Source organism: Pongo pygmaeus, chromosome X, assembly GCF_028885625.2.
Source record: "Pongo pygmaeus isolate AG05252 chromosome X, NHGRI_mPonPyg2-v2.0_pri, whole genome shotgun sequence".
NCBI classification, from domain to species: Eukaryota; Metazoa; Chordata; class Mammalia; order Primates; family Hominidae; genus Pongo; species Pongo pygmaeus.
In genome coordinates this window covers 75,965,626-76,109,804 of record NC_072396.2, presented here as the reverse complement: position 1 = coordinate 76,109,804, position 144,179 = coordinate 75,965,626, and the positions used below count along the sequence as shown (strand labels likewise).

The following is a 144,179-nucleotide window of genomic DNA, read 5'->3' as shown; positions in this document are numbered from 1 at the left end:
TTGCTCATCCCTCTTCCACCATTCCCTGCTGAGTCACCAAAGTCCATTATATCGTTTGTATGCCTTTGCATCCTCATAGGTTAGAGCCTAATTGAAATTGAGAACATACAATATTTGGTTTTCCATTCCTGGGTTACTTCACTTAAAATAATGGCCTCCAGCTCCATCCAAGTTGCTGCAAAGGACATTATTTCATCCATTTTATGGCTGAGTACTATTCCATTGTGTGTATATACATATACATATATATATGTATATACGTATATACATATATACGTATATATACATATATATGTATATATATATATAATGTGGTATATATATATATATATATCACATTTTCTTTATGCACTCATTGTTTGATGGGCCCATTGGTTGGTTCCATATTTTTGCAATTGTGTGCCTGTAAACATGCTTGTGCATGTCTTTTTCACATAATGACATCTTTTCCTTTGGGTAGATATCCAGTAGTAGGATGGCTGGATTGAATGGTAGTTCTACTTTTAGTTCTTTAAGGAATCTTCATACTGTTTTCCATAATGGTTGTACTAGTTTACATTTCTACCAGCAGTGTAAAAGTGTTCCCTATTCACCACATCCACACCAACATCCATTATTTTTTTACATTTTAATTATGGCCATTCTTGCAGGAGTGAGGCCATATCTTATTGAGGCTTTAATTTGCATTTCCCTGATAATTAGTGATGTTGAGCATGTTTTCATATGTTTGTTGGTTGATTGTCTATCCTCTTTTGAGAATTGTCTATTCATGTCATTTGGCCACTTTTTGAAGGGATTTTTTTTTTCTTGCTGATTTGAGGTCCTTGTAGATTCTGGATATTAGTCCTTTGTTGGATGCATAGTTTGTAAACATTTTCTCCCTCTCTGTAGGTTGTCTGTTTGCTGATTATTTCTTTGGCTGTGCAGAAGCTTTTCTGTTTAATTAGGTCCCACCTATTTATTTATTTTTGTTTTTGTTGAATTTGGTTTTGGGTCTCAGCCATGAATTCTTTGCCTAAGCCAATGTCTAGAAGAGTTTTCCTGATGTTATCTTGGTAATTTTTATGGTTTCTAGTCTTAGATTTAAGTCTTTGCTCCATCTTCAGTTCATTTCTGTATAAGGTGAGAGATAGGAATCCAGTTTTATTCTTCTACATGTGGCTTGCCAGTTTTTACAGCACCTTTTGTTGAACAGGATGTCCTTTTCCCAATGTATGTTTCTGTAGGCTTTGTCGAAGATCAGTTGGATGTAAGTATTTTATGCTTCCGTTAATATGAGCTGCCTAGAAGATAAAAACGTATAAAGCAGTAGAGTAAAAGATATCATGGGCTGGAGTGAGGGACAAATAAGGAGGTGTTGTTTAATGAGTAAAGAGTGTCTCTTTGGGATGGTGAAAAAATTTTGGAAATGGATAGTTGTGATGGTTGCACAACATTCTGAATGTAATTAATGCTCTTGAATTGTACACTTGACAATAGCTAAAATTGTTACAGTTAAAAATATCAAAGTTTAATTCAGTCCTCCATTGTTGAGGGTTTTACCATTTCCAGACATTGCTTATTGTAAATACTTTATAAGAAAATTATTCAGAGAAAAATTCTGGATTGTGAAAGAAAATATTGGTTATAGCATACAAGAGAAGTTTCGATATATTTTTTCACGCATCTTATGAGAGGCTACCTCTATCTAATTTTTCAGTTAGTTTATAATTCTGTCATATGCCTAAATGGCTTTACTATACTACCTACAGATGCCATTTAATATTAAAATAATGCTATAACTACCATAAGGTTGCGTATTAACATTAAATATTTGTAAACAATGTGCCATCTTACGTTTTTCACTTTATTTTTTAACTTCTGAAAGTAAATCTTTACATAAATGCATTTCAAAGGGAACAATTTTTTTACTACACTAAAATATTTTTTTCTTCAGCATATTAAATATGTCATGCCACTCTCTCCTGGCCTGTAAGGTTTCCACTGAAATTTCTGCTGCCGGATATATTGGAGCTCCATTGCATGTTTTGTTTTTTTGTTTTTTTAAATTTTTCTATGTCAGTTTTTTTGAAAATTTAATTTTATTGTTATTATACTTTAAGTTTTAGGGTACATGTGCACAACGTGCAGGTTTGTTACATATGTATACATGTGCCAGGTTGGTGTGCTCCACCCATTAACTCGTCATTTAGCATTAGGTATATCTCCTAATGCTATCCCTCCCCCCTCCCCCCACTGCACAACAGGCCCCGGTGTGTGATGTTCCCCTTCCTGTGTCCATGTGTTCTCATTGTTCAATTCCCACCTATGAGTGAGAACATGCGGTGTTTGGTTTTTTGTCCTTGTGATAGTTTGCTGAGAATGATGGTTTCCAGCTTCATCCGTGTCCCTACAAAGGACATGAACTCATCCTTTTTTATAGCTGCATAGTATTCCATGCTGTATATGTGACACATTTTCTTAATCTAGTCTATCATTTTGGACATTTAGCTGGGTTCCAAGTCTTTGCCATTGTGAATAGTGCTGCAGTAAACATACGTGTGCATGTGTCTGTATAGCAACATGTTTTATAATCCTTTGGGTATATACCCAGTAATGGGATGGCTGGGTCAAATGGCATTTCTAGTTCTAGATCCCTGAGGAATCACCACACTGACTTCCACAATGGTTGAACTAGTTTACAGTCCCACCAACAGTGTAAAAGTGTTCCTATTTCTCCATATCCTCTCCAGCACCTGTTGTTTCCTGACTTTTTAATGATCACCATTCTAACTGGTGTGAGATGGTATCTCATTGTGGTTCTGATTTGCATTTCTCTGATGGCCAGTGATGATGAGCATTTTTTTTCATGGGTTTTTCGGCTGCATAAATATCTTCTTTTGAGAAGTGTCTCTTCATATCCTTTGCCCACTTTTTGATGGGGTTGTTTGTTTTTTTCTTGTAAATTTGTTTGACTTCATTTTAGATTCTGGATATTAGCCCTTTGTCAGATGAGTAGGTTGCAAAAGTTTTCTCCCATTCTGTAGTTGCCTGTTCACTCTGATGGTAGTTTCTTTTGCTGTGCAGAAGCTCTTTAGTTTAATTAGATCCCATTTGTCAATTTTGGCTTTTGTTGCCATTGCTTTTGGTGTTTTAGACATGAAGTCCTTGCCCATGCCTATGTCCTGAATGGTATTGCCTAGGTTTTCTTCTAGGGTTTTTATGGTTTTAGGTCTAACATTTAAGTCTTTAATCCATCTTGAATTAATTTTTGTATAAGGTGTAAAGAAGGGATCCAGTTTCAGCTTTCTCCATATGGCTAGCCAGTTTTCCCAGCACCATTTATTAAATAGGGAATCCTTTCCCCATTGCTTGTTTTTCTCAGGTGTGTCAAAGATCAGATAGTTGTAGATATGTGGCATTCTTTCCGAGGGCTCTGTTCTGTTCCATTGGTCTATATCTCTGTTTTGGTATCAGTACCATGCTGTTTTGGTTACTTTGGCCTTATAGTATAGTTTGAAGTCAGGTAGTGTGATGCCTCCAGCTTTGTTCTTTTGGCTTAGGATTGACTCGGCGATGCGGGCTCTTTTTTGGTTCCATATGAACTTTAAAGTAGTTTTTTCCAATTCTGTGAAGGAAGTCATTGGTAGCTGGATGGGGACGGCATTGAATCTGTAAATTACCTTGGGCAGTATGGCCATTTTCACAATATTGATTCTTCCTACCCATGAGTAAGGAATGTTCTTCCATTTGTTTGTATCCTCTTTTATTTCCTTGAGCAGTGGTTTGTAGTTCTCCTTGAAGAGGTCTTTCACATCCCTTGTAAGTTGGATTCCTAGGTATTTTATTCTCTTTGAAGCAATTGTGAATGGGAGTTCACTCATGATTTGGCTCTCTGTGTGTCTGTTATTGGTGTATAAGAATGCTTGTGATTTTTGCACATTGATTTTGTATCCTGAGACTTTGCTGAAGTTGCTTATCAGCTTAAGGAGATTTTGGGCTGAGATGATAGCATTTTCTAGATATACAATCATGTCGTCTGCAAACAGGGACAATTTGACTTCCTCTTTTCCTGACTGAATGCCCTTTATTTCCTTCTGCTTCCTGATTGCCCTGGCCAGAACTTCCAACACTATGTTGAATAGGAGTGGTGAGAGAGGGCATCCCTGTCTTGTGCCAGTTTTCAAAGGGAATGCTTCCAGTTTTTGCCCATTCAGTATGATATTGGCTGTGGGTTTGTCAGAGATAGCTCTTATTATTTTGAGATACTTCCCATCAATACCTAATTTCTTGAGAGTTTTTAGCATGAAGGGTTGTCGAATTTTCTCAAAGGCCTTTTCTGCATCTATTGAGATAATCATGTGGTTTTTGTCTTTGGTTCTGTTTATATGCTGGATTACATTTATTGATTTGGGTATGTTGAACCAGCCTTGCATCCCGGGGATGAAGCCCACTTGATCATGGTGGATAAGCTTTTTGATGTGCTGCTGGATTCGGTTTGCCAGTAATTTATTGAGGATTTTTGCATGGATGTTCATCAAGGATATTGGTCTAAAATTCTCTTTTTTTGTTGTGTCTCTGTCAGGCTTTGGTATCAGGATGATGCTGGCCTCATAAAATGAGTTAGGGAGGATTCCCTCTTTTTCTATTGATTGGAATAGTTTCAGAAGGAACGGTACCAGCTCCTCGTAGTACCTCTGGTAGAATTCGGCTGTGAATCCATCTGGTCCTGGACTTTTTTTGGTTGGTAAGCTATTAATCATTGCCTCAATTTCAGAGCCTGTTATTGGTCTATTCAGAGATTCAACCTCTTCCTGGTTTAGTCTTGGGAGGGTGTATGTGTCGAGGAATTTATCCATTTCTTCTAGATTTTCTAGTTTATTTGTGTAGAGGTGTTTGTAGTATTCTCTGATGGTAGTTTGTATTTCTGTGGGATCGGTGGTGATATCCCCTTTATCATTTTTCATTGCGTCTATTTGATTCTTCTCTCTTTTCTTCTTTATTAGTCTTGCTAGCGGTCTATCAATTTTGTTGATCTTTTCAAAACACCAGCTCCTGGATTCATTAATTTTTTGAAGGGTTTTTTGTGTCTCTATTTCCTTCAGTTCTGCTCTGATCTTAGTTATTTCTTGCCTTCTACTAGCTTTTGAAAGTGTTTGCTCTTGCTTCTCTAGTTCTTTTAATTGTGATGCTAGGGTGGCAATTTTAGATCTTTCCTGCTTTCTCTTGTGGGCATTTAGTGCTATAAATTTCCCTCTACACACTGCTTTGAATGTGTCCCAGAGATTCTGGTATGTTGTGTCTTTGTTCTCATTGGTTTCAAAGAACATCTTTATTTCTGCCTTCGTTTCGTTATTTACCCAGTAGTCATTCAGGAGCAGGTTGCTCAGTTTCCACTTAGTTGAGCGGTTTCGAGTGAGTTTCTTAATCCTGAGTTCTAGTTTGATTGCACTGTGGTCTGAGAGACAGGTTGCTATAATTTCTGTTCTTTTACATTTGCTGAGGAGTGCTTTACTTCCATCTATGTGGTCAATTTTGGAATAGGTGTGGTGTGGTGCTGAAAAGAATGTATGTTCTATTGATTTGGGGTGGAGAGTTCTGTAGATGTCTATTAGGTCCGCTTGGTGCAGAGCTGAGTTCAATTCCTGGATATCCTTGTTAACTTTCTGTCTCGTTGATCTGTCTAATGTTGACAGTGGGGTGTTAAAGTCTCCCATTATTATTGTGTGGGAGTCTAAGTCTCTTTGTAGGTCACTCAGGACTTGCTTTATGAATCTGGGTGCTCCTGTATTGGATGCATATATATTTAGGATAGTTAGTTCTTCTTGTTGAATTGATCCCTTTACCATTATGTAATGGCCTTCTTTGTCTCTTTTGATCTTTGTTGGTTTAAAGTCTGTTTTATCCGTGACTAGGATTGCAACCCCTGCCTTTTTTGTTTTCCATTTGCTTGGTAGAGCTTCCTCCATCCCTGTATTTTGAGCCTATTTGTGTCTCTGCACATTAGATGGGTTTCCTGAATACAGCACACCGATGGGTCTTGACTCTTTATCCAATTTGCCAGTCTATGTCTTTTAGTTGGAGCATTTAGTCCATTTACATTTAAGGTTAGTATTGTTATGTGTGAATTTGATCCTGTCATTATGATGTTAGCTGGTTATTTTGCTCGTTAGTTGATGCAGTTTCTTCCTAGCCTTGGTGATCTTTACAATTTGGCATGTTTTTGCAGTGGCTGGTACCAGTTGTTCCTTTCCATGTTTAGTGCTTCCTTCAGGAGCTCTTTTAGGGCAGGCCTGGTGGTGACAAAATCTCTCAGCATTTGCTTGTCTGTAAAGTATTTTAATTCTCCTTCACTTATGAAGCTTAATTTGGCTGGATATGAAATTCTGGGCTGAAAATTCTTTTTTTTAAGAATGTTGAATATTGGCCCCCACTCTCTTCTGGCTTGTAGGGTTTCTGCCAAGAGAGCTGCTATTAGTCTGATGGGCTTCCCTTTGTGGGTAACCCTACCTTTCTCTCTGGTTGCCCTTAACATTTTTTCCATCATTTCAACCTTGGTGAGTCTGACAATCATGTGTCTTGGGATTGCTCTTCTCGAGGAGTATCTTTGTGGTGTTCTCTGTATTTCCTGAATTTGAATGTTGGCCTGCCTTGCTAGGTTTGGGAAATTTACCCAGATAATATCCTGAAGAGTGTTTTCCAACTTGGTTCCGCTCTCCCCGTCTCTTTCAGGTACACAAATCAAACGGAGATTTGGTCTTTTCACAGAGTCCCATATTTCTTCAAGGCTTTATTTGTTTCTTTTTGTTCTTTTTTCTCTAAACTTCTCTTCACACTTCATTTCATTCATTTGATCTTCCATCACTGATACCCTTTCTTCCAGTTGATCGCATCAGCTACTGAGGCTTGTGCATTCGTCACGTAGTTCTTGTGCCTTGGGTTTCAGCTCCATCCGGTCCTTTAAGGACTTCTCTGCATTGGTTATTCTAGCTATCCATTCTTCTAATTTTTTTTCAAGGTTTTTAACTTCTTTGCCATTGGTTCGAACTTCCTCCTTTAGCTCAGAGTAGTTTGATCTTCTGAAGCCTTCTTCTCTCAACTCGTCAAAGTCATTCTCGGTCCAGCTTTGTTCCGTTGCTGGTGAGGAGCTGCGTTCCTTTGGAGGAGGAGAGGCGCTCTGATTGTTAGAGTTTCCGGTTTTTCTGCTCTGTTTTTTCCCCATCTTTGTGATTTTATCTACCTTTGGTCTTTGATGATGGTGACGTACAGATGGGGTTTTGGTGTTAATGTCCTTTCTGTTTGTTAGTTTTCCTTGTAACAGTCAGGACCCTCAGCTGCAGGTCTGTTGGAGTTTGCTAGAGGTCCACTCCAGACCCTGTTTGCCTGGGTATCAGCAGCGGTGGCTGCAGAACAGGGGATATTGGTGAACCGCAAATGCTGCTGCCTGATCATTCCTCTGGAAGTTTTGTCTCAGAGGAGTACCCGGCCGTGTGAGGTGTCAGTCCGCCCCTACTAGGGGGTGCCTCCCAGTTAGGCTACTCTGGGTTCAGGAACCCACTTGAGGAGGCAGTCTGCCCATTCTCAGATCTCAAGCTGCATGCTGGGAGAACCACTACTCTCTTCAAATCTGTCAGAGAGGGACATTTAAGTCTGTAGAGGTTATTGCTACCTTTTGTTTTTCTGTGCCCTGCCCCCAGAGGTGGAGCCTACAGAGGCAGGCAGGCCTCCTTGAGCTGAGGTGGGCTCCACCCAGTTTGAGCTTCCTGGCTGCTGTGTTTACCTACTCAAGCCTGGGCAATGGTGGGCGCCCCTCCCCCAGCCTTGCTGCCGCCTTGCAGTTTGATCTCAGAGTGTTGTGCTAGCAACGAGCGAGGCTCCGTGGGCATAGGACCCTCTGAGCCAGGTGCGGGAGATAATCTCCTGGTGTGCCATTTGTTAAGCCTGTTGGAAAAGCGCAGTATTAGGGTGGGAGTGACCCGATTTTCCAGGTGCCATCTGTCACCCCTTTCTTTGACTAGGAAAGGGAATTCCCTGACCCCTTGCACTTTCCTGGTGAGGCGATGCCTCGCCCTCCTTCTGCTCACACACGGTGCGCTGCACCCACTGTCCTGCACCCACTGTCCGGCACCCACTGTCCGGCATTACTCAGTGAGATGAACCCGGTACCTCAGTTGGAAATGCAGAAATCACCTGTCTTCTGTGTCACTCACGCTGGGAGCTGTAGACTGGAGCTATTCCTATTCGGCCATCTTGGCTCCAGCCCCCCATTGCATGTTATTTGTTCCTTTTCTCTTACTGATTTTGGGATTCTTTCTTTATCTTTGAGCTTTGGGGTTTTGATCACTAAATGCCTTGAGGTAGTCTTCTTTGTGTTATGTCTGCTTGGTGTTCTATAACTTTCTTGTACTTTGATATTTACGTCTTCCTTTAGGTTTGATAATTTCTCTGTTATCATCCCTTTGAATAAACATTTTGCTCCTATCTCTGTCTCCACCTCCTCTTTAAATCCGATAACTCTTACATTTGCCCTTTTGAGGCTATTTTCTAGTTCTTGTAGGTGTACTTCATTGTTTTTATTCTTTTCTCTTTGCCTCCTCTGACTGTGTATTCTCAAATAGCCTGTCTTCAAGCTCACTAATTCTTCTGCTTCATCCATTCTGCTATTAAATAATTCTGATGTGTTCTTCTGTGTGCCAATTGCATTTTGCAATTCCAGAATTTCTGCTTGATTCTTATTAATTATTTTAATCTCTTTGTTAAATTTATCTGATAGACTTCTGAATTCCTTCTCTGTGTTATCCTGAATTTCTGTGAGTTTCCCTAACACAGCTATATTGAATTTTCTGTCTGAAAGTTCCCATATCTGTTTCTCGGGGAATGGTCATCCTTGGGGCCTTATTTAGTTCATTTGGTAAGTTCATGTTTTCCTGGATGCTGTCAAAGCTAGTAGATTTTCTTCATGGTCTGGTCATTGAAGGGCTGGGTATTTATTGTAGTCTTCACTTTCTGGGCTTATTTGTAGCTGTCCTTCTTGTGAAGGATTCCCAAAGTTTTGAAAGGACTTGGGTGTTGTGATCTAAGCTGTATCTGCTTTAGAGGACACCCCAAGCCCAGAAACACAGTCGTTCTTGCAGACTCATAGAGGTACTGCCTTGATGGTCTTCCACAAGACCTGGGAGAATTTTCCGGATTACCAGGCAGATACCCTTGGTCTCTTTTTTATTTTACTTTCTACCAACCATACAGAACCTCTCTCTGTGTTCTGTGACACCTTAAGCTGAGAGTGGAGTGATACAAGCACCCCTGTGTCCACCACAAGTTGGACTGCACTGGGTCAGACCTGAAGCCAGCACAGTGGTGGTTCTCATTCAAGGCCTGCTGTAACCCTATGTTTTCTCAAGACCCTGGGGCTCTATAATCAACAAGTGGCAAAACCAGCCAGGCCTGTGTCCTTCCCTTCTTGGCTGCGAGATTCCTAAAGCCCAAAGTGGTCTTAGAAGTGATGTCCCATCTGGGAGTCAAGGACTAGAGTAAAAAACCTTAGAAATCTACCCGGTGTTCTATTGTATTGCGGTTGAGCTGACATTCAAACCACATGACGGAGTCCTTTTTACTCTTCCTTCCCCCTTTCCAAAGGCAGAGAAATGTCGCTCCATAGCCACTACCACCCCAGGCCCTGAGGAGTACTGCTAGACTACCATGGATGTTTCCTTAAGGCTCAAAGTCTTTTATGTCAGCTGTCAGAAATGCTGCCTGGCCTGGGACTCACCTTTCAGGGCAGTGTGTTCGCCTCTGGCTCAGGACAGGTCCAGAAATGCCATCTAAGATCCAAGTCCTGAAATCAGGGACCCCAATAGCCCGCTTGGTGGTCTGTCCTCCTATATTCATGCTGGTGCCTAAGGTGCAAGACAAAGTCCTCTTTACATTTCCTTACACTTTTCTAAAGCAGAAGGAGTTTTGCCCTGTAGCCACCAGAGCTGGTTATGTGCTGAGTCTTACCTGAAGCCAGTAAGTCTCAGAGGCTCACATAAGGCTCTTGATGTAATACCTGGGTATCACTACTGGTTTTTCAGGGAACAAGAGCTCTTCAGTTAGCAGGTAATAAATACTGTCAGGGCTTGTTTCTTTCCTTCAAGGCAATATGTTCTCTTCTGGCCCAAGGTGTGTCTAGAATTGTCATCTGGGAGCCAGGACCTGAAACAGAGGTCTCCTGACTGACTGGTGCCCTATCTTGCTGCAGTTGGGCTGATATCCTAGATGTAAGACACAGTCCTCCCCACTCTTCCCTCTTGTCTCCTCAAGTGGAGGGAAGGGTTCCTAAACCTAAAGGGGACTATGAGCTGTGCAGCCTGGGGTTAGTGGAGGGATAATGAAAGCACTCCCTTGGCTGCTCTAGCTGGTGTCTCTGTATGTCATGTGCCCCCCTACGCCAGTCCACTGTCTCTGGGCCTAATTCAGCAATAGGTCTCACCTTAAAGTTGCAGTCCTTATGGCCTAGACTGTCTTTCAAGTTTACTTGGAGACCCAGAATGCTGTAGTTCTTGTTGCAGAGGTTTGCGGCTACTCAAGTTTAGACCCTGGGGTTGGTGATTCCCCTCTGGCTAGGGCTGGTTTAAATGCTCCCTCTGAGGATGGGCATCAGTTGAGTTTTGTCTAGTTTTCCTTTCTGCTCTAACAAGACAGCACTGAATTCATTGCCTCACAACTGCTATGTTCTCCTTCCCCCAGTGCCCAGAGATGCTGTCCACACTACACTGCCTCTGTGGTGGTGGGGGGTGGGGTGGGGAGGAAGGGGTGGGGTTGATTCAGGACTGTTTTTTGTATCTCTTCAGTGCATTTTTCAGTGATTTGAAGTTAAAACCAGGTATGTTATGGTTTCGATTTGTGTCCCTGCCAAAATCTCGTGTCGAGTTGTAATCCCCAATGTTGGATGTGGGGCCTGGTATGAGGTTATTGACTCATGGGGGTGGTTTCTCATAGTTTAACGCCATCCCCCTTAGGATTGTTCTCCTGATAAAGAGTGAGTTCTCAGGAGATCTGGTTATGTAAAAATGTGTAGAACTTCCCTCCTCTCTCTCTTCCTCTTGCTCCAGCCATGTGAAGTGCTGGTTCCACCTTTGCCTTCTACCATAACTGTAAGTTTCCTGAGGCTTCCTCAGAAGCTGAGCAGAAGCTGCTATGCTTCCTATACAGCCTGTGGAATTATGAGCCACTTAGGCCTCTTTTCTTTATAAATTATCCAGTCTCAGATATTTCTTTATAGCATCAGGGAACAGACTAATACAAGGTACTATAAGTGCTCATCTGATTTTGGGTTCTTATGAAGGTGTTTTTTTGTGTGTGTGTTTTTTTTTTCTGTGTAGATATTTGTTAACTTGGTGTCCTTGCAGGGGGGGATGATCGGTGAAGCTTTCTATTCCACAATCTTGCTCTACTCCTCTTCCACATTTGAGTTTGATTTATACTAGAATTATGCATCAAATACAAACTCTATGTCTCTCTCACACACAAGCACTTAAATGGTAGACAGGCAATTGATTATTACACCACTAAAGCTTATAACAACCTGTCAAATAAGTGTTATTATAATGTCCATTTTACAAATAAGAAAACTTTCGGTACTGAGTGTTTAAATAACCTGCCTGTGATCTCACATATAATAAGTGTCAGAGTCTGTAATGTGATTCAAAGCAAGGCAGTCTTGTTCCAGAGTTGATCCTGTGACCACCATGTTATTTTACACTGAGCTGCCCTCTCTTGGTTTATCAGTCTATAAATATTACCAAATTAATATTTGGTTGAATGTTATAGAAAGAGACAGAACAATGCAGAGATGTATTTTTTTAAAGGTTAACAATATCCTTACTATGGTAACCCCATCCAATCTCACACACTTGAGATTACAGAGAGCACAATTATCTGTTTTATTTTATGCTTTCAAGTTCATATAAACACAGGCATACTTTATTTCATTGTGCTTTGTTTTACTGTGGTTTGCAGATAATGTATTTTTTTTACAAATTTAAGGTTTGTGGCAACCTAGTGTCCAGTAAGTCTATCAGCTCCATTTTTCTAACATATGTTCACTTTGTGTCTCCTTGTCACACTTTGATAAACCTCCCAATATTTCAGATGTTTTCATTGCTGTCATGTCTATTATGGTGATATGTGATCAGGCATCTTTGATGTTACTATTAAAATTGTTTTGGGGCAACACAAACTGCACCCATGTAAGACAGCAGGCTTAACTGATAAATGTTATGTGTGTTCTGACTGCTCCACCATCTGTCCTCTCTCTTTGGGCCTCCTTATTCCCTGAGAGACAATATTATTGAAATTAGGCCTACTAATAACCCTACAATGACCTTTAATTGTTCAAGTGAAAGAAAGAGTTCCATTCCTCTAAATGTAAATCAAAAGCTAAAAATGAGCTTAGTGGGGAAGGCATATAGAAATCCAGGAGAAGCCAAAAGCTAGGTCTTTTATGCCAAATGGTTAGCCAAGTTGTGAATGTAAAAGATCAATTCTTAAAAAAAAAAAAAAAGTGCTACTCTAGTGAACACATGAATAAAAAAGCAAAACAGCAGTATTGCTGTTATGAAGAAAGTTTTAGTGGTCTGGATAGAAGATCAAACCAGCCACAACATTCCCTTAAGCCAAACCCTTATCTAGAGCAAGTCTTAACTCTTTTCAATTCTATGAAGGTTGAGAGAGATGAGGAGGCTGCAGAAGAAATTTTGGAAGCTAGCAGAATTTGGTTCATGTGGTTTAGGGAAATAAGCCATCTGCATAACATAAAAGTACGAAATGAAGGAGCAAGTGCTGGTGTAGAAGCTACAGCAAATTATCCATACAATCTAGCTAAAATTATTGATGAAGGCGGCTACACTAAACAGATTTTCAATTTAGGCAAAAGAGCCTTATATTTAAAGAAGATGGCACCTATTACTTTTATAGCTAGAGAGGTGAGGTTAATGCCTAGTTTCAAAACTTCAGTGAACAGGCTAAGTGTCTTCTTAGAAGCTAATGCAGCTGGTGACTTTATGTTAAAATTAATGCTCAGGAACAGAACTGAGCATTAATTTGAAACTGAGCATTAATTTTAACATAAAGTCATCAGCTGCATTAGCTTCTAAGAAGACACTTAGCCTGTTCACTGAAGTTTTGAAACTAGGCATTAACCTCGCCTCTCTAGCTATAAAAGTAATAGGTGCCATCTTCTTTAAATATGAGAACAGAACAGAGCCCTCAGAAATAACGCCACATATCTACAACTATCTGATCTTTGACAAACCTGAGAAAAACAAGCAATGGGGAAAGGATTCCCTGTTTAATAAATGGTGCTGGGAAAACTGGCTAGCCATATGTAGAAAGCTGAAACTGGATCCCTTCCTTACACCTTATACAAAAATCAATTCAAGATGGATTAAAGACTTAAACGTTAGACCAAAAACCATAAAAACCCTAGAAGAAAACCCAGACATTACCATTCAGGACGTAGGCATGGGCAAGGACTTCATGTCTAAAACACCAAAAGCAATGGCAACAAAAGCCAAAATTGACAAATGGGATCTAATTAAACTAAAGAGCTTCTGCACAGCAAAAGAAACTACCATCAGAGTGAACAGGCAACCTACAGAATGGGAGAAAATTTTTGCAACCTACTCATCTGACAAAGGGCTAATATGCAGAATCTACAATGAACCCAAACAAATTTACAAGAAAAAAACAAACAACCCCATCAAAAAGTGGGCAAAGGATATGAAGAGACACTTCTCAAAAGAAGACATTTATGCCACCAAAAGACACATGAAAAAATGCTCATCATCTCTGGCCATCAGAGAAATGCAAATTGAAACCACAATGAGATACCATCTCACACCAGTTAGAATGGCGATCATTAAAAAGTCAGGGAACAACAGGTGCTGGAGAGGATGTGGAGAAATAGGAACACTTTTACACTGTTGGTGGGACTGTAAACTAGTTCAACCATTTTGGAAGTCAGTGTGGCGATTCCTCAGGGATCTAGAACTAGAAATACCATTTGACCCAGCCATCCCATTTCTGGGTATATACCCAAAGGACTATAAATCATGCCGCTATAAAGATACATGCACACAAATGTTTATTGCGGCACTATTCACAATAGCAAAGACTTGGCACCAACCCAAATGTCCAACAATGATAGACTGGATTAAGAAAATGTGGCACATATACACCATGGAATCCTATGCAGCCATAAAAATGATGAGTTCATGTCCTTTGTAGGGACACGGATGAAATTGGAAATCATCATTCTCAGTAAACTCTCGCAAGGACAAAAAACCAAACACTGCATGTTCTCACTCATAGATGGGAATTGAACAATGAGAACACATGGACACAGGAAGGGGAACATCACACTGTGGGGACTGTTGTGGGGTGGGGTGAGGGGGGAGGGATAGCATTAGGAGATATACCTAATGCTAAATGACGAGTTAATGGGTGCAGCGCACCAACATGGCACATGTATACATATGTAACTAACCTGCACATTGTGCACATGTACCCTAAAACTTAAAGTATAATAATAAAAAAAGAAATTAATGCTCAAATTTGGAATTGATCATTATCATTCCAAAAATCCTAAGGCCTTGACTTAGTGTGCTTTCTGTTGCTTTTAACAGAACACTGGAAACTGGGTAATTTATAAAGAAAAGGAATTTATTTCTTACAGTTATGGAGTCTGAGAAGTCCAAGGTCAAGGAGCCATATCTGGTGAGGGCCTTCTGGTTGTTGGAGACTCTCTGCAGAGTCTCAAGGCAGCATAGGGCATCACAGGGTGAGGGGACTGAGTGTACTGGCTCAAGTCTCTGTTTTCTTATAAAGCCATCATTCCCATGCCTATGATAACCCGTTAATCTATTAACATATCCATTCGTCAGGGCTCAACCCTCATGACCCAGTCACCTCTTAAAGGCCCCATCTCTCGATATTGCCACATTGGAGATTAAATTCCATGGGTCATATGTCAAAACTTATTCAGTGGTTTACTTTATATGTATCTATTGTTGTATGTCAGTTATACTTCAATAAAGCTTCAAACATCAAAGAAACAATAATGGAATGAAACTCACTGACCTGTAGGCCAATATTGAGTTACTAAACCTACATGTAATTAGTGTTTCTGAAGAAAAAGGGAGTAGGGCGTGGGGAATGGAAAAATATTTGAAGAAATAATGGTTAAAAAAAGTTACAAATATGAAGCAAAATGATAAACTCACAGCTGCAAGAAGTTCTATGAACTCCAAACAGGAAGCAAAATGAAGGTCTCACCAAGACCTACAATAAACAAATTGCCTAACATACAGAAGTAAAGAAAAATTCTTAAAAGCAGGCTAATAAAAGAAACACATTACAGACAGGGAAAAATAGTAAGAATGACTGAGGTCTTTTGTCTGTAAAAATAAAACATCTGACACAATCAGGGAATTGTTACATGAGGTCCAGTTTATTTTTAATGTGGATGTTTATGCAAATTTTAATCAAAACAATTTATTTGATCTATGTGTGTTAGCCTTTTCTGTGAATGTAGAAGTTCCAGAAAAATGTAAAGTGTTTGATCTTATTTTTGACAAAATGGTAAAAAATAAAACCCCAAAACTCACACAGGAAAATTTCAGTATATACAAGCATACCTTGCAGATATTTCAGGTTTTGTTCCAGACCACCACAGTAAAGCAAATATCACAATGAAGCGAATCACACAATTTTTTTGGTTTCTCAGTCCATATAAAAGTTATTATATGTTTACAGTATACTGTAGTCTATTAACTGTGCAATATAATTATGGCTAAACAACAGTGTACAAACCTCAGTTAAAAATACTTTATTGTTAAAAATGCTAATGATCATCTGAGTCTTCAGTGAGTTGTAATCCTTTGGCTGATGGAGGCTCTTGCTTCAATGTTGATGGGTAGTGACTGATAAGGCTGATATGTGCTGAAGATTGGGTTTACTGTGATAATTTCTTAAAATTAAACAATAACAAAATTTATAATATCAAATGACTATTTCTTTCACAAAATATGTCTCTGTAATACGTGATGCCATTTGATAGCATTTTACCCACAGCAGAACTTCTTTCAAAATCAGAATTAATCTTCCCAAACTCTGCTGCTGCTTTATCAATTGAGTTTATATAATATTCTAAATCTTTTATTGTCATTTCAACAATGTTCATAGCATCTTCACCAGGAGTAGATTCCATCTCAAGAATCCACTTTCTTTACTTAACTGTAAGGAGCAACTCCTCATTCGTTCAAGTTTTATCATGAGATGGCAGCAATTCAGCCACATCATCAGGTTCCACTTCTAATTCTAATTCTTTGGCTATTTCCACCACATGTGCAGTTACCTCCTCAGCTGAAGTCTTGAACTCCTTAAAGTCATTTATTAGGGTTGTAATCAACTTCTTCAAAATTCCCATTAATGTTAACGTTAATATTTGATCACAAATATTCTTAGTGGCAACTAGACTGGTGAATCCTTTCCAGAAGATTGTCAATGTACTTTGCCCAGATCCATCTGAGGAATCACCATCTATGGCAGTTTTGCCCTATGAAATTCATTTCTTAAATAATAAAACTTACTTCTTGATCCATGGGCTACAGAATGGTGTTGTGTTTAGCTAGCCTGAAAACAACATTACTCTCCTTGTATATCTCCATCAGAGTTCTAGGTGCATTGTCAATGGGTAGTAATATTTTGAAAGCAGTCTTTTTTTCTGAGCAGTAGGTCTCAACAGTGAATTTAAGACAAAAAATATTTACTCATGCCCCTTCTGTTCCCTCCCTGTAATTCTTCCTCACACTGTCCTCCCCATCACCAGGCAACCACTGATCTGTTTTCTGTGGCTATAGATTACTTTTCGTTTTCTAGAATTATGCACAACTGGTGATTGTCACACACACACACACACACACACACATCACAATATGAACTTTATTGGCCTGGCTTCTTTCAATCAGAATAATTATTTTGAAATTCTTTGTGTTGTAAGGAATGTGTTGTGTTGTTTGTGTTATATTAATAAATAGTGATGACTTATTGATTGCTGATAAGTACTCTGTTGTATAGATATGCAATGGTTTATTCATTCACCTGTTGATGGACATTTAAGATGTTTCTAATTTTTGGCTATTACAAATAAAGCTGTTATGAACATCCGTGAGCGAGTTTTATGTAGATACATGCTTTCGTTTGGCTTCGGTAAATTCCTTAGAATGAAATGCCCGAGGCATATAAGTGTATATTTAACTCTTTAACAGGTTGCAAAAACTGTTTTCCAAGGTTGTTGTACTATTTTTACATGCTTATCGGTGGTATATGACTGTTCCAGTTCCTTCAAATCCTATCCCACACTTGGTATGGAGAGTCTTTTTAATTTTAGCCATTCTAATACATGTATAGTGGTATGAAATTGTGGTTTTTAGTTGTAGTTTCGTCATGATCAGAAATGTGAAACATATTTTCATGTGCTTATTTCTCATCCATGTCTCTTCTTTGGTAAAGTAATTTGCTCTAATATTTGGTCTTCTTTCCATTTGGTTGGTTGTATTTTTATTACTGAGAATATACACATAGTTCTAGTGTGATATTCCCCTTCCTGTGTCCATGTGTTCTCACTGTTCAATTCCCACCTATGAGTGAGAATATGCGGTGTTTGGTTTTTTGTTCTTGCGATAGTTTACTGAGAATGATGATTTCCAATTTCATCCATGTCCCTACAAAGGACATGAACTCATCATATTTTATGGCTGCATAGGATTCCATGGTATATATGTGCCACATTTTCTTAACCCAGTCTATCATTGTTGAACATTTGGGTTGGTTCCAAGTCTTTGCTATTGTGAATAGTGCCGCAATAAACATTCGTGTGCATGTGTCTTTATAGCGGCATGATTTATAGTCCTTTGGGTATATACCCAGTAATGGGATGACTGGGTCGAATGGTATTTCTAGTTGTAGATCCCTGAGGAATCGCCATACTGACTTCCACAATGGTTGAACTAGTTTACAGTCCCAGCAACAGTGTAAAAGTGTTCCGATTTCTCCACATCCTCTCCAGCACCTGTTGTTTCCTGACTTTTTAATGATTGTCATTCTAACTGGTGTGAGATGGTATCTCATTGTGGTTTCGATTTGCATTTCTCTGATGGCCAGTGATGGTGAGCATTTTTTCATATATTTTTTGGCTTCATAAATGTCTTCTTTTGAGAAGTGTCTCTTCATATCCTTTGCCCACTTTTTGATGGGGTTGTTTGTTTTTTTCTTGTAAATTTGTTTGGGTTCATTGTAGATTCTGGATATTAGCCCTTTGTCAGATGAGTAGGTTGTGAAAATTTTCTCCCATTCTGTAGGTTGCCTGTTCACTCTGATGGTAGTTTCTTTTGCTGTGCAGAAGCTCTTTAGTTTAATTAGATCCCGTTTGTCAATTTTGGCTTTTGTTGCCATTGCTTTTGGTGTTTTGGACATGAAGTCCTTGCCCATGCCTATGTCCTGAATGGTAATGCCTGGGTTTTCTTTTAGGGTTTTTATGGGTTTTGGTCTAACGTTTAAGTCTTTAATCCATCTTGAATTGATTTTTGTATAAGGTGTAAGGAAGGGTTCCAGTTTCAGGTTTCTACATATGGCTAGCCAGTTTTCCCAGCACCATTTATTAAATAGGGAATCCTTTCCCCATTGCTTGTTTTTCTCAGGTTTGTCAAAGATCAGATAGTTGTCGATATGTGGCATTTTTTCTGAGGGCTCTTTTCTGTTCCATTGATCTATATCTCTGTTTTGGTACCAGTACCATGCTGATTTGGTTACTGTAGCCTTGTAGTATAGTTTGAAGTCAGGTAGTGTGATGCCTCCAGCTTTGTTCTTTTGGCTTAGGATTGACTTGGTTATGCGGGCTCCTTTTTGGTTCCATATGAACTTTAAAGTAGTTTTTTCCAATTCTGTGAAGAAAGTCATCGGTAGCTTGATGGGGATTGCATTGAATCTGTAAATTACCTGGGCCAGTATGGCCATTTTCACGATATTGATTCTTCCTACCCATGAGCATGGAATGTTCTTCCATTTGTTTGTATCCTCTTTTATTTCATTGAGCAGTGATTTCTAGTTCTCCTTGAAGAGGTCCTTCACATCCCTTGTAAGTTGGATTCCTAGGTATTTTATTCTCCTTGAAGCAATTGTGAATGGGAGTTCACTCATGATTTGGCTCTCTGTTTGTCTGTTATTGGTGTATAAGAATGCTTGTGATTTTTGTACGTTGATTTTGTATCCTGAGACTTTGCTGAAGTTGCTTCTCAGCTTCAGGAGATTTTGGGCTGAGATGATGGGGTTTTCTAGATATAAAATCATGTCGTCTGCAAACAGGGACAATTTGACTTCCTCTTCTCCTAATTGAATACCCATTATTTCCTTCTCCTGCCTAATTTCCCTGGCCAGAACTTCCAACACTATGTTGAATAGTAGTGGTGAGAGAGGGCATCCCTGTCTTGTGCCAGTTTTCAAAGGGAATGCTTCCAGTTTTTGCCCATTCAGTATGATATTGGCTGTGGGTTTGTCAGAGATAGCTCTTATTATTTTGAGATACTTCCCATCAATACCTAATTTATTGAGAGTTTTTGGCATAAAGCGTAGTTTAATTTTGTCAAAGGCCTTTTCTGCATCTATTGAGATAATCATGTGTTTTTTGTCTTTGGTTCTGTTTATATGTTGGATTACATTTATTGTTTAGGGTATGCTGAACCAGCCTTGCATCCCGGGGATGAAGCCCACTTGATCATGGTGGATAAGCTTTTGGATGTGCTGCTGGATTCGGTTTGCCAGTAATTTATTGAGGATTTTTGCATGGATGTTCATCAAGGATGTTGGTCTAAAATTCTCTTTTTTTGTTGTGTCTCTGTCAGGCTTTGGTATCAGGATGATGCTGGCCTCATAAAATGAGTTAGGGAGGATTTCCTCTTTTTATATTGATTGGAATAGTTTCAGAAGCAATGGTACCAGTTCCTCCTTGTACCTCTGGTAGAATTCGGCTGTGAATCCATCTGGTCCTGGACTCTTTTTGGTTGGTAAGCTATTGATAATTGCCACAATTTCAGCTCCTGTTATTGATCTATTCAGAGATTCAACTTCTTCCTGGTTTAGTCTTGGGAGGGTGTATGTGTCGAGGAATTTATCCATTTCTTCTAGATTTTCTAGTTTATTTGTGTAGAGGTGTTTGTAGTATTCTCTGATGGTAGTTTGTATTTCTGTGGGATCGGTGGTGATATTCCCTTTATCATTTTTCATTGCGTCTATTTGATTCTTCTCTCTTTTCTTCTTTATTAGTCTTGCTAGCAGTCTATCAATTTTGTTGATCTTTTCAGAACACCAGCTCCTGGATTCATTAATTTTTTGAAGGGTTTTTTGTGTCTCTATTTCCTTCAGTTCTGCTCTCATCTTACGTATTTCTTGCCTCCTACTAGCGTTGGAAAGTGTTTACTCTTGCTTCTCTAGTTCTTTTAATTGTGATGTTAGGGTGTCAAATTTAGATCTTTCCTGCTTTCTCTTGTGGGCATTTAGTGCTATAAATTTCCCTCTACACACTGCTTTGAATGTATCCCAGAGATTCTGGTATGTTGTGTCTTGGTTCTTGTTAGTTTCAAAGAACATCTTTATTTCTGCCTTCATTTTGTTATGTACCCAGTCATCATTCAGGAGCAGGTTGTTCAGTTTCCATGTAGTTGAGCGGTTTTGAGTGAGATTCTTAATCCTGAGTTCTAGTTTGACTGCACTGTGACCTGAGAGACAGTTTGTTATAATTTCTGTTCTTTTACATTTGCTGAGGAGAGCTTTACTTCCAAATATGTGGTCAATTTTGGAATAGGTGTGGTGTGGTGCTGAAAAAAATGTATATTCTGTTGATTTGGGGTGGAGAGTTCTGTAGATGTCTATTGGGTCCGCTTGGTGCAGAGCTGAGTTCAATTCCTGGGTATCCTTGTTGACTTTCTGTCTTGTTGATCTGTCTAATGTTGACAGTGGGGTGTTAAAGTCTCCCATTATTAATGTGTGGGAGTCTAAGTCTCTTTGTAGGTCACTCAGGACATGCTTTATGAATCTGGGTGCTCCTGTATTGGGTGCATATATATTTAGGATAGTTAGTTCTTCTTGTTGAATTGATCCCTTTACCATTATGTAATGGCCTTCTTTGTCTCTTTTGATTTTTGTTGGTTTAAAGTCTGTTTTATCAGAGACTAGGATTGCAACCCCTGCCTCTTTTTGCTTTCCATTTGCTTGGTAGATCTTCCTCCATCCTTTTATTTTGAGCCTATGTGTGTCTCTGCATGTGAGATGGGTTTCCTGAATACAGTACACTGATGGGTCTTGAGTCTTTATCCAATTTGCCAGTCTGTGTCTTTTAATTGGAGCATTTAGTCCATTTACATTTAAAGTTAATATTGTTATGTGTGAATTTGATCCTGTCATTATGATGTTAGCTGGTTATTTTGCTCGTTAGTTGATGCAGTTTCTTCCTAGTCTCGATGGTCTTTACAATTTGGCATGGTTTTGCAGTGGCTGGTACCGGTTTTTCCTTTCCATGTTTAGCCCTTCCTTGAGGAGCTCTTTTAGGATAGGCCTGGTGGTGACAAAATCTCTCAGCATTTGCTTGTCTGTGAAGTATTTTATTTCTCCTTCACTTATGAAGCTTAGTTTGGCTGGATATGAGATTCTGGGTTGAAAATTCTTTCCTTTAAGAATGTTGAATATTGGCCCCCACTCTCTTCTGGCTTGTAGAGTTTCTGCCGAGAGATCTGCTGTTAGTCTGATGGGCTTCCCTTTGAGGGTAACCCGACCTTTCTCTCTGGCTGCCCTTAACACTTTTTCCTTCATTTCAACTTTGGTGAATCTGACAATTATGTGTCTTGGAGTTGCTCTTCTCAAGGAGTATCTTTGTGGTGTTCTCTGTATTTCCTGAATCTGAATGTTGGCCTGCCTTGCTTGATTGGGGAAGTTCTCCTGGATAATATCCTGCAGAGTGTTTTCCAACTTGGTTCCATTCTCCCTGTCACTTTCAGGTACACCAATCAGACGTAGATTTGGTCTTTTCACATAGTCCCATATTTCTTGGAGGCTTTCCTCGTTTCTTTTTATTCTTTTTTCTCTAAACTTCCCTTCTCGCTTCATTTCATTCATTTCATCTTCCATCGCTGATACCCTTTCTTCCAGTTGATCATACTGGCTCCTGAGGCTTCTGCATTCTTCACGTACTTCTCGAGCCTTGGTTTTCAGCTCCATCAGCTCCTTTAAGCACTTCTCTGTATTGGTTATTCTAGTTATACATTCTTCTAAATTTTTTTCAAGGTTTTCAACTTCTTTGCCTTTGGTTTGGATATCCTCCCATAGCTCGGGGTAATTTGATCGTCTGAAGCCTTCTTCTCTCAGCTCATCAAAGTCATCCTCCGTCCAGCTTTGTTCTATTGCTGGTGAGGAACTGCGTTCCTTTGGAGGAGGAGAGGCACTCTGCTTTTTAGAATTTCCAGTTTTTCTGCTCTGTTTTTTCCCCATCTTTGTGGTTTTATCTACTTTTGGTCTTTGATGATGATGATGTACGGATGGGTTTTTGGTGTGGATGTCCTTTCTGTTTGTTAGTTTTCCTTCTAACAGACAGGACTCTCAGCTGCAGATCTGTTGGAGTACCCGGCCGTGTGAGGTGTCAGTCTGCCCCTGCTGGGGGGTGCCTCCCAGTTAGGCTGCTCAGGGGTCAGGGGTCAGGGACCAACTTGAGGAGGCAGTCTGCCCCTTCTCAGATCTCCGGCTGCATGCTGTGAGAACCACTGCTCTCTTCAAAGCTGTCAGACAGGGACATTGAAGTCTGCAGAGGTTACTGCTGTCTGTTTGTTTGTCTGTGCCCTGTCCCCAGAGGTGGAGCCTACAGAGGCAGGCAGGCCTCCTTGAGCTGTGGTGGGCTCCACTCAGTTCGAGCTTCCCGGCTGCTTTGTTTACCTAAGCAAGCCTGGGCAACTGTGGGCACCCCTCCCCCAGCCTTGCTGCCACCTTGCAGTTTGATCTCAGACTGGTGTGCTAGCAATCAGCGAGACTCCGTGGGCATAGGACCCTCCGAGCCAGGTGCAGGATATAATCTCCTGGTGCGCCGTCTTTTAAGTCCGTCGGAAAAGCGCGGTATTCGGGTGGGAGTGACCCGATTTTCCAGGTGCTGTCTGTCACCCCTTTCTTTGACTAGGAAAGGGAACTCCCTGACCCCTTGTGCTTCCCGAGTGAGGCAATGCCTCACCCTTCTTCGGGTCACGCACGGTGCCCGCACCCACTGACCTGCACCCACTGTCTGGCACTCCGTAGTGAGATGAACCCGGCACCTCAGATGGAAATGCAAAAATCACCCGTCTTCTGCGTCGCTCACGCTGGGAGCTGTAGACCAGAGCTGTTCCTATTCGGCCATCTTGGCTCCCCTCACCCCCTTTATCATTTTTTATTGCGTCTATTTGATTCTTGTCTCTTTTCTTCTTTATTAGTCTTGCTAGCGGTCTATCAATTTTGTTGATCTTTTCAAAACACCAGCTCCTGGATTCATTGATTCTTTGAAGGGTTTTTTGTGTCTCTATTTCCTTCAGTTCTGCTCTGATCTTAGTAATTTCTTGCCTTCTGTTAGCTTTTGAATGTGTTTGCTCTTGTTTTCTAAATATACAGTCATGTCACCTGCAAACAGAGACAGTTTGACTTCCTCTCTTCCTATCCGAATACACTTTATTTCTTTCTCTTGCCTGATTGCTCTGGCCAGAACTTCCAATACTATGTTGAATAGGAGTGGTGAGAAAGGGCATCTTTATCTTGTGCTAGTTTTCAAAGGGAATGCTTCCAGCTTTTGCCCATTCAGTATGATATTGTCTATTGGTTTTTTATAAATAGCTATTATCATTTTAAGGTATATTCCATCAATACCTAGTTTATTGAAAGTTTTTAGCATTAACAGGCATTGAATTTTATTGAAGACCTTTTCTGCATCTATTGAGATAATCATGTATTTTTTGTCATTTGTTCTGTTTATGCGATGGATTACATTTATTGATTTGCATATGTTGAATCAGCCTTGCATCCCAGGGATGAAGCCAACTTGATCGTGGTGGATAAGCTTTTTGATGTGCTGCTGTATTCAATTTGCCAGCATTTTATTGAGGCTTTTCGCATTGATGTTCATCAGGGATATTGGCTTGAAGTTTTCTTTTTTTGTTTTGTCTCTGCCAGGTTTTGGAATCAGGATAATGCTGGCTTCATAAAATGAGTTAGGGAGGAGTCCCTCTTTTTCTATTGTTTGGAATAATTTCAAAAGGTATTGTACCAGCTCCTCTTTTTACCTCTCATAGAATTTGGCCATGAATCCATCTGGTCTTGAGCTTTTTTTGGTTGGTAAGCTATTAATTTCTGCCTCAAATTCAGAACTTATTGTTGGTCTATCTAGGGATTTGACTTCTTCCTGGTTTAGTCTTGGGAGGTTGTATGTGTCCAGGAATTTATCCATTTCTTCTGGATTTTCTAGTTTATTTGCATAGAGGTGTTTGTAGTATTCACTGATAATAGTTTGTATTTCTGTGGGATCAGTAGGGATATCCCCTTTATCATTTTCTATTGTGTCTATTTGACTCTTCTCTCTTTTCTTCTTTATTAGTGTGTCTAGTGGTCTATCTATTTTGTTGAAAAAGTCAGCTCCTGGACTCAGTGACTTTTTGAAGGGTTTTTCGTGTCTGTATCTCCTTCAGCTCTGCTCTCATCTTAGTTGTTTCTTGCCTTCTGCTAGCTTTTGAATTTGTTTGATCTTGGTTCTCTAGTTCTTTTAATTGTGACGTTAGGGTGTCGATTTTAGATCTTTTCTGCTTTCTGATGTGTGATCTAAATACTGCTTTAGCTGTGTCCCAGAGATTCTGCTACATTGTGTCTTTGTTCTCATTGGTTTCAAATAACTTATTTCTGCCTTAATTTCACTATTTACTCAGGAGTCATTCAGGAGCAGGCTGTCCAGTTTCCACATAGTTGTGCGGTTTTGAGTGAGTTTCTTAATCCTGAGTTCTAATTTGATTACACTGTGGTCTGAGAGACTGTTATGATTTGCGTTCTTTTGCATTTGCTGAGGAGTCTTTTACTTCCAATTATGTGGTTGATTTTAGAAAAAGTGCTATGTGGTGCTGAGAAGAATGTGTATTCTGTCCATTTTGGGTGGAGAGTTCCTTAGATGTCTATTAGGTACACTTGGTCCAGAAGTGAGTTCAAGTCCTGAATATCCCTGTTAATTTTCAGTCTCGTTATCTGTCTAATATTGATGGTGGGGTGTCAAAGTCTCCCACTATTATTGTGTGGGAGTCTAAGTCTCTTTGTAGGTCTCTAGGATCTTGTTTTATGAATCTGGGTGCTTCTGTATTGGGTGCATACATATTTAGGATAGTTAGCTCTTCTTGTTGCATTGATCCCTTTACCATTATGGAACGTCCTTCTTTGTCTTTTTTAATTTTTGTTGGTTTAAATTCTGTTTTATCAGAGACTAGGATTGCAACTCCTGTTTTTTTTTTTTTCTTTCCATTTGCTTGGTAAATATTCCTCCATCTCTTTATTTTGAGCCTGTATGTGTCTTTGCAAGTGAAATGCAAAACCATACTAACCTAGCTGGGTAGCACAGTCCTTCATGGCTTCCCTTGGCTTGGGGAGGGTGGCTTCCCGCTCCTTGCACTTCCTGGGTGAGGCAACGCTTCACCCTGCTTCTGCTCACCCTCCATGGGCTGTACCCACTGCCTAACTAGTCCCAGTGAGATGAACAGGGTACCTCAATCGGAAATGCAGAAATCACCTGCCTTGTGCATTGGTGTCACTGGAAGCTGCAGACCAGAATTGTTCTTATTTGGCTATCTTGCTAAATCTCCTAATTTTTGTATTTTTAGTAGAGAAAGGGTTTCACTATGTTGGCCAGGCTGGTCTTCAACTCCTGACCTCTGTCCACTTTGGCCTCCCAAATTCCGGAGATTACAGGCATGGGCCACCATGCCCAGCCCTTGCTACTTTTATGAGTTTAACTTTTTGAGATTCCACTTAAGAATGAGGTCATGCAGTATTTGTCTTTCTGTGCCTGCTTATTTCTTTTAATATTCTCTAGGTTCATCCATTTTGTCACAAGTGGCAGGATTTAATTCATTTTTATGACTGAATAGCATTTCATTGTGCATATATACAATATTTTCTTTATCTATTCATCTGCTAATGGACAATTAGGTTAATCCCATATCTTGGTTATTGTGAATAGTGCTACAATAAAAATGGTAGTACAGGTATCTCTTCAACGTAATGATTTCATTTTCTTTGGATATATACCCAGTAGTAGGATTGCTGGATCATATCATAGTCCTATTTTTAATTTTGGGAGCAGCTTCATAGTGCTTTCCAAAATGGCTGTATTAATTTTAATTCCCACCAACAGTGTACAAGAGTTCCCCTTTCTCCACTTCCTTACCAATGCTTGTTACCTTTTGTCTTATTGATAATAGCCATTTTAACTGGGGTGAAGTAATATCTCATCATGGTTTGGATTTGAATTTCTCTGATAATCTGTGATGTTGAGCACTTTTTCCTATAACTGTTGGCCATTTGTGTATCTTCTTTTGAGAAATGTCTATTCAGGTATTTAGCCTGTATTTTAATTGTTTTTTCTCTTTTTTTTCTATTGAGTTGCTTGAATTCCTGATATACTTTGGATATTAACCCCTCATCAGATGTACGGTTTGTAAATATTTCATCCCATTCTGATTGGCTTTTCACACCATTGACTATTTTCTTTGCTATACAGAAGGCTTTGAGTTTGACGTGATCCCATTTGTCTATTTTTTGCTTTTGTTGCCTATTTTTTTGAGTTCTTAATAAAAAAAAATCCTTGTCCAGACCAACTTCATGAAGCATTTGCCATTGTTTTCTACTATTAGCTTCATAGTTTTGGATCTTACATTTAAGTCTTTAATCCATTTTAGTGAACTTTTGTATAGGGTAAGAGATAAGGATCTAGTTTCATTCTTCTGCATGTGGATATTCAGCTTTCCCCACACCATATCATATGACAAACCCCCAGTTAACATACTAAATGAAGAAAAGTTGAAAGCTCCTCTGAGATCTGGAACAAGAAAAGGATGCCCACTTTTACCACCTTTAATCAACACAGTACTGGAATTCTGAGCCAGAGCAATTAGGCAAGAGAGAGAAGTAAACGTTAAACAGTTCTTGTTTGCAGATTAAATGATCTTATATATAGATCCTACTGATTCCACCCAAAAACTGTGACAATTAATAAACGAATTCAGTAAATTTGCAAGATACAAAGTGAATATACAGAAAATGGTTTTATATATGTATATATATATGTGTATATATGTATATATATGTGTATATATGTATATATGTGTATATATGTATATATATGTGTATATATGTATATATGTGTGTATATATGTATATATGTGTATATATGTATATATATGTATATATATATGTGTATATATATGTATATATGTATATATATGTATATATATATATGTATATATATATATGTATATATATATATATATGTAGAGAGAGAGAGAGAGAGTCTCACTCTGTCACCCAGGCTGGAGTTCAGTGGCATGATCTCAGCTCACTGCAACCTCCACCTCCCACGTTTAAGTGAATCTCCTGTCTCAGCCTCCCCAGTAGCTGGGACTACAGGTGCCCACCACCAGGCCTGGCTAATTTTTGTATTTTTAGTAGAGACGAGGTTTCACCATGCTGGCCAGGCTGATCTCCAACTCCTGACCTCAAATGATCCACACACCTCAGCCTTCCAAAGGGCTGGGATTACAGGTGTGAGCCATTGTGCCCAGCTGGTGTTTTCTATATTTTAATAGCAAAGTGTCTGAAAAAGAAATGAAAGAATAATTCCATTTAGAATAGCTCCTAAAAATGAAATACCAAAGAATAAATTTAACAAAGAAGGTGAAAGATCTCTACAATGCAAACTATAACATAATGATAAACAAAATTGAAGATGATATAAATAAATGAAAATGTATTTCATGTTTTTGGATTGGAAGAATTAATATTGTTAAAATATTCCTACTATCCAGGGGGAGGAGCCAAGATGGCCAAATAGGAACAGCTCTGGTCTACAGCTCCCAGTGTGAGTGATGCAGAAGACGGGTGATTTCTGCATTTCCAACTGAGGTACTGGGTACATCTCACTGGGGAATGCCAGACTGTAGGTGCAGGACAGTGTTTGCAGTGCACCATGCACGAGCCGAAGCAGGGTGAGGCATCGCCTCACCTGGGAAGCACGAGGGGTCAGGGAATTCCCTTTCCTAGTCAAAGAAAGGGGTGACAGAAGGCACCTGGAAAATCGGGTCACTCCCACCCTAATACTGTGCTTTTCCAACCCACAAAAAACGGCACACCAGGAGATTATATCTCGCAATTGGCTCGGAGGGGTCCTATGCCCACGGAGTTTCACTTATTGCCAGCACCACAGTCCAAGATCAAACTGCAAGGTGGCAGTGAGGCTGGGGGAGGGGTGCCCACCATTGCCGAGTTAGTTGTTTGATTAGGTAAACAAAGCGGCCGGGAAGCTCAAAATGGGTGGAGCCCACCTCAGCTCAGGGAGGCCTGCGCAGTAGGCTCCACCTCTGGGGGCAGGGCACAGACAAACAAAAATACAGCAGTAACCTCTACAGACTTAAATGTCTCTCTCTGACAGCTTTGAAGACAGTAGTGGTTCTCCCAGCACACAGCTTGATATCTGAGAATGGACAGACTGCCTCCTCAAGTGGGTCCCTGAACCCCAAGCAGCCTAACTGGGAGGCACCCTCCAGTAGGGGTGGGCTGACACCTCACACGACTGGGTACTCCTCTGAGACAAAACTTCCAGAGGAACGATCAGGCAGCAGCATTTGCGGTTCAACAATATCCGCTGTTCTGCAGCCACCGCTGCTGATACCCAGGCAAACAGGGTCTGGAGTGGACCTCCAGCAAACTCCAACAGACCTGCAGCTGAGGGTCCTGTCTGTTAGAAGGAAAACTAACAAACAGAAAGGACATCGACACCAAAAACCCATCTGTACGTCACCATCATCACCTTGTAGTATAGTTTGAAGTCAGGTAGTGTGATGCCTCCAGCTTTGTTCTTTTGGCTTAGGATTGACTCGGCGATGTGGGCTCTTTTTTGGTTCCATATGAACTTTAAAGTAGTTTTTTCCAATTCTGTGAAGAAAGTCATTGGTAGCTTGATGGGGATGGCATTGAATCTATAAATTACCTTGGGCAGTATGGCCATTTTCACGATATTGATTCTTCCTACCCATGAGCATGGAATGTTCTTCCATTTGTTTGTATCTTCTTTTATTTCATTGAGCAGTGGTTTGTAGTTCTCCTTGAAGAGGTCCTTCACGTCCCCTTTAAGTTGGATTCCTAGGTATTTTATTCTCTTTGAAGCAATTGTGAATGGGAGTTCACTCATGATTTGGCTCTCTGTGTGTCTGTTATTGGTGTATAAGAATGCTTGTGATTTTTGTACGTTGATTTTGTACCCTGAGACTGCTGAAGTTGCTTCTCAGCTTCAGGAGATTTTGGGCTGAGACAATGGGGTTTTCTAGATATACAATCATGTCATCTGCAAACAGGGACAATTTGGCTTCCTCTTTTCCTAATTGAATACCCTTTATTTCCTTCTCCTGCCTAATTGCCCTGGCCAGAACTTCCAACACTATGTTGAATAGGAGTGGTGAGAGAGGGCATCCCTGTCTTGTGCCAGTTTTCAAAGGATTCCCTTTTTTCTATTGATTGAAATAGTTTCAGAAGGAATGGTACCAGCTCCTCTTTGTACCTCTGTTAGAATTTGGGTGTGAATCATCTGGTCCTGGACTTTTTTTGGTTGGTAGGCTATTAATTGTTGCCTCAATTTCAGAGCCTGTTATTGGTCTATTCAGAGATTCAACTTCTTCCTGGCTTAGTCTTTGGAGGATGTATGTGTCCAGGAATTTATCCATTTCTTCCGGATTTTCTAGTTTATTTGCAGAGATGTTTATAGTATTCTCTGATGGTAGTTTGTATTTCTGTGAGATCTGTGGTGATATCCCCTTTATCATTTTTTATTGCATCTATTTGATTCTTCTCTCTTTTCTTCTTTATTAGTCTTGCTAGTGGTCTGTTTTGTTGATCTTTTCAAAATCCAGCTCCTGGATTCATTGATTTTTTGAATCGTTTTTTGTGTCTATCTACTTCAGTTCTGCTCTGATCTACCTATTTCTTGCCTCTGTTAGCTTTTGAATTTGTTTGCCCTTTGCTTCTCTAGCTCTTTTAATTGTGATGTTAGGGTGTTGATTTTAGATCTTTCCTGCTTTCTCTTGTGGGCATTTAGTGCCATAAATTTCCCTCTACACACTAATTTAAATGTGTCCCAGAGATTCTGGTACATTGTATCTTTGTTCTCATTGGTTTCAAAGAACATCTTTATTTCTGCCTTCATTTCATTATTTAGCCAGTAGTCATTCAGGAGCAGGTTGTTCAGTTTCCATATAGTTGTGTGGTTTTGAGTGAGTTTATTAATCCTGAGTTCTAATTTGATTGCACTGTGGTCTGACAGATAGTTTGTTGTGATTTCTGTTCTTTTACATTTGCTGAGGAGTGCTTTACTTCCAATCATGTGGTCAATTTTAGAATAAGTGTGATGTGGTGCTGAGAAGAATGTATATTCTGTTGATTTGGGGTGGAGAGTTTTGTAGATGTCTATTAGGTCTGTTTGGTGCAGAGGTGAGTTCAAGTCCTGGATATCCTTGTTAACCTTCTGTCTCATTGATCTGTCTAATATTGACAGTGGGGTGTTAAAGTCTCCCATTATTATTGTGTGGGATTCTAAGTCTCCTTGTAGGTCTCTAAGGACTTGCTTTATGAATCTGGGTGCTCCTGTATCAGGTGCATATATATTTAGGGTAGTTAGCTCTTCTTGTTGAATTGATCCCTTTACCATTGTGGAATTGCCTTGTCTCTTTTGATGTTTGTTGGTTTAAAGTCAGTTTTATCAGAGACTAGGATTGCAAGGCCTGCCTTTTTTTTTTTTTTTTTTTTTTTTTTTTTTTTTTTTTTTTTTTTTTGCTTTTCATTTGGTTGGTAGATCTCCCTCCATCTCTTTATTTTCAGCCTATGTGTTTCTCTGCATGTGAGATGGGTCTCCTGAATACAGCACACTGCTGGGTCTTGACTCTTCATCCAATTTGCCAGTCTGTGTCTCTTAATTGGGGCATTTAGCCCATTTACATTTAAGGTAAATATCGTTTTGTGTGAATTTGATCCTGTCTTTATTATGTTAGCTGGTTATTTTGCGAGTGAATTGATTAAGTTTCTTCATAGCATCAATGGTCTTTACAATTTGGCATGTTTTTGCAGCGGCTGGTACTGGTTGTTTCTTTCCATGTTTAGTGCTTCCTTCTGGAGCTCTTGTAAGGTAGGCCTGATGGTGACAAAATCTCTCAGCATTTGCTTGTCTGTAAAAGATTTTATTTCTCCTTCATGTATGAAGCTTAGTTTGGCTCGATATGAAATTCCGAGTTGAAAATTCTTTTCTTTAAGAATGTTGAATATTGGTCCCCACTCTCTTCTGGCTTGTAGGGTTTCTGCCAAGAGAGCCACTATTAGTCTGTTGGGCTTCCCTTTGTGGGTAACCGTACCTTTCTCTCTGGCTGCCCTTAACATTTTTTCCTTCATTTCAACCTTGGTGAATCTGACAATTATGTGTCTTGGGATTGCTCTTCTCGAGGAGTATCTTTGTGGTGTTCTCTGTATTTCCTGAATTTGAATTTGGCCTGCCTTGCTAGGTTTGGGAAGTTTTCCCAGATAATATTCTGAAGAGTGTTTTCCAACTTGGTTCCATTCTCCCCGTCACTTTCAGGTACACAAATCAAACAGAGATTTGGTCTTTTCACATAGTCCCATATTTCTTGAAGGTTTTGTTTGTTTCTTTTTATTTTTTTATCTAACCTTGTCTTCTTGCTTTATTTCAATAATTTGATCTTCAATCACTGATACCCTTTCTTCCACTTGATCGAATCTGCTATTGAAGCTTCTGCATGTGTCACAAAGTTCTCGTGCCATGGTTTTCAGCTACATCAGGTAATTTAAGGTCTTCTTTACACTGTTTTTTCTAGTTAGCCATTCATCTAACATTTTTTCAAGGTTTTTAGCTTCCTTGCAATGGGTTGGAACATGCTGCTTTAGCTCGGAGAACTTTGTTATTACTGACCTTCTCAAGCATACTTTCGTCAACTTGTCAAAGTCATTGTCTGTCTAGCTTTGTTCTGTTGCTGATGAGGAGCTGCAATCCTTTGGAGGAGAAGAGGCACTTTGGTTTTTAGAATTTTCACATTTTCTGCTCTGGTATCTCCCCATTTTTGTGGTTTTATCTACCTTTGGTATTTGATGTTGGTGACCTACAGATGAGGCTTTGGTGTGGATGTCCTTTTTGTTGATATTGATGCTATTCCTTTCTGTTTGTCAGTTTTCCTTCTAACAGCCAGACTCCTCAGCTGCAGGTCTGTTGAAGTTTGCTGGAGGTCCATTCCAGACCCTGTTTGCCTTGGTATCAGCAATGGAGGTTGCAGAACAGCAAATATTGCTCCCAGATCCTTCCTCTGGAAGCTTCATCCCAGAGGGGCAGCTGCCTATATGAGGTGTCTGTCAGCCCCAACTGAGAGGTGTCTTTCAGTTAGGCTACACGGGGGTAAGGGACTCACTTGAGGAGGCAGTCTGTCCATTCTCAGAGCTCAAACACCATGCTGGGAGAACCACTGCTCTATTCAGAGCTGTCAGACAGGGACGTTTAAGTCTGCAGATGTTATCTGCTGCCTTTTGTTCAGCTATGCCTTGCCCACAGAGGTGGAGTCTACAGAGGCTGTAGGCCTTGCTGAGATGCAGTGGGCTCTACCCAGTTCATGCTTCCTGGCCTCTTTGTTTACCTACTCAAGCCTCAGCAATGGTGGCCACCCCTCTGCCAGCCAGGCTGGTGCCTTGCAGGTTGATCTCAGACTGCTGTGCTAACAGTGAGCAGAGCTCTGTGGGCATGGGACCCACTGAGCCAGGCACGGGAGAGAATTTCCTTGTCTGCTGGCTGCTAAGACCTTGGGAAAAGCACAGTATTTGGGTGAGAGTGTCCTGTTTTTCCAGGTACAGTGTGTCACGGCTTCCCTTGGCTGGGAAAGGGAAATCCCCTGACCCCTTGCACTTCCGGGGTGAGGTGATGTCCTGCCCTGCTTCAGCTCGCCCTCCATGGGCTACACCCACTGTCCAACCAGTCCCAATGAGATGAACCAGGTACCTCAGCTGGAAATGCAGAAATCACTCATCTTCTGCGTCAATCACGCTGGGAGCTGCAGACTGCAGCTGTTACTATTTGGCCATCTTGGAATGGAGACCCAACCCTTTTAAAGTGTCCGATTCTGTGGAATTAATTACATTGGCAACATTGTGACACCATCACCACTATTTCCAAACTATAAAGGGAAACTCTGTACCCATTGGTCAATAACTCCCCATTCCCTCCTCCCTTTAGCCCCTGAAAACCTCTGATCTACTTGATCTCTCTATGAATTTTCCTATTCTTGGTATTTCATGTAAGTGGAACCATATAGTATTTTTCCTTTTGTGTCTGGCTTATTTGCCTTAGAATAATGTTTTCCAGGTTCATCCATGTTGTGGCATATATCAGAACTTCATTTCTTTCCACAGCTGAATAATATTCCATTGCATACACATGCCATATTTCATTTGTCCATTCATCTGCTGATGGACCCTTGGGTTGTTTCCAACTCTTGGCTATAGTGTATAATGTTGCAATGGACATTGGTGTGAAACTGTCTGTCTCAGATTCTATTTTCAATTATTTTGGGTATATTTCCATAGGAGTGGAATTGTCTGGTCATAAGGCATCCTATGTTTAACTCTTTTAAAATTTATTTCTAATTGATTTAATAGCTGTGTATATTTATGGGGTACAATGTGAAGTTTTGATCTTTGTATACATTATGGAAAGAGCTCTTTGAGGTATGGGAAGCTTTTCCACAGAGGTGCACCATTTTACATTCCCATCAGCAATGTGCAAGAATTTCAACTTCTGTACATCCTTACCAATGCTTCTTATTTGCTTCATGAAAAGTTTTTTAAATTATAGATGTGTATGTAATGTGTTAATGGTGGTATCTCAATGTAGTTTCCATTTACATTTCTCTCATTTATTAACATGGTTGCTGAGCTCATTGATTTGAGACTTTTCTTCACAGAGGTGTTTTTACTGCTACGAAATTTCCCGAGTCCTTTTTTTTTTTAACTGGCATCACACTACTTTTGATATGTTGTGGTTTCCTTTTCAGTTAGTTCAAAACACTTTCTAATTTTCATTAAGATTTCTTATTTGATACATTGGGTAACACACACATTATTTGGTTCCCAAATATTTGTAGATTTTGTGAATGTCTCTCTCAACAATTTCTAACTTAATTTTATTGTATGTGGTTGAAGAACACACTTTGTGTTACTGGAATTGTCTAAAATGTATTGAGACTTGTTTTATGTCACGGAATACAGTCTCTCTTGGTAAATGTTCCACATACACTTGAAAATAATGCATAGTCTTCTGTTGTGGGGTGGAGGGTTCTACATGCGACAATTAGGTCAAGTTGGTAATAGTGATGCTCAAGTCTTCTATATTGTCATTGACTTTCTGTCTGCTTGTTTTACCAGCAATATATTGAGGGGGTATTGAAATCTTTGTCGAGAATTGTTGATGCAGCTATTTCTCTGTGTAGGTCTATTCATTTTTGCTTCATGCATCTTGAAGCTCTGTTTTTAGGTGCACAAACACAGAATTGTTATCTACTCATCATAAATTCACTGAGTTGTCATTATGACATGATCTTCTTTATCAATGGTGATATTCTTTGTTCTGAAGTCTACTGTGTCTGATATCAATATAACAACTACGTCTTTATTGTGATTAGTCTTAGCTTGGTATACTGCCCCCACCTTTACATTTAAGCTATGTTGTGTCTTTATATTTAAAGTGGGTTTCTTATAGGCAATATACAGTTGAGTCTTGCTTTCTTATCCAGTCTGGTGGTTTTTGTCTCTTAATTGGCATGTTGGGACCATTTATATTCAATGTAATTATTGATATGGTTAGGTTTAAATTTACCATCTTGTGTTATGTTTCCTATTGGCCTCATGAATTTGCTCCCCTTTCCTTCTTTTTGGCCTTCATTTTGGAAGACATTTTCACTGGGCATAGCATTCTAGGTTAGCAGTATTTTTCATTTAGTACTTCAAAAATGTTGCTCCAGTGTCTTCTCACTTGCATTTTTTTCTGATGAGAAATCTGCTGTCATCCTCATTTCAGTCCCTTTGTATGCAACGTGTGGCCTCTCCATCTTTCCTGACTGGTCTTCAGATTTTTTTCTTTTTCTCTGGTTTTGTAAAATCTTACTGTGATGTGCCTTAGTGTAGCTTTCTCTACATTTCTTGTGCCTGGTGTGTGTTCAGCTTCTTGGATGTGTGGGCTTAAAGTTTTTAGCAATTATGGGTAGATTTCAGCGGCTATTTATTCAAATATTTTTTTTCTGTCCCTCCCTCCTTTATTTTCTCTCTTTCAGGGCCAACAATTGCACATATATTTGGCTGTGTGACATTGTCCTGTAGTTCTCTGTTGCTCTGTTCATTTTTCTTACATTTTTTGATTTGTACAGCTTATATTCTCATGTCTTTAAGTTCACTAATCTTTTTTTTCCTGCAATGTCTAATATACTGTTAATCCCATCCAGTGCATTTTCCATCATAGATATAGTAGTGCTCATCTCCAGAAGTTTGATTTGCATTTTTTCTGTATCTTCCATGTCTTGACTTGACTTTTGAGCATATGAACTACAGTTATTATAACTTTTAATATTCTTCTCTTCTAATTTAAGCATCTGTGTCAATTCTGGGTCACTTTCAGTTGATTGATTTTTCTCCTTGTTATTGTCATGTTTTCTTGGTTCTTCATTTGTTTGCTAGGTTTTAACTGGATGCCAAGACATGATGAGTTTTAGCTTGTTGAGTGCCGAATATTTTTGTATTCTCATAATTTTTCCTGAGCTTTGTTCTGGGATGCAGTTAAATTGCTTGTAGTTTCATACTTTGGGGTCTTGCTTTTAAGCTTTGTTAGATGAGACCAAAGTTGTGTTTAGTCTAGGGCCCATTACTCTCCACTAGTTAGGTAAATCTCTTTTCAGCACTTTGTATATTGCTCAGAGAATTGAGAGACTTTCCAGTCTGATAGTTGAGAATAGGCATTATTCCTAGTCTTGTGAAAGTACCAGGTACTGTTCCTTCTAATTCTTTTGCATGGCTCTTTCTTATCCGGGGCAGTTTTCTTACATGCTTATGTTGATCAGTACTATGAGAGGCTTTAACTAGCAATGTATCAGGTGTCTATTTCTCTAGATCATCATCATAGTAGCTAACTTTTATTAAACACTTTTTATACAGAACATAGTCTGTAGTGAGACTGGGGTTAATCCCTTCTGTTCCTTCTGTTGCAGGATGAGCTGTTGATGAGCAGGCCTGTGCTAAGCATGCTGGTTTATTTAATATATTAATCCAACGAAGAGAGTGCTGTTATTATTATTCTCATTTACAGATAAAGAAACTGAGGTACAGAGAGTTTAAGTAACTTGCTCAAGGACACACACAGATAGTAAGTGGTAAACTGAAATTTGAACCTAGATGGTTTGACTTCAGAGATTGAATTTAAATTGCAAATCATCATGTGCTAGGATGATCGGAAATACAATCAGGATGCAAGCTGATGATAAGCCTGCCATTCCATATGTCCCCCACAGCAGCCAATCAGCCTCTAATACACGAACAAGTCCCTCCCTCTAAGCTAAGGGCAAGGAAGTAGGGGTGGCAGATGGGAGGAAGGAAAGGGAAGGTATGTATAATTATTGTGTTGTCACAAATTGCCATTATCCTATTTGTCCCCCAGAGCCCCTTAGCTTCCCAGTTTTGAGGTGGTACCCAATTCTTTGGAACAAATATGGGAGCCTGGTGCCAATGTTGCTGCCCTGCCAGTAAGGGTGCTGACAAGGTCTCTTGTGCAAGAAGCAAAGACCTCCAAGGGATAGTAACAGCTTTGTCTGGGGCCACCAGTACTGGCCTTACACATTTGGGGATGGAGTTTAGGGCCTGTTTTCTCTTGTTTCATGTATCTCATTTAATGAAAAACAGCTTCCTTCTCCATCTCTGTATCCACATGCTGCAGTGGACTATAATGCCTAAGAAGTTCCTCTCCTCAGCTATCACACGTCCCAGAAAATGTGCTCACATTCTGCTCTCCCTTCCCACATCCAGCCAGACACTTCCCCTCCGAGGTCTGTCTTCTGATTTGATTTATTTTCTCATAAGTATTCTATACCTTCTCCCCAACCAAGTAAAAAGCCTTTTTAATCCTCTTGAGGTTACATCTTCCTTGTTCCCTTCGTGGAATGACAGATTGGCTCTTGCAAACATTTAACTGGAGCACTCTGGCAAATACCCTTGTTCTTGATTCCAGACATCCTCCAAATCAGAATGATCTATGTGTATGGTACCTTCCTAAGATATATCAGGAACAGTATGGCAATAGGAACACAAGATAGAGTTTGTGCCTCCGTGTCTGTGAAATACTGCCCTAGGAACTGTCTGCTTCTTTTGCAGAGGGCACTATCACAATTTTTCAGTGACGCTTACTCCTGAACCCTGAGCATTGGCCACTGCTACTTCCACCTGCCTCTAATCAGTAGGCTGCCAGCACCTTCCAGAACACTGGTGTACCAGCACAGACCAATTTTAATCAGAGTCTCCTCTGTTTGGTAACTTTAGACCAGCAGATGCCACCAACTCTCATTTCTCTGTCAATCTCAATACTGCCCCAAATGCAGGAACTTCTGGCTATTATTTTCTTGTTTCCTCTCCATGTCTGACTCTGCCCAACTCTTTTCTTGAATACACTCTGGCTTTTTGTTTCATACTTTAAATAAATCTCCCCTATATCCTCCCACTTTGTTTTCAGTGTTCACTCCAGCTCCTTTTCTTAATTGTAGCAATACAAGAGAACTAGGTATCATTCCTTATTTTTACCTAGTTCACCTAAAGACACCATTGCCCCGCAGCATTTTTCACTAGATGATTCTCTTATTGTCATACCCCAAACACCATATAGACCTGGGGGCAGAGACCTCATTGTCTTCATTTCCTGGATTAATACAACACAGCAGTTAAGAGCTCCAGCTCTACAGTAGCAGCTCAGCTTCCAGTTCGAATCCTGGTGTTTCTTCCACTTACTAGCTGTGTGACCTTGGGCAAGTGAATTCACCTTTCTAAGCCTGTTTTCTTATTTATAAATAAAGAAATAAGCCCTTTCTACTATGATTGTTGTGAAGATCAAGCTTAAATGATGTAACAGGGCTGGGCGTGGTGGCTCAGGCTTGTAATCACAGCACTTTGGGAAGCTGAGGCATGAGGATCATTTGAGCACAGGAGTTCAAGACCATCCTGGGCAACACAGCAAGACCCCATCTCTACTAAAATTAAAAAATAGCTGGGCGTGGTGACACGAGCCTGCAGTCCCACCTACCCAGGAGGCTGAGACACAAGGATGGCTTGAGCGCAGGAGTTTGAGGCTGCAATGAGCTATGATCATGCCACTTCACTCCAGCCTGGGTGACAGAGCAAGACCGTGTCTCAAAAAAAGAAAACAATGAGGTAACATCTAAAGTGTATAGTATTGATCCTACCAGAGGAGAACCTCCACACAAGTATTATCATTATTGTTGTTACTTTTGGATTATGACTCCCTCACCCTCTTAGAAAAGCCATTCCTCCTCTGAAGTTTGACTCAAGACAGCTACAGAGAGCCTAAATAGAATATAACCAGAGAACTGTAGTAAGATGCAGAAGACAGAAGAGGGAATGTGGTTAGAGCTTCCAGAACATGTAACAGAAAAACATATCCAAGTTTCTCTCTTCTTGAGCACCACCATGTGGTACAACTAGAAATGTAGGACCACAACTTTGGGAAGAGGCTGGCGTTGGAGGAAGAGACTTGGAAGGCTTCAGCTGAAAAGTAGTAAGAGAAGCCATGAGCGTGGATGAGAGAAACAAGGGAGGAAGAGTAGGAAGAAAACAGGGCAATGGCAGAAAATTGGAGTAATAGGCGTCTAGACTGCCTTCAAAATAAAATGTCACCTTAACAGGCATCTGGTGACTATGGATCCCATAGGAAATAAGACAGTGTGTAAAGATAAGTGAGCATGTGCACGGGCCAAGGAATAGAGCAGGACAACCTGAGTTACTTCTCCTTCTCTCCCTCCCTCCCCTCTTCTTTTCTCTCTCCCTCCTCATTTTCTCACTGTTCCCCTTTCTCCCCCTTTTATTCTTATTCATCCATCCATCCTTCCATCCATGGAGCCATCCATGATACATCCATTCACCACTGGAACCGGGGACAAAAAATAAATAAGCCACAGGCCCCGTTCTAACAAAGGTCACAGTCTGTGGGATGGGGTAGGGTGGAGGCAATTAAGCAGATCTTTATAATATGTCAGTGCTCACAACCCAACAATCACCAGGAGCACGCCTGTAGTTGAACAAAGTTGGGTTTATTGCTTGTCGTATTAAGGGAGAATGCACCCCACAGGAAACTGCGGAGCAACTCAGCAGGAGGGCATTAGAAAGGACTTACAGGATTTGGGCAAACTTTGCATTAGATGCTTTTAAGGAGCAGAGGCAATCCTATGATTGGGTATCTTAATAAATCTTATCTAGAATGAGGGAAGAATAACTGATGCCTAGGGCTGTAAGTGGTAAAGAAGCAGAAGTTACCAACAGTGTATAGGCGTTCCTTTTTCACTGCAGCCTCGCCACCATCTATCGTTTTTGGACATTTTAATAATAGCCATTCTGACTGGTGTGAGATGATGTCTCATGGTGGTTTTAATTTGCATTCCTCAGATGATTAGTGATGCTGAGCATGTTTTCATGTTTGTTGGCCGCTTATACATCTTCCTTTAAGAAGTGTCTGTTCATGTCCTTTGCCTGTTTTTTTTTTTTTTAAATGTGGCTATTTGTGTTTTACTTGTTGATTTGTTTAAGTTCCCTATAGATTCTGGATATTAGGCCGTTGTCACATGCATGGTTTGCTAATATCTTCTCTCATTCTGTAGGCTGTCTGTTTATTCTGGTGCTGGCTTCTTTTGCTGTGTAGAAGCTCTTTAGTTTAATTCGGTCTTGCGTGTCAATTTTTGTTTTTCTTGCAATTAAATTTGGAGACTTAGTCAAAAATTGTTTGCCAAGGCTGATGTCCAGAAGAGTGTTTCCTAAGTTGTCCTCCAGGATTCTTATGGTTTGAGGTGTTACATTTGAATCTTTGATCCACCTTGTGTTAATTTTTATATGTGGTTAAAAGTGGGGGGGTCCAGATTCAATTTTCTGCAAGTGGCTAGCCAGTTATCCCACCATCATTTATTGAATAGGGAGTCGAGTCCTTTCCTCATTGCATGTGTTTGCCAGCCTTGTCAAAGATCAGATGGTTGTAGGTGTGCAGCTCTATTTCTGAGTTTTCCATTCTGTTCCATTGGTCTATGTGGTTTTTTTTTTTTTTTTTTTTTTTTTGTTATCATTATCTAGCTGTTTTGGTTCCTGTGGCTTTATAGTGTAGCTACAAAGGTAACCCCATCAGGCTAGCAGCAGTCCTATCAGCAGAAACCTTACAAGCCAGAAAAGATTGGGGGTCTAATTTCAGTGTCCTTACTGAAAAGAAGTTCCAGCCAAGAATTTCACATGCTGCCAAACAAAGCTTCATAAGTGAAGGAGAAATAAAATCCTTCTCGGACAAGCAAATGCTGAGGGAATACATTTCCACTAGGCCAGCATTACAAGAGGTTCTTAAGGGAGTGCTAAACATGGAATCAAAATAATGACACCTGCTTCCACAAAAGCACCCTTAAGCACATAGCACACAGGCACTATAAAGCAACTACGCAGTCAAGTCCACATAACAACCACCAGACATCATGATGACAGGATCAAAATCGCGTATATGAATACTAACCTTGAATGTAAATGGGCTAAACACCCCATTGAAAAGGCACAGAGTGGCAGGCTGGACAGAAGGACAAGACCCAACCATCCGCTGCCTTCAAGAGACCCATCTCACATGCAACGATACCCACAGGCTCAAAGTAAAAGGGCGGAGGAAGATCTACCATGCAAATGGAAAACAAAAAAGAACATGAGTCCCTCTTCTTGTGTCAGATAAAACAGACTTTAAACCAACAGAAATTAAGAAGGACAATGAAGGGCATTACAAACAATAACAATCCAACAGGAAGCCTTAGCTATCTTAAATATATATGCACCCAACATTGGAGAGCCCAGATGCATAAAATGAGTTCTTCTTGACCTATCAGAAGACTTAGACAACCACACAATAGTAGTGGGATTGTTCAACACCCCACTGACAGCATTAGACAGATTACTGAGGCAGAACACTAACCAAGAAACCCTGGACTTAAACTTGACACTTGACCATTTGGACCTAATAGACATCTACGAAACACTCCACCCAACAACCACAGAATATACATTCTTCTCATGAGCACACAGAATATATTCTAAGACCAACCACATGCTCAGTCATAAAGCAAGTCTCAATAAATTCAAAAAAATTTAAATCATACCAAGTGTACTCTTGGACCACAGTAAAATAAAAATGGAAATCAGTATCAAGGAGATCTCTCAAAACTACACAGTAGCGTTTTAGATGCTAGACATGATATGTTGACAAACTGCAACACAGGCAGTTAACAGAAATGAAATGATTATTAGCCCTTGCTGCAGATCTCCAAGCCAAGGGTGTCTAGGTTATAAAGCCTAGGCAATGAAAGCATGTCCCAGAATCCAGCTGAGTCTGCCTTAGAGATCCAGATGAGTTTATTTTCTTTTAATTTACCATAAACTGTTCTACTTGCCATGTAATATTTACATAGGTGCAGCGAGATGTATTTACTCTAACATGAGCTCTCCTTTGGATAGCTAAGAGGAAACCAAGGGCTATGCAATTGTTCATGAGAACTCTAGCTAACAGATTTAGAGTAGTTTTTGGAGGGCATCCAGAGTAGAAATTGTTCCATTTGTGACTTCTTCCAGGTCCGGAGAAAAATTCTGCACCACCTCTTCTAGTTGTATTATTTCTGCTGTGCGAATTGTAGCCAGCATAGTATGCAAAAAGAGGGAGTCAGTTATCTCTTCTGGGAATTCTCCCAAGTAGTTTGCGCTCACCTCACCTGGAAGGTTTCTGGGCTTCTTCCGCATGCAAACATGGAGAGGTACTAGTTCTAAATATCTCAATTCTCTATCAATCATCCAGATTCTCCAGGCTAATTTAGTGGCAGAAGAGGGTAAGCCTGATATCCACTTAAGTAGTATCCAGGTGGGATACAGGCTGCATTGGGAGTATGACTATCACTTGGCCCATCATGAATAAGCCCATTTTTCTTTTCTTTTTTGAGACGGAGTCTTGCTCTGTCACCCAGGCTGGAGTGCAGTGGCACGATCTTGGCTCACTGCAAGCTCCGCCTCCCAGGTTCACGCCACTCTCCTGTCTCAGCCTCCCGAGTAGCTGGAGCTACAGGCGCCCGCCACCACGCCCGGCTAACTTTTTCTATTTTTTAGTAGAGACAGGGTTTCACCGTGTTAGCCAGGATGGTCTCAATCTTCTGACCTTGTGATCCGCCTGCCTTGGACTCCCAGAGTGCTGGGATTACAGGCGTGAGCCACCGTGCCGAGCCAGAGTAAGCCCATTTTTTGTCACTTAGGGGGGTAAATTCCTTGAGTGGAGCCAAATAGTTCCTGCAAAGCAACTGCAGTGTCTTTGAATGGAACAAATATTTATTCCCATTCCTGAGGGTCTAAGTTTTGCTGTAACGTTGTAATGACCTCAGTAGAAGCATTTTGTTGATGTGAAGTCAAAGTCTGTTTTTCTCACAAGACTAGAATTTGGAGAGGAAATTGTAAGTACCAGAAGGAGTCTGCAAAATGAAACCTACTTTTTTTGGTCAATGTAATTTATTTATTTACTTTTTTTTTTTTTTCTTTTTAACACTGAGTCTCACTGTTGCCTAGGCTGGAGTGCAGCGGTGCAATCTCTGCTCACTGCAACCTCTGTCTCCCAGATTCAAGTGATTCTCCTGTCTCAGCCTCCGGAGTAGCTGGGATTACAGGCACCCACCACCACAACTGGCTAATTTTTATATTTTTAGTAGAGACGGGGTTTTGCCATCTTGGCCAGTCTGGTCTCGAACTCCTGACCTCAGGTTATCTGCCTGCCTTGGCCTCCCAAAGTGCTGGGATTACAGGTGTGAGCCACCATGCCTGGCCTTATTTATTTATCTATTTTTTATTATATTTTAAGTTCTAGGGTACATGTGCACAACGTACAGGTTTGTTACATAGGTATACGTGTGCCATGTTGGTTTGCTGCACCCATCAACTCGTCATTTACATTAGGTATTTCTCTTAACGCTATCCCTCCCCCATCCCTCCACCCCCTGACAGGCCCCGGTGTGTGATGTTCCCTGCCCTGTGTCCATGTGTTCTCATTGTTCAACTCCCACCTGTGAGTAAGAACATGTGGTGTTTGGTTTTCTGTCCTTGTGATAGTTTGCTGAGAATGACGGTTTCCAGCTTCATCCATGTCACTGCAAAGGACGTGAACTCATCATTTTTTATGGCTGTGTAGTATTCCATGGTCTATATGTGCCACATTTTCCTAATCCAGTCTATCATTGTTGGACATTTGGGTTGGTTCCAAGTCTTTGCTATTGTGAATAGTGCCACAATAAACATACGTGACCATGCGTCTTTATAAGTAGCATGATTTATAATCCTTTGGGTATATACCCAGTAATGGGATCGCTGGGTCAAGATCGCTAGTTCTAGATCCTTGAGGAATCGCCACACTGTCTTCCACAATGGTTGAACTAATTTACACTCCCACCAACAGTGTAAAAGCATTCCTATTTCTCCACATCATCTCCAGCATCTGTTGTTTCCTGACTTTTTAATGACCGCCATTCTAACTGGCGTGACATGGTATCTCACTGTGGTTTTGATTTGCATTTCTCTAATGACCAGTGATGATGAGCATTTTTTCATATGTCTGTTGGCTGCATACATGTCTTCTTTTGAGAAGTGTCTGTTCATATCCTTTGCCCACTTTTTGATGGGGTTGATTTTTTTCTTGTAAATTTGTTTAAGTTCTTTGTAGATTCTGGATGTTAGCCTTTTGTCGGATGGGTAGATTGCAAAGATTTTCTCCCGTTCTTTAGGTTGCCTGTTCACTCCGATGGTAGTTTCTTTTGCTGTGCAGAAGCTCTTTAGCTTAATTAGATCCCATTTGTCAATTTTGGCTTTTGTTGCCATTGCTTTTGGTGTTTTAGTCATGAAGTCTTTGCCCATGCCTATGTTCTGAAGGGTATTGCCTAGGTTTTCTTCTAGGGTTTCTATGGTGTTAGGTCTTACATTTAAGTCTTTAATCCATCTTGAGTTAATTTTTGTATAAAGTGTAAGGAAGGGATCCAGTTTCAGCTTTCTACATATGGCTAGCCAGTTTTCCCAGCACCATTTATTATATAGGCTATCCTTTCCCCATTGCTTGTTTTTGTCAGGTTTGTAAAAGATTAGATGGTTGTAGATGTGTGGTGATGTTTCTGAGGTCTCCGTCCTGTTCCATCGGTCTATTTATCTGTTTTGGTACCAGTACCATGCTGTTTTGGTTACTGTAGCCTTGTAGTATAGTTTGAAGTCAGGTAGTGTGATGCCTCCAGCTTTGTTCTTTTTGGTTAGGATTTTCTTGGCTATGTGGGATCATTTTTGGTTCCATATGAACTTTAATGTATTTTTTTCTAATTCTGTGAGGAAAATCAGTGGTAGCTTGATGGGGATGGCATTGAATCTATAAATTACCGTGGGCAGTATGGCCATTTTCATGATATTGATTCTTCCTGTGCTTGAGCATGGAATGTTCTTCCATTTGTTTGTGTCCTCTTTTATTTTGTTGAGAAGTGGTTTGTAGTTCTCCTTGAAGAGGTCCTTCACATCCCTTGTGAGTTGCATTCCTAGGTATTTTATTCTCTTTGTAGTAATTGTGAATGGGAGTTCACTCATGATTTGGCTCTCTGTTTGTCCATTATTGGTGTATAGGAATGCCTGTGATTTTTGCACATTGATTTTGTATCCTGAGACTTTGCTGAAGTTGTTTATCAGCTTAAGGAAGTTTTGGACTGAGACAATGGGGTTTTCTAAATATACAATCACGTCATCTGCAAACTGAGACAATTTGACTTCCTCTTTTCCTCACTGAATACCTTTATTTCTTTCTCTTCCCTGATTGCCCTAGCCAGGACTTCCAACATTATGTTGAATAGGAGTGGCGAGAGAGGGCATCCTTGTCTTGTGTGAGTTTTCAAAGGGAATGCTTCCAGTTTTTGCCCATTCAGTATGATACTGGCTGTGGGTTTGTCATAAATAGCTCTTATTATTTTGAGATACGTTCCATGAATACCTAGTTAATTCAGAGTTTTTAGCATGAAGGGCTGTTGAATTTTGTCAAAGCCGTTTTCTGCATCTATTGAGATAATCATGTGGTTTTTGTCGTTGGTTCTGTTTATGTGATGGATTACATTTATTGATTTGCGTATGTTGAACCAGTCTCTTGGATCCCAGGGATGAAGCTGACTTGGTCATGGCGGATAAGCTTTTTGATGTGCTGCTGGATTCAATTTGCCAGTATTTTACTGAGGATTTTCGCACAGATGTTCATCAGGGATATTGGCCTAAAATTCTCTTTTTTTGTTGTTGTTGTGTCTCTGCCAGGCTTTGGTATCAGGATGATGCTGGCCTCATAAAATGAGTTAGGGAGGATTCCCTCTTTTTCTATTGATTGAAGTAGTTTCAGAAGGAATGGTACCAGCTCCTCTTTTTACCTCTGGTAGAATTCGGCTGTGAATCGTCTGGTCCAGGACTTTTTTTGGTTGGTAGGCTATTAATTATTGCCTCAATTTCAGAACCTGTTGTTGGTCTATTCAGGGATTCAACTGCTTCCTGGGTTAGACTTGGGAGGGTGTATGTGTCCAGGAATTTATTCTTCCAGATTTCTAGTTTATTTGCATAGAGTTATTTATAGTATTCTCTGATTGTAGTTTGTATTTCTGTGGGATCTGTGGTGATATCCGCTTTATCATTTTTTATTGTGTCTATTTGATTCTTTTTTTATTTTTAAAGTTTATTTATTTAAAAATTAGAAAGATAAAAAATTTATTGTTATTCACAGTCCTCTTTATATCACCACCCATTACACACACACACACACACACACACACACACTCACAGCAGAAAGAAACATTTCATAAAACAAATGTATCTTTTCCATTTGTGTAATATTCTGATCTGTTCTATTCTCTTTTAATTTATTCTTTTATTATACTTTAAGTTTTAGGGTACATGTGCACAATGTGCAGGTTTGTTACATATGTATACATGTGCCATGTTGGTGTGCTGCACCCATTAACTCTTCATTTAACATTAGGTATATCTCCTAATGCTATCCCTGCCCCTCCCCCCACCCCACAACAGGCCCCAGTGTGTGATGTTCCCCTTCCTATGTCCATGTGTTCTCATTGTTCAATTCCCACCTATGACTGAGAACATGCGGTGTTTGGTTTTTTGTCCTTGCGATAGTTTGCTGAGAATGATGGTTTCCAGCTTCATCCATGTCCCTACAAAGGACATGAACTCATCCTTTTTTATGGCTGCATAGTATTCCATGGTGTATATGTGCCACATTTTCTTAATCCAGTCTATCATTGTTGGACATTTGGGTTGGTTCCAAGTCTTTGCTATTGTGAATAGTGCCGCAATAAACATACGTATTCATGTGTCTTTATAGCAGCATGTTTTATAATCCTTTGGGTATATACCCAGTAATGGGATGGCTGGGTCAAATGGTATTTCTAGTTCTAGATCCCTGAGGAATCGCCACACTGACTTCCACAAGGGTTGAACTAGTTTACATTCCCACCAATCGTGTAAAAGTGTTCCTATTTCTCCACATCCTCTCCAGCACCTGTTGTTTCCTGACTTTTTAATGATTGCCATTCTAACTGGTGTGAAATGGTGTCTCATTGTGGTTTTGATTTGCATTTCTCTGATGGCCAGTGATGATGAGCATTTTTTCATGTGTCTGTTGGCTGCATAAATGTCTTCTTTTGAGAAGTGTCTGTTCATATCCTTCGCCCACTTTTTGATGGGGTTGTTTGTTTTTTTCTTGTAAATTTCTTTGAGTTCATTGTAGTTTCTGGATATTAGCCCTTTGTCAGATGAGTAGGTTGGAAAAATTTTCTCCCATTCTGTAGGTTGCCTGTTCACTCTGATGGTAGTTTCTTTTGCTGTGCAGAAGCTCTTGAGTTTAATTAGATCCCATTTGTCAATTTTTGCTTTTGTTGCCATTGCTTTTGGTGTTTTGGCATTCTTATACACCAATAACAGACAAACAGAGAGCCAAATCATGAGTGAACTCCCATTCACAATTGCTTCAAAGAGAATAAAATACCTAGGAATCCAACTTACAGGGGATGTGAAGGACCTCTTCAAGGAGAACTATATACCACTGCTCAAGGAAATATGAGAGGACACAAGCAAATGGAAGAACATTCCATGCTCGTGGATAGGAAGAATCAATATCATGAAAATGGCCATACTGCCCACGGTAATTTATAGATTCAATGCCATCCCCATCAAGCTACCAATGACTTTCTTCACAGAATTGGAAAAAAGTACTTTATAGTTCATATGGAGCCAAAAAAGAGCCCGCATTTCCAAGACAATCCTAAGCCAAAAGAACAAAGCTAGAGGCATCACGCTACCTGACTTGAGTGAGTTTGTTAATCCCGAGTTCTAATTTGATTGCACTGTGGTCTGAGAGACTGTTTGTGGTGATTTCTGTTCTTTTACATTTGCTGAGGAGTGCTTTACTTCCAATTATGTGGTCAATTTTAGAATAAGTGCGATGTGGTGCTGAGAAGAACGTATATTCTGTTGATTTGGTGTGGAGACTTCAGTAGATGTCTATTAAGTCCACTTGGTCCAGAAGTGAGTTCAAGTCCTGGATATCCTTGTTAACCTTCTGTCTTCTTGTTCTGTCTAATATTGACAGTGAGGTGTTAAAGTTTCCCATTATTATTGTGTGGGAGTCTAAGTCCCTTTGTAGGTCTCACTTGCTTTATGAATCTGGGTGCTCCTGTACCGGGTGCTTATATATTTAAGATAGTTAGCTCTTCTTGTTGAATTGATCCCTTTACCATTATGGAATGGCCTTCTTTGTCTTTTTTGATCTTTGTTGCTTTAAAGTCTGTTTTATCAGAGACTAGGATTGCAACCGCTACTTTTTTTGCTTTCCATTTGCTTGGTAGATCTTCCTCCATCCCTTTATTTTGAGCCTTTATACGTCTTTGCACATGAGATGGGTCTCCTGAATAGAGCACACCAATGGATCTTGACTGTTTATCCAATTTGCCAGTCTGTGTCTGTTAACTGGGGCATTTAGCGCATTTACATTTAAGGTAAATATTGTTATGTGTGGATTTGATCCTGTCATTATGATGTTAGCTGGTTATGTTGTCCGTTAATTGATGCAGTTTCTTCATAGCTTTGGTGGTCTGTACAATTTGGCACGTTTTTGCAGTGGCTGGTACCGGTTGTTCCTTTCCACGTTTAGTGCTTCCTTCTAGAGCTCTTGTAAGGCAGGCCTGGTGGTGACAAAATCTCTCAGCGTTTGCTTCTCTGTAAAAGATTTTATTTTTCCTTCATGTATGAAGCTTAATTTGGCTGGATTTGAGATTCTGGGTTGAAAATTCTTTTCTTTAAAAAAGTTGAATATTGGCCCCCACTCTCTTCTGGCTTGTAGGGTTTCTGCCGAGAGAGCTGCTGTTAGTCTGACGGGCTCCCCTTTGTGGGTAACCTGACCTTTCTCTCTGGTTGCCCTTAACATATTTTCCTTCATTTCAACCTGGGTGAGTCTGACAATCATGTGTCTTGGGGTTGCTCTTCTCAAGGAGTATCTTTGTGGTCTTCTCTGTATTTCCTGAATTTGAATGTTGGCCTGCCTTGCTAGGTTAGGGAAGTTCTCCTGGATAATATCCTGAAGAGTGTTTTCTAACTTGGTTCCATTCTCCCCATCCCTTTCCGGTACACCAATCAAATGTAGATTTGGTCTTTTCACATAGTCTCATATTTCTTGGAGGCTTTGTTCTTTTGTTTTCACTCTTTCTTCTCTAATCTTGTCTTCTCTCTTTATTTCAATAATTTGATGTTCAATCACTGATATCCTTTCTTCCACTTGATTGAATCGGTTATTGAAGCTTGTAAATGCATCACAAAGTTCTCGTGCCATGGTTTTTAGCTCCATCAGGTCATTTAAGGTCTTCTCTGCACTGTTTATTCTAGTTAGCCATTCGTCTAACCTTTTTTCAAGGTTTTTATCTTCCTTGTGATAGGCTAGAACATGCTCCTTTAGCTCAGAGAAGTTTGTTATTACTGACCTTCTGAAGCCTACTTCTGTCAACTCGTTAAACTCATCCTCCATCCAGTTTTGCTCTGTTGCTGGCGAGGAGCTGCGATCCTTTAGAGGAGAAGAGACGCTCTGGTGTTTGGAATTTTCAGCTTTTCTGTTCTGATTTCTCCCCATCTTTGTGGTTTTATCTACCTTTGGTCTTTGATGTTGGTGACCTACAGATGGGGTCTTGGTGTGGATGTCTTTTTTGTTGATGTTGATGCTATTCCTTTCTGTTTGTTACTTTTCCTTCTAACAGTCAGACTCCTCAGCTGCAGGTCTACTGGAGTTCGCTGGAGGTCCACTCCAGACCCTGTTTGCCTAGGTATCACCAGCGGAGACTGCAGAACAGCAAATATTGCTGCCTGATCCTTCCTTTGGAAGCTTCGTCCTAGAGGAGCACCTGCCTGCTTGAGGTGTCTGTTGGCCCCTACTGGGAGGTGTTTCCCAGTCAGGCTACACAGGGGTCGGGGACCCGCTTGAGGAGGCAGTCTGTCCATTCTTGGAGCTTGAACGCCATGCTGAGATAACCACTCCTCTCCTCAGAGCTTGTCTGACAGGGATGTTTAAGTCAGCAGAAGCTGTCTGCTGCCTTTTGTTCAGATATGCCCTGCCCCCAGAAGTGGAATCTATAAAGACAGTAGGCCTTGCTGAGCTGCAGTGGGCTCCGCACAGTTTGTGATTCCCAGCCGCTTTGTTTACACAGTAAGCAACTCAAGGCTCAGCAGTGGTGGAGGCCCCTCCCCCCATCAAGCTGCAGCATAGCAGGTTGATCTTAGACTGCTGCGCTAGCAGTGAGCAAGGCTCCGTGGGCATGGGACCCACCGAACCAGGCATGGGAGGGTATCTCCTGATCTGCCGGTTGCTGAGACCTTGGGAAAAGTGCAGTATTTGGTCAGGAGTGCACCGTTTCTCCATGTACAGTCTGTCACGGCTTCCTTTGGCTAGGAAAGGGAAATCCCCCGACCCCTTGTGCTTCCTGGGTGAGGCAACACCCCGCCCTGCTTCAGTTCACCCCCAGTGAGCTATACCCACTGTTCAACCAGTCCCAATGAGATGAACCAGGCACCTCAGTTGGAAATGCAGAAATCACCCATCTTCTGCATCGATCTCGCTGGGAGCTGCAGACTGGAGCTGTTCCTATTAGGCCATCTTCCTAAGTCAGCATCTATTTATTTATTTTCTAAGACAGAGTTTCACTCTGTCACAGGCTGGTGTGCAGTGGCATGATCCCGGCTCACTGCAACCTCCGTCTCCCGGATTTAAGCAATTCTTGTGCCTCGTGAGTAGCTGGGAATACAGGCAGGTGCCACCACACCGGGCTTATTTTTGTACTTTTGGTAGAGACAGGGTTCCACCATGTTGGCCAGACTGGTCTCGAACTGCTGACCTCAAGAGATCTGCCTGACTCAGCCTCCTAAAGTGCTGGGATTACAGGCGTGAGCCACCGTGCCCAGCCCTACCTTTTGAACTGTTTAAAGGGATGGCTATTAAATTTTGGCCAGAAAGGAGAACAAGGGATTATAAATCCTGGAACCAGTGAACTTCAGAGCAATAGCTAGAGTCTGGGAAAAAGTACAAAAGAGTTTTGCCTTTTTCTTAAGTGGTAGGAGGAAACCATAGCGGGGGCAGAAAAAAGATAAAAAGATCATGTTAATGTTCCAGAGGGTGACACAACATGATAGGCCATAGGACAGGTGAAAAAAGTGCTGGGAAAAAAAAAATCAGAAAATTAATCTCGTTCTGCAGTTTTGGGCAGAAGTTGTCCACTTCCGAAGTAGGTGGTTCATTCTATAGTCTTGGATGGAATCTGTCCATTTTTGAAATCAGCTGTTTCTGAAGAATTTCTAAGAATCCTCAGTTTGAGGTTCCCTAATGGAATGGGCTTCCAGTAGTAGGGACAAAATGATGTATTTTTTTTCTAATTGGGAAGTGTGATTCCCAGATCTATTCCTTGTTGTTTTATTGTTGTGTCAGTTATTAGCAGTGTCTGATAAGGTCTTTTTCATTGAGGTTCAAGGGCAGTTCCACTTCCAGAAGACTAAATCTCCCAGTTACAGATCTTACAGAAGCTTCTTAGTTGGAGTTTTGGAAATGAAGCTTGTACTTGGTGAAACACCGGGAAGCATCATATGATCTCTTGTATTCAGATACATTGACTGGAGTGTGGCAGAAAGTAGGACTGGAAGCAATTTCCAAATATGTGGGGCAGTCTGATAATTAACTCCGGAGTAGAGAACTTGCAGGTCCTGAGGGGGATTGATCTTATTGCCATCGAGGCCAATGGAAATAGTTCGGTGCTTGGAAGTTTAAGGATACCTGAGAGCTTTGAAAATTCTAAGTTGAGAATTCCATTAGCTCTCTTTATTTTCTCCACAGTCTGCGGATGATAAGGACAGTGGAGTTCTGAATAAAAGGTGTTAAATTGTTCTTTAATAATAGTTCTAGTGAAATATGTGTCCATGTTACAGAAGAGATAAGTTGGAATTCTCCAGTTTTTGAATGTAAAGTAATTTTAAAAATCATGACAGCCATAGCTGTTCAACTAAGAGAGTGCACCCACCCTAAGAACAAAAACCAATAACCAGGACATATTTATGGACCGTTGCTGAAGGCACTTGTGGAAAATCCATTTGGAGGTGTTCAAAGAGGCCTTGAGGTTGTGGTTCTGTTCCATGTCTTGCCTGCATAGTCTTGCCAGGATTGTGTCATCAGCCGGTAGATATGCACTGGAAATTTTCTGGGCAGTATTCTTAAAATTACTCAACTAATATTGAATGCTTCAATATCATGGCCAACTTATCTCTGCAATTGTGAGAAATATCAAGAAGCATTTTTTGTTTAAACTCCACTTTTATTATGGCCATACCTCTGGGTGAAGGAAAAGATGTCAAGGTTTTAAGATTTATATTCATTTTATAGGGCTTCCTGTAAGGAGAGAAAACAAAGTTTAGATATAGAGAAACATTTTGATAAACATACACACTAAAGAGAGTGACAGTGTGGCTGATTTGAGGACTTAAGTCCTAGACAATATTATCAAGCCACGCGAATAAAGAGCTGGGATGTATTAATCCAAGAGATGGAAATGAAGATGGGATTGACTCCTATATTAAACAAAATGATCTCTCATTTAGGCAGCCAGGAGAAACAATCTCCTCATGAAGATTGATTCACATTTTGTTTTGTTTTTAGGGTACCTGACAAATGAAAAATCTGATTCATGTCAAAATGTCCCAAAAAAGGCCATAGCAATTTTCAAATTGGCCCTAGTGAAATTGTGTCAGTTAGGGACAAGTACACATGCTAACATTATAATGAGAAAACATGAAGGAAACAGGTGTTTGTCCTGGAAGAAATGCAGTTTTAGATAGAATGACCCCATAAGAAACAACAGTCTATAAGCATGGCGCTTCTGTAACCTAGTGTCTGTGGAATTTGGTGCCAGGCCAGTTGTCATCCGTCAGGGGCCAGACAATACCAGCTGTTTCTGGGCAAGTGAAACTGAACAAAGCAGTTTTGGCAAACTGACACAAACACAAGACTAAGGAAAAGGTCCTTAAAATGTTTTGATATGGTGACCTGAGGCAACATACGTCTGAAGAAAAGCGGTCTTGGGAGATTGTCTGAGCTTCTCAGTCCAAGGGACTGGCTTGCAGACAGACTTACTGAGTTTATGCCTATCCTCCCCCACTCAGTAATCATTTTACAGACCAATGGCACTTAAGATACTAAACAAGAAGACAGACCATAAGAGCAGATTTAGAAGGCCAGAAAGCAACTGCACCAAGGAACAACACAAATCTGACCAGTGAATCAAACAAATCCCAAGAGACTGTATTCCTAGGAAAGTGAAATAATCCCAATGATGGAGGGATTCAATAAACCCAACGATGAAGAGATTCAAAGCTTAATTCAGCATGAACTTTCTACCAGCCATGGGTAAGATGATACCTTGAACAGGTAGAGACAACAAGAGGTCTCAGATATGCACACTCTTATTGAGTTGACGATTCAGATCCAATACAGTGACAAGTTCAGCTGAATCCTGGCTGGAAACCCCGTTTGTGTAAATAACTTCCAGCTAACGACCAGCAGGATCTGATCAAAATATGAAAAATAGAACTACCATACAACTCAGCAATCCCACTGCTGGGTATCTATCCAAAGGAAAAGAAATCAGTACATCAAAGGAATACCTGCACTCACATGTTTACGGCAGCACTATTCACAATAGCCAAGATATGGAATCAATCTAAGTGCCCATCAGTGGATGAATGGATGAAGAAAATGTGGTATATACACACAATAGAATACTATCTGACCACAGAAAAAAATAAAATCACGTCATTTGCAGCAACATGAATGGAACTGGAAGTCATCATGTTAAGTGAAATAAGCCAGGTGCTGAAAGACAAATTTCACATGTTCTCACTTGCACATGGGAGCGAAAAAAGTTGATTTTAAGGACATAGAGGATAGACTGATAGAGACCAGAGACTGGGGAGATTGGGTAGGGTGGAAGCGGGTGTGAAGAGAGGTTGGTTATGTATACCATCACACAGTTAGAAGAATTAAGTTCTAATGTTTGGATAGTGGATTAGGGCAACTATTCTTAAAACCAATACTGTTTACATTTCCAAGTAACTAGAAGAGAGGGGTTCAAATGATACCAACACATAAAATGATAAACACTCAAGGTGATGGGTACTCCAGTTACCCTGACTTGATCATTATACATTCTTTGCATGTAAAAAACACTCACATGTACCCACATGTATGTAAATTATTCCATGTCAGTAAAAGGGAAAAAAAAGAAAATATAGGAGACAATCTTTGTGATAATAGATTAGGCAAAAAATTCTTACATCTGACACTAAAAGGATAAAGAAAGAAAAAACACCACAAAGAAACAAACTGGTAAATTGGACTTTGTCAAAATTAAAAACTTTTGCTCTTGGAAAGACCCAAGTTAAGAGTGTGAAAAGACAAACCACAGACTGAGAAAAAAATATTTGCAAAGCATATATTTGATAAAGCATTTGTGTTAAGAATATATAAAGAATTCTCCGCTGGGCACAGTGGCTCATGCTTGTAACCCCATTGCTTTGTGAGTTGCCTTTTTGATTTCTTTTTCAGCTATTTCATAATTGGTGTCTGAAGTTGCTACCGATTTCTGTACGTCAATTTTGTATCTGCAACTTTACGGAATGTGTTGGATTAGTTCCAACGGTTTTCTGGTGGGGGTCTTCTGTTTTCTCTAGATATAAGATTATGTTGTCTGGAAGGAAGGATATTTGTTGAATAGAAGTGGTGAAAGTGTGCATCCTTGTCTTGTTCTAATTCTTAGTGGAAGGGCATTTAATTTTTCCCCACTTAGTATAATGTTAGCTATGAGTTTGTCACATATGGGCTTTATTATTTTAAGGTGTGGTCCTTCTATGCCTACTTTGTTGAGAGGTTTTTTTTTTTAATCATGAAGGGGAGTTGAATTTTGTCAAATTTTTTTCTGTGTCTATTGAGATGATCGCATGGTGTCTGTCTTTTATTCTGTTGATGTGATGTATCATGTTTATTGATTTTTGTATGTTGAACCATCCTTACATCACTGGAATAAATCACACTTGATCATGGTGTATTTTCTTTTTGATGTGCCGTTGGATTTGGCTTGCCAGTATTTTGCTGAGGATTTTTGCATCTAAGTTCGTCAGGGATATCGGCCAGTAGTTTTCTTTTTTTGTTGTGTCCTTGTCTGGTTGGGGTATCAGGGTAATGCTAGCCTCGTAGAATGAGTTAGGGAGAATTCGCTCCTCTTTAATTTTTTTGAATAGTTTGAGGAGATGCCATTGTCTATCAAATTCAAACACAAAATAAAGCCTTTAAATGAAAGAGGCCCATAGGCGACAATAAGGATCCCTGACACCCAAATCGCCAAGATCGCAAACAGACTCTCTGACACTAGAAACTGAGATTTAGGCTTCCTCGACCACTTAGTAGCAGGGAAAACTGTTTCAGAACTATAGGTCATCTACACTCTCACCACTTCTATTCAACATAGAACTGGAAGTCCTAGCCAGAGCAATCAGACAAGAGAAATAAATAAAGGGCATCAAAATCAGTAAAGAGGGAGTCAAACTGTCACTGTTTGTTGATGATATGATCTTATATCTGGAAAACCCTAAAGACTCCTCCAAAAAAGCTTCTGGAACTGATACACAAATTCAGCAAACTTTCAGGATACAAAATTAATGTACAAAAATCAGTAGCTCTGCTATACACCAACAGCAACCAAGCTGAGCATCAAATCAAGGACTCAACTCCTTTTACAATAGCTGAAAAAATAAAATATAAAATAAAATAAAATAAAATACCTGGACTATACCTAACCAAGGAGGTGAAAGACCTTTACAAGGAAAACTACAAAACACTGCTGAAAGAAATCATAGATGACACCAACAAATGGAAACACATCCCATGCTCATGGATGGGTAGAATCAATATTGTGAAAATGACCACACTGCCAAAAGCAATCTACAAATTCAATGCAATTTCCATCAAAATACCACCATCATTCTTCACAGAACTAGAAAAGATAATCCTAAGATTCATATGGAACCAAAAAAGAGCCCGCATAGCCAAAGCAAGACTAAGCAAAAAGAACAAATCTGGAGGCATCACATTGCTGGACTTCAAATCATACTACAAGGCCATAGTCACCAAAACAGCGTGGTACTGGTATAGAAATAGGCACACAGACCAATGGATCAGAATATAGAACCCAGAAATAAAGCCACATACTTACACCTAACTGATCTTCGACAAAGCAAACAAAAACATAAAGTGGGGAAAGGACACCCTATTCAACAAAGGGTGCTGAGATAATTGACAAGCCACATGTAGAAGAATGAAACTGGATCCTCATCTCTCAGCTTATACAAAAATCAACTCAAGATGGATCAAGGACTTAAATCTAAGACCTGAAACTGTGAAAATTCTAGAAGATAACATTGGAAAAACCCTTCTAGACATTGGCTTAGGCAAAGACTTCATGACCAAGAACTCAAAAGCAAGTGCAACGAAAACAATGATAAATAGGTGGGACTTAATTAAACTGAAAAGTTTCTGCACAGCAAAAGGAATGGACAGCAGCGTAAACAGGCAAGTCACAGAGTGGGAAAAAGTCTTCACAATCTATACATCAGAAAGAGGACTAATATCCAGAATCTACAAGGAACTGAAACAAATTAGCAAGAAAAAGACAAACAATCCCATGAAAAAATGGGCAAAGGACATGAACAGACAATTCTCAAAGAAGATATACAAATGGCCAGCAAACATATGAAAAATGCTCAACATCACTAATGATCAGGGAAATGCAAATCAAAACCACAATGTGATACCACCTCACTCCTGCAAGAATGACCATAATCAAAAAATCAAAAAATAATAGATGTTGGTGGGGATGCGGTGAAAAGGAAACACTCTTACACTGCTGGTGGGAATGTAAGCGAGTACAAAGCACTAGTGCGCAACTAGTACAAACCGTGGAAAAGAGAAGTGTGGAGATTCCTTAAAGAACTAAAAGTAGAACTACCATTTGATCCAGCAATCCCACTACTAGGTATCTACCCAGAGGAAAAGAAGTCATTATATGAAAAAGACACTTGCACTTGCATGTTTATAGCAGCAAATTTTGCAATTGCAAAAATATAGAACCAGCCCAAATGCCCATCAATCAGTGAGTGGATAAAAAAATTGTGGTGTGTATATATACCATGGAATACCACTCAGCCGTAAAAGGGAATGACATAGTGGCATTTGCAGCAATCTGGATGGAATCGGAGACCATTACTCTAAGTGAAGTAACTCAGGAATGGCAAACCAAACATTGTATGTTGTCGCTCATAAATGGTTGCTAAGCTATGAGGATGCAAAGGCATAAGAATGATACGGTGGACTTTGGGGACTTGGGGGAAAAGGTTGGGAAGGGGTGAGGGATAAAAGACCACAAATTGGGTATAGTGTATACTGCTTGGGTGATGGGTGCACCAAAATCTCACAAGTCACCACTAAAGAACTTAGGTAACCAAACACCACCTTTTCCTGAAAACCATATGGAAATAAAATGAAAATGAACTATAGGACGTCTAATAATGGGCCATTTAAATGGCCCACAAGTATCCTTTTCTGGGGCAAATGCTGGGCCATTGATATTCTATGGCTCTCCCACTAAATGGCCTCTCTAGTTTCCCCAACCTTTGTCAATGGAACCGATAGCTCCATATAATAGAGACTTGGCCATCTTTGGTGCCACCCTGCAGGGTCATATGGCCATATACAGCCCTGGTGGTCCATTGGTTCCCTCATAATACTCAACACTTTCTGGCCTTACTCAGCACAGGTTCTCTGGTCACTTGGATTCCTGGGGATCCTTCCAAATTCAAGCAGAGGATTCTTTTTCACCAAGGTGGTTTATAGGCTATAGAGGCAAGCGTATGCCACCCTCTGCCAACCCTCACCATTGAGACCATTATTCTGTGTGATTTTTACCATGGTCATAGCACCCATCAAATTCGCCAGCCTGATGATTTTCACTGATGCCCTGACTCAAAGGACAACGGGATGGGTCAAACTAAACATGGTTGTGTTAATTATTGGAGCCAAATGGACCCCAGTAATACTTTCCATATGGGTGAAATTTGTCAATCCCCACAAATATATGAATATATTTGGACTCCAAGTCATGGATTCCCAACTCTGATTCCCATTTCCTGAGCACAACCTCCATACTCCATTTCTGTGTCCTTTTTTTTTTTTTTTTTTTTTACCCAAATGCAATCCACAAAGAGTTGGCACCTGGACCCAAGGCAGGATAATACACTGGGATCCACTGGCCATAGATGGAACAGTGAAATATCCAACATGACTTTTCTATTTTTTCTGGAAAGCAGGCACTACCACTTTCTAAGGCTTTCCATGATTATGATGGATTTAAAGGTTAGCTAATTACAGGCCCTTCCCAGCAGGAAATAAAAGTGTTGGCCTATAGACCCATGGCTACCACCATGTAGATCTTGCAGAAAGGAGAGAAAGATGGCTATCACTGGCCTAGCTGTGCCTGATATGGCTGATGGCTTGGATCTGGGACACAGTTTCCCCTACTCAATGCCAGGCTACCAAGGCAGTATTGCACCCACAGTGTCATCTCTATCCGTAGTGTACAACTAGTCGTCTACAAAACCATTGACTAGGCATACGAACAGTAGCCTGACCAGCCATCAGGATGAATAAAAAATAATGTGGTCCTACACTGGTTGTGCTCCCCAGAGCTACCTTTAGCGTAGTTATGATGATAGACTTTCTGACCTTGACCTGTGCCTCCAAGTCCTGGATTTGGCTCGAGAGTCATACTGGCCCTGGGAGGCCATCACCACATCCTGGATGATGACTACAGCCCAGCCAACCAAAGTATCTCAAAGGATGACCACAGTCCAAACAACCACCACCGTCTAGACTCCTGGGTTATAACCCTCTCCTTCCCCATCCTCCTCATTGTGTGCATAAAACCACACTTTTAAGACCAGCCTCACTAGAGTTTCCATACCCACCCTAGGGGAACAAAGCCCATTTCCACTAAGGCTAAAACTTTGTCCCCGTGTGCCTCCTGAGGCAAGGCTACTGCTTGAGGCTACCTACCCCCTGTGCTAATCTGCGTGTATACATAGCTGAAGTTACATCCCAAAGGCCGGACCTCACACAATGCCAGGCCTGCTTCCTGCCCCCAGGAACAGACCCCCCTCTTATTTTCTGACCCAAAGCTCATGAAACAAGCCCATAAAGCCATCCATAGCAAGCGTTATCGTTTTAAGGCCTTGGGTTTTCCTCTAGGCTGTCCAGGTCCAGATCAAGGGGATGCTGATGTATCAGGTCTGGTCCCGGGCCCATGATTGCAGGTCAGGCACCTATCCAAATGCATGTGCTCCTATTTGTTTGCCTATGCCCACACAGCGTAAGCAGACATAATACCCCACATAATAAAGGAACCTCCAGGTAAACCTGAGAGTGGCATGTGCCAGTCTCCTAGATAACTCCCGCCTGCTAAGCTCACTCTTAGAAATCTCACCTGCACATTGCTAACACTGCTCTTCCTCACTCCACTCACTCCTCAGCCTCCCCTGCACTCTGTGGGCTGTCAGAAATTGGTTCATTCCCCCGACACTATTAAAAACTCCTACAGGGGGGCTCCTTGTCCTGTATATATTTCCAGGTGCTCCACTCCCTCCCCCATGCCTCCCTCTCCCTTCCTCGGGGACGCCCCTCACTTTAACTACCCCTGAATGACTAATACACCTTTGAAATACTTGAGATAATTGCTGGCTCTGGTGTGGAGTGTGTTGACACTGATACCTTTAAAAGGAGGGGAGCAGCAGACCTGGCAGCTAGCCAGGTCATCGGGCTGTACCACCGTCAATAGGAGCATAAACACACTGTGATGTACTCATACAATGGAATACTACTCAGCAATAAAAACGAACAAACTGTCAATATACACAACAACAAGGATGAATCTCAAAAAACGTTAAGTTGAGCAAAAGAAGCCTGAAAAAAATGAGCACCGTGGTTCAGTTTCTATAAAGTTGCCGAAGAGGCAAAATTAATCTGCGGTGATAGAAATCAGAAAAGGGGTTGCCGCTGGAGGGAGGGCTGGATACTGACTGACTGCGAAGGAACACAAGGGAACTTTCTGGGGTGATTGAAGTCGTCTCTATTCTGATCTCTGTGACAGTTACCAAAGTGAATGCATTGGACAAAAATCAGCCATCTCTATACTTAACCATTTGGATTTGTGCATTTTTGTGCATGTAATTTATACTCCCAATTTAAAGTGCTGCCAGTATAAGAAAAGGAATAAAACAAAAAAAATTGCTACCCCAACTTTCTTTTTGTTTTATATTGTTTTCCACACTTTTGTTCTCAATCTTTCTGTTTTTTGTTTTTATTTATTTATTTATTTATTTTTGATGTAAACGTGTTTCTTGGTTCTCATTTTAAAAATCCAACCTGAGGGTCTCTTTTAATTGGTGAATTTAGCGGATTCACAATTACATTTACTGTAATTATTTTACATTAAGACTTACTCACGCTGTATTATTTGGCCATATATGAACAACCCATAGCTCAACAGCCTGAGATATATTTGGAAGCTTCAATGAACACAGCTGGGATGGAACTATATGGGTGATCCTTGTTTTCTGACCAGGGTCAAACTGAACTTGCCAGTTGAGAATTTTCTTATGGACGGAACAGAATAGGACATGCAGCTACTCTTACGCATTTTTGAATAGTAAGAACTCAGAGGGGAACTTGCCATAATGTAAATTATGTGTATGATAAAGATATCCTAATTAGAACAGTGTTGCGCTGGCTCTTGAGATAAATAGGTCAACAGAAAAGAACACAAAGCCCAGAGACAGACCTTTGCATGTAGGGAATTTGATAAGTTTAACATTTGTTGGCACTGCAAGTCCAAGTCAGTGTTGGAATGATGGACATTTGATAGAAAGTACATACTTCCAACCCCCCAAATAAAAAGCCCCACTCCAAAGGTGACCACTCTTAGGCCAGGCGCGGTGGCTCACGCCTGTAATCCCAGCTCTCAGGGAGGCAAGAGGCGGGAGGATAGCTTGAGCCCAGGAGTTCGAGACCTGCCTGGGCAATATAGCAAGACCCCATTCTCCAGAAAAAGGAAAACAAAAAACAAAAAACAAAAAACAAAAAACAAAAGACCAAAAAAAAAAAAAAGCGTAACAAAGGTGACCACTCTTAAAAGGTTGATGAGTATCCTTTTAGACCTGTTCTATGCTTTTACACTAGTGTATTTTTACCCACAGAAATGTATAATTGAGTTTTGCTTTGTCTGACTAAATGATGACAATCCTATATATTGTTCCTTAACATTTTAAAACTCAAGAATAGATGTTTTTTCACATCATACCTGTAAATCTTCCTTAATCTTTCAACTTACACACGGTAGTTAGTCACAGTGTAGTTTTTAAAAGCATTCTCTTATTGATGAATATTTCTGTTGTTTTCAGTTTTGGTAACCATTATATACAAGACAGCAATGACAATTCTTGCACACATCTCCTTGTGCATAGGATTGGGTGGTTCTCTAGGATTAGGGTTGCCAGAGTTAGCAAATAAAAGTACAGGAAACCCAGTTACATTTGAATTTCCCATAAACAATGAATAATTTCTTAGCATTTAGTAAGTGTTTTAGTGTAAGAATGCCTCAAATATTGCATACATGACACACTTATACTAAAAAAGTATTTGCTGTGGATCTGAAATTCAAGCTTAACTGGGAGTCCATTATTTTATTTGGTACCAATACGAAGGATGAATACCTATAAGTGAATTTTTGTTGTTGAGTGTATACGCATTTAAAATTTTACAGCTGATTGACAGTCTTTACAATTGTGTTTTGCCATATTTGATATGAATCTACTTAAAAATGGATTTGCTGTATGTTGGGTAAATAATTGTATCTCTTTGTTGTTTTATGAGTATTTCCCTGATTGTTGGTGGGATCGAAGAATTTTTTTTTTTCGATTCTCCTGCCTCAGCCTCCTGAGTGGCTGGGATTACAGGCGCGCACCACCACGCCCAACTAATTTTTGTATTTTCAGTCAAGGCAGGGTTTCACCCTGTTGGCCAGGCTGGTCTCGAACTCCTGACCCCAAGAGATCTGCCCGCCTCCGCCTCCCAAAGTGCTGGGATTACAGGTGTGAGCCACTGTGCCCGGCCTGAAGATTTTGTTTGTTTTTTATTATTATACTTTAAGTTCTGGGGTACATGTGCACAACATGCAGGTTTGTTGGCCATCTGAATTTCTGACTCTGGGGAGTAGGTCCATAAGTTTTGCCCGTTTTCTACCTTTTCTTTACTTTTTTAGAGCAGGCTAGTGTGAGCAGTCTGTGGGGTGGTAAAGGGAGGCAGGGCATAGGCCTATGCTGCTGCAGAGAGAAGCAGAGAGAGAGCATGAGGAGAAGGAAGCTTGAATGCGTCACTCAGCCTGAGTATGCCTAGCAAGCACACTGCTCTCAGCTTGGGTCATCCTCTGGTGGCCCCTCTTCAAAAGCGTAAAGCATTTTGGCCTTGGCTTTTCCCCTTCCTTGGCCTGCAGAGGCCCTCTCAGGTCTGTCTGTGGACAGAGTAGTGGATTGGATAGCTTTTTGAGGAGGTTGGGTGACTTTGTCGTGGGGAGAACAGAGAACAGTTGTGAACAAATACTACAGTGGGGAGCGTTCCAGGGAACAGAGCTCTCCTTCACCTCACAGGCTAAAACCCTCCGCATGGCCAGCAGTTGGGTTCAGTGGGCAAAGTAGAGAGGATTCTATAGTACTTACAGTATCTTAATGAGAGTCTGCAGCCAAAGACTCACCAAGGACAGTTTTAAAGAAATCTGTATGATTCCCACTACTGTGCGTTGCAATGATTTCTTTTTTCTTTTCTTTCTTTCTTTCTTTTTTTTTTTGAGACAGAATCTCTCTCTGTCACCAGGCTGGAGTGCAGCGGCACGATCGCAGCTCACTGCAACCTCTGCCTCCCAGGTTCAAGCGATCCTCCTGCCTCAGCCTCCCGAGTAGCTGGGACTACAGGCACACGCTACCACGCCCAGCTAATTTTTGTATTTTTAGTAGAGACGGGGTTTCACCACGTTGGCCAGGATGGTCTCGATCTCCTGAACTCGTGATCCGTGTGCCTCAGCCTCCCAAAGTGCTGGGATTACAGGCGAGAGCCACTGCACCCTGCTCATTGCAATGGTTTCTAATGCATATCTCTTGTTTGTGTTGTCTGCATTTTTCCAGGCTTCTTTAAATATAAAAAGCCCTTATGGAAGCAAAACCTTGTGAATAATTTGATCGATAATGACAAGACGTTTGATGAAATTTACAGTACATTTGCAAACAAGAAGAAGAAGAGGAAGAAGAGGAAGGAGGAGGAGGAGTCGACGGCGAAGGTGAAGAAGAAAAGAAAGCCTGCTAGAAAGTTTGGTTTAGAAGGAGACATCTCCAGGTTGATAAGCAGTATGTGAGTCGGGGCCCAATCAGGAGACAGAAACCATGCAGGTTATTTGGACAGAGCACAGTGAATATAAAACATGGCTAAGTGGTAGAAGGGGGTTACCCTCTAAAAGGCACAAAAGAGAACTTTAAGGGGTCCAGGAGTAGCAGTTGCAAAAGAGCAGCTACTACCTCTAGGATGAGGAATAGCAGGCAATAAAGGAGTAGGAGAGTTCACTGTTCCTCCCGAGCTGAGAATCAGACCTCTTTGAAGAGGATGTAGCTGCCAAAAGAACTTGCAGCCTGCCAGTGGTGTCGAAACTTACCAGAGAGTGTGGGCCTTTGCTGGTCTGTAGAAGAGACCACCAAGGCAGGAAGGTGGCGGGTGGTGGTGGTGCATGGGAAGGCTGGAGCTGCTCAGAGGCAACTGATAGTGGGGAAATCATGGTCTGGAGGTGCAGCTGGAGCTTGACTGCACTGGTCTCTGACCTCCTTCAGTGAATATCATCAAACGGGAGACTGCTACTAGCAGGAGGGACGAATTTTCCTGCTGGGATTCGTAGGGTCACCCCCAGTGCTCTCTGTGGCCAGAGCCTAACATTCTGTTAGCTGGCTTAGGAGAAAGACTCACAAGGATCATCTCTAGTGTGACAAAGCAGAGCAAAGAAGGAGTAACTTGGACCTGACAGACGATACGTTGATAAATGTCACAATCGGTATCCAAAACCAACAACATATTTAGCCCCAAATGAACGGAGTGCTTCCCGTTAAGAGTGGGAACAAGGACAACAAAAAAGTTTCACATCACCGCTATTAGCTAACAGGGTACCACGGTCCTAGTCAATGTGATAAGAAAAGGGAAAACGAATACTGTATTAATAATATGCAGAGACTGTGATTGCCTACCTAGAAAACGCACGAGAATCCACTGAAAAAGCATTCTAATTAAGGAGAGGGGATATTAAGATGGCCGTATGCCCCAAAGTACACAAAACCAGTAAGCTTCCTACATGTCAGAAATAAGTAATTAGAAGACATAATGGGAAATACACAATTCATAGCAGCAATGAAACTAAAAAGACTGCCATGGACAAACTTAAGAATTATGCAAAAGCTATATAAAGCAAACTAAAAGGTGACTGAAGTACTCTGATTAAAAAGCAGAATCAATGGAAGAACATGAAGAACATGCTATATTTTGTGGCTGAGGACCCTCCATCTTCTCATGTTAATGAGATGTTAATTATTCTCATAGTAAACTATACGTCCTAAGAAATTCTAGTTAAAATTCAAGCCAGGGAATTTTTTTTAACTTGAAAACTTTGATTTTGAAGTTCTTATAGATGACAACATTTTCCAAAATATTTTCAAGAAATTTTGTAAAAGAAGAATAGTGAGGGGGGAATTAGTTCTAATCACACAAAAACAATTTCTAAATCTTTATAGCAGAATTAGCAACAACAGAATTTAGATCAATGGAAGAAATTTGAAGTGCAAGCGTGGACATTATATGGAAATTTAGTACGTGTTATTGCGAGGTATAACAATTGCTATATAAAAGTCGACTGTAATCCCAGCACTTTGGGAGGCCGATGAGGGCGGACCTGAGGTCAGGAGTTCAAGACCAGCGTGGCCAACATGGCAAAACCCCGTCTCTACTAAAAGTACAAATATTAGCCGGGCGTGGTGGCGGGCGCCTGTAATCCCAGCTACTCAGGAGGCTGAGGCAGGAGAAGCTTGAACCCAGGAGGCGGAGCTTGCAGTGAGCCGAGATCGCACCACTGCACTCCAGCCTGGGTGACAAGAGCGAGACTCCGTCTCAATAACAGCAATAACAACAACAACAACAACGTCGACCGTTTTGTTATGTGTGAGGAGGCTATACGGGTTACTGTCTAGAAAGGTTAGGATGAAAGAAAGGAATGCTAAGTTGTACCACGATACAATAAGAGAATGCACTTGCTAGGGTGGAGGAGTCTTCTTGCTATTATTTATTTGCAGGCTTCCTAGGGGCTGACCTCAAAGCAGGAGTCGATTTAAGGTCCCCGAATCTCAGATGAGAGGTGAAATGGGAGAGAGCGCTCTGTAGAGAAAGGATGAGGCGCAGTGACATGAGAGTAAGAGAAGTAAGAAGAGGATGTCATTATGGGAATGGTGGTTTGCAAAGTTAGATTACAATTAACAATAACTTTCCAGACTGTGTAGGAGAGAAATAATACACAAGAGAACTGATGTTGTGCACCCCAGATCCACTGATCATAAAGAAAAGGAAACACATCTTCAGTTCTCCATGGAGGTCGCTTGGTTCCCGGGTCCTTCCTCCACATCTAGATGACCACACAGGGTGCAAGCAATGTAGATGCGATGTACACTATAATAATGAAACGAACGCAAAGGAAAACTCACTAAGTGCTTACTCTAGGCCAGGCACTGAGCAAAGCAACTTCAGGTAGATGATCGGAAGAGGAAGCTGCAGAGGCAGCCGCTGGACAGAAATGCCTACGCTCTTAGGAGTCTTCTCCACAGGAGAGAAGGAGGGATACGAAGGTAATCCAGAATGATCGGATTCATCACAACAACAGGTAACAGTTATTAAGCGCTTACACTGGGCCTGGCTTTTAGGCTTATGGTCTCTTTCAAGCCTCACATGAGCAGCCCCACCTCTGGGAGCAGCGCCCCCGCATCCCTCAGGCTGTAGCCTGCGGTACTGTTTTCTGCCAGAAGAGGCACTGCCGGGCGGCGCCCGCCCATTCCCACAGCTCCGGGAAGACCCGGGCGGCGGAGGCTTAGCCCCCTCCCCTCCCGCTTCCTCCTCCTCCTCCTCCTCCCGGTCTGAGGGCGGCGGTCTCCGACTCAAGACCCTGGGGCTCCGGGTCTTCTCAGCAGCCGCCGCAGCAGCCGCGGCGACGTCACTGTCCTCGCGGCCTGGCACACAGCGCTCCGGCCGCCGAATGCCCGTGGACGCGCATCTCTTCCCAGAGTTCCTGCTTCCTGGGCCAGCCAAAGCCGCAGGTGAGAACGTCCGCGGTAGAGGTGACACCCAGGGCCTGCGGGTCTCAGAGGCCCGTGGCCTCCTCCTCTCCTCCTTGCCCAAGAAACCCCCACGGGGGCGCCTGCAGCGGGGACACCAAGTGCTCCCCGGAGCCCTGGGAGCACTTCTTCTGAGGCATGGAGCCCCTGCTCAGGTGCTTCTGAAAGTTCCTTTGTGGACCCCAGAAACCCCTAGGCAACTGTCTGCCCCGCCCCGCGCCCCCGCCGCCCCCCCGCCCCCGCAGTACCCCTCGGGCCCCCGACATCCCTGATGCGCATGCCCAGGGGCCCTGTGAGCTAGAAAGTAGCTGAGCTGGTGCAGTACCTGCTGGTTAAGAACCGGAAGACGGTGGCGATCAAAAGGGCAGACATGCTGAAGTATGTCATCAAAAGGTACAGGAGCTTCCTCCCTGAGATTTTCAAGAAAGCCTCTGACCTCCCCGGGTTAGTCTTTGGGTTCTATCTGAAGGAACTTGATCCAGCAGAGCACTCCTATGTCTTGATCAGAAAAATCGATCCTGCCCTGGTTTGGGGCCTGACAGGCGACCAGGGCACACCAAAGACCCGGCTCCTGATGATTACTCTGGACTCGATCTTCATGCAGGCCAGCTGTGTCCCCGAGGAGGTGGTCTGGGAGGTGTTGAGGGTGTTGGAGGCACATTTCGTCTAAAAAGCATTTCGTCTTTGGGGAGTCCATGAAGCTCATCACCAAAGCTAGTGTGCAGCAGGAGTATCTGGTGCACAAATAGGTGTCCCACAGCAATCCCACGCTCTAGGTATTCTTGTGGGGGCTCTCAAAGGAAACAAGACAGATGGAAGTCCCGGAGTTTGTGGCCAAAGTGAATGACACCCACCCCAGTTCCTTTCCGTGGCAGTAAATGAGGCATTGAGAGAAGAGGAGGAGATACCCCGTGCCCGAGATGGCAGCTGCCGTTGGTGACGTGACAAGTGCCAGTGTTAGTGCCAGTTCCAGTTCCAGGGCCTATGCCATGGCTGAAGCAAGCATCAGCACCAGCACCAATGCAAGTGCCAGTTGCCAGTGCCAGGGCTAGAGCCATGGCTGGAGCAAGTATCAGTACCTGGGACAGTGCCAGTGTGGTTGCAATCTCAGGCTAGTGTCAGGGACTCCTCCTGCCAGCAGTGAAGGCTGGGGCTGAGTCTTCACTTTGTTTTGCTGTGAGTAGTCAAAACGGCCCCACAGCAGTGGGTGCTGGGGTCCTGACTTTTCAAGAGTCGAGGGGTAGAGTGGGGTTAGGGAGAACCTGCCGCCCATGGTATCTGTGTTCCAGTTCTATTTGTCTTTCTCAGTGATTTAGCTTTCAATTTGCATACTGCAAAGTTTTGTTTGCCTTAATTAACTTTTTTTTATAATGATGATCAATTTACAGGAAATAAACTGGTTAAAACTACATGATGACAGAATCATATCAGAGTTGAAACAAACGCCATACCTAAGCATTTTTTTTCAAAATCCTTTGTTCCATAGACACTTGACTGAGTACTTAAGTTGAACATCTAGGTCTATGAATGACGTTGGTCAAATGTTTTATTGTTCTCTGTTTCGGTTTTAGCAGGAGAGATTTGCTGTTTCATAACAGAAATTGGGAGAGTATATCATTTTGTGCCTGTAACTTATTATAGCACTGGAATAAGCTGTTCTTTGGAAGTTTGAGAGACTTTACCAGTACAATCATTCCCCCCCCAAATATAAAAAGATAAAATAAAAAGCCGGTCAGTGTCTGTTGCACAAAATTACAACCGCTCTCTGCTTGTATTTGCCCAGTTCTCCAGAATGTAGGGAAAAATAAAAATTCAATGAATTAGACACCTTGCTCATCGACTCATTTATTCAACATACATTTACTGACTACCTACTATATGTGAGGCACTGTGCCGGGCGCTGGAGATACAGGAATGCACCAGACTCAGCCTCTGCCCCACATCTGAGAGTCTAGATGGGGCTGTCATGTAAGTAAATCAGCCAGATGTGGCAGTTTGATGTATTAATTGCCGGGATGAGGATAAGGACCAGGTGGTATGGGGGCCTGGAGGAGAGACACTTAACCCTGGGTGGTGGATGTCTGGGAACAAGGAGGGCTTCCTTGCAGTGAGATGCCATCTGAGATCTGAAGCACTGAAGGAGTAGTAAGTGCAGTGTGTCCCCGAGGCAGGGTATTGTGGGCATCGGGAGCATTCCATGTTCTTCAGTGGAACTGGAAGGTTAGAATTTGGGGAGACTGGGGAGAGATGATCTTGAGGTGGGGACCTGTACAGGAGCCAGGATCCTCAGTTGGTGGATTTCACAGCTGAGAGATTAAAAAATAATAATAATAAAGTAAACGTGTAGTGGAAAGTGACTCTTTGGAAAGCAGCTGCTCTTGGCTCTTGGATGAGCCAGAGAAAAGACTCCACCTGTGGCATGCCTAGAAGCTGTCCTGGACTCCTGTCCCTGTGCAGTTTCTACAGTGCATACAGCAGGTGCTTTACATTCAGCATCCGTAAGGAGTGATGGGCAAGGGGGTAAGTGTTGCACTCACCGGAGCTGATTCCCAGAAGCTGCTGAGCAGATGTTCGCCCCTGAAGCCTGGGAGAGACAGAGCTCAGTGGGTTATCTGACTACAGTTAGTTGTTGTTTTAAGAAACAAAGGCCTAGATGTTAGAATGGATAAGTTATCCTGTTTATACAGAGGGAAAACTGTTTGTAGGGGTGAAAGATAAGTCTAGACTAGCCTGGAGCGAAGCCAGGAAGAGCCTTGATGGCTCAAACCTGATTTTGGCTGGCCCAGAAAGCTATGGAGGTTTCCTGAGTAGGGAAGGATCTGACGAAGGCCAAACCGTGCCAAAATTACAGTGGCCAGCACCAGCGTGGTTTTCAAAGGACCAGTATTCTCCATGCCTTAGAATGGTCCTGGTGGGTATAGTGATCATAATAACTAGCCTAAAATTATCTTCAGTTCTTAGAGATTGACATGCATGTTTTACATCCCTGCCCATTGGCCTTGCAAAGCCTTTTTGTGCCCTTCGTCACAAACGCCGCGGGATCCTGGCACCAGTTCTCTCAGGGCCTACCCTAGGATATGTAGGATCCAGAGAATATTACACTGTAACCCCTCACTCGCATTCCTCTGCTGGCGTCAAGGAAAGGCTGGAGGTGGTGGTGGTGGTGGGGTGGTGCAGTGGGGGTGGGGGTATCATAATATGAAAACATGAAATCTGAGGTGAATGGGGAAAGGGTTTTGGAAGGGCTCTGTCTTAGTTTGGGGTGGGGATAGTTGGAGCTGATTATGTGTACCTCAATCTGAGGCCTTTCCCCAAAATCCCGAGCCGCCTGCTCTCCATTTGAAGCCAATAAACATTGTCAGTTATGAAGGGTATATGCATTTGGGCAGGGAGAGATGATATTTTTTCTGCATTGTTACACTGAATTGCCCTCCTCGAGGCCATAGCAAGATACCTGTGGAGAAAGCATTGTCTATAGGTCACAGTCCTAACAGGTACTTAGGAAGAAGCAATGCTGTCCCATGACTATAACCACATACGTGAGTCCAGATACGTATGTATGTCTTAAGCTCCTCTCCATCTCCAACAGCCAACCCTATCCCAACTAAATATCTTTCTCAAGAGGTGTAAAAAGATATTGACCCATAAAACCACCAAACACTTCCAGATTTATTTCAGTCTTAATGAGAGAGAAGCAAGAGAATGTGCCAGCAGGGAGGATGGGTCAGCCTCCTGTGGGAGTGGGTCCTTGAGAGTGTTGCTCTCCCCTGGGCATGCTGAGACACTAGAGCTGCCCAGCCTGCAAAGCTGAGGACCCCACTCTGGGATCACCCGTGGGACTCAGCTCCTCATTCAGAAAGTAAACAGATCAATGTAATTTGACGTGGGCCTCTATGAGGTCCTCCCACCCATTACTGTGTGTCTGAAAGGCCCGCCGTCTCTCCATTGACCTTGGCGATTGCTTGCGTTGCAATTTCTAACAGGTTAAAGGAACAAGTATGCTCCAACCCCCTTTGTAGAATTCTCCTGCTGATACTGTGTTGCAGCACATATGAAGGTCACCTCAGAAAGGCAAAAGAAAGAAAAAATGAAGCCCTCCTCTTATGAAAACGAACAATGCGTAGGTGGAGACGAGGTCGTCTGTTGCAAGGGCTCTCTGTCTTGCGGTGGGGTAGGGGGGCCTGGGAGCTCTTTGTCAGTATAGGGGTTAACGCCTTTTCTGAGATCCACAGATTCTTCCTCCACATGACCCTCCCGCCTCCGCATATAAACACTGCCCAGTTTTCCTCCGATATGAAGACCGTACGCATTGCTGGGGGAAGAGAGATGTTATTCCGTCGTCATTCCTGCACGTAAGTGCCTCACCAGGGTCAGAGCTGCCAGCTGTGGAAAACTCACCGTTGATTGGCCACAGCCCATTGCCACCAGGACCCAGGAACAAGCAGCGCTGCCTCGAGGAGGAGGGCGGACAGCCCAACAGGGCTAAGGAAGATGCTAGCTCTCTCCCTCCACAACCCCACCACCACCAAAGCTGACCACCCCCACTTCACCCGACGTGTTGAAGGTTACATCAAATGCCACAAAGCAAAAACAGTCAAGCGTGCCAGCATTTATTTCAGGCCTGGTGACTGGGACACTGTGGCGAGCAAGGGCATGGAGCAGCAGAAGGGGCTTGGTCACCGTTCATGGCTCATGGCTCGGTGTCTGTGGCTCCGGTGGTCTCAGATTCCGAGTGCCCGGTGTCCTCCCCTAGGGAGGAAAGCAGAGTGACAAGTGGACCCTCGGGAGCCCTGGGGATTTCTGGCTTGGCCTGAGGTTCTCTTGGTGGAACAGGAAGGGGAGGCGGATGGGCTTGGTGGTGAGCAGTGAGAGAGGCAGAGGCTGGCTCCGAAGGAGCTCTCACCTGAAACACTTGGTGAAACATGCCAGGGCTCTCTGGAACCGGCTCCTCCAAGACCCTCGCAGAAGAGCAGGTTCCCTGGGCAAGCCTGTGCCACCGGATGGTTCTTTCGTGGTGTCAGACACAGCCACCCATTCCTCAGGGTCTTTTTGCAGCCCTTTCACATTCTGAAAGACAGACTAAATAGCCAGATCCTAATGGTCCCTCCCATCCCTGGCTTCCTTCACCCCATCCAGCGACTGTTGTGTGCATTTCTGGCCCTCTTCCAGGGGCTGGGGATGCAGCAGTGACCTGCACAGACCAAAGCCCAGCCTCCTAGGGGACATTCCAGGACAATGGAGGGAAGCCAGACTCACCAGGTCAGCAGGTGGAAGGAAGGGAGTGAAGATCATGCTTCCAGGAGTATGTGATGTGCCAGTAGGGACCAACAGGACTTCAATGAAGACACCGGCGAAGCTCGTCACTCTGCCGGGTGCAAAGAGGCCGAGGGCCTGCCCCCTCCACGCCCCATTCAGCCCCTCTGCCCCTGCCCCATCGTCCCTCCCTCCTACGGCCTTGTGCTCCAGCAGGGGATACATTTCTGGTATGTCACATTCCGTCTGTTCCTGTGTTTCTTACTCCCACTCCTCCAATGTTTCTTTCCTTTGTTTCTTCCTCCTGGCCCTCCCAGCAGGCTCGCGTCACGTTTCTGCTTGCTGAGCAGAACAGCCCCGAGGGTCCTCCTCGAGAGAACGTGATGTGTAGAGGTCTTCTACAGGTAGCTCATTTTATTTGGCCATGAATGGTTCATTGCATGCCAAGGTCACACATGGTCCTAGTTTGCCATGAGTGGGACCATTCCGGTTTTAAAACTTAAAGGCCCCTGTCCCGGGAAAGCTCTCAGTCCCAGGGAAACTGGAACTACTTCATTCATGTGGACACTATTGTCACATTACTGTGCACTGTTTTTCTCACATTTAACAGTTGAACCTTATAGATGAAATTGTAAGAGTGATCCTGATACCTAAGACGTAGACATTTATGAGTAATCGATGTGTATTGAAGGCTCTGTATATCTTCATAGTGTGGAGGTAAATGCAGCATTATGTGTTTGCCCCTGAATACATATCCACTAAAAGCCTATGATTGGACCTCAGCCATCACATCTGCTCTTGGGGTGTCACACCAGAGTTCTAGATGGACCCAGAATTGCAGAGAGACAAGGTCAGGGGAAGGAGCCGGGAAAGAGGTTAACAAGACCACAGATGCTGCAGATGCGATTCACACGAAGATGTCCTTCCCACCAGCCAGGCCATCGCTGGCTTTGTAAGGTAATGAGATTAGCAATATTAGAGGTGTTGAAACACAGCCTGAGCGGTCACTTGTACCGTATGCTGCAGAGAGAAGGGTTCAAATGGTTTCAGACAGCCCTGTGATTCATAGGATTCGTGTGCAAATCAGAGGTAAAGAGCCCTTAGCTTTCATGTAAATACATAATTCCCTCTGATGTGTACAAAAATTCTCCCCAAAATCTTGTGAATTTCCAGGCAAGTGTTGTGAAATACTTAGAAACTCCTCCAAGAAGTGAGCAGGTCTCATTGTCTGTCCTATCTCCCTTTTCTCTCCTTGAATCTACTCCAGTTAGGTTTTCTCCTACACCACTCCACTGAAACTTAGGAGTTAATTGAACATGAACCAATGAACAAGTGACAGTAATGTTTCTTATAGTTGTATATGACTAGCTATGTGATTAAAATGACCAAACCGGCAAGTTGTGTTTAAATGCTTAATAAAAGCTAGGTTTAAATTGTTAACTTAAAAAATGAATAGAAATGAAGACCCAAATAACTACACTGTCATCTCCCAGCACAACTTTCATTCTCATATAAAGAAACTCATTTTCTGAGTAGGAAGGCTGTTCCAAACTGCTGGAAATTCCCAGGAAGAAAGGCCCAGGTTTTATGGCGCTTCCACCTGTTTCCTTGTAGACGCAGCCAACTGCCACCAGGTGGCAGAACAAGATGAGAAAACTGTGCCCCACGGAGTCCCTGAGCCCCTTCTGCTGCAGTTTTTGAGTGAGTTTTCTCAGGGGCTGGAATCAGTCCTGGGGAACCATCCCAAGGTTCTGCTCTCTTAAGCTGTTCCAGGGTGCACCCAGGGCCTGGTCCAGGGTTTCTAACGTCTATGATGACGCTTAAGGCAGTGACATCGATCAGCAGGGCCTCTGGGCTAGGAGACCCAGTTCACCTCCTCATTAGTAACCCTGGGATGTGGTAGGAGGTGGCTTTAGGCAGGATGAAGGGCCAGTTGTACCTGTCAGTATGTCAGGGTAGTGACATCTGTGATTCTGCAGGGACATTTGGACAGCAGGGAATCAGAAACGCCAGAAAGTGAGGGCCCGCAACACAAAACCTTGCCAACTACTGTGGACTGAATTGCGTTCCCCCACCCTGCAATTAATATATTGAAGCCCTGACCCCTAATGGGACTGTATCTGGAGCTAGAGGCTTTAGGAGGCAATTAAGGTTAAATGAGGTCATAAGGGTGGAGCCCTGCTCCGACAGGGTTAGTGTCCTTATGAGAAGAGACGCCACAGAGCTCATTGTATCTGTCAGTATCTCGAGGTAGTGACAACTGTGCTTCTGCAGGGACATTTGGGCAGCAGGGATGTCTCTTCTTCTCTGCACTGCATGCACCCAGGAAAGGCCATGTGACGTCTTAGCAAGAAGGAGGCAAACCATGAGGAGAGCCTTCAGCAGAAACCAAATCGGCCAGCACCTTGATCTTGGACTTTCCAGCTGGCAGAACTGTGAGAAAATAAATGTCTGTTGTTTAAGTCACCCAGCCTGTGGTATTTTGTTATGACAGCCCGAGCGGACTAATACACCAACCTAGCGATGTTTCAAAGAAACGAGTCCCGGGCTGGCCCAGGAAGCCAGGCTGCTCAGTCCCCGAAGCCTGATGGCAGGTGAGGTGGACAACCCTGTTGTCCCACCCAGTAACATTTCCTTTTTTTTTCCCGAATCTCCTTTGAGAAAATAAGCTGCCTCTGTGCAACTGCCTTGAATGGACCCAGAGTTCTGCAAAGAGTCAGGGAGGGGCTGTGAGTGATGGTGATAAGACCGGCCCCGCACCACCCTGTGGATGGATGGGATTTATATCGAGAAAGGCTACGATGTCAGCCCCCAGCTTTATACCATGTCTCCCTCAACTGAGATTAAACAAGTGTGTAGGGATTCAAGGAAAAGTTGGTTTTTTAATTTGGAGTGGGTGTTACAGGGAGTAGGGATCAACTGGATTTTGCCAGCCCTGAGATTGAACTGGATAAATTACAGGTAAATTATATGTGTGAAAGCACTGGGTACATGAGAGGATCTCAATACAATTTTGTTGACTTGCACGCAAGTTTCGCAGAAGCTCCTGCAAGAGGTGAAGTGATTCTTATTATTACAAATAATAACAGTTTCTTTTTATTAAAGACCTAGTAAGTACAGGTATATCACCTGTTTACAGTACTGTCTTATTTATGCAAATAATCCTTGTGTACGAAAACAATACAGACAAAACAATAGTCTCCCTTGTCCACCCCTCTCCGTCACCAGCCCCCTCAGCAATGGTTTAACGTGTTTCCTCAAAAATTCCTGAATCGATGCATTTACATACACATACATGCACTAATAGAAACATATGCTTGTTTTTTACGGGGCCAAAAGATACATACTGGCTCAGGATGCACGTATTGTGTGGCACTTGATTTTTGCATTTTACAGCAAGTCTGGGTGAACTTCTCCTGTCAGTTCATGGAGAACTATCTCATCATTTTTAACTTCTGCATAGTGTTCTAAGTGATATGCCATAATTCTTCAACTACTTCCATACACAAGGACCTTCATATTTTTTTCCTCAACTTTTAAAGTTCTCAAAAGTTTTTCCAATATCTTTGTTTGCAGAGGATGTGTCGCTCTAGAAGAGATACACAGAAATAGAACTTTGGCACAAAACCCTACAAATATTTCAACACTGAGTAACCATTGATAAATGGATCTGAAAAGAGGTGGCAGCAATTTATTCTCTCAGGAGCAGTGTAGGATAGTGTTCATTGTCCTTCACCATCGCTCTTGATGTTATTCATCCCTTTAACTATTTGCTAATCTGGTGGTTGATATATGAAAGGTGTCGAGACAGAGCCTTCCTTACAGAATCTGTGAAGGTCCAGGGCTGGTCATGCCTGCAAGCCCATACTCAGATGTCGCCTCCAGTGGGCTGGTTGGGGAGAGGCTGAGAAAGGCACAACAGAGTACAACAGAGAGTGACAGGAGGAAGTTTTGGGGTCCATGAGAAGGCTCAGACAGGGCACCCACTCAGCCTTGGGGATGTTAATGGAGTCAGTGGAGGTTTCCCAGAGGATTAGATGCCTGAAATGCGTGAGGAAAGAAATTAGACAGGGAAAGGGAGAGGAGGAACAGCACTTGAAGCACAAAGACCAGGCCACTGAGGTGATTTTGGAAACTGCACATAAGCAGACCCAGTTTCTATTCTGTGCACTTGTAGCAGTCAAGGTTGGCTACCATGAAACAGTGCTGGATTAGAAACGTGTGTCCCAGTGGAGACCCTGAGTTCCTCTGCTGCATTTCTCTAGAATGAGGGTGCTCAATCAGGGGCTGGCCTGAGTTCCAAGGTCCAGCCCTTGAGGATCTTATGGGTTGCATCCAGGCCCTGGCCTAGAGTTTCTGAAGTCTGTCATGGGACATAAGATAGTGATACATATGTATATAGTCTCCTAAAGACCTAGCCTGGGAGACCGTAGTCAGCTGCCCACCCATTCTGTAGCTCTGGGATATGAAAAGAAGCAATTTTAGGCAGGGTGAGATGCCAATGGTGTCATGCAGTATCTTAGTGGGTAGTGAGGGTATCCTTAGAGGATACTGAAAATACTTGCATTGGGGCTCATGGGAGGCATAATAGCCCCCAGGGCAGCAGTGCCATCAGGGGACTTGCAACTAGGCAGCTGGCTGACACAGCAGGTAGCTGTGAATGTTGTAGCAGTCCCCTAAGCCACGGGGTCACTAAATGTGTGAGAAGAACAAGAATTTGGAGATCATTTAGCCAAAGATTTCAGTATGTCAGTAGGGCAATGGAAGCTCAGAAAGGTATAGCAACTTGCTCAACACAGAGAGAAAATGTATCACTATGGTGAGACAGTGAAGTGGGACACTGTGACTAACACTGACAGATGAAACCTGTCTTCCCCTGAACCTGAGAGGTTCTAGAAATCAAGAGCCTGTGCAAATGGGCTTGAGGAGCAAACAGCTTGAGGAGGTTCATGGCAAACAGCTTGAGCTTGAGGTTCATGGCAGCCAGGTCCCAATCAGCAGCAGTGTTGTGCCTCTGAGGATATATTGTGTGAGCCTGTGTTGGTGTGGGGCTCCGGGCTGGCGTTCGCTCCCTCTCTCTCTCTGTCTTTCTCTCTCCCTCTCTCTCTCTCTCTCTGTGTCTGTGTGTGTGTGTGTGTGTGTGTGTGTGTGTTCTAGAGGTGAGGTCCCCTTGTCACCAAGCCCTGCTCTACTAAATCCCCTATGACCACTTGGGTTTCGACTGCTGTTTTCCAAGTTACGGCCCCTCGTAACCCACTGGATTGGTTGGAGGGTGGTATCGTTGCAGACAAGGGTCCTCCCTCCGAGCCCAAGGGAAGGAAGGAGGGAACAAGGTGGCCTCAAATCTTGTCCCCTGGGCCTGAGCCTCTTAAGCTGCAGTGGCAGCTTCATCCATATCTGTGTCCCACACAGTCTCATATCCCTTGCCCTACCTACATTCAGCCAGCCCAGATTCATTTCTGGACTGGAGAAAAGGCCTCAGCACCTCCAGGAAGACAGCGCTGAGTCCAGACATTGAAAACATCTGGTTCCCGCTGAGCCGGAGGCTCTGGGCTCCAAGCTAGAGGAAATAAAAGGAATACTTCTCACCCTTATCCCAGATCAGAGAGTCCAGGCACAGCAAAGCTCTGGCGGACACATGCTCATTGATTTGTTTTCTTCAATAAAGGTTTATTGGTGCCATGCTGTAGGTAAAGCCCTGTGTCCAGGTACTGGCTGTTCCAGGACTAACAAGGCAGAGCTCATGCTCCAGAGAGGAGAACCTGGGTGAGGACAGTCATGCAAATTAACATGCCAGAGGGGGCAGTCTAGCATGAGAAATGCTACGATAGAGAAGAGTATACAGTATGTTTGTGTGTTAGTCAAATATTTCATCATATAGATAGGGAAATGGAAGCCCAGAAAGGTATAGCAACTTCCTCAAGGTAACACAGAGAGAAAATGTATCACTATGGTGAGACAGTCAAGTGAGGAGACTGTGATTGGGACCGGCATAGCGGAGGGGAGACATGCTACCAAGGGAAGAAGGACGTGTTCTTTTCGAGGGTAGGAACATCAGAGATCAAAAGGACAAGTGACAGGCTGAGTAAGGAAATGGTGGCTCCAGAGGAGAGCCATAATGCAAAGGCCCTGAGGCAGGGCAGAATTGACAGTTATTTTCGGGGGTACTGAAGGCAAATTTTAGCCATGCTGTGGAGAAAGACGAGGCTGTAGGAGAGGAACAGAGTTGAGACGTCCAGATGGAAAGTCTGAGGGATGAGAGACAATGTCCTGGATAGAAAGGGACTCTCACAGAATCATCTCATTTGGATCTGGATGGTATAGAAGGAAGTCTCCATTGCTGGCCCAGGATGAGTCCTGGGCTCCCGTCCCTGTGCAGTTTTCTACAGTGCATACACTGGGCCTTCTAAACACACCAACTCTAAAGCGCAATGGTGAGGTCAGAGTGATGCCCACCCAAGCTGTTCCCTAGAAGCCAGTGATCGGGTACCATCCTGTGTGGCCGGGGAAGCTGGCAAATCGTGCGTAATGAGGACATTGATATGGGTTCATCTAGAATAAAACCAGGATGACATAAAGAAGGGCTGGGTTTCTAGTAGGGGTCAGATGAGTGCGAAGAGGCAGAATTGTGGGGTTAAGATATTGGAATCAGGCCTCGGTGAGAGGGGAAGGCAGAGAGAGAGAGAAAGTGAGGAGAGGGAGAGGAAGGGAGTGACGGAGGGAGGGAGGGAGGAAGGGATGGATGGGGGCAGGGAGGAAGAGAGGAATCTAGGGAGGGAGGGAGGAGAGCATTTGGTCCTTTGCATAAGGGATATGGCCTATGAGCTGCAGCCTTCTGGGGCTGCCTCCCTCACACCAGAATTTTTGGAAAAGTATCCATTGTGATGGGCCTCTCTTCCTGGAGAACAGACGCCTTTGTCCTACTTGCTAGGAAGATATTTTTCCTGCACTGTTTTTGGGTTTTGGTTTTGGTTTTGGTTTTTTGGCACTGGAATGACCTGGAGTCACCCGGGAGCTCCCAAGAGGAGGATGCAGGGTCCCAGGTCAACTATATTACTACTCATGGCTGCCACTTACTGAGGGCCTAATACACATCAGACACTCTGTCATGTGGATTACGTAAGCTGACACTTATCTTTCCAACGGTCCTGCAAGTTCAATGTCAGTCAAATTTTACAGAGGTGTAATCTGGGGCCGGAGACTTCAAGATACTTGTCCAAGGTCACACAGATATTTATTGACAAAGCTGGGACTTGACTCCAGGTCTGACTAAAACGTGGGTGCACCATGCACCACCCTGGCACCTGAGAACCCCTCCCAGCCTTAATGGAGCCTTCTGTGTCTTGCATCCAGTCCCTAGCCCCCAGATATTCCTGCTGTCTTAATTGTTATTGATTGCTGCATAAAAAACTACCCCAAGCATATCAAGTTAAAATGATAAGCAGTTTTTCTCTGAGAGTTCTGTAGATCAGGGATCTGGGTATGGCTTAACTGGATCCTCTACTTCCCAGTCTCTCACAAGGCTGCCAGCCCAGGGACAACACTCTCATCTGTAGGCCTGACTGGGGAAGGATCGACTTCCAAGCTCACTCATGAGGCTGTTGGCAGGATCCAGTTCCTCATCTGTAGGCTCAACTGGAGAAAGATAGACTTCCAAGCTCACTCATGTGATTGTTGGCAGGCTCTAGTGGGTCGCTGGCCTGAGGGCCTCAGTTCCTCTATGGCTGTTGGCCAGAGACTTTCATCAGCTCCTCGCCAGCTGGCCTTCTCCATCTGGGCAAACACGCATGCAAGAAGAGCCTGAGGGAGAGAATGAATGCCAGCAGGTCAGAAGTCACAGTCTTGTTATAGCCTAAGCATGGAAATGACACGCCATCACCTTTGCCAAATTTCGTTGGTTAGAAGCAAGTCACTAGGTCGAGCCCACCCTCAAGGGGAGGGAATTCCATAGGAGCATGGGTGCCAGGAAGGGGGATCCTTGGAAGCCATTCTGGAAGGCTGCCCACCGCACCTGCTCCTGCACCCACCTCAGTATAGTGAGCCCCTTTGGGTATCAACCACCTTGACGGAGCAAATGGTTGATGGGCCACCTTGGACTGTGCTATGTGGCCTGCATCTATCTGATCCCACCTCTCTTCCAGCAGGCCCAGGACTCGAGTCTGCCTGGCCTTGCCTTCCTCCCCAAACCTATCAGCTACTCCTGGCCACTGAGCCCGTGAGATGTCACAGCAGCTGAAAATGGACCTGCTCCCTGTGACTGAAGCACACACCCATCACTCGAGTGGGACTGGGACCCAGGATGGTGCTCCAGGCTCCTCCTGGTAAAACAGAGGTGAAGGGCTCAGCTCTCCCACTGAGACAGGGCCCACCTCAGGAGAACACGGGTATAGGTGGGAGAGGCTGGGTCCAGAGTTATCTGTGAAAGCTGCAGAGATGTTCTTGCTTTTACCCTCTGGGTTGGGATTCTGGGTAGAATCCCCCCATGTTCTCCAGCAGACATCACAGAAACATCTCTAAGGCAACGTGGGAGCACCCATGCCAGAGAAGGAGCTGCTCTGAAGCTGCGTGGAGACCCAGAAGTGTTCAGACGCCTAAGATGGGGGACCTACTCTAGGGAGGAGAGGAGTGAGTATAGATTGGGGATGGTTTGTGTGTCTCCAAAATGTATTTAACTCAAAAGCAGAGAGAGATGTGAAGCACATGTAGCAAAGCATTTTTAAGTAGGGATGGTGGCTGCTGTATTCTTCTCTCTGTTTTTCTGTAGGTTTGAAATATTTCAGTAGTACAATACTCTAAAAGTAGGAAACAGAAGAGAAGGAAGGGGCTCTCAGGACCCCTGGACTCCACATTTCCCAGGTGTGTCTCAGAGCCAAATGCGTCAAGCTGGGGGGTGGCATTGTGAACTTGTGAGTTTCCTAGGAACCCAGTGGTTCCATTAGGCTGTGGGAATTGGGACTGCAGGTGGCTGGACTCCCATGGCAGAACCTTAGCCAGGAGCAGAGCCATCCCCGAGAAGCCTGGGCTTTTTCCAGTTCTGGGAAGCATCCACCAGACTCAGCTCTTCCCACTGCTGCTATTTTCTTGCGATATATATAAGGGGCAGCTTACAAAGAGACACGGTGTCATAATAAGAGACAAACGACCTGAGGTGATGGGTATGAGGCCATGTGCTGGAGGGGCTCTCTCCAAGCTTGAGGTGGGGGTTGTTGTGGTCAGATTATAACTTAATGCCTCTGAAGCCTTTCCTGTGGATTCTGCGACATCTTCTCTCCTTCTGACCTCACCTCCCCGTCCCTCAACCTACAGCCCTCCTCCCCGGCCCAAGGGCTATCACTCAGTCAGTGCCCATCAGCCACCCTACATGAAGTGTTTGAAACCAGTAGCGTGTTTACTGTCCATCGACCATTGTGCTATCGCAAAAGTGACTGGGGGACATGCAGTACTGCTCCAAGGTACAAGGACAGCAACCCATTTGGCTAGGTACCCATGCCTAACTCTCTCTCCACAGTGACCCCCTTCCCTGCCACCTTCACCGAAAGAGGCAAACCATAAATCACAGGAGGTGGATATTCATGGGGAGAGGGACATCAAATATCATAACACCAAAAGAGTCAAGTGTGCCAGTATGTATTTCACGCCCACTGGGGTGAGCAGGGGCATGGAGCAGCCGAAGGGGCTTGGTCACCGTTCACGGCTCTGTGTCTGCGGCCCCCGTGGTCTCAGTTTCTGAGTGTCCGGTATCCTCCCCTAGGGAGGAAAACAGAGTGACAATTGGACCCTTGGGAGCCCTGGGGATTCTGGCCTGGCCTGAGGTTCTCTTGGTGGGCTTGGCGGTGAGCAGTGAGAGAGGCAGAGGCTCTCGCCTGAAGCACTTGGTGAAACATGCCAGGGCTCCCTGGAACCAGCTCCTCCAACACCCTCTCAGAAGAGCAGGTTCCCTGGGCAAGCCTGGTCCTCTATGGTGTTGGCAAAATAAACCAAGGGCATAGTGTCTTTAGCTGAGCCAGTTCTGTTCAGGAAAATAGGGAAAAATCATTCTAGCCAGCACTAACATTGCTTCCTTCATTCATCGGGTGTTCGCTGGGGGCCTGTTATGTGTACACCAGGATCAGTTGCAGGTACTGGGGATACAGCAATGAACTCTAGAGATCTAGATCCCAGCTCTCTTGGGGCTGACTATCTGCCATGCTGGAGGGAAATCAGGCTCACCAGGTCCTCAAGAGTTTGCTCTTCCTTGGGAAGGCTAAAAACTGGAGCTGCCCACCTTGCAAAGTTGAGGGCACCAGTCTGGGGGATGCGGCTTTCTCCATACAGTCAGATCAGGACTCAGCAGCAGCAGGAATGCCAGTGAAGGTCATGTTTTCTGAGAAGTGCGATGTACATGTGGTGTCTGACAGGACTTATTGTCAGAGGCCGGCAGAACTCTTCATTGCGCTGGGCCTCTGGCTCAGGGCCTGTCCCCCTCCTGAAAACCCATCGCCGTGTCCCTGGCCTGGATCTTCACCCTCCCCTCCTGTAGGTGAGTACGCTCTTTTCAAGCAGTTGATACATTCTCATAAACTCCCTCAAGTGCTGAGATGCCTCATTGACTAGTATCATCGCTTCCCTTTCCTCTCTCCCGACTCTCCCTTGAACCCACTCTGATCAGCTTCCAGCCCCACAATGCGACTCTCACGTGGATGATTAAATGACGAATTGAAAGTGATGGTTTCTGATTTTCATGCTACTCTACTTATATAAGCCTAAAGACTTAAGGAAAGATCTATTTCTGCATTGTTATCTTTAAGGTTTACTGAAATTCAAACCGGGGTACTTGCCAATTATATTTTTACCCCCACCAGCTCCATCTTCATGTCAAGAAACTCAGTGAGTAGACAACCCTGAAACTACCCCTAAATTCCCAGTGAGCAGAACCCCAGCATTGCTGGGGATCCACAATCAAACTCCAGGTTTCTCTTCTGTGCATTAGTGGAAGCCAACGTAGGGCGCTTGAGGGAAGCATGGGTGTAGAAAACTGTGTCTCACGGAGCCCTGAGGTTTTTAGCTGTAATTTTTGAGTCAGGCTGCTCAGTCAAGGCTCAGGCTCAGCCTACGGGAGCCTTCCAAGGTCCTGGCCTTGAGGATGCCCAAGGGTTTGTCAAGGGCTTGACAGAGCCCTTTTAGGACCCTGTGATGGGCCTTGAGACAGTGGCATCTGAGCCCCCAGGGCTCTGGTCTAGGAAGCATCAGTTTTCCCACCCTACTTCTAGTTAAGATTGGTGTCAGGAGGAAGAAAGAATTTGGGGATGCACCATAGGGTAAATATATTAAAACTGTTTAATCCCTGACAAATGGCACTCCAAATGTGGCGTGCACAGCATTTGGTGCATAGCGTGAATCTGTGCCAATTCACACTACCAGCGTCAGAACCTCAGTATATGATACCCGATTGGTATCATTATAATTTTAAATGTTTGTCAAGTTGCAGTTTGAAAAGTGGAATCTCATTGTTATCTTAATTCCATTATGACTTGTGATGTGGAGCTCCTTATTCCTTTCATAGTGGCCGTTTGTATTTCTATAAATGGCCTGCTCAGATTGTTTGTTAGCTCTTCTATTGTTGTTTGTTCTCGCATGTGTTTCTTGAGTTGTCTCATCAGAGCTCTCTGTATATTGCAAATGTGATTATTTAGTCTGTTATAATTGAAGAAGATGTTTGCTCCCAGTCTCTCACTTGTGTTTGCATTTTTTTTCTTGTGTCTTCTCGTATGGACACTTTTCATTTGGGGTGTCTGTACAGACTGCTTTATTCAGGCCTCACCACAACCATGCGAGGTTGTTAGTATTTACCTCAGTTTTCTTTTTGTTTGGTTGGTTTTATTTACATTTAATAAACGCTTACTGAGTTAGGTGTCAGAGATACTCTGCGCACTGGGGATAGAATCACCATAGTTCCACGCGCCAAGGTCACACTGAGGGCTGGCGGCACAGTAATGAGCTCTACCCTTACAGAGCTTTCCATCTGTAAGAGTTTCAGGCACACTCTTAAACTTCTTTTTTTTTTCATTCATGATTTAAAAATGTATTACTTACACATAATTGTACATATTTATGGGGTACCGTGTGATGTTTCAACTCCTGTACACATTGTGTAATCTTCAAGTCAGGGTAATTACCATATTCATCACTTTAAACATTTATCATCTCTTTGCAGTGTTAACATTTAAAATCTTCTGGATTTAAAATCTTGAAGTATACACTACATTGGTATTTTCTATACTCGCTCTACTGTGTAATAGAACACCAGAACTCGTTCTTTATGTCTAACCGTAACTTTTTACTTTTTTACCAACCTCTCCCGTTGCCCCACACCCCCTTCCCTCCCCAGCTTCTGGTAACCGCTACTCTAGTTTCTGCCCTATGAAATCAACTTTTTAAGATTCCACATCTGAGTGAGGTCATGTGGTGTTTGTCTTTCTGTGCCTGGCTTATTTCACTTAACATAATGTCCTCCAGGTTCACCCATGTTGCCTCAAATGACAGGATTTCATTTTGTTTTATGGCTGGATAATATTCCATTGTATATACAAGCCACATTTTTCTTTATCCATTCATCTGTAGATGGGCATTTAGGTTGATTCCATATCTTGGCTATTGTGAATATTGCTGCAACGAACACGGGAGTGCAGATGTCTCGTCAACGTGATGATTTCCTTTTCTTTCGCTATATACCCAGTAACGAGGTTGCTGAATCACACAGCAGTTCTATTTTTAATTTTTTGAGGAATCTTCATACTGTTTTCCATAATGACTGTAGTAATTTTCATTCCCACCAACAGTGCGTAGGTGTTCCTCTTTCTCAACATCCTCTCCAGCGTTTGTTACTTTTTGTCTTTTTGATAATAGCCTTTCTAACTGTGGCGAAGTGATACCACATTGCGGTTTAGATTTGTATTTCACTGATGGTTGGTGATGTTGACTGTTTTCATATATCCGTTGGCCATTTGCACATCTTCTTTTGAGAAAAGTCTATTCAGGCATTTTTCCCAACTTTTAATTGAATTATTATGAATTTTGCTATTGTTTGGGCTCCTTATATATTCTGGATATTAACCCCTTGTCAGATGCATAGTTTGAAAATACTATTTCTCTCATTCTGTAAGCCGTCTCTTTACTCTACTGATTGTTTCTTTTGCTGTGCAGATGCTTTATAGTCTGATATAATCCTATTGGTCTATTTGTGCTTTTGTTGCCTATGCTTTCGAGGCCTTACTGAAAAAAAAAATCGTTGCCCAGTTCAATTTCGTGAAACGTTTCCCCTATGTTTTCTTCTAGAAGTTTCACAGTTTCAGGTCTGACATTGCAGTCTTTAAGTCATTTTTATTTGACTTTTGTATATGGTGAGAGATAGGGGTCTGGTTTCATTCTTCCGATTGTGAACATAACAGTTTGTCCAGCACCATTTATTGGGGAGGCTGTCCTATCCTCCATGTATGTTCTTGGCTCCTTTGTAGAAAATCAGTTTGCTCTTAATGCTTGGATTTATATCTGGGTTCCCTACAATGTTTTATTGGTCTATGTATCTGATTTTATGTCAGTGCCCTGTTGTATTGGTTGCTTTTGTATATTTCGAGGTCAGGTAGTGTGTTGTCTCCAGCTTTGTTCTTCCTGCTTGTGACTGGTTTGGCTATCAGCATCTTTTGTGGCTCCATACAAATATAGGATTTTTTTTTTCTATCCAGACTGTCATTGGTATTTTGACAGGGATGTCAAATGTCGAACATGGAGATCACTTTGGTTAATATGGACATTGTAACAATATTAATTCGTCCATGAATGTGGGATCTCTTTCCATTTATTTTTGTCCTCTTCGATTTCTTTTATCAGTGTTCTACAGTTTTCACTGTAGAGATCTTTCATCTCCTTGCTTAAGTTTATTGCTAGGATTTTATTTTTTATTTTTTTTGTGGCTATTGTAAGTGGAAGTACTTTCTTGATTTCTTTTTCAGATAGCTTGCTATATTGGCAAACAGACATGCTAGTGATTCCTGTATGCTGATTTTATATTCTGCAACTTTACCAAATTCAGTTATTAGTTCTAATAGTTACTTGGTGCAGTCTTTAGGGTTTTCTCTATATAAGACCACGTCATCTGTAAACAGGGACAATTTGACTTCCTCCTTTCAGGTTGGATGCTGTTATGGCTTGGCTGTGTCCCCACCCAAATCTCATCTTGGATTGTTGGCCCCATAATTGCCACGTGTTGTGGGAGGGACCTGGTGGGAGATAATAAAATCTTGGGGGCGGTTTCCCCCATACTGTTCTCGCGGTAGTGAATAAGTCTCACGAGATCTGTTGGTTTTATAAGGTGTTTCCCCGTTCGTTTGGCTCTCATTTTCTCTCTTGCCTGCCGACGTGTAAGATGTGCCTTTTGCCTTCCATCATGATTGTGAGGACTCCCTAGCCACGTGCAACTGTGAGTCCATTAAGCCTCTTTTTAAAAAATAAATTACCCACTCTCGGGTATGTCTTTATCAGCAGCGTGAGAACAGACTAATACAGGCACTCTTTATTTCTTTCTCTTGCCTAATTGCTCCGGCTAGAACTTCCAATACTAAGTTGAATTTAAGCAGTGAAAGTGAGCATTCTTTTCTTGTTACAAATCTTAGAGAAAAAGCTTCCAACTTTTTCCTATTCCGTATGATATTAGCTTTGGGTTTATCATATGTGGCCTTTATTTTGTTGAGGTATGTTTTTTACCTCTTTGCCCACTTTGCTGGGAGTTTCTATCATGGAGGGATGTTGACATTTTTTGAATGCTTCTCAGCATCTATTGAAATGAGCATATGGATTTTGTCCTTTGTTCTGTTGATGTGAGGCATCCCTTTTATTACATTGCACATATATTGAACCAACCTTGCATCCCTGGGATGAATCCCACTTGATCGTGATGGATGATGTTTTTAATGTGTTGCTAGTGTTTGGTTGAGGGTTTTCGCATCCATGCTTATTAGGGATATTGGTCTTTAGCTTTCTTGTTTTGTCATGTCCTCGTCTGGCTTTGGAATTACGGTAATGCTGGCCTCGTAAAATGCGTTTGAAAGTATTCCCTCCTCTTCATTTATTTGTTTGTTTGTTTGTTTGTTTTTAAGCCTTTGAGAAGAATTGGTACCAGTTCTTTACGTGTTTGGTAGAATTCACCAGCAAATCCATCAGGTCCTGGACTTTTCTTTGATGGGAGAGTGTTTACTCCTGCTTCAATGTCATTATTCCTTATTGTTTCTGTTCAGGTTTTCTATTTCTTTGTGATGCAATCTTGGTAGCTTGTATGTCTTCAGGAACTTATCTGTTTCTTCTAGATTTTGAATTTCTTGGCAGATGGTTGTTCATGATAGTCTCTTATCATCATCTCCACTGCTGTTGTGCCAGTTGTAATGTTTCCTTTTTTTATCTCTGTTTTTATTTGAGTCTTCTCTCTGTTTTCCTTAGTTAGTCTAGCTAAAGATTTGTCAACTTCTTTATCTTTTAAAAAGCTAACTCTTTGTTTTTTGATTTTTAAGTTGTTTTTAAAAAATCTCTACTTTGTTTATTTCTGCCCTGATCTTTGTTATTTCTTTTCTTCTGCTAACTTTGGGTTTTTTTGTTCTTTTTCTAGTTCCTTGGGGCGTAACATTAGGTTGTTTATTTGAGATATTTCCACTTCTGTTACACAGGCATTTATTGCTATAAACTTTCCTCTTAGAACTGCATTTGCTGTGTCCCATAGGATTTGGTATGTTGTGTTTCCATTTTCATTTGTCTCAAGGAATCTTTAAATTTCCTTTTTCCTTTTTAATTCCTTCATTGACCCATCCATTGTTCAGGAGCATGTTGTTTCATTTCCACGACTTTGCCCAGTTTCCAATATTCCCTCTGTTATTGATTATTTCACTGTGGTCAGAAAGTACTCAATGTGATTTTGATTTTTAAAAGTTTGTTAAGACTTGCTTTGTGAACTAACATATGGTCTATTCTGAGGAATGTTTCATGTGCTGTTGAGAAAAAATATGTATTCTGTGGCTTTTGGATGGAATGATCTGTACATATCTGTTAGGTCCATGGGGTCTAGAGTGCAGTTTAACGCCGACATTAATTTTCTGTTTGGTTAATTTTCTGTTTGGATGATCTGTCCACTGCTGAAAGTGGGGTATCAAAGTCCCTCACTATTATTGTATTATGGTCAATCTCTCCTTTCAGGTCTTTTAATATTTGCTTTACATATTTGGATGCCCTGGTGTTGGGTGCATATATATATAACAATTATAAATATATATATATTTACTATATATATATTTACAAAATATGTATATTTACAATGGTTAAAATATATGTATTTAACAAATATATATTACAATATATATTACAGTTGTTAAAATACATATATTTTGTAATATATATTACTATATATACAATTGTTACAAAAACATATGTATATATATACACACACATATATTTACAATTGTTATATCCTTTTGCTTTATTGACCTGTTTAACATCATATAATGGCCTTCTTTGTCTTTTTCTTTTTATGGTTCTTGACATAAAGTCTATTTTATCTGATCTAAATAGAGGTACTCCCACTCTGTTTCGGGTTCCATTTGCATGGAATGTCTGTCTCCAACCCTTTGCTTTCAGTCTGTGTGTGTCTTTGTCGGCGAAGTGAGTTTCTTTTAGACAGTATTTAGTTGGGGCTTGTGTTTTTAGCCACTCTATGTCTTTTTTTTTTTTTTTTCTTTTACAAGTATTCATTCTGGTTGCTAAATGAAGTATAGACTAATGGAAGACACAAAAATATAAACAGGGAGATGGTTTACTTAGGAGGTTTTATTTTATTATCTGGGAAAGATAAGATGATGAGGCATTGCCTGAATCCTTCATTTCACTCTTTATCACAGTTGTTTTATGTTAGTTTAAAAACATTTAGTGGTCTCTAGGGTGGAAAAATAAAAGGCCAACCCATTTTAGTAGACAGTTGCCTTAGCTTCTGACACTCTATGTCTTTTAATTGGAGAACTTAGTCCATTTACATTCAAGTTTATCACTGACAGGTAAAAGTTTAACACTACCACTTTGTTACCTGTTTTCTGGTTTTTTTTTTTTTTTTTTGGTTGATCGGTTCTTCCTTTGTTTCGCTCTTACTGTCTTCTTTTGCTGTTATGTATTTTTCTCTAGTAGTAAATTTTGATTCCTTCCTATTTATATTTTAGTGTCCCTATTATAGGTTTTTGCTTCGTGGTTACCACGATGAGATGTACAGAATATGTCTTATAATTACAACGGGTTATTTTAAACAGATAGCAGTTTAACTTTAATCACAGGAAAAACGAACAAAAACAAACTCTACACTTTAACTCACCCCTCCCTCCACACTTTGACTTTTTGATGTTTTAAGTTACATCTTTTTGTATTCTTATCTCTTAACCAATTGTTGTAGCTATTACTGTTTTGAACAGTTTTGTCTTTTAGGTTTCACACTTAAGATATATTTGGCAACCCGCGATGACAATATTATAGCATTGTAAATTTGTCTGCTTTCTTACTATTACCTGTGAGTTTTATACCTTTGGATATTTTTTTCTTACATGTTAGTGTTCTTTTCTTTCAGACTGAAGAAACCCCGTTAGCATTTCTTGTAAGACAGGTGTTGTGTTCATGATTTTTCTCACCTTTTTTCTTTTCTTTCTTTTCTTTTTGTTTCAGGAAGTCTTTTTCTTTCTTTTTTTGTTGGAAGGATAGCTTTGCTGAATATGGTATTCTTGACTGACAGTTTTTTCCCCTTCATCATGTTGAATGTATCATTCCTCCCTTTCCTGGCCTGCAGGGTCTCTGGTGAGAAATCCACTGAAAGCTGTATTGGTGATCCATTGAGTGTGATATGTTGTTTTTGTTGTTTTCCTCTTGATGCTTTGAGCATTTTTCTTTGCCTTTGATTTGTTTAAATAATTTGAATATGGTGTGCCTTGGGGAATTTGTCTTTGGGTTGAATTTTATTTGTCACCTCTGAGCTTCCTGTGCCTGAATGCTGTGATCTTTCTCCAGATTTGGGAAATTTCAGCCATTATTTTTCTAAATATGCTTTCTAGACCTTGTATTTTTTTTTGTCTTCTTCAGTAATTTCTGTTATGCAGAGCCTAATCTTCTTGATGATGTCTTATAATTCTTAAAGTCCTTCTTCCCTCTTTTAAAATGCTTTTGTCTTTTTTCCTCCTCTATATATGTGCTGTCTTGGAGCTTACAGATTCTTTCCTCTGGTCAACTCTGCTGTTAAACCTTTCTAATGAGGTTTTCAGTTCAGTCACTGTATTCTCTATTTTAGGACTTCTGGGTTTTTTTTTTTTTTTAATTTTTTTTATTTCTTTGTCAATTTTTTTTGTTTTGTTCCTGGAGTGTTATTCAAATTTTATTTAGTTTGTTATCCATATTGTCATGTAATTCCCCAAACTTCTTTAGGATTATTCTGAATTGTCTGTCAGACATTCCATAGATCTTCAGTTTTTCTGGGTCTGTTACTGGAGTTTGGTTGGTTTCTTTTGGCGTGTCATATTTTGTGAGTTTTCACAATCCTTGTCTCTTTATGTTGATGTCTGTGTGTTTAAGGAGATGCTCACCTCTTCCAGGTTTTGCAGCTGCTCCTTGGTGGTGTTAAAACTTTACTACTTAATATTGGAACTTCATCCCTGGCCAGCTGTTGCTTTCAGTCTGGAAAAGACTTACTGTGAGCACCAGAACTTAAATGCTCCACTGGAACTATATTGCTGCCCTGCCACTGTTTCTTGGTCTGGGGAAGACTTAAGCGAACACTGGCCCATTATTGCCAACCTTTTAGTTCTTTCCAGGTCAAGGGAAGGCTCCACGTGATCACACGGGCTTAGTGGGAAATCTGGCCAGGGATTTGGGCCTTCCTGTGTGTTGCGCCCCCAGCAGTGCTATGGTTCTGGCCAGTCTCCTCAGCATTGGCATGCCCACTGATCGTGGCACAGAGCAGCTGCCAAGATCCACGTGAGAGTTGCTGTGATCAGTGCACCCACTTTCTGTTCCCAATTTACCCCAGGTGTTTCAGCTCTCTTCTGGAACTCTGAAGGGTACCCATGGGATAGGGCTGGAGGGGACTTCCCATGAAGATTCCCAGACTGGTGGGGAGGTCACATGTCCACTTCCAATTCCCTCCTTCCACCTCAGAAATTGTGGATCTAGAGAAATTCTCTGTGGGTAGCATTATGCTGGTTTGGGGGAGGAGGTGGCACAGTCTAACGTGACTGTTGTTCCTCTTACTGGTTGTGGTTTTTCTCAGTTTTGTCATCCCAGGAAGTTTCCTTGCTTCTCCCCCAAGTTCTAATGAAATCAGGGTGGTATTCTCGTCTTTGATTAATTTGTAGTTGTACTTTTGTGAGAAGAGTGGTACTGTGGGATCATCTGTTCAGCCTTCTTGCTGACGTCACTCCTCCTATTTACCCCAGTGTTCAAATGCAGAAAGCGAGGCTAAGAAAAGGTGCAGGGATTTGTCCCTAGATTCTAATCCAAGATCCCAACCTATGTGTGCCTAACTGGAAAGCTATGCAGTGACGCGGGCCCATGGCAGGCTATAGGCCAACATTCAAGCCCCATTCATACTGGCCTCCTCCTAGACACAGAGGGAACACAGCATGTAGCAGAACAAGCCCTCTTTTGTCCTCAGAGGCGTGTGCCTACTTCAAAGCCCACAAGACAAGGAATGGCAGAAGAAGGGGCATAATAATGGGCCTGCTGGACAGGACGCTGTAGTGAGGGTTGGGAGATCTGGGGGCCAGGACAAGACCCACCACTGACTGTGACTTTGTCTAAGCAACTGGCTCTCTCCTGGCCACTTCTCTAATAACCAGATAACAGTTCTGAGCCACCGTTGCAAGTGTCAGAAAGGTGGGTTCTTTGACCCCAGCTGGGATAAAAGGAAAGGGGGTGAGACATACCTCCAGCAATCATTTCAGCAGCCCATAGCTCTTATCAATGCAACCTCTCAGGCTTAGCAGCTATTGCTAGTATCATCATGATTTGCATGTAAATGACTGCTGCTGGATGATGATCTGGGGACAAATGGCATCCAACGCTTATCCCAAAGGGCCTGATCTCAAGGAACCTGATGGATGTTGCCTCTAGGCCTGGTACAACACCAGCTGCTCTGTGGAGGGGGCATCCCAAGTAATCTTCACAACCCCTCTGTGAGACGCTTTCCTTCCCGCCCCCACAAAGAGTAATAGCATCGGTCCTTCTCAACCACCCAGGACTGCTGTGAGGAGTAATGAGAAAGCTCCCAACAGCCCTGGAAGATATTAGAAAGTGAGATACACCTGCTATGTACCCGCAACAACAACAACAACAACAACAACAAAAAACAAGAACATGGGGAACATGATGCAAGTCCAACAGATTACTCATGCAGGCAATTGCAGAAAACATACCAGAGCTGTGTATTATGAGACAAATGGTCATCAATATTACTACTAATCATTAAATGCCCGCTGATGATACTATTCCCAGTGGAGTTACAAATGCCACCCAAAGAATCCGTAGCTCCTGTCCTCTCGGTAGATATGGATAGTCACTGTTACTGGGGACCAGGTTTTGCCTGGCACGCCCCCACACGTTTTATCCCATCTAGTTTTCACAGCAAGTAAATAAGACAAGTCTAGCTCCTACCTCTGGGAGGAGGCTGTTCACCCTCCCCTCACAATCCCCAGAGGACACTGATGAATAAGTAAACCAAGGCCAAAGCCTCCTAACCCATGCTCCATGGTGTGTGCCAGTGGTTTATGATGTCTCTGCAATACAGGTCTTGTCCGCCCTTAAGTGGCCAATTAGGGCCTGGGACAGCCTGCAAATATTACCCAACATGGTTGAGCACCACCAGTTTTGAGCCTCACCTTTACACCATACACCAAAACATACATGTGTTATCGTGTATGTAAAAAAACTCCAAACCAAGCCGAAACAAGAACAGGATGTGTATAAATTTCCTGAATGGGGTAGAATTCTGGTTATTTCCTGTGTAATTGCCAAGTATGTTCAACGTAGCTTCTCAGCAACCCATCAGCTATATGAAACTTGGCAGAACCGAAGACTAGACCCGATTTCTTCAGCCTTTCACTGAATTCTCCTCCTCCGCCTGTGATCCCTATCTTGGTCAATGGTACCCCAGGGCCACAAGTCACTCAAGCCAGAAACCTGGGTGTCATCCTTGGCCCCTCTCTGGACCTTGCCCCAGGCCCACCTCCAACCTAACACAGCACCATTCTATCTATCCTATGAAAAGCATCTCTCAAATAGTGCCACTTCCCTCCAAACCCTCTTCCACTAATTTTCCCCACAAACTTTAAAACCCACGAGTGAGTGAGTGCATTTTCTTTGGGCACAATTTCTCCCTATGCCCATCTATTTTCTGTGATTGAGACTAGGGGTGTCTAAAGATGGCCAGTGAATGAATAAAATTGACTGGCAGGGTCACAGAAACAAGCAAAGCCCACGTTGACCCTCACTGGCATGATCTCATTACACTTCCTCATGCTGGAGTCCCAGGAAAGCCAAGTCTCTCTTTGTAATCAGTGCAGTGAGGATGGGTCAGCCTTTTATGAGAGTGGCCTTGGAGCGTGTGCTCCCCCTTGGGATGGCTTAAAGGTTGAGCTGCCCACCCTGTGACGCTGAGGGCACCACTCTGGGGGTTCCAGCGAGATGCAGCTTTCCCCCTACAGGAAATAAAACAGATGAATGTGATTTGATATGACCAATGTGAGGTCCCATCACTCATTAGTATGTGTCTGGAAGGCCCACGGTTAGGCTCCATCTTTTGTAGGAGAGCAGCAGTCTTCCGACTGTTCTCAGGAGTACTCTGGCGGTCTGTAGAATTACCTCAGGTGACCATGGGGAGCACTGGAGGAGGGGCACGACAGATGCAGTTTTTTCCCCATTAGGTCGCACCATCATTTTACCAGTCAAAACAATTCCCCAGTGGGTGAAGTGTGGGAGGAGATTGGGCACTGTGTGGTGGGAACTGTCTCCAAGCACCCTGTTACCTGGGAACCCTGACTCCATGAATGTTTTAGCTTTGTTGCATGTGGGACTGCAAGTACAGTGTCCCCATCACCAAGAGCATGGGCTGTAACTCACAGTTCATTAGGACCCCCTAGATTTGTAGTTGGTGACAGTGGCTCTTAGACTGCGTTGCTGTAATGGAAGGGTCCTTGCCTCAGATCAACCAGGGACTGTATCTTGGCTCCCTCTTGTGCTGGCGATGGGACCTCAGAATGGTGATCACACCACTCACCTTGATCCGGATGGTGGAATAATAAAACAAAAGCATGTGACGCTCCTGTAACACAGCAGGCTGTGTAACATTTCATGGAGCTAAGTACAAATGTTGCTACCTCTGTAAGGCTGCCCAGGATTCACAGGAACATAGCACCAGAGAGATTGAGGACGGGTGGGGCAGAAAAACAAGCTTAATCTCTTGCTCACTCGCACAGTCCAATGGTCTTCTGTTCACCAGAAGTGCTGGGTGATCCTGGAGCAGTGGAATTTCTGACCCCACACCTTCTTCTGAGGCACTGCCCACTTTACTTTACTGACCTACCTGAGACATCTCTCAGGCACGGGGATTGTGAGGTGATGTAAACGCGGGTTGGGGGGAGGTGTAAGCAAAGGAGAAGAACTCATAACTCGGTCACAGTCATATTTCAGAAACAAAGGTGTAAAGCTGACGACCCGTGCCTTCCCCTATTGCTGACCTGTCTTTCCCCATTCCTGCATGTGATTGCCCTGTATGCTCAAATGGTTCATTATGCAACGGGTAATGGGCCTGCTCTCGAGATGCACGGGCATCTGTTTTGTGTCGCTGTAACAGAATACATGAGACTGCGTGATTTATAAACAAAAAAATATTTATTTAGCTCATGGTTCTGCAGGCTGGAAAGTTGAAGGGCATGGCCCTAGCTTCAGGCGAGGGCTTGTGTGCTGTGTCATAATGTGGTGAGGAAGGTCAAGGGGGAAGTGGACACATGCAATGAGAGAAAACCTGAGGGGCATCCTGGCTGTATAGCAACCTACTATCTTGGGCACTTTGTCCATTCCTACGAGCACTAATCCAGTCTCGCCAGAGCAAGAACTCACTCGCTACTGTGAGGAGAGCACCAAGACACCTACAAGGACAAAGGTGGAGCCCTCATAACCCAAACAACCGTGCACTAAGCCTCACCTCCCAGCACCACCACCTTGGGGACCAAATTTCAACATGAGTGGAATCTCCTGTGTATACGGGGCTGGCAGAGGAAAGCATCTTCTGCTGTGAGGCTGCAGAGTCCACTGGCCTGCACAATGGGGAAGGCAGGGAAGTCCGCATGGTCCATCCAACCCAAGAGGGCCTGAGGTGGACGATGGCAACTAGAGGTTGAATCAGCAGTGGAGGTGTTCCTTTCAGGAGATGATGCGTAGTGCTGTGTGTGGGAGTCAGTCAGCATCTGGTGGGTAGTGGGCATATGGTTCTGGGCAAAGCAGACTTGGACAATGTTAGGATCAGATTGGAGAGCCCTGGAGAGAGTTTGGTGCTGGGGAGCAGGGCTCCTTGTTGCTGAGTCTGACTACCTTTAAATCCCATCTCTGCCACTTGGGTTTCAAGTGTGACTGCCGAGTTGTGCCCTATCCACCAGATTTCCCCACATCATTTCTTGTTTCAACAAGTATTCGCATCCTAAATACACACACACAAGCACAAGCATGCCCATGCACATGCATGCACAGACTCTCCCTGACACTCCCTTACCAGTGCAATGACTGAGCTCATGGTTATGACAGCAGCTATGAAGGAACGAACACCCAACAAGCCCCCAGCCCTAGGGAGTTGGAACGCTGCTCCTCTTTTGGACTAAACATGGGGTTTAGGGCTAAACCCCATGATGTGAAGTCCTAGCCCCTTTTGGAGAAGCAGCAACATGGAGCTGAACTTCCCCCACTGAGTTAGGGCCCAGCTCAGGAGGACAGAGGCATTGTGGGGAGATAGGTGGTACCTGTGCCATCGAAAAAGCTGCAGAGACATGGGATCTAAAGAACTCCATCACTCCATAATTAACAGCTCTGTCTGTTCAGTACCCATGGGTCTCACCGTGGCTGTTCCCCAGGAATACAGGAAAAGGGCTGTGGGACTTCCAAATGCTGTCGCCTACCTGAACCTTACCCCAGCTGGATTTCATTTGAGCTTAAAGGCCCTGGACCTCTGAAGAACCAGAGGGTGAGTAATTCACCCAGCAGGCCCTAAGAAAGCATTTTTTTTTTTTTCTCTCCTGGCTTTGCACAGGGGACTACATGAGACAGGGGAGGGGGAGAGAGAATTTTGGTGTTCCTGTGTCCTAGTTAGGCTTCTTGATGCTAAAAAGCACATCCAATATCCTTGTCCATTTACTTTGGTGACTCCTGGTGCTGCAGTTTCTAACAAGGCCTCCTCCATGGTTGTTAGTTAACAGGGACAATTATGCTCCAACTGCCCCCCTTTCAGAATTCTCCTGCTGATACTGTGTTGCAACACATATCAAGGTCACCTTAGGAAGGCAAAAGAAAAAAAAATCAAGTCCTCATGTTATGGAAAGGAACAATGCATAGTTGGAGACAAGGCCGTCTGTTGGAAGGGGTCTCTGTCTTGTGGTGGGGTAGGGGGGCTTGGGAGCTCTTTGTCAGTATAGGGGTTAACACCTTTTCTGAGATCCACAGATTCTTCCTCCACATGACCCTCTCGCCTCTGCATGTAAACACCGCCCAGTTTTCCTCAGATATGAAGAATGTGTGCATTGCTGGGGGTAAAAGAGATGTTATTCCGTCCTCATTCCTGCATGTAAGTGCCCCGCCAGGGTCAGAGCTGTGAGCCGTGGAAGACTCACCGTTGATTGGCTACAGCCCATTGCCACCAGGACCTAGTAACAAGCAGCGCTGCCTCGAGGAGGAGGGGGGACAGCCTAACAGGGCTAAGGAAGATGCTAGCTCTCTCCCTTCACAACCCCACCACCGCCAAAGCTGACCACCCCCAGTTCAGCCAACGTGTTGAAAGTTACATCAAATGCCACAAAGCAAAAACAGTCAAGCGTGCCAGCATTTATTTCAGGCCCGGTGACCGGGACACTGGGGCGAGCAGGGGCATGGAGCAGCAGAGGGGGCTCGGTCACCGTTCACGCCTGTGTCTGTGGCTCCGGTGGTCTCAGATTCCGAGTGCCCGGTGTCCTCCCCTAGGGAGGAGAGCAGAGTGACAAGTGGACCCTCGGGAGCCCTGGGGATTTCTGACTTGGCCTGAGGTTCTCTTGGTGGAACAGGAAGGGGAGGCGGATGGGCTTGGTGGTGAGCAGTGAGAGAGGCAGAGGCTGGCTCCGAAGGAGCTCTCGCCTGAAGCACTTGGTGAAACATGCCAGGGCCCTCGGGAACCGGCTCCTCCGAGACCCTCGCAGAAGAGCAGGTTCCCTGGGCAAGCCTGTGCCACTGGATGGGTCCTCCGCGGTGTCAGACACAGCCACCCATTCCTCAGGGTCTTTTTGCGGCCCTTTCACATTCTGAAAGACAGACTCAATAGCTGGATCCTGATGATCCCTCCCATCCCTGGCTTCCCTTACGCAACTGTTGTGTGCATCTCCGGCCCTCTTCCATGGGTTGGGGATGCAGCAGTGACCTGCACAGACCAAAGCCCAGCCTCCTAGGGGACATTCCAGGACAATGGAGGGAAGCCAGACTCACCAGGTCAGCAGGTGGAAGGAAGGGAGTGAAGATCATGCTTCCAGGAGTGTGCGATATGCCGGTAGGGACCAACAGGACTTCAATGAAGACACCGGCGAAGCTCGTCACTCTGCCGGGTGCAAAGAGGCCGAGGGCCTGCCGCCTCCACGCCCCATTCAGCCCCTCTGCCCCTGCCCCATCGTCCCTCCCCCCTACAGTCTCGTGCTCCAGCAGCGGATACATTTCTGGTATGTCACATTCCGTTTGTTTCTGTATCTCGTACTCCCACTCTTCCAATCTTTCTTTCCTTTGCTTCTTCTTCCTGGCCCTCTCAGCAGGCTCGAGCCACGTTTCTCCTTGCCGAGCAGAAAAAGCAGAGGTCTTCAAGCTGGTGGTGAGTCATCATTTGGTGGGGATGCCACAGACCCGAGTGTCCATGTGGGTGCTCTCCTGCCTTTGATTCACAGGATTATGTACATGGATGCCCTGGGCAGGTGTATGAGTCCAAATGAATCGTCACAGCAAGGAGAGTGAGCTGGGTAATGGTATCCAGAGTCCAAATCAACAGCAGTTTTCTTTCCAGAGGTTTATGTGAGACTCCACGTCTGTGTAACAGTCAGTATCAGGTGGTTTAGGGCCTGGAGGGCTTGGAAAATGTGAGAGAGAGGGAGAGGTGAAGGGCCTGGGCTGGGGTGAGTTGAAAGTAGAACAGCCGACCAGCCTGGGCAGCATAGGGAGACCCCACCCCCACAGAAAATTTCAAAAGTAGCCTGGCATGGTGGCACACACCTGTAGCCCCACCTACTCAGGAGGCTGAGCAGGGAGGATTGCTTGAGCCTGGGAGGCGGAGGCTGCAATGAGCTGTGATGGCACCACTCCACTGCACTCCAGCCTGGGAGACAGAAGGAGACTCTGTCTCAAAAACAAACTGACAAATCAAACAAACAAACAAAAGAAAGTAGAAGAGCAGAGGTGAAAGCTCCTTGTTGCCTAGTCTTGCTATGTCAAAATCAGGCTCTGACATTTGGGTTACAAGCAATGCTGCCAAGTTATGCCCCCTGTTTACTAACCAGGTCTGTGGGGTCTGCACCGCTGACTTCACAGGAGCTCCCTGCAAACAGTACCCTGAAGGGAAAGTGGAAGTAGGTGGCCTCAGAGCCTTTATTTGGCTTTTGAAATAATAGTGCTGTTTAGGAAGGCATCTCTTACATAATCCTGAGGCTACAGAATTGATCTCTGTGAGCCTATCATGGGCCGTGCCCTGAATGAGGCTCTGCTTCAAGCTCTTCTGTGAGGGAGAAACCGAGAGAGGCATGAATGTAACAGAGAGTGGTGGAGGGACGTTTATGGGGCTATGGGAGGACTGAGGAGGCGGGCAGTCACTCAGCCTTGGGAATTGGAACGGAGTCAGTGAAGAGTTCCCAGAGGAGGCGTGCCTGAAAGGAGGGACAAAAGAAATTGGCCAAGAAATAGAGAAAAGGGAGAGCATCACAAGTAGAAACCCAAGACAATACCGTGAGTTTTTGCAACTGAAAATATGTAGGCCTGGTTTTCTGTTCTAGGGTTTAATAGAAGTCAAAGTCAGTCACGAGGTTCCAGTCCAGGAACCTGAAAAGCTGTGCCTCACAGAGACACTGAACCCTGGTTTTTGAGAACCCAAAGTGTATATTTTTAATAGAATTTTGATAGCAGTCCATTGATCATTTTTCCAGTGTGATTCATGCTTCATGTGTCCTACCTAAGATATTGTTGCCAAGCCTCACAACAGAGATTTTCTCTTCTGTTGTTTGTAGGTTTTAATATTTTGCAATTTACACTTAGATCTAGGATTTATTTTGAATTAATGCCTGCATGAAGTGTGAATAATGTCGGGATGAATGGTGAGATATTGAAGTTGTTTGGGTCTTCCGTAAAGAGATCTACTTTTTCCAGCACTATTAGTTAATTGTCAGCTAATTTAACTATCTTTGAGCCTTTATTAGAAATCAACTTACTATATATATGTAAGTCTACTTCTAGCCCTTCTTCTACTTCATCCAATGATCCCTATGTGAATTCTTAAGGTCATACCAGGCTGTCATGATTACCATGTCTTTATATTAAGTCAGAGACTTTGGTGATGTAAGTCCTTCATGTTTGTTCTTTTCCAAATGGCTTTGGATCTTCTATGTCGTTTGCATTGATATATAACTTTTGAGAAACAGTTCTTCACTTTAATTATGATTATGGTGAGCCTATAGATCAACTACTTGAGAATTGACATCTTAACCTGAGTCTTCTGATCAATGAACATTATATATCTCTGTTTATTTAGGTCTTCACTTTCTCTCGCCAGTATTTTATAGTGGTCTGCATACAGGTCTTTCACATATTACATTAAAATTCTCAATAGATGCCTCATTTGTTTTGCTGTAATTATAAATGACATTTTAAATAGGGTCATCTCCAATTACTTGTTCCCAGTATGTTGAAATACAGTGGGTTTTTGTATGTTGAGTTTCTGTCTTGTAACTTTGTTATGTGACTTGTTAGGTCTAGGAGATGTTTATCCCCGCATTCCTTAGTATTTTGTATATAGACTATCATGCTATTTGTAAATGGAAAGGTTTTTTTTATTCCTTCCTATTCAATCTGTATGCCTTTTATTTATTTTCCTTGGCTCATTGCACTAGCTGGGACCTCAAGGATAATTGTATACACATAGTAAGAGTCTGCCTTATTTTTAATCTTATGGGAGAAGCATTCAGTATTTCACCATTAGACATGGTGCCAGCTGCAGGTTTTTTGTAGGAGTACTTTATTAGGTTGAGGACGTTGCTTTATGTACTTATCAAGTGGTTTGGGTTTTTTGGTCATGAATGGGTGTTTTATGTTATCAAATTACTTTTCTGTTATATATCTGGATAATAAATGCTTTTTCTTTTATTCCATTAATATGGTGAAATATATTCACGGATTTTTAATGGTAAAATGACCTTATATTCCCAGGACACACTGTGCTTGGTAATAGATTATTTTTTTTCATGTATTATTGGATTCAAGTTGCTAAAATTTTATCAAGGAGTTTTGTATCTATGCTCATTAGGAACACTGGTTTGTAGTACTTTTTTTTTCTTCTGGTATCTTTTTTCTATTTATTTTTTAAATAAAAGTAATGCTGCCATCATAAAATGAACTGGAAAGTGTTCCCTCCTGTATTTTCTAAAAGTGTTCTTTTGGGACTGCTACTATGTTTTCTTTAAATGTATGATACTGCTAACCAGTAAATCTATTGAAGACTGAAGTTTTCTTTATGATTTACAAATTCGGTTTAAAAAAGTCTCCACATAACCATTCTTTTAACCTTAACAAGGTCTTTAGGGATGATTACCAATTAATTAGAAGAGTGTGCTTAAAAAATTTTCCTCAGCGTTTAAATGTCTTATTTTCTTTCTTCTTTTCTTTAATTTGTATTTTTCTTTATTTCTTCTAAAAAAATTAACGGGATACATGTGCAGAACGTGCGGGTTTGTTACATAAGTATACGTGTGCCATGGTGGTTTGCTGCACCTATTGACCCATCCTCTAAGTTGCCTCCCCTCATCCCTACCCCCCAACAGGTCCTGGTGTGTGCCCTTCCCCTCTCTGTGTCCATGTATTCTCATTGTTCAACTTCCACTTCTGAGTGAGAACGTGCGGTGTTTGGTTTTCTGTTCCTGTGTTAGCTTGCTGAGAATGATGGTTTCCAGCTTCATCCATGTCCCTGCAAAGGACATGATCCCACTCCTTTCTATGGCTACGTAGTATTCTATGGTGTATATGTACCACATTTTCTTTATCCAGTTCATCATTGATGGACACTTGAGTTGGTTCCAAGTCTTTGCTATTGTAAATAGTGCCTGCAATAAACATACGTGTGCATGTATCTTTATAGTAGAATGATTTATATTCCTTTGGGTATATATCCAATAATGGGATTGCTCGGTCAAATGGTATTGCTGGTTCTAGATCCTTGAGGAATCACCACACTGTCTTCCACGATGGTTGAACTAATTTACGTTCCCACCGACAGTGTAAAAGCGTTCCCATTTCTCCACAGCCTCGCCAGCATCTATCGTTTCTTGACATTTCTAATAATCGCCATTCTGACTGGCATAAGTTGGTATCTCATTGTGGTTTTGATTTGCATTTCTCTGATGATGAGTGATGTTGAGCTTTTTTTCATATGTTTGTTGGCCGTGTAAATGTCTTCTTTTGAGAAGTGTCTGTTCATATCCTTTGTCCACTTTTTGATGGGATTGTTTGTTTTTTTTCTTGTAAATTTGTTTAAGTGCCCTGTAAATTCTGGATATTAGCCCTTTGTCGGATGGGTAGATTGCAATGATTTTCTCCCGTTCTGTAGGTTGCCTGTTCATTCTGATGATCATTTCTTTTGCTGTGCAGAAGCTCTTTAGTTTAATTAGATTCCATTTGTCAATTTTGGTTTTTGTTGCAATTGCTTTTGGCGTTTTCGTCATGAAGTCTTTGCCCATTCCTATGTCCTGAATAGTATTGCCTAGGTTTTCTTCTAGGGTTTTTATGGTTTTGGGTTTTACATTTAAGTCTTTAATCCGTCTTGAGTTAATTTTTGTATAAGGTCTGAGGAAGGGATCCAGTTTCTGTTTTCTGCGTATGGCTAGCCAGTTTTCCCAGCACCATTTATTTAATAGGAGATCCTTTCCCCTTGTTTTTGTCAGGTTTTTCGAAGATCAGATGGTTGTAGATGTGTGGTGTTATTTCTGCGGTCTCTATTCTGTTCCGTTGGTCTATATGTCTGTTTTGGTACCAGTACCATGCTGTTTTGGTTACTGTAGCCTTGTAGTATGGTTTGAAGTCAGGTAGCATGATGCCCCCAGTTTTGTTCTTCTTGCTTAGGATTGTCTTCGCTATATGGGGTCTTCTTTGATTCCATATGAAACTTAAAGTAGTTTTTCTTCTAGTTCTGTGAAGAAAGTCAATGGTCTTGATGGGAATAGCATGGGATCTATAAATTACTTTGGGCAGTATGGCCATTTTCACGATATTGATTCTTCCTATCCATGAGCATGGAATGTTCTTCCATTTGTGTCCTCTCTTATTTCCTTGAGCAGTGGTTTGTAGTTCTCCTTGAAGAGGTCCTTCACATCCCTTGTGAATTGTATTCCTAGGTATTTTATTTTCTTTGTAGCAATTGTGAACGGGAGTTCACTCATGATTTGGCTCTCTGCTTGTCTATTATTGGTGTATAGGAATGCTTGTGATTTTTGCACATAGATTTTTGTATCCTGAGACTTTGCTGAAGTTGCTTACCAGCTGAAGGAGATTTTGGGCTGAGACGATGGAGTTTTCTAAATATACTGTCAATTTGAGTTAGTCTCTTCTTATTTGAGTACCCTTTATTTCTTTCTCTTGCCTGATTGTCCCGGCCAGAACTTCCAATTCTATGTTGAATAGGAGTGGTGAGAGAGGGCATCCTTGTCTTGTGCCGGTTTTCAAAGGGAATGTTTCCATGTTTGTCATAAATAGCTCTTATTGTTTTGAGACGTGTTCCATCAATACCTAGTTTATCGAGAGTTTTCAGCATGAAGGGGTGTTGAATTTTATTGGAGGTCTTTTCTGCGACTATTGAGATAATCATGTGCTTTTTGTCATTGGTTCTGTCTATGTGATGGATTACGTTTACTGATTTGCATATGTTGAAGTAGCCTTGCATCCCAGGGATGAAGCCGACTTGATCGTGGTGGATGAGCTTTTTGATGTGCTGCGGGATTCGGTTTGGCAGTATTTTATTGAGAGCTTTTGTGTGGATGTTCATCAGGGATATTGGCCTGAAATTTTCTTTATTTGTTGTGTCTCTTCCAAGTTTTGAAATCAGGATGATGCTGGCCTCATAAAATGAGTTAGGGAGGAGTCCCTCTTTTTCTATTGTTGGAAATACTTTCAGAAGGAATGGTACCAGCTCCTCTTTGTACCTCTGGTAGAATTTGGCTGTGAATCCGTCTGGTCCTGGGCTTTTGTTGGTCAGTAGGCTATTAGTTACTGCCTCAATTGTAATTTTCCTTTTAATGTGGTGCATCACATTAATTAATTTGCACGTGTTGAACCACCCTTGCTTGCTTCCCAGAAATAAATCCTGCTTAGTCATGGTGAACGATCCGTTTAATGTGCTCCTGAGTTTGGTTTGCTCGTATTTTGTTGAGAATTTCTGCATCTATGTTCATCAGAGATACTGTCCTCCTGCTTCCTTTTCTTGAAGAGTTTTCATCAGGCTTTGGTATCAGGGTGACCTGGCCTCATAGAACGAACTTGAGAGCATTCTCTCTTCTTCAAGCTTTGGAAAGCGTTTGAGAAGGTTTGGGGTTAATTTTCTTTAAATGCTTGGTAGAATTCACCAGGGAAGCCATCTGGTCCTTAGCTTTTCTTTAATGGGAGGTTTTTGATTACTGATCCAATCTCCTTACTCCTTATTGGTCTGTACAGATTTTCTGTTTTTTTAATGATGCAGGCTTGGTTGGTTGCATGCATCTGTGAATTTATCCACTTCTGGGCTGACCCATTTATTGCTGCGTAATTGTTCACAGTTGTCTCTTATGGTTCTTTTTATATTTCTGGCATCAATTGTAAAGTCTCTTCTTTCATTTCTGATTTTATTTCCCTGATTCTTCTCTCTTTTCTTCTTATTTAGTCTGGCTAAAGGTTTGTTAATTTTGTTTATCTTTTCAAAAAACCAACTCTTATTTTCATTGATTATTTTCCTGTGGTCTTCTATTCCCTATTTTGTTTATTTCTGCTCTAATTTTTATTATTTCATTCTTTCTGCTAACTTTGGAGTTAGTTTGTTCTTCTTTTCCTAGTTCCTGGAGATAAAAAGTAAATTTAGGCCAGGCGCCGTGGCTCACGGCCTGTAATTCCAGCACTTTGGGAGGCCGAGGCGGGTGGATCATGAGGTGAGGTGATTGAGACCATCCTGGCCAGCATGGTGAAACCCCGTCTCTACTAAAATACAAAAAATTAGCCGGGCGTGGGCGCCTGCAGTCCCAGCTACTCGGGAGGCTGAGGCAGGAGAATGGCTTGAACCCAGGAGGCAGAGGTTGCAGTAAGCTGAGATTGCGCCACTGCACTCCAGCCTGGCAACAGAGCGAGACTCCATCTCAAAATAAAATAATAAATAAATAAATAAAATTAAAATTAAAATTAAAAATAAATGTAATGGACATCAATATATTTTGTTTAAATCTATGTACTTGATGTTTGTTTTCTATTTTCCCATTTGTTCTTTACTCCTCTCATCCGTTTTTTTTCATCTCATCACATTTTGGTTGGGCGTTTTAGGATTCCATTTGTCTTCACTACTGTCTTATTAGCTGTATCTATTTCAATTTATTTAAATGGTTGCTCAACTTATCACACTCTATCTTCAAGTAATACTATAGCGTTTCACATACAATGTTTGAATCTCACTGGAGTATACCTTATTTTTCTCCTCTTTTTTTTTTGCAGTGCTATTGTTACGCATTTTATTTCTACATATGCTATAACATATGTATGTTATAAACATCATTCCGCTTTCAATTTAGTTATAAACGGTCAGTTGTCATTTATATATTTTTTTAAAATGAGGAAAAAAGCTATCTTTTATATATAGCCATAGGTTTCATTCATTCCTCTTGGTCAATCCTAGTTTCCATGTGGTATCGTTTTACTTCTGCCTGTATTTACTTCTGCCTGTATTTTTTGGGGGGAGAAATGGCTGTTCACATCTTTTGTGATAACACATCTCAATGAGGTTATATGTTTTATTATTAGTTTCTAAAACTAATTTCTATAATCTGGGTACAAGTCACTTACAAGTTACATGATTTGCAAATACTTTCTCCCATTCTGGGGCTTCTTTTTTCACATTCTTGATGGTATTATTAATTGCAGCAAAAAGTTTTTAATTTTAATGAAAGTCCTGTTTATCCTATCCCATTGTAGTTTCGGTTTGCATTTCTCTGATGATCAATGATGTTGACTACCTTTCCATATATCTGTTTGCCATTTGTGTGTCTTCTTTTGAGACGTGTCTATTCAGATCCCTTGCCTATTTTTTAATCGGATTATTACATTTTTTTCCCTATAGAGTTGTTTGAGCTCCTTATGTATTGTGGTTATCAATCTCTTGTCAGACAGGTAGTTTGCAAATATTTTCTCCCATTCTGTGGGTTTGCCTCTTTACTTTGTTGATGAACAAAGGATTCCACTTGAGACTCCTAGTTTCATTGATTTTGTCCCCATGGTTTTCTATTCTCTATTTTGTTTTCAATGTTGACGGTTTCCTTTGCTGCGGCAGAAGCTTTTCAACTTGATGTGATCCCGTTGGTCTATTTTTTTTTTTTCTTGCTTTGGTTGCCTGTGTGTGGGGGGGGTGTATTACTCAAGAAATCTTTGCCCAGTGCAATATACTGGAGAGTTTCTCCTAATGTTTTCTTTTAGTAGTTTCATAGTTTGAAGTCTTAGATTTAAGTCTGTAATCCATTTTAATTTGATTTTTGTATAAGTTGAAAGATAGAGGTCCAGTTTCATGCTTCTGCATGTGAATATCCAGTTTTCCCAGCACCATTTATTGAAGAGACTCTTTTCTCTAGTGTATGTTTTTGGCACCTTTGTGGAAAATGAGTTCACTGTAGGTGTGTGGATTTGTTTCTGGGTTCTCCATTCTGTTCCATTGATGTATGTGTCTGTTTCTATGCCAGTACTGTGCCTTTTTGGTTACTATAGCTCTGTAGTATAATTTGAAGCCAGGTAATATGATTCCTCCAGTTTTGTTCTTTTTGCTCAGGATAGCTTTTGCTCTTCTTTTGGCAATCTGTAGATTGTTTTGGATAGTATGAATATTTTAACAATAATAATTCTTCCAATCAATGAACATGGAATAGCTTTTCATATTTTTGCAATCCGCTTCTATTTCTTTCATCAGTGTTTTACAGCGTTCCTTGTAGAGATTTTCACTTCCTTTGTTAATTCCTAGGTATTTTATTTTATTGATAGCTATTGTAAATGGGATTACTTTATTGATTTCTTTTCCAGATTGTTCACAGTTGGTAGTGATTTTCGTATGTTGATTTTGTATCCTGGGACTTTACTGAATTCGTTTATCAGTGCTAGTAGTTTTTTGGTGGGGTCTTTAGGTTTTTCCAAACATAAGATTATGTCATATGCAAACAAGGATAATTTGGCTTTTTCCTCTGTAATTTTGACACCCTTTATTTCTTTCTCTTGTCTGATTGCTCTAGCTAGAACTTCCTGTACTATGTTGAATAACAGTGGTGAAAGTGGGCATCCTTGTCATGTTCCAGATCTTAGAGGAAAGGCTTTCAGTTTTTGCCCATTCAGTATGATACTAGCTGTGGGTGTGTCATATATGACTTTTATTATGCTGAGGTTTGTTCCTTCTATACTCAGTTTCTTCAGAGTTTTTATAATGAAGGGATGTTGAATTTTATCAAATGCTTTCTCAGCATCTATTGAAATTATCATATGTTTTTGTCCCTCATTCTGTTGATATATCACATTGACTGATTTGCATATGTCGAATCATCCTTCCATCTCTGGGATAAATCCCATTTGGTCGTGATGAATTATCTTTTTAATGTGTTGGTGAATTCGGTTTGTGACTGAGTATTTTGTTGAGGATTTTTGCATCAATGTTCATCAGGGATATTGGCCTATAGTTTTCTGCGTGCGCGCGCGCGCGCGCGTGTGTGTGTGTGTGTGTGTGTGTGTGTGTGTGTCTTTGTCTGGTTTTGGTATCAGGAAAACACTCATCGAATGAGTTCAGAAGTATTCCCTCCTCCTCTACCTTTTGAAGTACTTTGAGTAGGATTGGTATTTGTTCTTCTTTAAATGTTTGGCGCAATTCAGCAGTGAAGCCATTGGGTACCAGGCTTTACTTCGCTGGGAGACTTTTTAATTACGGCTTCCATCTCGTTACTTGTTATTGTTCTGTTCAGGTTTTAAATTTCCTCATGGTTCCATCTTTGCAGGTTGTATGTGTGTATGAATTTATCCATTTCTTCAAGGTTTTCAAATCTACAGGCATATAGTTGCTCACAGTAGCCTCTAACGATCCTTTGAATTTCTGCACTATCAGTTGTGATGTCTCCCTTATCATCCCTGATTTTATTTATTTGGTTCTTTTCTTTTATTTCTCATTCATTCTGGCTAAAAGTGGGTCCATTTGGTTTCTCTTTTGAAAAAACCAACTTTTCATTTCATTGATCTTTTGCATTGTTTTCTTCGTTTAGATTTTATGTATTTCTGCTCTGATCTTTATTATTTCTTTTCTTCTATTAATTTTGAGATTGGTTTGCTCTTTGTTTTCTGGTTTCTTAAGATGCATTGTTAGGTTGTTTACGTGAAGTTTTTCTACTTTTTTGATATAGGCGCTTATAACTGTAAGCTTCCCTGTTAGTATCGCTTTTGCTGCAACCCATAGGTTTTGGTAGTTTGTGTTTCCACTATCATTTGTTTTAAGACATTTTTCAGTTTCCTTCTTAATTTTTTCATTGACCCACTGCTCATTCGGGAACACATTCTTTAAATTGCACATTTTTGTATAGTTCCCAAAATTTCCCTTGTTATTGGTTTCAAGTTTTATTCCATTTTGGTCACAGAAGATACTTGATATTATTTCAATTTTTTGAATGTTTTAAGATTTGTCTTGTGGCCTAACATACGGTATATCCTTGAGAACTTATCCACGTGCTGAGGAGAATGATGTGTATTCTACAGCTGTTGGAGGAAATGTTCTGTAAATATCTATTAGGTCCATTTGGTCTATCGTGCAGAGCAGGTCCGATATTTCTTTGTTGAGTTTCTGTCTGGATGATCTGTTCAACACTCAAAATGGGGTGTTGACGCCTCCAGCTATTGTTTGTCTTTCAACATTTTAAGTCTTTTAGTTTGTTTCCACGATGCTTCGTGGTTTTGCAGAGTATAAGTTCTGCACTTTTTGTTAGGTTTATTCCCATGTATTTTATTATTTCTGATGCTATTGCAAATGGAATTGTTTTCTTAATTTTGTATTCAATGTCCTTTTTGCTACTCTACAGAAACAGAAATTATTTTCATGTATTGACATTGTATTCCTTCACCTTGCCAAATTCAGTTATTATCTTTAAAGTCTTTTAGTGGATTCCTTAAGATTCTATAATTACAAGATGATGCCGTATGCTAATAGAGGCAGTTTTATGTTTTCATTTCCCATCTTTTTGAAAACCGGGTACCATGGCCACAACCCTCAATACATTGTTGAGTAGTAGTGGCTACATCAGGCATCCTTGTGCTGTTTCAGACATTAAGGGTAAAAGATTCGGTCTTCTGCCATTAAATATGATGTTACCTGTGGGTGTTCTTTATCGTAGGTGCTCTTTATCAGTTTGAGGAAAATTCTTCTATTCCCAGTTTTTTTTGTTGTTGTTGTTTTGTTTTTAGTGTATTTCTTATGACAGGCTGTTGAACTTTTTCAAATGCTTCTTCTGCATAAATTGAGATGAACACGTGTTTTTTGAACGATTATCTGTTCATATGATAAAATCCATTTATTGATGTGTAGCTGTTAAAGCAACCTTATGTGCCTGAGATAAATGCCACTTGGTCACCGAGTATAAATATTTTTGTATGTTGCTGGATTTGGTTTGCTAATATTTTGTTGGGGATTTTCTCTGTCCTACTCATAGTTTTGCTTTTGAGTCTATATATGATTTTGTTGCCAGGCTTATGAGTTATGAAGTTTTCCCTCCTCTTCTATTTTTTTGGAAGAATTATTGAAGAATTGCTATTAATTCTTATTTACATATTTAGTGGAATTAACCATTGAAGCCATCCGAGCCTGATCTTTTTTTCTGGGTAGTTTTTTTTTTTGTTTTTTTTTGTTTTTTTTTTAATTTCTATTTCATTCTGTTTCATTTTCACAGATCTATTTATCTTGTGTATTTCTCCTCCAGCCAGTTTGCATGGTATATGTATACCTAGAAATTCATCCATTTCATCTAAGCCATCAAATCTATTGGCATACAATTGTTCATATTATTTCTTTATAATCCTTTATATTTCCATAATGTAGATAGCAGTGTCTCCTCTTTCTTTCTTGATTTCAGCAAATAGAGCCTCCTCACTTTTCTCTTGATCAATCTAGCTTGCAGTTTGTCAATTTTGTTGCCTTCTTCAAGGAATCAGATTTTTGTTTCCTTGGTTTATCTCTGTTATTTTTCCACTCTTCATTTCATTAATTTACGCTCTAATCAGTGTCCACTTTTCTCTTCGATTTGCTTAGGTTTAGTTTGCTCTTTTTCCCAGGGTCTCAATGCGGAGGGTAAGGTTATTGACCCGAGATATTTCTTATTTTTTTTAATATCAGCATTTAGAGCTATACATTTTCTTCTAAGCACTGCTTAACTGCATCCCAAAAGTTTGACATGCTGAGTCTTCATTTTCATATATCTCAAAAAGTATTTTCTAGTTTCCCTTTTGATTTCTTCTCTGACCTTTGATTATTTAGGAGTTTATTGATTTCTTTATGCTCATGTATTTCCCACTAATGTATGTTTTATTGATGTATAACTTCATTCCATTGTGGTTTGGGGCCCTACTTTATATTATTTCTATCCTTTTACATTTATTAAGGTGTTTTATAGCCCACCGTATGGTCTATCCTGGAGAACACTTCACGTGTACTTGAGAGAAACATATATTCTGATGTTGTTGGGTGTAGTGTTCTATAAATGTCTGTTAGGTCCATTTGATTTATTGCTTTTTCAAATCTAGTATATCCTTGTTGGTATTCTGACTAGCTTCTCTATTCATTATTGAAAGCAAGGTACTGAAGTCTCAAACAATGATTGCTGAATTATCTCTTCCCCTTTTCATTTCTGTCAGCATTTACCTCGGGTATTTTGGTGTTCTGTTGTGCAGTGCAAATATATTTATAATTTATATATCTTCCTCTTCACACTTTTATAATTGTAGAATGTTCATGTTTTATCTCTAGTCATATTTTGTGTTTTAAACTCTATTTTTTCTGGAGTTGACAAAACTACTCCAGCTCTCTTGCGGTTGCTGTTTTCAGTGTATTTATTTTCTCATCCTCTTACATTCTATTTGTGCCTTTGAATCTGAAGTGTGTGTCTTGCAGACAGCATCTAGTTCAATCATGTTTTTGTTACATCCTGCCAATATCTGCTTTAAAATACATTTGTATTGTTCAGTCTATTCACACTGAACTTAATGTAATTACTTAATATAATTACTGTTGGGGTAGAATTTATGCCTGCCATTTTTTGTATTTTCTTTCTCATGTCTTAATGTTCCTCTGTCCCTGCACTGCCGTCTTCTTTTCTGCTAAACAGATATTTTCTCATATACTCTATTCATTTCCCTGTTGTTTCTTTATTGTATTTTTGAGTTGTTTTCTTAGTGGTTGCCCCACAGATTACGGATCACATTTTAACTCAAAAGAATCTAGTTCAGATTGATACCACCTTAATTTCAATATTATACAAAACTGTGACCCTATAAAGCTCAAGAGTCTCTTCTCCTTTGTGCTACTATTGTCATAAAATTACTTCTTTATACCTGTGATGCCCATCTAGATAGTTCTATAATGATTGCTTTATGTAACAATTGTCCTTTAAATCAGGTAAAAGAAGGGAAGAGTTACAAACAACAATACATTCCTACAGTCTTTTATCAATGCTGTTGTAGTTAGTTACCTTTAATGGTGTTCTTACTTATTCATCAGGATTTGAGTTACTGTCTACTGTCTTTTCCAGATTTCTCTTTAATATTTTTTTGTAAGGGAAGTCTGCTGATGATACATTGTCTCAGCTTTTCTTTATCAGGGGATAGCTTTACTTCATCATCATTTTTGAGGGAGAGTATTTCTGGATGAAACATTCTTGGTTAACTGTTTGTTGTTGTTTTTGTTGTTTTCCTTAACCCCTTTGACTGTGACTTCTCACTACCTTTTGGTCCCCTTGGTTTCTGATAAGAACTCAGTTGTTAATCTTACTGGGGATCCCTCGTATGTGGTGAGCTGTTTTTCTTTGCTGCTTTCCACATTCTCTCATTGTCTTTGATTTTCAACAGTTTGGCTAAGATGTGCCTCGGTGAAGATTTTCTTGAATTCATCCTCTTTGGAGTTTCTGTGGTTCTCATTTGTGTCCATTAATAATTTGAATCAAACTTGGGGAGTTTGGGCCATTATTGTTTCAAATGTTCTCTCTTTCTCGAGTTCCCATTTCTGTTGAGCCCCTCTAGTGAGTTTTTCGCTGTAGTTATTGTACATTTCCACTTCAGAATTTCTGCTTGGGTGTTTTAAAAACACTAATTTATATTCTGTGATGATTTTTCTATTTGTTGAGACATCATTCTCATACTTCTCTTTAATTCTTTTCACACGGTTTCCCTTAGTTGTTTGAACATATTTACAATAGCTGATTTGAAGTCTTTTTCTAGTAAGTCCAGTGTCTGAACTTCTCTCTGTGTGTCCCATACTTTCCTGTTTCTTTGCACGTCTCATAAGTTTTTTGTTGAAAACTGGACACTTTAACTAATAGAACATGGCAACGCTGAAATTCAGACTCTCCCTTCTTTCAAGGTATTGTTGTTGTTGTTTGGTGCTATTAATCCTGCTGTCATTTGTTTGTTTAGTGACTTTTCTGAACTACTTCTGTAAAGTCTGTATCCTCTGTTATGTGTGGCTACTAAATGCCCTGCTTGGTTGGCTTAGTGGTGACCTGGTGATTGGACAGAGATGTCTTTATATGCCTGGAAAAGGTAAGTTTCCCAGTCATTGCCATGGGGGCTCTGTGGATATGTTGGACATGCCTTCAACTCGCAGCCAGGCAATTGACAACTCTTTCACAGAGCCTCAAAGTAAACCAGAGTTGGCCGTTTAGGCACCTTTTGGGTCTTTGCAGACCACGTCATAGTCGTAGGCGAGTGTCTGGCCTTCTAGATTCCCAGGAATAGGTAATCGCTTTTAAAAGTCCCAATGGACACCTCATTACCTAGATTTCCTTTTAAGGTATTGGTTAGCCTATTGTGGGCCCCAAGTGTTATCCATTGCCTGAGGCAGCTGCAATGTTGAGCAATTGCCTCCAAATATTTTTGACAAATGCATCCAGGGAAAAAGGCGTTTCAAACTGGGCACACTCTGAGTCAGTCCAAATAAAGACAGCCATGTAAGTAGGGCCTTCCCGGGAACTACCAGACAGATCAAATAATGACAATTCTCGGGAATGCGGCTTTGCAGGAGCTCCAACCCTGTTCTGTTCCCTCTGGTGGCTGCCAGGCTGCTGGTTTTCACCATGATTGCAGGCTGTTGGTATTCAAGGCTACCACGGAGTTGCATAAAGGGCCATGAGGATAGGGCTAGTTGAAATGTCACATAGTTCACTGTTCCTAAAAAGATTCTGCGGTTTTTCTTGAATAAACACTCCCAAGGTTGCCCCTCAGCTTTAGGTGAATTTGCAGGTTTCCGAAAACATTCATTTTGACAATTTTTGCCAGTTTTCTCATTGCATTTACGAAGGGGAGAATTTTTAGAGGTCCTTACATTGCTGATGTTGCTGACTCTCTGAACGAGTTTTCATTATACCTATCCATGAGGGTGTTTGTTGTTAGGTGGTCCTCTGTGCTTGGAACTTACGTATCTCTCAATAATCACTTTATGGGTTACCGACCATGTGAAAGGGACCACAACCGGAGCTCTAGAAGCAAAGATGTATGGCTCACCACCTTTGATCTCAAAGTTGTCATTCTCAAGTAGATTCCATTTAACCAAAACATTTAAAGCCTTATGATCACCAAGCCTGCATCTGGTCACCAAATTATATCTTAATTCAGTAAGATGGGGGCAGGGATGGAGGATCAAGGACGTGGGCTGTTTTTGGCCACCGTGTCTTAAATATAACCAGGCTTTTACCTGCATATTTGGCAGCAGCCTGGCTAGTATCTCTTGTCACAACTAGTTTTATTCCTAGCCACTTCAGAAGTGGCTGGGAGCCTCAGTGAGTAAGAGTGCAGATGAGGTGCTGCAGAGATCTCCCATATGAAGAGCTAGAAACTGAAATTTATTTCAACAACTGGGCTTGGTTTTGAATAACTCCTTAGCACCAATCTAGGATTTCCCACTGAAATGGCTTGATTTATGTCGATGCAGCCCACCACCTGGGCAGTTATTAATAGGCCTTTGGGTAGAAAGCAGCAGGGACCCAAGAGACTGCTCTTTACACCACAGCGTGGAAATATAACTCCATCCTTCTCCTTTTGAATCAACCTCTGCATATCAACAAATATCACGTGGTCATTGATCAGGGATCCCGTTAGTAACCTAAGACTTGAGTTTACATAGAATAACCTGTCTCTGAAACCCTTTGAACTGAAGCTGATAACTTACTCACAACCTGTTTGTTGAGGGCGTGACTTCTCAAAGTATTCTGGTGCCTTGGATAAATATGTCTGTAAAGTTGCCAAGAGCCTTCAAACGACAGTATAATGTTTAAGAGTCAGACAAATTTTACTCTGAATCCGGGCTCTGCCACTTTCTTTCCCCTGACCATGGATAAATGACTTAGCTTCCCTCAACCTCAGATTCCTAACTTGCAAAACTGAGGATAAGACTAAAGGGATTGTAGGAATTAAAGATGACAATACGTGTAAAGCATGTGGTGCACTATCCGGCAGCTAGCTAATGCTTCAAAAAATATTAGGTTTAGTTACTACTGAGCAACGTCTTTTTTTACTTTTATTTTTATTTTTATTATACTTTAAGTTCTGGGGTACATGTACAGAACGTGCAGGTTTGTTACATAGGTATACATGTGCCATGGTGGTTTGCTGCACCCATCAACCCGTCATCTACGTTAGGTATTTCTCCTAATGCTATCCCTCCCCCAGCCCCCCACCCCCTGACAGGACCCGGTGTGTTATGTTCCCCTCTCTGTGTCCATGTGTTCTCATTGTTCGACTCCCACTTACCAGTAAGAACATGCGGTGTTTGATTCTCTGCTCCTGTGTTAGTTTGCTGAGAATGATGGCTTCCAGCTTCATCCATGTCCCTGCAAAGGACATTAACTCACCCTTTTTTATGGCTGCGTAGTATTCCACGGTGTACGTGTGCCACATTTTCTTTATCCAGTCTATCACTGATGGGCATTTGGGTTGGTTCCAAGTCTTTGCTATTGTGAACAGTGCCGCAATAAACATACGTGTACATGTGTCTTTATAGTGGAATGATTTATAATCCTTTGGGTGTACACCCAGTAATGGCATTGCTGGGCCAAATGGTATTTCTAGTTCTAAATCCTTGAGGAATCACCACACTTTCTTCCATTTGAACTAATTCACACTCCCACCAACAGTGTAAAAGCGTTCCTGTTTCTCCACATCCTCTCCAGCATCTGATGTTTCCTGACTTTTTAATGACTGCCGTTCTAACTGGCGTCAGATGGTATCTCACTGTGGTTTTGATTTGCATTTCTCTAACGATCAGTGATGATGAGCATTTTTTCATTTGTTTGTTGGCTGCACAAATGTCTTCTTTTGAGAAGTGTCTGTTCATATCCTTTGCCCACTTTTTGATGGGGAAGTTTGTTTTTTTCCTTGTAAATTTGTTTAACTTATTTGTAGATCCTGGATATTAGCCCTTTGTCAGATGGATAGAGTGCAAAAATTTTCTCCCATGCTGTAGGTTGCCTGTTCCCTCTGATGATAGTTCCTTTTGCTGTGCAGAAGCTCTTTTGTTTAATTAGATCCCAATTGTCAATTTTGGCTTTTGTTGCCATTGCTTTTGGTGTTTTAGTCATGAGATCTTTGCCCATGCCTATGTCCTGAATGGTACTGCCTAGATTTTCTTCTAGGATTTTTATGGTTTTAGGTCTTATGTTTAACTTTTTAATCCATCTTGAGTTAATTTTTGTATAAGGCGTAAGGAAGGGATCCAGTTTCAGCTTTCTGCATATGGCTAGCCAATTTTCCCAACACCATTTATTAAACTGGGAATCTTTTCTCCATTGCTTGTTTTTGTCAGGTTTGTCAGAGATCAGATGGTTGTAGATGTGTGGTGTTATTTTGGAGGCCTCTGTTCTGTTCCATTGTTCTATATATCTGTTTTGCTACCAGTACCATGCTGTTTTGGTTACTGTAGCCTTGTAGTATAGTTTGAAGTCAGGTAGCCTGATGCCTCCAGCTTTGTTCTTTTGGCTTAGGATTGTCTTGGCTATGTGGCCTCTTTTTTGGTTCCATATGAACTTTAAAGTAGTTTTTTTCCCAATTCTGTGAAGAAAGTCAATGGGGATAGCATTGAATCTATAAATTACTTTGGGCAGTATGGCCATTTTCACAGTATTGATTTTTCCTATCCATGAGCATGGAATGTTCTCCCATGTGTTTGTGTCCTCTTTTATTTCCTTGAGCAGTGGTTTGTAGTTCTCCTTGAAGAGGTCCTTCATATCCCTTGTAAGTTGTATTCCTAGGTATTTTATTCTCTTAGTAGCAATTGTGAATGGGAGTTCACTCATGATTTGGCTCTCTGTATGTCTGTTATGGGTGTGTAGGAATGCTTGTGATTTTTGGACATTGATTTCGTATCCTGAGATTTTGCTGAAGTTGCTTATCAGCTGAAGGAGATTTTGGGCTGAGACAATGGGGTTTTCTAAATATACAGTCATGTCATCTGCAAACAGAGACAATTTGACTTCCTCTTTTCCTAATTGAATACCCTTTATTTCTTTCTCTTGCCTGATTTCCCCGGCCAGATCTTCCAATACTATGTTGAATAGGAGTGGCGAGAGAGGGCATCCTTGTCTTGTTCCGGTTTTCAAAGGGAATGCTTCCAGTTTTCGCCCATTCAGTATGATATTGGCTCTGGGTTTCTCATAAATAACTCTTATTATTTTGAGATACGTTCCATGAATACCTAGTTTATTCAGAGTTTTTAGCATGAAGCGCTGTTGAATTTTGTTGAAGACCTTTTCTGCATCTGTTGAGATAATCATGTGGTTTTTGTCATTGGTTCTGTTTATGTGACGGATTACGTTTATTGATTTGTGTATGTTGAAGCAGCCTTCCATCCCAGGGATGAAGCCGACTTGATCGTGATGGATAAGCTTTTTGATGTGCTGCTGGATTTGGTTTAGCCAGTATTTTGTTGAGGATTTTCGCATCGATTTTCGTCAGGGATATTGGCCTGAAATTTCCTTTTTTTGTTGTGTCTCTGCCAGGTTTTGGTATCAGGATGATGCTGGCCTCAGAAAATGAGTTCAGGAGGTTTCCCTCTTTTTCTATTGTTTGGATTCATTTCAGAAGGAATGGTACCAGCTCCTCTTTGGACCTCTGGTAGAATTCGGCTGTGAATCCGTCTGGTCCTGGACATGCTTTGGTTGGTAGGCTATTAATTACTGCCTCAATTTCAGAACTTGTTATTGGTCTATTCAGGGATTTGACTTCTTCCGGATTTAGTCTTGGGAGGGTGTATGTGTCCAGGAATTTATCGATTTCTTTGAGATTTTCTAGTTTATTTGCATAGAGGTGTCTATAGTATTCTCTGATGGTAGCTTGTATTTCTGTGGGATCGGTGGTGATGTTCCCTTTATCATTTTTTACTGTGTCTATTTGATTCTTCTCTCTTTTCTTCTTTATTAGTCTGGCTAGCGGTCTACCTATTTTGTTGATCTTTTCAGAAAACCAGCTCCTGGATTCATTGATTTTTTGAAGGGTTTTTTGTGTCTCTATCTCCTTCAGTTCTGCTTTGATCTTAGTTATTTCTTGTCTTCTGCTAGCTTTTGAATTTGTTTGCTCTTGCTTCTCTAGTTCTTTTAATTGTGATGTTACAGTGTCGATTTTAGATCTTTCCTGCTTTCTCTTGTGGGCATTTAGTGCTGTGAATTTCCCTCTACACACTGCTTTAAATGTGTCCCAGAGATTCTGGTACATTGTGCCTTTGTTCTCATTGGTTTCAAAGAACATCTTTATTTCTGCCTTCATTTCGTTATTTACCCAGTAGTCATTCAGGAAAAGGTTGTTCAGTTTCCATGTAGTTGTGCAGTTTTGAGTGAGTTTCTTAATTCTGAGTTCTAATTTGATTGCACTGTGGTCTGAGAGACAGTTTGTTATTATTTCCATTTTTTTTTTTTTTGCATTTGCTGAGGAGTGTTTTACTTCCAATTATGTGGTCAGTTTTAGAATAAGTGTGATGGGGTGCTGAGAGGAATGTATATTCCATTGATTTGGGGTGGAGAGTTCTGTAGATGTCTGTTAGGTCTGCTTCACCCACTATTATTGTGTGGGAGTCTAAGTGTCTTTGTGGGTCTCTAAGAACTTGCCTTCTGAGGCTGGGTGCTCCGGTATTGGGTGCATATGCATTTAGGATAGTTAGCTCTTCTTGTTGCATTGATCCCTTTACCATTATGTAATGGCCTTCTTTGTCTCTTTTGATCCTCGTTGGTTTAAAGTCTGCTTCATCAGAGACTAGGATCGCAACCCCTGCTTTTCTTTGCTTTCCGTTTGCTTGGTAAATCTTCCTCCGTCCCTTTATTTTGAGCCTATGTGTGTCTTTGCCCGTGAGATGGGTCTCCTGAATACAGCACACCGATGGGTCCTGACTCTTTATCCAATTTGCCAGTCTGTGTCTTTTAAGTGGGGCACTTAGCCCATTTACATTTAAGGTTAATGTTGTTATATGTGAATTTGATCCTGTCAATATGATGCTAGCTGGTTATTTTGCCTGTTACTTGATGCAGTTTCTTCATAGCGTCGATGGTCTTTACAATTTGGCATGTTTTTTGCAGTGTCTGATACCGGTTGTTCCTTTCCGTGTTGAGTGCTTCCCTCAGGAGCTCCTGTAAGGCAGGCCTGGTGGTGACCAAATCTCTCAGCATTTGCTTGTCTGTAAAGGATTTTATTTCTCCTTCACTTATGAAGCTTAGTTTGGCTGGATATGAAATTCTGGGTTGAAAATCCTTTTCTGTAAGAATGTTGAATATTGAGCCCCACTCTCTTCTGGCTTGTAGGGTTTCTTCAGAGAGATCCGCTGTTAGACTGATGGGATTCCCTTTGTGGGTAACCCAACCTTTCTCTCTGGCTGCGCTTAACATTTTTTTCCTTCATTTCAACCTTGGTGAATCTGACGATTATGTGTCTTGGGTTTGCTCTTCTTGAGGAATATCTTTGTGGTGTTCTCTGTATTTCCCGAATTTGAATGTTGGCCTGTCTTGCTAGGTTGGGGAAGTTCTCTTGGGTAATATCCTGAAGAGTGTTTTCCAACTTGGTTCCATTCTCCCCGTCACCTTCAGGTACACCATTGAAACGTAGGTTTGGTCTTTTCACATAGTCCCATATTTCTTGGAGGCTTTGTTCATTTCTTTTCACTCTTTTTTCTCTAATCTTGTCTTCTCGCTTTATTTCATTGAGTTGATCTTCAATCTCTGATATCCTTTCTTCCACTTGATTGATTTGGCTATTGATACTTGTGTATGCTTCACGAAGTTCTCGTGCTGTTTTTTTTTCAGCTCCATCAGGTCATCCATGCTCTTCTCTAAACTTGTTATCCTAGTTAGCAATTCGTCGAACCCTTTTTCAAGGTTCTTAGCTTCCTTGCGTTGGGTTAGAACATGCTCCTTTAGCTCGGAGGAGTTTGTTATTATCCACCTTCTGACGCCTACTTTGGTCAATTAGTGAAACTCATTCTCCGTCCAGTTTTGTTCCCTTGATGGTGAGGAGTTGTGATCCTTTGGAGGAGAAGAGGTGTTCTGGTTTTTGGAATTTTCAGCCTTTTGCACTGGTTTCTCCACATCTTCGTGGATTTAGCTACCTTTGGTCTTTGATGTTGGTGACCTTCGGATGGGGTCTCTGAGTGGACGTCCTTTTTGTTGATGTTGATACTGTTCCTTTCTGCTTGTTAGTTTTCCTTCTAACAGTCAGGCCCCTCTGCTGCAGGTCTGCTGGAGTTTGCTGGAGGTCCACTACAGACCCTGTTTGCCTGGGTATCACCAACGGAAGCTGCAGAACAGCAAAGATTGCTGCCTGGTCCTTCCTCTGGAAGCTTCGTCCCAGAGGGGCACCCCCCCACATACCAGCCAGAGCTCTCCTGTATGAGGTGTATGTTGGACCCTACTGGGAGGTGTCTCCCAGTCAGGATACATGGGGGTCAGGGACCCACTTGAGGAGGCAGTCCTTCCCTTATCACAGCCCGAACACTGTGCTGGAAGAACTGCTGCTCTCTTCAAAGCTGTCAGGCAGGGACTTTTAAGTCTGCTGAAGCTGTGCCCACAGCCGTCCCTTCCCCCAGGTGCTCTGTCCCGGGGAGATGGGGGTTTTATCTAAAAGTCCCTGCCTGGGGATGCTGCGTTTTTTTCAGAGATGCCCTGTTTAGAGAGGAGGAATCTAGAGAGGCAGTCATCCTTGCTGAACTGCAGTGGACTCTGCCCAGTTCAAACTTCCCAGAGGCTTTGTTTACACAGTGAGGGTAAAACCGCCTACTCAAGCCTCAGCAGTGGCGGATGCTCCTCCCCCCACCAAGCTCGAGCGTCCCAGGTCGACCTCAGACTGCTGTGCTAGCAGCGAGAATTTCAAGCTAGTGGATCTTAGGTTGCGGGGCTCCGTGGGGGTGGGACCCGCGGAGCCAGGCACTGGAGGGAATCTCCTGGTCTGCCGGTTGTGAAGACCATGGGAAAAGTGCAGTATCTGGGCTGGAATGTACTGTTCCTCCCAGTACAGTCTATCACAGCTTCCCTTGGCTAGGAAAGGGAAATCTCCCGACCCCTTGTGCTTCCTGGGTGAGGCGACACCCTACCCTGCTCTGGCTTGCCCTCCGTGGGCTGCACCCACTGTCCACCCAGTACCAACGAGATGAACTGGATACTTCAGTTAGAAATGCAGAAATCGCCCACCTTCTGCGTCGATCTCACGGGGAGCTGCAGACCGGAGCTGTTCCTATTTGGCCATTTTGCCAGCTCTCCCTGTGAGCAACCTCTTAATGCCATAAACACCCAGTCTGTTTTAGTGACCCAAATTAAGAGATTTGGAATCCAGTTGCCTCACCTGACCAACAGTGAGCTGCTTTTCCCCTGTGTTTCCACGGATGTAAAGTGGCCAGGGAGAGAGATCCTCTGTGTTCATGACTCTCCCTGATATGCTTAGTGATGCTAGGTGACAACGCAATCAATTCTCCTCAAATTAATGCACTTACATAATGGCCAATTTGCCACATCTACTGAATTTCCTGATTGTCATTTTAACAGCTTCCACAGGAGTACTCATTTTTGGTTATCAAAGATGAAATATACCTTTCTGAATATTAACTCAGTGGAGGTGGACATACCTTAGGAATTGGGGAAAAGTCCAGAATTAAAGACTGAAAATTTTCTGAATTATTATTTTTTCAATCCAAAATCTGGCAGTTTGCATATGATAGAGTTCCTTAAATATTCTTGGTATACGTGGGGGTCTTTCAAATACCATTAAAAAAATCTATTCAACATACGTGCTTTTTTTTTTTTCTTAGTGTTCTCTTGCATTTTTTCAATGGCTTTATCAGACAGAATTACTTATTTTGATTGGGAATAAAGATGATTGACCAAATGCAGCTGGGATGTGCCTCTTCCCCAGAGAGGAAGCAAAATATTAAGTAAATCTGCACACTTCAAGCACATCTTTTGAGAGAAAACATGGGAATTCAATAAAGGGGCAATGGAAGACACTGTGGTGGAAGAGGGAGGAAGCGGGACTGCCTGTTTGGTATTGCCGGGTGCCACGACTGGCCCCTGGACACAGACTGGACCCGAGGAAGTGGTGAGTGAAGGAACCCTAAGGCACCACATTCCTGCTGTGGACCTCTGAGATCCTAGACACAGGAGTTCCCTTTGGGCTGGCAGGCAGAGCTGCAGGGAGAAGATGCAGAGGCACTGCTTGAACCTGTGTGGAGCCCAAAAGGCTTCAGTGTGCTGGGCAGCTGCAGCAAAACATGGCTCTAGGTGCCCACCCCCAAGACTCTGTGTCCTGCCCTAAGCGGCCGCAGCTCCTACTGTCTGCTGGGCCGGGAGATAGCAGAGTCCAGGTGTGCTCATGTGCCCAACACAGACCCTGCTGCCATTGCCCTGGGACTGAGGTGCATCTGAACCACATGCCCCCATGTTTGCCCCTCCTTCCCAAGACTGCCTGCCTGGCTATTTCTGTGGCGGTGGAGGTTGGGGGTGGGGGGGCAGGAGGGGTGGGGGAGGGGAGGGGGAGGGGGAGGGGGAGGGGGGGTGGGGGAAAAGCAGGGAATTCTTCCTAATTCATTCTGTAAGGCCAGCATTACCCTGATGCCCAGACCAGACAAAGACACAACAAAAAAGAGCAAGCTGCCGGCCAGTGTCCCTGATGAACACAGGTGCAAAAATCTTCAACAAAATACTAACAAACGGAATCCAACAGCACATCAAAAAGATAATACACCATGATCAATTGGGATCTATCCCAGAAATGCAAGGATGGTTCAACACACACAAATCAATAAATATAATCTGTCTCATCGACAGAACAAAGATCGAAAATGATATGATCAGCTCAGTAGATGCAGAAAAAGTGCTGGACAAAATTCAGTGTCACTTCATGATAAAAGCTCTCAACAAATTAGGTACAAATGGAATATACCTCAACATAATAAAAGGCTATATATATAACTAACCCACATCATACTGAATGGGGAAAAGCTGAAAGCCTTTTCTCTAAGAACAGGAACAAGAGAAGGATGCTCACTCTCACCACTCTTATTTAACATAGTACTGAACGTCCTACCAGAGCAATTAGGCACCAGAAGGAAATAAATGACATCCAAATGGAAAGAAAGGATGTCAAATTGCACCCCTTCACAGATGACATGATCGGATAGATAGAAAAACCTAAAGACTCCCCGAAAACTCTTAGAACTGATAAACAAATTCAATAGAGTTGCAGCATAGAAAATCTACGTACGAAAATCAGTAGTGCTTCTATGCACCAATAATGAACTAGCAGAAAAGGAAATCAAGAGAGTAACCCCTGCAGCCATAAGAAAGAATGAGTTCATGTCCTTTGCGGGGACATGGATGAAGCTGGAAGCCATCATTCTCAGCAAACTAACACAGGGACAGAAAACCAAACACCGCATATTCTCACTCATAGGTGGGAGCTGAACAATGAGAACACATGGACGCAGGGAGGGGAACATCACACACTGGGGCCTGTCGGGGGGGGGGGGGGGAAGGGGAAGGAGGGCATTAGGACAAATACCTAATGCATGCGGGGCTTAAAACCTAGATGACGGGTTAATAGGTGCAGCAAACCACCATGGCACATGTATACTTATGTAACAAACCTGCATGTTCTGCACATGTATCTCCAAACTTAAAGTAAATTTTTTTTTAAAAAAAAAGGGCAACCCCGTTTACAATAGTTACAAAAAAAATAAAGTATCTAGGAATAAATGTGACCAAGGATGTGATAGATCTCCACAATGAAAACTTCAAGACACTGATAAAAAAAATTGAAGAGGACACAAAATAATGGCAAGGCATTCCATGCTTATGGATTAGAAGAATGAAAATTGCTTAAATGACCATATTACCCAAAGCAATCTACAGATTCAATGCAATCCCACCCAAATACCGATGATATTTTTTACGGAAATAGAAAAAAATATCCTAAAATTCATATGGGACCCCAGGAGACCTCAAATAAACAAAGAAATCCTGAGGGGTTGGGGGAAGCAAACAAACAAAGCTGGAGGCATCACTCTGCCTGACTTCAAAAGATACTATAAGGCTATAGTAACCAAGACACCGTGATATTGTTATAGAAACTTAAAGGCTTAAATGGAAGACTTGAAACTATAAAAATAACAAAGGAGAAAAGCTTCAGGGCATTGTTCTAGTAGGACAAATATTTTATGGGTAAGACTACAAAAGCACAGGCAGCAAAAGCAAAAATACGCAAATGGGACCATATAAAACTAAAAAGCTTCTGTATAGCAAAGGAAACAATCAATAGAGTGAGGAGACAACCTGTAGAATGGGAGAAAATACTTAACAAACTAATCGTCCGATAAGAGACTGCTATCCAGAATACACTAGACGTTCAAAGAACTCAACAGCAAAACTCCCCCAAATAACACTATTAAAAATGAGCGAAGGATCGGAATAGACATTTCTCAAAAGAAGACATACAAGTCGCCAAGAAGTTTATGGAAAATTGCTCAACCTCACTAATCATCAGGGAAATGCGAGTCCAAACTACCATGAGATCTCCTCTCAACCCGGTTAGAATGGCCATTATGAAAAAGACAAAAAGATAAGTTTTGGCCAGGATGTGAACAAAGGGGTGTTCTTACACATTGTTGGTCTGAGTGTAAATTAGTGCAGACATCATGGAAAACAGTACGGAGGTTTCTCAGAAAACTAAAAACAGAGCTACCGTATGATCCAACAGTCCCTCAACTGAGTATTTATCCAAAGGAAAGGAAGTCGGTATATCAAAGAAAGATTTGCTTCCCCATGTTTATTGCAGCACTATTCACAATAGCTAAGATACGGAATCAACCTAAGTGTCCGTCGACATGAATGGATAAAGAAAATGTGGTATCTATGCACAACAGAACATTATTCAGCTACCAGAAAGAATGAAGTCCTGTCATTCGAGGCAACATGAATGAACCTGGAGGATTTTATGTTAAGTGACACAAGGTAGGCACAGAAAGACAAACACCACACGTTCTCACTCATATGTGGAAGCTGAAGGAAATTGGGCTCATAGAAGTAGAGAGTAGAATTGTGGTTACTAGAGGCTGGGAAGTATAGAGGGGAGGGGAGGATAGAGAGAGGTTGGCTAATGGATACAATATTACAGATCCATAGGAGGAATAAGTTCTAGTGTTCTATAGCACTGTAGGTTGAATATAGTTAACAGTATCGTATAGTATATGTTAAGAAAAAGCTGGAAGAGGGGATTTTGAATGTTTCCAGCACAAAGGAATGATAAATGTTTGAGGTGATGGATACCCTAATTACTCTGGTATAGTCATTACACATTGAATAGATGTATCAAAATATCACTCTGTACCTCGTAAATATGCACAACTACTATGTGTCAACTAAAAAATAAAAGAAAAAAAGGAAGACAAATACCACATGATCTCACACATGTGGAATCTTAAAAAGTTGATCCAATAGAAGCAGAGAGTAGAATGATGGTTGCCAGAGGCTGGGGGTGGCGGGGCTTGGGGGGGATACGGCAAGGGAAGATGTTGGTCAGAGAGTACAAAGTTCCAGTTAGACAGGTGCAAGAGAAGCTTTAGTGATCTATTGCACAGCATTTCTAGTTAAAAATAATGCATTACATATTTTGAAACTGCTAAAAGAGTAGACTGTAAATGTTCTCGCCACAAAAGACTGATAGGTAGGTGAGGAGATGGATATGCTAATTAGCTTCGTTTAATCATTCCGCATTGTATACATATATCAAAACATCGTATTGTACCCCATAAATATATATAATTATTATTTGCTTTTTTAAATAAAATAAATTTATAGAGACTGCTGCTTCTGGAAAGATGGAAAGATGGTGTAGTTGTACATTTCCCTATTCTTCCCACTAAGTACAACTTAAAATTCTAGACACTATGTATAAAACAAACATAAGGCTGGAAGTGGAGAGAAGAAAGTAGACCAACTGGGGACCTCAGAACGACATGGTGGTGAGTTCCTTGGGTTTTGTTTTTGCCTGATATATCCCAAACTTGGAGCTGAAGAAACCAGCCACTGGGGAATGCCAAAATGCACAGGCAAAACGAAACAAAACGAAACAAAACAAGTGAAGAAACAAAGAAATAAACCTACAAAAGCCTGTTCTTCCTAGCCTAAGGGTCAGAAAAGAGGCAGCCAAACAAGGCAGAAAATATTTTTCACAATAACTGCTCTACTCCAGTCGAACACCTCAGAAAACTCTGTGGCCCCTTCCCCACTCATGCCAGCAAAGATCTAGTGGGGAGCGTAGACTGCCACATTCATTTCCATGGGCAGAGACGAGGGCCCCTTTGCGCTATCATCTCAGCAGGATTATGTGGAGATCTCCAACATATACCCCCACCAGGCCATAAGGAGACACCCCTCTTTGTCCCTGCTGGGATGATGTCAGGATTTTCACCACCACTCAGTGTTAAGGATGCCACTCAATCCATGGGCTAAAGAGAAAATCTTCCAGATGTAAATTAGGAGAGCCATTATGGAAAACAGTATGAAGGTTCCTCATAAAGTTAAAATAGAACTACCATATGACCTAGCCTTCCCACTTCTGGGACTATATTCAAAAGCTATGAAATCAGCGTGTCAAAGAGATATCTGCACTCCCATCTTCACCGCATCACTATTCACAATAGCCAGGATTTACAATGAGCCTAAGTGTTCACCAGCAGATTAACGAATAAAGAAAATGTGGTCTATATACACAATGGAATACTGTTCTGCCATATAAAAGAAGGAAATCATGGCGTTTCCAACAACACATGGCGTTTCCATGTGTGGAAGGTGAAAAAGTGGACCTTTGAGAGGTAGCGAGTGGAATGGTGGTTACCAGAGGCTGGAGTTTGGGGGAGTGGGGGAGATGTTGACCAAAGGGTACAAAATTTCAGCTAGACAGGAGGAATAATTTCAAAAGATCTATTCTACACCATGGTGACTATATTTAACAACAATATGCTGTATACTTGAAATTTGCTGAGAGTAGTTTTTAGGTATTCTCACCACACACAAAAAATGCTAAGTATGTGAGGTAATGCATATGATAATTACCTTGGTTTAGCCATTTCGCAGTGTATACTTATTATCAAAACATCATGTTGTACACCACAAATATATACAATTTTTATTGGCCAATTTAAATAAAAAGAATACTGAAGACTAAATCTTCCAGGACTTCAGAAAGTGAATTGAACTGAATGGAAATGATTATAAAACATGTCAACATCTGTGGTGCAAAGCTAAAGCATTGTTGAAAGGAAAATTTATGCCATTAAGTGCTTCCATTAGACCAATGGAAAATTATCAAAGCAGTAATCTATGATGTCACTACACTAAACTAGAAAAAGAGGAGCAAAAGAAGCAGAAGGAAGGAAATGTGAAAGATAGGTAAAATAATCAATGAAATGGAAACCCGAAAAATAATAGAGAAAATCAATAAATAAAAACCGAGGTCTTTAAGAAGACCAATAAAACATACAAAACTCAATAAAGACTGACAAAGTAAGCCTATGATGATTCACTGCCTTTGTGCATATTTACTGAATGACTTTAATAACTATAGTTATGAAACTTTTCATATAGTTGACTCTAGGAAGCTAAGCCCTTATGTTTTCAATATGAATCATACAATGGAAAGAAGAAATAAAAGAAACATCGGACTCTTGATTTAAATCACAACAAAATTTGATTTTTGAACTAACAGCCAGATCCCTGTCTTTCACCATAGAAACTAGTTTCTGCAATGTCTTTCACAATTAACTCAATTTCCTTTCTAAGAGGCAGACACGATACCCAAATAACTGCACTATGAGTTCAATTTTTCATGCTACGAGCGTGTCTTTGCAAATTGGAAAGTTCTTGGAGACAAAATTTCCCATGATTCATGTAATGCTAAAAGTAAGGTAGTTGAAATTTTTCAGACTTTGAATCAATTATTCTTCCATACTGTTAGAAAGGTCTTGTATTACATGGACATTTGAGTGGCGACTTAGGTGAAGGCCTTCTGCATTTTGTAAAATATTATATATGGTCTCATAATTTTCTATTATGCGTTATGTAACTGAGATAACAATACCTTTTTACGATGTCTCCACCAAAAATGTGTGTGTGTGTGTGTCTGTGTGTGTGTATTCTACAAGATCCAAGCCATTTTTTAGTTGACCAAATTAATAACCTCAGATCCTCTTAATAATTATCATAAACTGCCTTTTTTGCTATTGCTGACCAATTAATTCTAATTTCAGGCAACGAATTTTGTCAATCTGATTAGACTGTTAGAGGGAAAATTCTTATCAAATTCATCATGTATTTGCTTACATTTCTCTTAATATTGTCCAGTTTATTCTCTTTACGTTTCTTGCAACAAAACGAATAAACAGCTTGTGCTCTTTCTCTGCCACAGCAAATGCAACATCAACAACAACGAGGTGGGGGAGGGGGTGAGATGAGCTTTTTTACATCAAAATGCCCACCCATAAAAGCAGAAATGAATTACAGAATTAGAGAAATCACCGTTTTTTAACCAACAAAGTAACAATCAAATCAGGCAAGAGCCCTGAATGAATACTAAGGCCAAGAGGTAAAATTTTTGTTGGAGAGCAGAATATCCGCATGTCATCGAAATATCATGACAGACTACTTATTAATCACAAAGGGAGAGAAGTACCTTCCCAGTGCAGTACTCTGTCTGAAAAATACCTTAGTTAAGTGATAAAACTGATGAATACAAAGAGCATCACCGGTAACTAGAGAAACTGGCGTTAGGAGCCTCCAGATGTGACATAATGTGAACTGCTCATCACCTTCTTAAAATTCGTACCCAAAGTGTCAAACGTAAATATAAACAAGAGGCAAATATCAGGCCAGCCCGTATTGTGGGACACTTTACAAGACAGCAGGCCTCGGCTCTGGAAAAAATGTCATCGTCATGGAAGGTTTAAAAAATTGGTTGGGGTACTGTTTGCAATTAGAGGACACTAAAGAGACATGACAACTGTGTGCAGTGTACCTTGCTTGACTGGATTGTTGATCCCCCAAAAAGTCTTTCAAAAGGATATTATTGGGACATTTGGTGAAATTTAAATATGAACTGTATGTGAACTTGGATAATATTACCCCTTCATTGTTACATTTCTTCAATGTGATAATGGCACTGTGGTTTCATAGGAGTACATTCTAGTGTTTAGGAGGTGCATGCCGAAGTAACTGGGTGAAGTGTTTGGAACTGTTACGTGGTTAGGCAAGAAAAAATAATTACTGAGAGATAAAGCAATGAGATAATGTGAATCTAGGCATAAGATTGTTCACTGTGTTACCCCCTCAGCTTTGTGTATTTTCAAAATAAAACGTTGAGGAAAATAGATTCCTCATATTTAGAGTTATGCACTGAAATGTTTACAAGTCAAATAAGATACATTAAGATATCCACGTATGATTTTTGTACTTTTTTGATTTCTGATATTTGCTTGAAAATAATCTGGAGGAGGGGGAGAGGAGAGGATATGTATGAAATGTGATTGGCCATGAGTCGTTAATGGTTGCAGTTGGGAGACGGGTATTTGGAGGTTCCTTATGTTGTCCTCTCTTGTGCTGTCGTTCTCAAAATGTGGTCCCCTACCAGCAGTGTTAGCATCACCAGGGAACTTGTTTGATAAGCAAACTCGGCCGAGCGTGGTGGCTCACGCCTGTAATCCCAGCACTTTGGGAGGCCCAGGCGGGTGGATCACCTGACGTCAGGAGTTCGAGACCAGCCTGACCAACATGGAGAAACCCCGTCTCTACTGAAAATACAAAATTAACCGGGCATGGTGGTGAATGCCTGTAATCCCAGCTACTCGGGAGGCTGAGGCAGGAGAATGGCTTGAACCCAGGTGGCGGAGTTTGCGGTGAGCCGAGATCGCGCCATTGCACTGAAACCTGGGCAACAAGAGCGAAACTCCATAAAAAAAAAAAAAAGAAAGAAAGAAAGAAAAGAAAAACGAAAAGAAAAACAAAAAGAAAAGAAAAGAGAAAAAGCAAAGCAAAGCAAAGAAAAAAAGCAAAGCAAAGCAAAGCAAAGCAAACTCTGGGTCCCACCCCAGATCTTGTCGTCTGAGAATACAGATATGGAGCTCAGAAATCTTTGTTTTATCAAGCCCTCTGGGTGATTCTGATGCAAGCTAGTGTTTTAGGACCACTGCTCTAATGTACCATATACAAAAAAATTAATACACCATAGCTAAGTTACATTTACTACGGGAGAGGAAAGCTGGTTTGACATTAGCAAAGCTGTAACTGGAAGGGGACCCGAGAGAGGTTTGTGTGTTGCTCATATATTTTGTTGCCTGTTCTAGACACTAATTGCATGTGTATATTTAATTTTTGAAAACTCATTAAGAGGCCTGGCTTGGTGGCTCACACCTGTAATCCCAGCACTTTTGTCGGGCGGACTGCTTGGGCCCAGGAGTTCACGATAGCCCGGGCAACATGGAGAAACCCTGTCTCTACAAAATGTACGAAAATTAGCTGGGGATGGTCGTGTGCTTGTAGTCCCAGGTACTTGAGAGGCTGAGGCAGGAGGATTGCTTGAGCCCAGGAGGTGGAGGTTGCAGTGAGCCAAGATCACGACACTGCACTTCAGCAGCCTGGGTGACAGAGTGAGGGGCTGCTTTTTTGTTTCTTCTTTGTTTACAAATCAAATAAAGAAAGCAACCCAAGGAAGGAAGGAAGGAAGGAAGGAAGGAAGGAAGGAAGGGTGGGTGGGTGGGTGGGAGGGAGGGAGGGAGGAAGGAAGGAGAAAGAGAGAGAGAGAAAGGGAGAAAGAAAGGGTAAGAAAGAAATAAAGAAAGAAAAGAAAAAGAAAGAGATAGAAAACCGATTAAGATATACATTTATGATTTTTTAACCTTTTGGATTGTAAGTTAAACTTTGCTGAAGGTTTTGGAAAAAACCTGGAAGTTACCTAGGCTGGGTATTCTAGAGATAGTGGATTCTCCCATAACTGATCCATACATTCAGTGAAAATGCAGTCCAAATCTGTCACAACCGAGTTTTTGGGAAACTTGAAATTGCATGCTAATTTATGCAGAAGGACAAAAGGCCTAAGACATGCGGGGGTGGAGGTGGTGTGGTGTAGGGAGAGAGGAAGAAGAAAGGAAGGAAGGAAGGAAGGAGGAAAGGAAAGAACGGAAAGGAAAGGAAGGGAAGGGAAAGGAAAGCAAAGAAAAGGAAAGGAAAAGTTAAGGAAAACACAAGGAAACAATATTAATATGGAAATGCTGGCAGCATTCCTTTTAAAATCCGGAAGAACCCAAAGAAGCCCAATTTTGCTGTCGCTATTAGATCTTGTACTAAATTTCCTAGCCAGCACTGTTAAAAAACAAACAGCCAACCAACCAAAAAAACAAAAAATACAAACAAAAAAACCCCATAACTTCAATTCTATTTCTACTATGCATAAACTCACAGATAATCCCAGAACGCCTACTATAGAGTTTAGCATGTTGACAGACTTTAAGATCAAGTCACGTTTATAAAAGTTAAAGGGGTTTCTGTAAACTAGATCCAAATAGAAATTGTCCTTTTAAACAGACATCAAGGACAAGAACAGCAACAATCTACAGCATCTTGGAATAAATACAATAAATGATGTGCAAGATCTAAATAGACAAAAGATGAAACTAAAAACTGAACTGAAAGATTAAAACATTAAAGACCCACGTAAGTGGAGACATCCCAAGTTGGTGAACAGGGAGGCTGAGTATTCTACAGATAGTAGATGCTCCCCCTAACTGATCCATAGATTCAGTGAAAATGCAATCCAAAGCTGTTAGGACTGAGTCTGGGGAGACTTGACATTGCATACTAATTCATGCGGAAGGACAAAAAGGCAAAGAATGGCAAAGAATAGCAAAGATGTGTTTGGAGATGATGAACACCATGCAGGGACTTGCCCTAGCGGATGTCAAGATGTATTATGAAGTGAAAAAATTTAAGACAATTTAGTAGTGGTACAGGAATAGACACATTTATCTGTGGAACATAACAGGGAGTTCATAAACAGAGACACACAAATATGGACGAAAGTGTCTCCAAGCATTGTTCCCTGGGGGTTGCAAAGTCACCACTGATTGGGAATCCGCGGCATAGAAATATGGATCGATCTTTAATCACATGCTGAATTTTTAAAAGGTAAATTACAGAATACCAAGTACATGAGTTATAAATGCATGCACACAAAATATTTCACACCCAGAGGGAGACTAATCTGGGAAACAAGCCTTGGGGAGCATAAAGCTCAACGATCACTTCAGGATTTCTTGACTGACCTAGTTACAGGGAGCAGGAGAAGCTACCGGGAGGTGATGGGGGCGTGGCCTCAGAACGCGAGCGTCAAGAGATCTCGAGGTTCATTGGTCGCCAGCCACAGCGGCGGGAGGTCGAAGGCAGCGCGAGAGCTCATTGGCCTTTGTGGCAAGGGCGGGAAGGGAAGCAGAAGCTGGATGTTCCCTCAGACCGTCTGACTGGTTCTGACTTGCTGGAGGCTGAGGCAACCACAGGCTGACATCAGAATTAGGTCCTCGTTCTCCACACCTTTTATTTCCTCCCACCCTCCTGAGCCAGATTCCCAACCCCTTCCCCTCTCTGCTACCTCAGCAGGGAACCCCCATCTGCTCCTGATGTCCCATCGCGCCCTCAGCTCTCCCGGAACCCCTTTTGGGAGGACTCCTTGCTCCAGCTCCCTGAGCCCTGGCCTTTGGCCAATGAGGCAGGGCTCATGGGATTGCTTTTGATTCAGAGGTCCGGGAGGGAGTGGATGATTGGGCTTCCTGAGGAAGTGGTGCACTCCAGGGTGGTGGGACTGCGTGTGTGGGGTGGGGTGGGGGTGGGGGGAGATGGTGTGCTCAAGTACAATTATTGAAGTGTGGAGAGGATTATGGAAGATTTTGGGGAGGCTGTGGAGGGAATGTGTGGGTTTGCATGAAAGCAGAAAAGGTGTGTCAGTCCAAGAGAAACACTACTGCACTGAGGAGTTCCCTATTGGCTAGATCAGAACCTGACACTTCATAGGAGGCTCAACAGGTACCTGCTGAATGAAGAATCAAGGGAATCGGCCCGGCCCGGTGGCTCACGCCTGTAATCCCATCACCTTGGGAGGCCAAGGCAGGTGGATCAGCCTGGCCAACATGTGAAACCCCGTCTCTATTAAAAAATACAAAAAATGGCCGGGCGCGGTGGCTCACGCCTGTAATCCTAGCACTTTGGGAGGCCGAGGCGGGCGGATCACGAGGTCAGGAGATCGAGACCATCCTGGCTAACACGGTGAAACCCCGTCTCTACCAAAAATACAAAAATATTAGCCGGGCGTGATGGCCGGCGCCTGTAGTCCCAGCTACGCGGGAGGCTGAGGCAGGAGAATGGCGTGAACCCGGGAGGCGGAGCTTGCAGTGAGCCGAGATTGTGCCACTGCACTCCCGCCTGGGCGACAGAGCGAGACTCCGTCTAAAAAAAAAAAAATACAAAAAATTAGCCAGGCGTGGTGGCAGGCAACTGTAATCCCAGCTACTCGGGAGGATGAGGCGGGAGAATCACTTGAACCCGGGAGGCAGAGGTTGCAGTGAGCCGAGATCACACCATTGCACTCCAGCCTGGGTAACGAGAGTGAAACTCCGTCTCAAAAAAAAAAAAAAAAAAAAAGAATCAAGGGGATGCATGAAGGGATGAATGAAATTAGTAACTGAAAGAGGGCCAGGGATCCAGGAGAACAATACGATTTCATGGGATACAAGAGGGAAATCAGCTCAAAGGGGGAGCAAGGGAATAATTAAGTGTAAGGTGGAGTACAAGAAAAAAATCAGCATGAATCAGCGTGAAATGTGAGGGGAAAATTGAATATAGGGCATAGAAGAGACTGACAATGGAATTGAGTGCTGGTGGCACAAAATCCTGTGTGGGGAGTGAATGAATGCAGGAGGTTCGGAAGAGAATTGGTGAAGTGGATGCCAGGAATAATACTTGGGTTTGGCAGAGTGCAGGATGATACACAAGAAGTGGGTGTAGTAATGGTGGAAGAAGGCACGGGAGTGCATGTGCATGCCTGAAAGTGGGGTCTATGGTGAAGTGATGGTAAGCAAGGAGAATAAAGACTGCATTGAATGGGTATGGGATCCATTCCAAGAGTTTCTTGGGAAGGGGCTATGTGTGAGTGGGGCTTCTGGGAAGGAGGCAACATGAGCAAGGAGGTCGCAGTGAAGGTTGGTGAAAACCATGGGAGAAGAAGGGGAGGGAAGGCAATCTGATTCCAGCGGTGAGAAGGATGGAGAAGGAGCATTCAGCCACCTCAGATAGGGTTTTCCAAGGGCAGAGGAAGTACGTTGGGGGTAGGGAATCACGTGGCCATTCTGACCTCCGCTCCTGACCCTAGAAGCATGGATCCCATGTGTCTGAACCTCCATTTCCCTATGGATGTACTGAGGACAAATAAATACCTGCTGCCCCCTGCTGCCCCTCTGACTCTGAATGCACCACAGGGCGTCAGACTGGAGCCCCATGGGGGACTGAACTTGGCCCCAGAAGAGCTATAGGTTGCTGTGACCGCTGCCACAACCATGGTATCACTGCCCAAATCAGGGGCCACAAGCATTTCTGCCGCTTCCAGGCCTGCGAGTGTCACAGTTGTGCCCTCTTCTCATGAGTATGGTGTCTGAGATGCGGAGGGGCCAGACCTCCTCTAAATGGGACTAATCTTAGCCCTGCAATCCTTTACTTCAGAGAACACCTCAGGGTCTTGCCTGCTGTGAGTGCCTTGAGGAGGGAGCAGCGGGCACGATCAAAGAGACACCTGGCTCAAGGACCAATAAGGAGTATGGCTGCCCCTCCCAAAGCTCCCATCCGTGTCAGGAATTTGACCATCAGAGCAGGAGCCCTCAGTGAGTGTTTCTGGCAAGGGAGGGAGCCAGAGTTTGGGTGGAGGAAGCATGAGTAGTTCTGTCACCAGTCCTGTCACAGAATTGCAGTGCGACCTGGGGCAAGTTGCTCCCTGGACCTTAGTATGCCCAGGTGCAAAATGTCACCAATGTTATCTACCAAGTGTTTGTAGGAAGGAGAGAGCTGGGGGACAGGGCAATCGAAGAGCTCCATGGTGAGATGAGACCTGAGACTGGAGGGGGGGTGAAGTGGGGTGGGGTTGGGGGAAAGACTCACCAAAGCTGTTTCTGGTCTTTCACAGCTGGGAAGGAGAACAACATGCTGCAGCCCGAGACCCACATCTTCACAGCCCCCGAGGAGGTAAGGAGAGTCGGTGACCAGTCGGGCAGGCTCCCACCCAGCCACTGTCCAGACATCTTTCACCGTGTCCCAAGGACATGGGTTTCATCTCCAATCCTATCACCAGCTCACCATGTGACCTTGGGAAATATCACTTCTCCTCCCTGGGCCTCAGTTTCCCCAGTTGCAAAATGAAAGGCAAGACTGGCTGGTCTTCAAGGTCTTCGGAGCTCTGACATTCTAGGCTCCTATCCTCATCCTAAAACATGTCCACACCTCCTCTCTCCATGGCCGGCCTGGTGCCTGACTGCAACCTGTGCTCTCTGCCCCTGCAGGGGAGCTCCCAAGGGGCTCTGCTGCTTGGCCAGGCCCCAGAACCTTTGTCTCTGCCCTGTACTCCAGTGACCTTGGAGCAGCAACTGGTTTCTCCTTCTGGGGATCCCCACAGGGCCCCTGCCCTGCCCAGCATGTGAGTAGCGTGAGGACCATGGAGCAGGTTGTGTCTTGTGTGCCTAACCTTGTCCTTGATGCCATGGGAGATGGAGGAGGAAGAGGGGGAGGAGGAGGAGGAGGTGGAGGGGGAGGAGGAGCAGGAGGAGGAGGGGGAGGAGGAGCAGGAGGAGGAGGAGGAGGTGGAGGGGGAGGAGGAGCAGGAGGAGGAGGAGGAGGAGGAGGAGGGAGAGGAGGAGGAGGAGGGGGAGGGAGAGGAGGAGGAGGAGAAGGAGGAGGAGGGCAAGGCAGCATCTAATACTAACGGGCGAGGACAGGGCTCTCCTAGCTTTGCTATTTTCTATTTGTGAGACTTTGGACAAGTGACTTTATGTGTCTGAACCTCCATTTCCCTGTGGGTGTACTGAGGACAATATTCTATACCCATAGCATTGAAAAGAGAACTGGCACAAGGCCTGCCACATAGTAGGGCTTCAACAAATGGGGGTAGTTATGCCACATGAAACAGGTGGATGGGATAGAAGGTCCTGCTGAAAGGTGGGGTCCGTGCTGGCGAGGGCCACAGAGGCCCAGGGCAAAGCCCAGAGGCCATTAGAGAAAGCTTCCTGGAGACCCTTCAAGACCCATGGGGACTGGGCAATATGGAAGTGAGAACCAGCCCCTGAACAGGGACGGTAATCACATCTCTCCAAGTGTTTTGCAAATTAAAACACGGACACCTGTAATTTCCCATGATTTTCACCATCGCCCTGGGAGGAAAGAGCTGGTAGGAATAAGCGTCCCTGTCAGGAAAAAGAGGTATGGAAAAGAAACCTGGCCAAGCAGGAGAAGGGATTTGCCCCAGCCACAATGACTAATGGTCCAGCAGGCATTGGGATTCTCACATCCAGATATTGCAAAATCCTGCCCCTCTTTCTGTCTACTGGTAGTATGTGTCCGCCAGCGGCTTTAATCCCCTGGCCTCTCCTTTCCTTGTTTCTAGATGCTCAACTCTGATCCTCCAGCCCTGTGCCACCCTTGACCCTCTTCTACTGCAGCCACAGGTCCTGGGAAAGTAGTGGGGTCCAGAACCCTGGGAGGGGCGGAGTTTAGTGGATGGGAAGAGCAGAAGGCCTTGGTGGGGGTGGGGGAGGAGGTTGAGGGAACAGGGGGCTGAAGGGGCACTTGTCGTATTGGGAAGAGGTGTAGTTTCCCAGTGCCTATTCTCTCATGCACTTTCCTTTGCAGGTCCCCAAAGTCTCTGACCAGGCTTTGGTTTCTGCCCACTCAGAGTGGCAGCGGAAGCTAGAGGCCGCTGAGGCTCTGCTGACTCTGAGAAACTCTGCCCAGGCCCCTCCTGACTCCATCTCCCTGCACCAGCCTTGCAACCCACCAGGTAGCCTGCTCCCTGAAAGGAGAACACAGGGTGGGAATAGCTGGGGAATGGGGGTCTTTGTGGTAAGCAGGTTCTAACTGAAAAATCAGAGTCAGTAAGTTGAATCTCCTTGGGGCCAGGCACCCAAGCTCCTCAGTATGACTCCCGAGATGGTAGTTGAGGGCTATTTAGTGAATCTTCGGTTTATTGAGCTTTGTGCGCAACAGCAAGCGTTCAGTGCCCTGATGTCAAGAAAGAAGGAAGCTGAGGCCCTGAGAGTGGCAGGGACTTGCCCTCTCTGATATGCATGCAGCATATCAAGTGGAAGAACCGGCCCTCTTGACTTTCAGCCCAGGGTCTATGCTCAGCCGCCTGTGGCCTACTGTGGTCTGGGGAGGACATACAGAGGTGATAAAGGGCTTGGTCTGGAAGGAGGTCTGGTCTCTGCCTTCCGGGAGCTTCCAATCTAGATGTGGAGCCTGGATGCCCTTGCAAGCTGTGTTCTGTGGCCAAATTTTAACGATGTGCCCAGAGTGGAGGGGCTGGAGGAGCTCCGAGGGGGGATAAACAACTGGGGAGGCTGGGAGGGAAGGCTAGGCATTCCCAGATCCAAATGGTGAATGGAGCATGGTGTGTCAGTGAAGAAACACCCCTGGAGGGACTGCTGGAACAGAAAGGGATGAGGCTGGAGAGGATACCAATCACAGAGGTCTGACAGGTCAGGCTTAGGAGGCTGGACCTGCAACTGTGGGTAGTGAGGAGCCAGAGAACGTTTTCTGAGCTAGGGAGAACAATTTCAGAGACCCTGAGCTTGACAAAAAGAGTTGTGGTGGCTTTGATGGAAGGACTGGGGGAGGCAAGATGGGAGCTGGGGAAATCAGAGAGGAAGAGGTCTATGCAACAGTCCAGGTGACAAATCTTTGGTTGGGCGGGACGCACAAAAAGAGTAGATCTGGAAGGGGATGTGGATGTGACCTGGCTCTGGCCCCTTCCTTTCTGTCCACAGCTCCTGCTGGAGATAAAGGATTCCAGCCTCCCAGCCCCTCTCTCCGCCCCAGGCCAGCCAGCTCCATCTCGCTGCCTATTGGACATCTGGGATGCATCTCCCTCTTGAGCTAGGAACCCAGAGGAGGAGGCCTCAATAGAGCACTGCCTATTTGGTATCCAGTTTCTGAATGTGCAAAATGGTTAACGTCCAAAACGCTTAACATCTTTTTTTAAAGCCTTCAGGTGTTTTATAAGCTTTTTATTATATGGGGCAATTCCTTGGCTGAGGGTGGATATTCTTGTACCTCTATCCCTTACTCTTTTGGATGCTGGGGCCTTTTTCTGTCTCATAAAGACAGGATTGTGCAATCTAAGTTGATCAGTCTCTCAGTGGGGTTCTGTGTGAGTTCATATGCCAGAGTTTTTATTCGTCTTGTGATTGCTGACATACCTGTGCACTCATGTGTATACCCATGCATGTGGAAACATGAAGATGTTTTCACTTTGTGTCTAGGTTTATGTACGTGAGCAAATAATAAACCGTTGTTGTTATAAGGCACTGTGATATACGGGTCGTTTGTTACCACAGTATAACCCAGACTATCGCGACTCTAACCGATTTGTTCAATTCATGTTTCAAAGTGAGAATCACCTTATCCAATAACTGGGATTTCCTAACATGGCTAGATAAGAAAATGGTAGAGGAAAAAGAGTAGGGTATTTATTCATTGAGCAATTAAGTACCTACCCTCTGCCTGGCATAGACTGTTTCCAGTTGCCCAGAGGGCCATAAGTGGCAATGCCTGTAGGATCAAGCAGATCATGTAAATGAGTAGAGCAGGCCCGATGGGCTCTGGCCAAACTGACAGTGTATGCTCTGCGTAAGTGGGCAGCGGCTGCTTGGCTCCAGGCAATTGTTGCCATGCAGGGATAGCGACTCATGGTGGCCAAACTGACTGTTTTTTCAAGAGAAGATGGAATTCTAGATTTCTATATAAAATCACTCAACTTGTAAACGTTGGCTCGGGTTTCTTCTTTAAGCCCTATATCTGGGCCAAACCAAACTTCCATGAAGGACAGTTTTGGCCAATGGAAATGCCGGTTTTATTCTAGACCAATGTGAATTTTACAGTGGGGGAAACTGAGGCCAATCAGGACAGGAAGAATCAAACAGGAGAAATGAGTTAGACTCAGACCCTATTTTTGAAGGACCCATGAAATATGAGGAAGCATCACTACCTTTTATTTATTCTGTGCTCACCGCACTAAGCACATACAGCCTCACGGCAACTTTGCAAGCTAAGCATTATTATTGCCATTTTGCCTATGAGGAAACACACTCAAAGAATGAAAGTGACTTGCAGAAGTGGTTTGGGGGAAATTTTAAGCCAAAGATCAGCGAACACTCCCTTGTCTTTATCAGGCCCTAAATCAGCGAATAATTCGATTTTTTAATAAAGCATTGAATAAAAGGTTCAAAGCTCAAAGCAACAAACATCAGTCGGAGGGTTTTTCCAAAATAGTCCCTTTATTTCTTACTCAAGGTAACAATATGTAGTAATCGATCAGATCTTTCTTACCTGCACTGGTTTCCCAGTCCTCTGCTGATATTCTAAACAAATGAAGACCTGGAGACCCTCACCAGGCAGAAAGAAAGCTTAATTGGACATGCCTGGATATGGGCCCTTTTCCATGCTATTATCTCCCTCCTTTCTTCCCTCCCAGTACTTTACCCAAGACAATTGATTCGGATGACATCCAATTACAACTTGTCCTTTCTTTTTTGAGACCCCGAGAAGTCAGGATTCTTATATTCTTGATCTGATGGCAGAGAAACAAACGTGCAAAGTCACTCAGACTCGGAGCAAGACTAGACTGAAGTCCATCTCACACCTTCCTTCCTTCCCTGATTTGTTACTCGAACAAATGATCCCAAAGCCCCTCCTTTCCTAGTGATGGATGAACAAGTCCACATATTTCTGGAGGAATGAAGCGGTAGTACCTGGAAGAGGACTAAGATCCTGCTATGAAATCGTGTCCTAGGCACACCACAGTCCCACAGTTGACTTGGGTAAAAGAGGAGGCATATTTTGGTTAAAGGATGTGGCATGAGAAGAGGGAGGAAAAACAGAAATAAAGTGATGGGCATTGGGGGAAGGAGTGAGGCCCTTTTCCCTGTCCCCTTTTATTTTCCTGATGCCCCCCTCCCCCCATACACACACACACTTTTTCTAAAGTCTAATAATGGTGTATTTTTGGCATCTTAGGACATCTTTGTGAATGTTAAATATCAAACCTTTTTCGTGTACTTCCCTTAGCTGTGTACTACCCCTGTTCATAGATTTAAAACATTGCTGTGTAGAGCACTGTGAGTTATGTCTTGACTCGTGTATGTCACATAACAGCATTGGTTAGATCTGACCATACCCATCACATCAGAGCTTCTGTAGAGTGGATCAATTTCAACCATTAGTGTGCAGGTACAGGTTTAGCAACTGGCTCTCAGGGGAAAGGAAGGTTGGGGGAAATGCCCTGGGTTGTTGCATTTGCTGAATGCAAGATGTCAAAGTGATGTCAGTGAACGCAGAGTTGGGAAGAGATGTATTTTTACCATTCGGATACCATAAATGTAAATAACCACAAGAACACAGATAACAGTACAACGTAGAAAAATAATTAGGGATTGATATTTTTTAGCATGTATTATGTTTGTTTTCAATATAATTGATGTGATTGTTAGTTTATATAATGTAGTTTTTAATAATGGCTGTATTTAACAACTGGCTCACAAAATTCTTGAAAATCTTATGGTTGGCTCTTATGTTCTGGTAAGAGCCAGCTCCAGCACTCCGCCACTTTCAACCCTTGCCCAGAAAGACGGCTTTTCCAAAGTAGGTTCCACTAACACTGCAGGGCCATAAAGGGCTGCTACTGCTGGTTTCTGACCAAGGACAGCCTAAAATGTATGGGAAAGTATTATTTTTAAATTAAAAAATGGAAAGACCTGGGACAAATATTGAGCGGAAAAAACAGTCAAAACCATTTATGTGGGAATGTGCATTCTTGCTTGGAGGGGGCCAAAGTCGGGTAGAGGTGAGTGGTAGGGATCTCAGAATTAGCAAAACCCATCCATACAGGGTTATATCCAACAGATTTCTCTTTTCTTTTTTGTCAACAGATTTCTTAAAGGCTAAAGAAATGGGGGCAACCGGTGTTACCTGGCCGTTGGACCTGTATCTCTCTTTAGAGAGACTGACGTTCATTACACTCCCGCCTCCTGCTTAGATAAATGCTGCATAAGCTGTTAATACATAAACTTCTCCACCTTGCCTTTTTTAAAAACTTAAAAACATATCCTTGAGGCTACCTGATCGCCAAGCTGAGAACAGTGTTATTTCAGTGAATGGATGTACTGACCACACTATTATGCATCTCGTGAAGCATTTAAAGTCACACATATAAGAAAAATTTCTATAAATGCCACTTGTTCCCCACGTTGAGAACTGTGTTATTTCAGTGAGTAGATGTGTTAGCTACAATGTAATGCATGTACTGAACTGGTTAAAGACACATGAATAAACAAAGTCACTAAAAGTGAAAAAAGAGAAATCCTTGAGGCCGGCGTGGTGGCTCACGCCTGTAATCCCAACATTTTGGGAGGCCGAGGCAGGCGGATCACTTGAGGTCAGGAGTTTGAGACCAGTCTGGCCAACATGGTAAAACCCCGTCTCTACTAAAAAATACAAAAATTAGTCAGGCGTGGTAGTGGGCGCCTGTAATCCCAGCTACTCAGGAGGCTGAGGCAGGAGAATTGTCTGAACCCGGGAGGCAGAGGCCGCAGTGAACTAAGATCGTGTCACTGCTCTCCAGCCTGGGCGACAGAGTGAGACTCCACCTCAGAAAAAAAAAAAAAAAAAAAAAAAAAAGATATCCTTGAGATCACTCCACAGTCCTCCCTGGAGACATCCCTCACTCCTCACAACAGCTAGAGGGTACTCCATTGTGTGGACCTACCATAGTGTGGTCGACTGGTCTTCTATTGATGGACACTCTGGTTGTTTCTATTCTTGCTTTTATTTTATTTTATTTTTTCTTTTAGTAGAAACGGGGTTTCACCATGTTAGCCAGGCTGGTCTCGAACTCCTGACCTCAGGTGATCCACCTGCCTCGGCCTCCCAAAGTGCTGGGATTACAGGCGTGAGCCACCACACGTGGCTCTCGCTATTCTTTTAAATATGGCTGCAATGGATAGGCTCCTGACACAATCTTTAGCAATTTTTGTATCACTACATCTTTGGGATTGATCCCTAGATGTACCATTGCTGCTTAAAAGGTGAAAACACAAGGTATCTTGCTCATTACTGTCAAATACCTCTTCAAGAAGGATGGACCATTTGCCTTTTCCCCATCAATATCGGAGAGAGAAAGTTTTCCCAGCATCTCACCAGTAGTATTGCCAGATTTTTGAATTTGCCCATCTGATAGGAGATAAATGATATATTAGTGCATATGTTAACTTGCATTTCCCTTCACACATGCAAGGCTGCACATCTTTTCCATACGGTTAAGATAAATTCCTGTTTTCTTTATTCTTATGTACTTTTAGTTTATAGTTTTGGCCCAGTTAGTATAGGGGCCTTGGTATTTTCTCCTTTCCAAGAAAAATTCTTTATGTCTTAGGGATATATTAGGACATTTACCTTTTCTTCTGATATAAGTCGTAAATCATTTTTCCTGTTTGTCATGAATCTTTTTACCTCATTGATAGTGTTTGTTTCATTGTTTGCCATGCAAAAGCACTTTATGTTTCCTTAATAAACTTTATCAATATTTTGCCTTATATCTTTTGGGCTTTTAGTCATAGCTAGGAAAGATTTCCCACTCTAAATATAGAGAAGATTGTCTCCTGTCACACTGTAAACTTTGGTCCACTTGAAATGTAACCTCGTGTATGGTGTGAGGAAGAGATCCAGTTTTTCCAACACCACTTGTTAAAAAGTTCCCCCATGGGAGTGATATCAGCATGACAGCAGTCAAGAAAGCTACAGGCCCTCCTTCCCTGATAGAGACATTAACTTAACAACATTAGATAAACCTAAATACCTCTGTGAGAATTGTAGAGATCACTGGACAAGCTACAGCACATTGGCCCTTGTAAAACCAAGAAGGGATTCCAGCGACAGGGGTAGGAAAATTCCCAGCACTCAGCATCCCCCTTGTGCCCCTCCCTCTACATGGTGTAGTGTGGAACACTAGGAAAAAAAAAATCACGAATTCTGAGCCCCTCCCTTGGGATAAAAACAAGAGAGTGGACCATGCATACAACGTTCTGGCTTGTTTGGGGGCTGTTTGAGGGACTGGTTTCTGTCTTGCCTGACTTGGAAGGCTGAAGCAACCCGAGATAGAGTCTGGAAGCTCCTGAAAACGAAAGTGCACAGCAGGTAAGAGCTGCAGTTATGTAGGTAGATGCCAGGGGCAACAAGACATTACAAAAGGTTTGAGAGGTCCTAGAACCTCCAGCCAATTGGTGAAGGTCTTCCTATGCACCAAGCTGGTATGCAAAGACTGGGAGAGGTGATTGTTTCTTCAAATGCCCAAATCCCAACAAAAGATTTCAAGACATACAAATCAACGGGGGAAGATGGCCCAGTCACTGGAGCAAAACAACACTCCAGGAGCCAGCCCTAAAGAAATGTAGACCTAAGAGCTGCCTGACAAAGAATTTAAAGTAATTGTCATAAAGATGTTCAATGAGCTAAAACAGAGCACAGAGAGACAACTAAATGAAATCGGGAAAATGAAGCATGAACGAAATGAGAATATTGACAAAGAAATTAACACTATAACAAAGAACCATGCAGATTCTAGAGATGAAAAAATAATACAATAATTTAACTGCAAAATTCACTGGCGGTGTTCAATAGGCTACTTGACAAGGCAGAAGAATTATCAAGCTTGGAGGCAGGTCATTTAAAATCATCATGTCAGAGGAGCAAAAGAGTAAAAGAATGAAGAAAAGTGAAGATAGACTAGGGGACTTATGGGACACCATCAAGTGAACTAGTATATGCATTATGGTAATCTCAGTAGGAGAAGACAGAAAGAGAGAGAGCTGATTTGAAGAAGTAATGGCTGAAAACTTCCTAAATCTGTGGGAAAAAAAATTGACACAAAGATCCAAGAAGCTCAAAAAATCCCACCAAGGTTAAATCCAAAGAGAACCACACATTGTACTCAAACTGCCTAAAGACAAAGACAAAGAGAGAATCTCAACAGCAGCAAGAGACATTTGGTCACATACAAGGCTACTTTCATAATATTATAAATGGATTTCTGAGAAGAAACTTTGCAGACCAGAAGCAAGTAGGATGATATATTCAAAGTGTTGACATTAAAAAAAATAAGAAGAAAGAAAGAAAGAAGGAAGGAAGGAAAAAAAGGAAGGAAGGAAGAAAGGAAGGAAGGAAGGAAAAAGAACGAAAGAAAGAAAGAAAAGGAAAAAAGAAAACTGCCGACCCAGCTGTGCTGATGCACAACATTGGATTCTC

General features: G+C 42.4%; 2 protein-coding genes and 2 long non-coding RNA genes across 14 annotated transcripts; 3 read left to right on the top strand and 1 right to left on the bottom strand.

Annotated features, from left to right (window-relative positions):
* Positions 1–66,526: 66,526 nt before the first annotated feature.
* On the top strand, positions 66,527–138,190 carry DMRTC1 (DMRT like family C1). 10 transcript variants are annotated; one of them, XM_054472226.1, is made up of 7 exons: positions 66,556–66,804; positions 134,346–134,503; positions 134,803–134,861; positions 135,176–135,309; positions 136,273–136,333; positions 136,518–136,665; positions 137,651–138,190. In XM_054472226.1, exons 2-7 carry the CDS (start codon positions 134,440–134,442, stop codon positions 137,761–137,763), a joined length of 579 nt encoding a protein of 192 aa, XP_054328201.1. In that variant the 5' UTR covers positions 66,556–66,804; positions 134,346–134,439; the 3' UTR covers positions 137,764–138,190. The 10 variants fall into 10 exon arrangements, with proteins under 10 accessions (XP_054328206.1, XP_054328201.1, XP_054328199.1 ...); XM_054472229.1 differs by lacking the exon at positions 66,556–66,804 and adding an exon at positions 97,917–98,054; XM_054472225.1 differs by lacking the exon at positions 66,556–66,804 and adding an exon at positions 98,039–98,200.
* LOC134738998 (uncharacterized) lies at positions 66,874–68,645 on the top strand. The gene is made up of 2 exons (XR_010125352.1): positions 66,874–67,215; positions 67,330–68,645. It is a non-coding gene; the product is annotated as an uncharacterized LOC134738998 (long non-coding RNA).
* LOC129024931 (protein FAM236A-like) lies at positions 71,412–72,323 on the bottom strand. Of its 2 annotated transcripts, none has more exons than XM_054472236.1 (3): positions 72,079–72,323; positions 71,726–71,889; positions 71,412–71,571 (listed from the first exon to the last, which is right to left on the bottom strand). In XM_054472236.1, the coding sequence occupies exons 1-3, from the start codon at positions 72,298–72,300 to the stop codon at positions 71,544–71,546; spliced, it is 414 nt and encodes a 137-aa protein (XP_054328211.1). In that variant the 5' UTR covers positions 72,301–72,323; the 3' UTR covers positions 71,412–71,543. The 2 variants fall into 2 exon arrangements, with proteins under 2 accessions (XP_054328211.1, XP_054328210.1); XM_054472235.1 differs by having other exon boundaries at positions 71,726–71,901; positions 72,079–72,305.
* On the top strand, positions 72,253–74,467 carry LOC129024932 (uncharacterized). Its single transcript, XR_008497136.2, has 3 exons — positions 72,253–73,032; positions 73,690–73,776; positions 74,350–74,467. It is a non-coding gene; the product is annotated as an uncharacterized LOC129024932 (long non-coding RNA).
* Positions 138,191–144,179: the final 5,989 nt, after the last annotated feature.

Coding starts and splice junctions, on each gene's coding strand:
- LOC129024931 (XM_054472235.1), bottom strand. CDS start 72,300: ATGTATCCCCTGCTGGAGCACAAGGCCGTAGGAGGGAGGGACGATGGG. Junction 71,902..72,078: donor TCCTTCCACCTGCTGACCTG/GTGAGTCTGGCT, acceptor CTGGCTATTTAG/TCTGTCTTTCAGAATGTGAA. Junction 71,572..71,725: donor TGTTTCACCAAGTGTTTCAG/GTGAGAGCTCCT, acceptor TTTCCTCCCTAG/GGGAGGACACCGGGCACTCG.
- DMRTC1 (XM_054472224.1), top strand. CDS start 97,739: ATGGGTTGGGGATGCAGCAGTGACCTGCACAGACCAAAGCCCAGCCTC. Junction 135,310..136,272: donor GCCCCTGCCCTGCCCAGCAT/GTGAGTAGCGTG, acceptor CCTTGTTTCTAG/ATGCTCAACTCTGATCCTCC. Junction 136,334..136,517: donor CTCTTCTACTGCAGCCACAG/GTCCTGGGAAAG, acceptor TTTCCTTTGCAG/GTCCCCAAAGTCTCTGACCA.